At 44.8% G+C, this 109,118-nt stretch overlaps 2 protein-coding genes and 1 long non-coding RNA gene across 5 annotated transcripts; 2 read left to right on the top strand and 1 right to left on the bottom strand.

The window, feature by feature from the left end:
* The first annotated feature begins 9,835 nt into the window (after positions 1 to 9,835).
* On the top strand, positions 9,836 to 65,555 carry Morc3 (MORC family CW-type zinc finger 3). 2 transcript variants are annotated; one of them, XM_045150438.1, is made up of 17 exons: positions 9,836 to 9,968; positions 23,980 to 24,052; positions 30,960 to 31,092; positions 32,413 to 32,627; positions 35,760 to 35,907; positions 38,106 to 38,253; positions 40,039 to 40,167; positions 40,340 to 40,459; positions 45,987 to 46,084; positions 50,474 to 50,578; positions 52,779 to 52,901; positions 53,009 to 53,083; positions 54,030 to 54,075; positions 55,367 to 55,530; positions 58,761 to 59,643; positions 61,788 to 61,945; positions 64,117 to 65,555. In XM_045150438.1, the coding sequence occupies exons 1-17, from the start codon at positions 9,930 to 9,932 to the stop codon at positions 64,268 to 64,270; spliced, it is 2,811 nt and encodes a 936-aa protein (XP_045006373.1). In that variant the 5' UTR covers positions 9,836 to 9,929; the 3' UTR covers positions 64,271 to 65,555. The 2 variants fall into 2 exon arrangements, with proteins under 2 accessions (XP_045006373.1, XP_045006374.1); XM_045150439.1 differs by having other exon boundaries at positions 54,036 to 54,075.
* A 7,739-nt stretch (positions 65,556 to 73,294) lies between these two features.
* Chaf1b (chromatin assembly factor 1 subunit B) lies at positions 73,295 to 95,570 on the top strand. 2 transcript variants are annotated; one of them, XM_045150744.1, is made up of 14 exons: positions 73,295 to 73,360; positions 73,938 to 74,115; positions 74,915 to 75,047; positions 77,955 to 78,072; positions 80,416 to 80,519; positions 82,804 to 82,900; positions 83,553 to 83,637; positions 85,869 to 85,962; positions 86,817 to 86,886; positions 87,737 to 87,828; positions 88,946 to 89,108; positions 90,082 to 90,519; positions 94,684 to 94,778; positions 95,203 to 95,570. In XM_045150744.1, the coding sequence occupies exons 2-14, from the start codon at positions 73,990 to 73,992 to the stop codon at positions 95,292 to 95,294; spliced, it is 1,707 nt and encodes a 568-aa protein (XP_045006679.1). In that variant the 5' UTR covers positions 73,295 to 73,360; positions 73,938 to 73,989; the 3' UTR covers positions 95,295 to 95,570. The 2 variants fall into 2 exon arrangements, with proteins under 2 accessions (XP_045006679.1, XP_045006680.1); XM_045150745.1 differs by lacking the exon at positions 73,295 to 73,360 and adding an exon at positions 73,403 to 73,423.
* A 7,388-nt stretch (positions 95,571 to 102,958) lies between these two features.
* LOC123460842 lies at positions 102,959 to 109,007 on the bottom strand. Its single transcript, XR_006637241.1, has 3 exons — positions 108,849 to 109,007; positions 103,273 to 103,363; positions 102,959 to 103,011 (listed from the first exon to the last, which is right to left on the bottom strand). It is a non-coding gene; the product is annotated as an uncharacterized LOC123460842 (long non-coding RNA).
* Positions 109,008 to 109,118: the final 111 nt, after the last annotated feature.

The following is a 109,118-nucleotide window of genomic DNA, read 5'->3' on the forward strand; positions in this document are numbered from 1 at the left end:
CATGCCTGATACTGAAAACCTATAACTGGAGAAGTCATGAACCCTAGGAGTGTAACACCTGCTGGTGTCAGGCCTTGGTACACCCATTCTTTCTATAGATTTCTGTCTCTTTCTCACTCTAAAATATATAAGTAAAATATATTTTTAAAACAACAAAAAAGTATGAAGCTTGACATGGTGGTATATGCCTGTAATTTCAGAGGCAGATGCAGGAAGATCAGAAGTTCAGTGTCATACTTCAAAAATTTAGGTTACAATTTTCTAGCATCCTTCCTTCTGATATACTTTTATACCTGAAAGTTATATTGTTCCATTTCTTAGTCTCTTTTGTTGCCCTCAAGTTCTGAACATATTGTTTCTCTTCAAGATTCTTCCTTTCCTTTCTTCCCCCCCCCCCCCAAGGTAGAGTCTTACTCTAGAAGCTCTTGCTTACCTGGAACTCACTCTGCAGCCTGGGGTAGCAAAAAATTCACGGTGATCCTCCTCAGCCTCCCAAGTGATGACATTAAGGGTGTGACATCACACAAGGCTCAAGATTCTTCTTCTTCTTCTTTTACTTTATGCTCTCTGCTCATCAATATTTGTTAGTTTACATAATTTTCTTTTTTTAAAAAAAATATATTTTAGGCTGGAGAAATAGCTTAGCTCTTAAGGCATTTGCCTGCAAAGCCTAGGGACCCAGATTTGATTCTCCAGGTCCCACATTAGCCAGATGCACAAGATTGCACAGGTGTCTGGAGTTCATTTGCAATGGCTAAAGGTCCTGGAACTCCCATTCTTTCTCTCTCTCTCTCCTCTCTCTATCTCAAATAAAAATAAATTAAAAGATATTTTATTTGGGCTGAAGAAGATGGCTTAGTGGTTAAGGAGTTTGCCTGCAAAGCCAAAGAACTCCCATTCAATTCCTTAGGACACACATAAGCCAGATGCACAAGGAGGTACATGCATCTGGAGTTCATTTGCAGTGGCTGGAGACCCTGGTGTGCTCATTCTTTGTCTGTCTGCCTCTTTCTCTGTCTCAAATAAATAAATAAAATATATTTAGAAAAAATATTTTATTTATTTGAGACAGAGGGAGAGGCAGATAGACAGAAAGAATGGGTGCACCAGGATCTCCAGCCAGTGAAAATGAACTGGATGCATGCCACACCTTGTGCATCTTGCTTTACGTTGGTTACTGAGGAGTTGAACCTGAGTCCTTTGGCTTTGCCATCAAGTGCCTTCACCGCTAAGCCATCTGTCTAGCCCATGGCCAGATTCAGACTTGGAAGTCTGCTTCAGATGCTCTGTGAGGATAGCCATGGCAATCTGTTGGTAGTCTATTTGTTCCTGGCATGTTTCTTTGGCTTCCTTCATGCAGATGTTTACTGTTGCCTAAGGAATGCGATGGTCCCTCTGTACAGTGTACCATGACCTTCCTATATCTCTTTGTTTCTAAATATTTTTGTGATTACATAGCATAGAATGTTTTTTGCCTAAGTTCTACCTATGTGACCTATGTAACCTTGTGACTTCTTGTAATACCCCACCACCTTGTTTAATAGTATGCAATTTTGTGGTTTAACTCCTGATCCTGTTTTTACTATAAACATGATGTGGTTATTGCCAATAAAAACTAACTCTCCGAACAGATCAGGGCTGCATCTTGAGATCCCAAACTCTGGGATGCAGCTTTATTCTTTTTCTCTCTTTTTACCCAATAAAACTTTGCCTCTCATTCCGTGAGTCAATGGGCTTACTTGTGCGACACTGGACCCTATAACAATATATATATATATATATATATATATATATATATATATATATATATATATATTAGGATATATATATATGGTGGTCGTTGTTTTTTTTGAGGGAGGGTCTCACTCTAGCCCACGCTGACCTGGAATTCACTATGGAGTCTCAGGGTGGCCTGGAGCACACAGTGATCCTCCTACCACTGCCTCCAGAGTGCTGGGATTAAAGGTGTGTGCCACCACGCCCAGCTTAAAAATATTTTTATTTATTTGCAGAGAGACAGAAGGAGAGAGGGAGAGGGAGAGAATGGGTATGCCAAGGTCTCCTTCCACTGCAAATAAACTCCAGATGAATGTACCACTTTGTGTACCTGTATTTACATGGGTACTGAATAATTGAACCTGGGCCATCAGGCTTTACAAGCAAGTGTCTTGAACCTTTGAGCCATTTCTCCAGCCCTCCTCCACCTTTTTTTTTTTTTTTTAACAATTACCAGGTTGGGAGCACTCAATATGCATCCATAATGCATCCCTGAACACATCTGCACTTTCTCCAGGGATACCCCTTACTCAATAGCAAGTGCACTTGGCCATGGGTCTTCAACACACTTGCTTCATGTGAAAACACTGTCATTCCCACCACTGATTTGGGCCACATTACCCTCCCATTCTTCACCTACAACAACTTCTGTGATATATTTCTCATAAACAGTACCAAGTAAGCCAGGCGTGGTAGGGCACGCCTTAAATCCTAGCACTTTCAAGGCAGGTATAGGAGGATCACTGTGAGTTTGAGGCCACCCTGAGACTACATAGTAAATTAGAGATCAGCTTGGGCTAGAGTGGGACCCTGCCTCAAAAACCAAAAATAATAATAGATAATAATAATAAGAAGAAAAGTACCAAGTGGGATTGGGAAGATGGCTCGGTGGTTAAAGACACTTTGTTTGCAAAGCCTGCTGGACCAGGTTCAATTCCCAAGCTGTCCCTGTCAGCCAGGCAAAAAGTGATACACCAATGGCTATAAGTCCTAAGCTTTCCTTCCTTCTGAAAAAAGTGACAGAAGGAAGCAGAGTGTAATGGCATCTCTCCACAGCAGGAGAGAATGAACAGTTTGCAAACCTGGTCTGAATGGGATGGAACAGTTTGGTCCACTCAGAGTCTCGAAAACTGGGCGTGGTAGTCCATACCTGTATTCCCAGCACTTGAAACACTGGGCATCAGGATGGCCATAAATTTTTTTTTTTTTCGGGGTAGGGTCTCACTCTAGCCCAGGCTGACCTGGAATTCACTATGTAGTCTCAGGGTGGTCTTGAACTCATGATGATCCTCCTAGCTCTGCTTCCCAACTGCTGGGATTGAAGGCATGCCCTACCACGCCCAGCTATGGATGGCCGTGAGTTTGAAGCCAGCTTGAACTACAAAGACTGTTTTCAACCCCAGAATGGCAGAGAGAACATGGCACCACACCTGGTGCCCCATTACTTTCTTTTGCCCACCTCTCTCTCTCCTTCTCAACTGAACTCCATCTTCTTTTCAACTAGTCTCTATTTTGGTGTCATTCCCTGTCCATCAGTGACATGTTGATGGGACTAATCTTATGCAGGTGTTGTGTGGGTAATGACAGCTGCTGTGAGGTCATGAATGCGCCGGGTACTTTGCATCTGAAGACAGCAGCCAAGGCACTCCTCCCCACGAGGGACCATCGCAGAAGTGTGATGGAGTTGGCTCACTTAGTGTTGAAAACTCAGCTGTCAGTTCTCAGCACTTTGGTGAGTTCTGAGTCTCTCCAGCTGTCACTATCAGCTGAAAAAAAGATGCTTCTCTAACCCAAAGTGAGAAATATGCCCATAAACATAAATATTTAAGGTAATTTGGTGGGCATAATTTATCAATTTATCCAAATAACAGAAGTAGCTTCTCCCCTAGACTTATGACCTTCCAAGCCATAGGATTTTTAAAAAATATTTTATTTTTATTTATTTATTTGAGGGAAAGAGAGAGAGAGAGAGAATGGGTGCACCAGGGCTTTCAGCCACTGCAAACGAACTCCAGACACATGCGCCCCCTTGTGCATCTGACTTCCTCCTACCTCAGCCTCTAAAATACTGGGGTTGAAGGCGTGAGTCATTACATCTGGCTCTGAAGGTGCATTTTAATTGTGCAACCGGGTACACCATCAACTCACCATGCTCCCACTACGCCGCCTTCACTGCCAGGATCTTGGAGCGTTCTCAGTTCCCCAGACGTCAGTTGTCCCCAGATTTCTAGGCTCTCCAGTTGTTTCCCTGGCACTGCAGAGTTGCGTCTCTCATTGAAGTCTTTGGAAATTCCCCTCTTTCCTCCCTTAAAAATGACTTCCTGGGAACCAGGGAGATGAGTCAGTGGGTGTGGTGGTTTGAATCATATGTCCCACATAGGCTCAAGCATTCTGAATCCTTTGTCCCTGGCTAGTGGCAATTTAGGAAGAGAAGCCTCACTAGAGGAGGTGTGTTGCAGGGGTGGCTTAGGGCCATCGTAGCCAGCTCCCCCTTGCCAGAGCTAAGCTCACTCTCTTGCTTCTTTCTACCACCAGCTGCTGTGCCAAGCTTCTCTACCATGCTTCCCTGCTATGACGAACCTTTCCCTCAAGATTGTGAGCAGAAATAGTCCCTTTAATCCCATCAGCGATACAAGCATGATGACCTGAGTTTGGATCCCCAGAATCCACTTTAAGTCAGGCATGATAGCAAATTATATAATTCCCAGTGTGCCTATGGTGAGATGGGAAGTGGGGACACGATAGTCTCTAAACACTTGAGAACCAGCTACCCTGGCACATGCAATGGTGAACAACAGAAGACACTACCTGAAACAGGGAGGTGGGTGAAGGCTGACCCTAGCACTGTCCTCTGGCCTCACATTTGTGTCTACACTCACACATACTCACCTATGCAAAAAGTTAAAAGAAATATCACCTCCTTTACCCAGCTGGTCACCGAAACAAAAAAAACACAGACATCAAAGAGAAGGGGACAAATTAGGAAAAAGGGGTTCGGGGAGCATGGGAAGGGAATAAGAGAAGGGAATGGTGGGTAATTATGATAAAAATACATAAGCAAGGCTGGGGAGACGGCTTAGTGGTTAAGGCGTTTGTCTGCGAAGCCTAAGGCTCATGTTTGACTCTCCAGGTCCCACATAAGTGACAAAAGTGTGCAATGTCGCACATGGACACAAGAGGGGGGGGCACATCCGTCTGAAGTTCGATTGCAGTGATTGGAGGCCTTGATGTGCCAATTCTCACCCCCTTTCTCTGCCTCTCTCAAATAAATAAATCAAATTAAAAAGAAAAAAAAAATCTTTACTTCCTTACATGGGCCTTCTTGCCACTCCATCAAAAGTATGTCCTCAAGTCTTAATTATTCATTTACATATGTCACTATCTTCAAACTTTAAAAAAAATATTCATTTAAATATTTTATTTTATTTATTTATTTGACAGAGAAAGAGAGAATGGGCATGCCAGGGCCACCAGCCACTGCAACCAAACTCCAGACACATGTGCCCCCTTGTGTATCTGGCTAACATGGGTACTGGGGAATCAAACCTGGGTCCTTTGGCTTTTCAGGCAAACACTTTAAGTGTTAAGCCATCCCTCCAGCCAAAAAAAAATATATATATATATTTTATTTTATTTTTTTTCAAGGGCAAGGAGCTTTTAAATTGGGCTTAAGCTCGGTCTCTTGACTTCACCAACGCAGCAGATCCATACAAGAGCCCCGAGTAGGGGGAGGGTGGGGTTTTTATAGGGAATTGAACATAGAAGAAGGGGATGGTACATGATTGGTTGACTTAAACAGTGTACTTTCTGGTTGGCTTAGGATTTTGGCGGGAGAAGTTGGCGGGCTGGAGCTAGGGGAATTGAGCTCATCTATGATTATGGGAATGTCTCATGACTTCAGGGATGTATGGGAATGTATAACATAGGTTATAGTCATATATCCTCCTCTCCCCATTTCACAGAGGGCTCACCTCCATAGGGTTACTGCTGTTCACTGTGGGGTAATTAGGGCCTCTGACAGTGTCTGCGGTGGGGTGGGGGACATTTCTACCCACATCATGGCTCTTACAATCTTCCCACCCCCTCTACCCAAGCAGTCCCTGAGCCTTGGCAGGAGTGTCAGCAGTTTGTTTTATTATTAGTTCTCTGTAGTCTCTGGTTTTCTGTTAGGATGTGTTTCGGTTCACCAGAGTGCTCACTACAGTTTCCTGGAGCTGGTTGTCTTGTCAAGTTAGCACTGGGACCAATATTCAGGCTGCTGCTTCCTCTGCAGTTTCTTCTGGACCTGGGGAAATGTGGTTGTGGTGGCACATCTTCTGATGAGCAGTCAGCGATCTTTTCTTGTCATATTGGTGGATCTTGGATCTCTCCAGTATTCCCTCCCATCTGTAAAATAAAACAGATTCTCCAATCAAGGGTGAGAACAGCTTTGAATAAGGGGATATGCATATAATTTTGAGAGACTTCTTTGGTTTGTTTTTGTTTTCTGAGGTAGGATCTCACTCTGGCCCAGGCTGACCTAGAATTCACTCAGTCTCAGGCTGGCCTTGAACTCAGTGGTCCTCCTACCTCTGCCTCCCGAGGGCTGGGATTAAAGACATGGCCACATCCAGCTTGATGAGGCTACCCACTTGACTTGAACCAGGACCACTGGGGTGTCTCTCTGGGGGTTGTGACTTTCCACATCATGGGGTACTGACTTGGTTCCCAGTACCAGTTTCGAGTTTTCTTCCACTAAGTGGGCCTTCATGTCTAATGTCTCATCGGAAGGTGGTTGGTTAGCCACTATTTTTGTTGGTAGGTCTCACTCTAGCCAAGGTTGACCTGAAATTCACTATGTAGTCTCAAGGTGTCCTCGAACTCATGGCGATCCCTCCTACCTCTGCCTCCTGGGTGCTGGAATGAAAGGTGTATGCCACCATGACCAGCTGTGTGCCACTACTGCACAGATGTGTATTTCTTGTCTGGTTGGTTGGTTGTGTAGCTTGCAGGATGTCCTGCTCATTCATCTTGTTGGTGACTACTCTCACCCAGTAGCTCCTGTCGCACTTTCCAGCACCATGAGGCTTTGTCAGGAGGGGACTGGCTTTCCTCCCAATTCCCTCATGTCCTGAGATGGCAGCCTGTGGTGTCTTCAGCAATAGGCTCTTACATTTGAGATCTTTGGGGTAACCAAAGGCTTAACAATGGTCTGCATTGTTTTGGGGACCTTCTGGATTTCCCTAGCCAACTGCTTGCTTGCTGTTGGGGGTAACATAGGTCTGATCCTAGGAGATACAAGCCAGAGACAGTGGTTTTAGAATTAAGCCTTCTTTACCATCTGCTGGATACTTCAGTCTGTTTTCAGACATTTTACTTATTTGTTTGAGAGAGTAAAAGAGGCAGAGAGAGAATGGGCACACCAGGGATTCTAGCCACTGCAAAGGAACTCCAGATGCATGCACCACCTTGTGCATCTGGCTTACGTGGTTATTGGGGAATTGAAATGAGGTCCTTTGGCATTGCAGGCAAGCACCTTAACCAGTAAGCCATCTTTCCAGCCCCGTTTTCAGACTTTTTTGTTTGTTTGTTTTGTTTTCTGTTTTATCAAGGTAATGTCTTGCTCTAGCTCAAGCTGGCCTGGAATTCACTCTGTAGTCTCAGGGTGGCCTCAAACTCACAGTAATCTTCCTACCTCTGCCTCCCAAGTGCTGGGATTAAAGGAGTACACCACAATGCTGGGATGTTTTCAGACATTTTTTAATTTTTTTTTTTTTTTTTTAATGAGAGAGACAGTGTGTGAGAGGAAAAGAGAGAATTGGTGCATCAGAGCCTCCAGACAGTGCAGTCAAACTCCAGATGCATACACCACTTAGTGGGCATGTGTGACAAGGTGCTTGTGTCACCTTGTGCGTCTGGCTAATGTGGGATCTGGACAGTCAAACATGGGTCCTTAGGTTTCACAGGCAAGCACCTTAACCACAAAGTCATCTCTCCAGCCCTATTTCCATATTTTTTGACCAAAGCACATAGATAGGAATGATTGTTCGTACCAGTAATCCAGCACTTGGGAAGCTGAGGCAGTAGGATTGCTATGAGTCTAAGGTCAATACTGTGACCAACACCTGATCAGCATCTAAGGACAAAAGGGTTTATTTTGGCTGATAGTTTCAGAAGGAATACAGCCCATCTGGCATCAGGAACCTGGGGTGTTTCATCACACTGCATTTGCAGTCAAGAAGCAGAGATGAGACAGAAAGGGGGCCAGACTACAAAACCACAAGGCCCTTCCCTTAGTTATCTATTTCCATAGCCTTCCCAAACACTACCGCTGGCTGGGGACCAGTGCTCAAATTCATGACGGATATTTCACATTCAAATTACAATATCCTATTAATTTATGTTTTTTATTTTTGTTTTTTTGAGGTAGGGTCTCACTCTAGCTCAGGCTGACCTGAATTCACTCTGTATTCTCAGGGTGGCCTCGAACTCATGGTGATCCTCCTACCTCTGCCTCCCGAGTGCTGGAATTAAAGGTATGCACCACCACAACCAGCTCATTTCACAACTCGGTATTTGTAGTTTAATTCTCCAAGGCTGGATGCCTTCTCTGCTGGGCTCACCTTTACCCCTTATCACCTTCACCTTGCCAAGACACTAAGTAGGCTCTGGATCAACGGTTATGAAACAGTTTAGCATTTAGCAACAGTCCAAAAACCGGAGGAAACCTGGGAAATTGCCCAGACCAGAGCACCACAGATGACATTAATTAGCGCTCTTGGGTCATTCGTTTTAGGCCATTTACTCAGCTATCAATGACCAAGGTGAGAACATGAGGTTGTTTTCATATTTCCTTATCCACTCATTGACAAATATTTGAATAAGTATCAAGTGACAAATGCAAATTGGCTAGGTATGGTGGTGCACTCCTTTAATCCCAGCACTCGGGAGGCTGAGGTAAGAGGATTGTGAGTTCCAGACAAGCCTGACACTACATAGTGAATTCCAGGTCAGCCTGGGCTAGAGCAAGGCCCCACCTTGAAAAAACAATAAAAAGAAATGCAAATTGAAGATAGAGAATCCCATATTGCAAACATTTAGAAAGTCTGGAGTATGGTTCAGCAAATGTCTGGCTGTTATGGTGAAGAGGATTGGTAATAATTTTTGTTGTCATTTTGAGATAGGGTCTCACTCTAGTCCAAGTGGCCTGGAACTCACAATCCTCCTACCTCAGCCTCCAAAGTGCTGAGATTATGGGTTTGACCACCATGTCAGGACCCTGAAATACTTCTGTATTTCTTGAACTTTTAATAAATGGATTAATTTTATAAATTCTCAGTAGGTACTTTTGTAAACCTTTCAACTCTTCCTTTACCTGCAGTTTTTTTGTTTGTTTGGTTGGTTTGGATTTTGGAGGTAGGGTCTCACTGTATTGGTCAAACTGACTTGAAATTCACTATGTAGTCTAAGGGAGTCCACGAACTCACGGAGATCTTCCTACCTCTGCCTCCCAAGTGCTGGGATTAAAGGTGTGTGCCACCACGCCCAGCTCTACCTGCAGTATTTAAACAGGTCTTGCTTGATTCATTTCCAGAGTGCAAAGTCCAATACATGGTCGTTGAATCAATGAGTCCGGGCGAGATGATCACCCAGATAAAGCTCAGCAATTTTTCAGGAAAAATCTAGACTATCGATTAATTCCTGTTTCCATTTCGTCAATAAGGCTTCAAACACGCTGGCAGTGGAGGACACGTCGCTTTAATTTTTTCCTTTTTTTTTTGTCACGCAATTCCCATCCACTTGGCGCCACTCTTCAAAAACGACAGTCACGCCGTCTGGAAGTCCGTCTCACGGCTGGGGAGGGGGCGCGAGGAGTTCACGCCTGCCCGCACGCATGCGCATTCCCCTCAGCTCCCAGCGCGCCCGCGGGTCCAAACCGGCGGCACCCGTGGGAGCATGCGCACCCTTCCAATGGGCCTTTGCCTGGAGGCGGAAGTGAGTGGGCGTGGCCCCGACGGCGGAGCTCGGCCCCTCCGGAAGTGGGCGGGGCGCCGGGCCTCCCTCCTCCTCCTCCTCCCCCCCCCACCCCTCCCTTTCCCAACACACACATACACGCACAGTAGCCTCGCAGCCTCCGCAGCCGAGGCCGGTCCTGGCTTTGTAGCTCGCTCAAGATGGCGGCGCAGCCACCCAGCGGGATCCGCCTCAGCGCGGTGAGCCGCCGCGAGGGGAGGAGCGGGCCGTGTCCCTGGAGGGAGGGCGGGCAGGCGGGCCAGCGAGGGGGGGGGGGAGATGGGGGCCGGCAGTGGGCGGTGGCGGCGGCGGCTCCGTGGGCTCGGCGCGGCGGCCCGGGGTGTGTGGGGGGGGTCCGTGGATGAGAGTATGTGTCTGTGTGTCTGTGTGTGTGTGTGTTGGGGGGGGGCACCGCCATCTCGATCGGTTACTCGGGGTGCGGGCGTTTCCGTGTTGCTCGCGCCGTCCCTCCTCCTGCGCCTCGCGGGCCGCTGTTGTCCGAGGGCGCGGCCTGGGCGGTGGGGCCCCGGGGTCCTTCTTTCCTTCCTTCCTTTCCTTTTCCTTCCCTGCCGCCGGCGCCGGGAAGGGAGCCGCCGCCCGCCCGCCCGCAGGATGAGCGCGGCCTGGGCCCAGCCGGCACCCGTCCAGCCGTGCGTTTCCTCCCCCGCCCCGTCGCTTCTTGACCTTTGGTCGCGTCTGCTTGGGATCTGGACGACTTCTTGTAGAAATCCTTCAAGGATTTCTCGTCTCTTAGATCGGAAGGAGTTGTCACACAGAATGACTTGGAATTGCAGACTCTCTCCCGCTTCCCACACACACACATACACCCCAAATGTGGGCGTCGATCGCTCGCCCGCTCGCTCCCTCCACCTGATGAACCCTGGCAAAGTTTTCATTTGCTGTGGGTTCTTCCCTGCAAGGCCTTCCTCCCTGTGCAGGTATCCACCAGTGTCCCACGCCTGCAATCCCAGCGCTCTGCAGGCCGATGCGGGCCAGTGCTGAGTTCAAGGACAGCTGGGAAGTCACTGCGTAAACTGCCCTTTGTTAATAGAGGGGCCTACTCCAGTGTCTTTAGGATAGCATTCAAATGTTAATACTGCTTGAGATTAAAGGTGAAGACTGGCCCTTGCATAAGGCCTTGTTCTTTTCATTCAAAAGTTGTTGTCACTCAAGAGAAGGTGTGAGTAAATGATCCCCAGTGTGAACAAGCCCCCTGAGGTCTAAAGAGCTCCCTAGCTATGGACATTTGACTGATTGATTATTGATTGATTAATGTAGGGTTTCACTAACTCAGGCTGACCTGGAAGTCACTCTATTCCCAGGCTGGCCTTGAACTCACAGGGATCCTCCCACCTCTGTCTCCCCAATGCTGGGGTTAAAGGCTTGTGCCACCACGCCCACAGTAGCCATGGGCTTTCCAACAGGTTTATTTAGTATCAGGCTTGAATTTCCTTCCTTGGAGTGGGCCTTAAATCCAATCAGAAAGTGATTGGTTACCTCCATAACAGTCATGCCACTATTGGACCACTGGGCACATCTTGTAGGGCAGGTCTGTTATGAAGCAGGCAAGGTCCACATCTCAGCAAGACTGTTGATGACTTTTCTCCTTGAGCCCATGACAGCTAGCTAGCAGGGAGAAACTTCCCACCTCATTTCCAGCTTGATTTCTTTGTCCTGCAACCTAAATATGTGATGTCTTCAGCCCTAGGCACCGACCCCAAACTCACAGTTATCCTTCTACTTCAGCCTCCAGTGTGCTGGGTCTAAAGGTGTGCGCCGCAATCCAATTTTATTCTGGCAACCAAGAGCAATGCCAATAGTTTATTGTTTTAGAGGCCTTTGGCCTCCCTGACCAACTTATTGGAAGTGTGTCATCCTTGACACTAGTTTCTTTTTTTAAATTTTTTTGTTTATTTATTTGAGAGTCACAGAGAGAGAGAGAGAATGGGCACACCAGGGCCACCAGCCACTGCAAATGAACTCCAGAATTCCAGATGTGTGCGCCCCCTTCTGTTTCTGGCTAACGAGGGGCCTGGGGAATTGAGCCTCCAACCGGGGTCCTTAGGCTTCACAGGCAAGCTCTTAACCGCTAAGCCACCTCTCCAGCCCGACACTGGGGTTTTTGATTAATAATTTTTGGTTTCCAGGCTTTATCCATTTATGTAGCATACCTTTGTTCAAACTGTTTTTATTAATTTTTATTTATTTATTTTGGTTTTTTGAGGTAGGGTCTCACTCTAGTCCAGGCTGACCTGGAATTCATGATGTATTCTCAGGGTGGCCTCGGACCCATGGTGATCCTCCTACCTCTGCCACCCAAGTGCTGGGATTAAAAGTGTGCACTGCCACACCCAGCTTTTTTTTTTTTTTATTAATTTTTAAGAGTTCCATGCTCTACCAATTGAGCTAGCCAGGCACCCTCTTTTCGTTTTTATTTTTATTTATTTATTTATTTTTTTTGTTCATTTTATTTATTTATTTATTTGAGAGCGACAGACACAGAGAGAAAGACAGATAGAGGGAGAGAGAGAGAATGGGCGCGCCAGGGCTTCCAGCCTCTGCAAACGAACTCCAGATGCGTGCGCCCCCTTGTGCATCTGGCTAACGTGGGACCTGGGGAACCGAGCCTCGAACCGGGGTCCTTAGGCTTCACAGGCAAGCACTTAACCGCTAAGCCATCTCTCCAGCCCTCGTTTTTATTTTTTGAAGTAGGGTTTCACTGTAGCCCAGGCAGACCTGGAATTCAGTATGTAGTTTTAGGGTAGCCTCGAACTCACAGCGATTCTCCTACCTCTGCCTCCAGAGTGCTGGGATTAAAGGTGTGGGCCACTATGCCTGGCTTGGTATTTTTTTTTTTTGTTGTTGTTGTTTGTTTGGTTGGTTTTGAGGCAGGTTCTCACTCTAGCCCAAGACTGTCCTTAAATGCGATCACAGTGATCCTCCTATGCCTTCTGAGTGCTGGGACTAAAGGCTCCAGCTGCCACACCCAGCTGTTATTAAATTTTAGTTAGTTACAAAGTAGTAGTTTCAGTAGGGCTTTTTCATTTGTCCTTAGCTTTGGTCCTACCTCTCCATTCTTATGTCCTTTTCATTTGGAAGGGGACCTTTATTGATTTATGTGACTTTTGTGTATATCCCTGATCAAGGTCCTTTCCTTACATAACTAGTTTCTTTCTCTTTTTTTAATGTGGGAGAGAATTGGCACACAGGGGCCTCTAGCCACTGCATTTCCACTCCAGATGCATGTGCCACCTTGTGCACATGCACAGCTTACATGGCATTTGGAGAGTTGAACAAAGGTCCTTAGGCTTCACATCAAGCACCATGACCACAGCCATCTCTCCAGCACCATAACTAGTTTCTTTTTCTTTTTTTTAATATATATTTTTTTATTGAAGACAACAAACCATGGTATTTCCCTCCCCTCTCCCTGCTTTCCCCTTCATAACTCTGCTCCCTGTCATATCCCCTCCCTCTCCATTAGTCTCTCTTTTAATTTGATGTCACCATCTTTTTCTCCTGTTATTAGAGTCTTATGTAGGTATTGCTAGGCACTGCGAGGTTTTGGATATCAAGGCCAAGTTCTGTCTGGACAGTTGTATGTAAGGAGTGGTACCCTTCCATTGGCTCTTACATTTTTTCCATCACCTCTTCCTTGGAGAGTTTGAGATGTTTCAGTGCTGGACACTCCTCCGTCCCTTCTTCTCAGCACTTTGTTGCCTTTTGGGTCATCCTAGAGGTCATTGCCATCTGAAAAGAGAAGCTTCTCTAACCAGAAATGAGAGTATCATTAATATGTGAGTATGAACATTAAGTGTAGTGTTTTCAGGGCAATTTGGTGAGAGTAATATGTGCATTTATCCAGACAAGTACAGGCTTTATACTCCCTAAGGGAGAGAGAAACAGAAAGAGAGAGAAAGAATGAGAATGGGTGTGCCAGGGCCCCTAGCCACTGCAAAAGAACTCCAGACGCATGTGCCTCCACTTGCACTGAGATTCCGTGGGACCTGGAAAATTGAACCTGGGTCCTTAGGCTGTGCAGGCATGTGCCTTAACCGCTAAGCCATCTCTCCAGCCCCCACAACTAGTTTCTTGAATGAGATAGTATTTAGTAGTTGGAAGATAGAGATTAACTTTATTTTTTACCACTGCTTTTAACCATTGTTAATTCTTTCCTCATCTGTATAAGTTGAGTTTGAGTCAAACATTAATGACCAGGGCCTTGCCACTCAGATTCAAGTTACCCAGAATAGCATGTTCCATATAGAAGTTACTTTATTTATTTACTTAAAAAAGTGACTGGAGAGATGGCTTAGCAGTTATGGCGTTTGCCTGCAAAGCCAAAGGACCTCTGTTTAATTTCCCATGTCCCAAGTAAGCCAGATGCACAAGGTGGCACGTGTGTCTGGAGTTCATTTGCAGTGGCTGGAGGCCCTGGCGTGTCCATTCTCTAGCTCTCTCTCTATCAAATAAATAAAATAGGGGCTGGAGAGATGGTTTAGTGGTTAAGGTGCTTGCCTGTAAAGCCAAAGGACCTTGGTTCAGTTCCTCAGTACCCACATAAGCCAGAGGCACAAGGTGGCACATGCATCTGGAGTTCATTTACAGTGGCTAGAAGCCCTGGCATGCCCATTCTCTCTCTTTCTTTTACTCTGCCTCTTTTCCCCTCTCAAATAAATAAATAAAAATAAGATATTAAAAAATAAAATATTTAAAAAATAAATTTGCGAGCAGACAGACAAAGAGAAAGAGAATATGAAAATGGACATGCCCTCTTGCTACTCCAAATGCATGTGCTTGAGGGTATCCAGCAAGCACCTCCTGCATTCTAAACAAATGCTGTTCCACTGAGCTATGGCCCCCACCCTATATTAGCTTTTTTTTTTTTTTTTTTTTTTTGATTTTTCGAGGTAGGGTCTCACTCTAGCCCAGGCTGACCTGGAATTCACTATGGAGTCTCAGGGTGGCCTTGAACTCACGGCGATCCTCCTACCTCTGCCTCCCGAGTGCTGGGTATATTAGCTTTTTTAAAACTACTTTTTAATTTTATTTGAGAGAGGGAAAGAGGCAAATAGAGAATGGGCGCACCAGGGCTTTTAGCTGCTGCAAACGAACTTCAGATGCATATGCTAACTTGTGCATCTGGCTTATATGGGTCCTGGGGAATTGAGCCTAGGTCCTTTGGCTTTGCAGGCATATGCCTTAACCGCTAAGCCATCTCTCCAGCCCCCGATATGAACTTAAAAAACTGATGTATTTATTTGGGAGCGAGAGAGAGGCAGAGGCAGATAGAAAGAATTGACATGCCAGAGCCTCCTAGCCACTGCGAATGAACTTCAAATACATGCACCACCTTGTGCTTTTGGCCTTACATGGGTACTGGGGAATCAAACCTGGGTCCTTTGGTTTTGTTGGCAAATGTCTTAACCACTGAGGCATCTCCCCAGCACATACATGAACTTTTAAATCAATCTCCCCAGCACATACATGAACTTTTAAATCACACAACAAAGAAGTCAAATCAGAGCATTTACCGAGTAGTTGGTGGGAGTGTCTGTTAGGTAGATGGGCTGTAGTAATACAACACAACAGGCAATTCTCAGGTTTTAGATGGTATCTTGTAGGAAGGATTCTTAGCCTTAGGGTCCTTGGAAAATAGTGGTCTGTGGGCTTAATACATTCTGAGAATGTATTATTAATCAAAGAATGTTAGGTTAAATACATTGATGGTAGATGGCTCTAATAGGTCTTAAAAAGTGACTCCTGTGGTGCAGGAGGCTTAAGGCCTGGGCCAGGAGAGATGGGTTAGCAATTAAGCACTTGCCTATGTAACCTAAGGGCCCAGGTTCAATTCTCTAGTACCCACGTAAGCTAGATGCACAAGGTTGCACATCTGTCTGGAGTTTGTTTGCAGTGACTAGAGACCTTGGCGTGCCAATGCTCTCTGCCTCTTTCTCTCTCAAATAAATAAAATTAAGGGGGAAAAAAAACCCTCAAGGCCTGAACTATAAAATAAGTTCAAAGCCAGCCTAGCCTGGGCAAAAGAGAACTGGGGAAAAAAAAGAGAAGTGGGAGAATATTTGCCTTATCATGCGTGAGGCCCAGAATTCAATCCCTACTACTCTGAAAGGGAAGGAACACCAAAGATGTTTCAAGATAATGTTGGCTTTCTGTCTACAGCATTCCATCACTCCTCAACTACTATGTTCTAGTCAGCCCGTCTGTAGGACTTCAGTATAGATGTGGCTTTAAAGAACAGTTCACACAGGTTAGCCTTAGGTGTCTGGCCACAGCCATACTTAGTATGTGCTGGGCCCTTGGCGCAGTCTCCACTACCAAGACTACATTCCAATAACAGCTATATCCAAGTGGTTCACGCCTGCAAGTCCAGCATTAAGGAAGCTAAGACAGAATATCAAGAGTTCCAGGTCAGCATGGGCTGTATTTCTAGCATGCGCTCCCTCCCTCCCTCCATCTCCCTCTCTGTCTGTCTGTCTGTCTGTCTGTCTGTCTGTCTGTCTCTGTATGTGTGTATAAAATGAGTAAGGCAAGCCTTATCCTAAAAAACACTTCCACCTAAAGTCATGTTCTGGTTCAACAGTGAGTAATGAAGAGGATGGTTGCTTAACTGGTTCCACACCTTGGCTGGTCTTTTCCTGCCCCTCCCAGGTTGCAGTGTCTTCCTCTTCAATATTGAAGTGATGCTATACTTGGTGGTGTATGCCTGTTATCCCAGTTACTCTAGAGGCTGAGGCAGGAGAACGCATGTTTAAGGCCAGCCTAGACAACTTAATGAGACCCTCAGAGTAGGAAAATGGGCTTGGCATTGGTTGGCAGGGTGCTCAGTGGTAGAGCATTTGATTAACTAGCATGCACAAGGCTCTAGGCTCAACCCTAGTATCACACAAAAAGCTTCAAGTGAGAAAGTGAGCAGACAAGGGACAAAGTGTCTCAAGTCGGCTGTGCACCTCATGTAGAACACATCTCGCAGCCTTCTTGAGGCCCTGGGTTCACAAGCCATTGTTACAAAACAAAATCTGTCGTCATTACTGGCTTGCTGGGTCTAAGTTGTCTGTTGTGACAGTGTGGACTGTTTGGAGTGTCACTGGCAGAAATCTGCCCCAGTCTGTATGTTTGGTTTAGGACTGGAGTTGGCATACTACAGCTTATGCACCAAACCCAGCCTGGCACCTGTTTCTTTATGGCTTGTGAGCTCAGAATAATTAATACATTCATAACAGTGCTGGCAAGCTCCTCATGCTTGCACAGCAAGTGCTCTTGTCTCCTGAGCCATCTCCTTAGCATGCCCTTTGCCAATTTTTCACTCAACTTTTAGTTGTTGAATGTAGGAATTCTTTTTATGTTCTGGAGACTTGATTTCTTAATCAGATTTAATGATTTGGAACTATTTGCTTCAATCCTAAAAGTTGATTTTTCACTGTTCAGTTTTGTTTTTTTGTTTTGCTTGGTGCTAGAGCTCAGACCCAGAGGCCTGTGCCCCCAGGCAAGCCTATTAGCACTGATTTATATCTTCAACCTCTTCACTACATAGTGTTTAATGAGTAATTTTGAATTTTGATATATTTTTTGTATCCAAAAAGTATAATTTCCAAATGTAATACTGTGAAGCCTTTATCTCGTGCTTCTGTTTTATTTCCTTTTAGGTTTTGATCTATTTTGACTTAATTATTGTATGTGTTGCAAGGCAGTAATGTGAATTTTTAGTTTGTTTTTACAGTACCATTTTTTAAAAATATTTTTATTATTTATTTGAGAGAGAGATACAGACAGAAATAGGCAGACAGGAAGGGAGGAAGAGGGAAAGAGAAAATGAATGAATATGGGCACGCCAGACCTCCAGCCACTGCAAATGAACTCCAGATGCGTGTGCCTCCTTGTGCATGTGGCTTACGTGGGTCTTGGGGAATCCAACCTGAGTGCTTTGCAGGCAAGTGCCTTAACTGCTAAGCCATCTCTCCAGCCCCACATTTCTTTTAAGATTTTTATTTATTTGCAAGGAGAGAGAGAATATGAATATGGGTGTGCCAGGACCTCTAGCCACTGCAGTTGAACTCTGGATGCTTGTGCCACCTAGTGAGCATGTGCGACTTTGTGCTTGCTTCACCTTTGTGTGTCTGGCTAACGTGGGATCTGGAGAGTAGAACATGGGTCCTTAGGCCTCACTGGCAAGTGCCTTAACTGCTTAGCCATCTCTCTAGCCCCTGTTTTGTCTTTGAGACCTGGTCTCACTTATATCCTTGACTGACCTGAAACTTGCTTTTAGCTCAGGCTGGCCTCAAACTTGAAGTGATCCTTGTGCCTTTGACTCCTAAGTGCTGAAATAACAGGTGTGAATCAACCATATCCAACCTTTTTCTCCTCTCTCTCTCTCTCTCTCTCTCTCTCTCTTTGCTTGTGTGTGTGATTACATGGGTACATGCACATGTGTGCCTTACAACACCCCATGTAGTGGAGCAGAAAGTCAGGTGGCCTGCTGCATGGTTCTTCAGCTCATTTGTGTTTGAGTAAGAGTCTCTTACTGATCCCATGGTTTGCCTGTTTTTATTTTTATTTTTTTGACAGAGAGAGAGGTAGAGAGAGAGAGAGAGAGAGAGCAGGTGCGCCAGAGTCTCCAGCCCCTGCAGCTGCAAATGAACTCCAGATGCATGCACCATCTTGCACATCTGGCTTATGTGGGTCCTAGGGAATCAAACCTGGGTCCTTTGGCTTTGCAAGCAAGCTCCTTAACTGCTGATCTGCCCCTTTTCTTGAGTTTTTGAGACTAGGTCTCATGTAGCCCAGACTTGCCCCAAACTCATTATATAGCTGAAGGTGACTTTGAATTCCTGTTCCTCCTGCCTCCATCTCCTAAATGCTGAGATGACAGATGAAATTACAGACATGGGACAGTCTTGTGGCAGTTTTGAGAGTGCTCAGGAAGGAAGTAGTATTGGGGAAGATTTATTATTTTTCTAGACTGACTGACCAACAAACTTCAGTGATCTTCCTGCCTCTTCTCCCCTCAGTGCTGGGCTTACAAGGGGTGCGTGCCACGCTAGCTTTTTATGCTGGAGCTCAGGTACTCACACTTAGGCGCAAGTTCTCGACCTTCTGAGCCATCTCCCTGGCCCTTTAGGGAATTTTTGTTTTGTCGTGTTTTCTTTTGAGGGTCTCACTCTAGCCCAGGCTGGTCTCTAACTCATGGCGATCCTCTTCAGTCTCTTGGTGTGTCACCATGGCAGCTACATTTGTCTGGGTTCTTTCCCTTCCCCCCCTTTCTCTCTCTCCCCCCTCCCCCCCCCCCTGTGTATTTATTTATTTTTTCGAGGTAGGTTCTCACTTGAGTCCAGACTGACCTGGAATTCACTATGTAGTCTCAAGGTGGCCTTGAGCTCATGGTGATCCTCCTACCTCTGCCTCCCGAGTGCTGGGATTAAAGGCGTGCATCACCACGCCTGGCTTTCAGTACATATATTTTGAAGGGTGGTATTTCTTTTATCCAGTGTTCCAGTAAGTAGTAATAGTAATATTGGATCTTGTTGCCAACAAGTGGATTATTTTCTTAAATATTTTGTTTTGGAATTTTATTTACTTACATATTATTTTGAAGGGGAGGGAGAGAGAATGGCAATGCCAGGGCCTCTAGACACTGTAAACAAACTCCAGATGCCTGTATTAGCTTGTGCATCAGGCATTATGTGGGTACTGGGGACTTGAGCCTGGGTCCTTGGGATTTGCAGGCCATCCTCAGGTACACAGTGAGTTCTAGGCTACACGAGACCATATCAATAAAACAAAAACAAAAAAATGCCCAAACTTTGTCCAGTTGAATACTCTCATTCTCCTCCCCACTGCATCTGTTGCTGGTGGTCTTGTGTGGACATGTGCTTCCAGCCTCTCAGTATCTTATATAGGTTGTTTAAGGTACAGGGCAGGGGAGCAGCGGACTGACTACCTTACCTGGACTGCCCAAGAGCCACAGAGCTGCTCTGGGCTTCTTTTCAAGGGGGACAGGAGGAAGAGGTCTTGGTTACTAGGAATGATGTGAAGGTAGTTTCTTGGGTTTGATTGATAGGTTTGGATTATGTAAGTCTTCATTCACTCTAATTTCCTTTCCCATGGTACATCTGATTTTAATGAAATGCACACCGTAAATAGGATCCTCCCCACCAAAGGTCACTTAGGTTACAGTTTACCTTACTGCACCTGGCCCATCTCAGTTAGGTTCAGGATATGTTTCAGTGTATTTGGTCTCAAAAAGCGAGTTCCCAAGGGCTGCTATGCTAGCAAGGAGTAACCTTACTCTTTGCTTGGTTGGGTGGGTGTGCCGGCTGGCAGCTGGATGCTGGTGGGCTTAGGTTATTCCAGGCGCCTTGTTAGGAAACTGTAGCTCAAGCCAAGTGGCGTTCCAGGTTCTGAAGCTGTGCCTGTTTGCCTGCTTCTCCTCCACCTTGTTAAGTCTTACTATACTTTTGCATTCCTTCTTTACTTGAGGCTTTTCCTTATGTTTTATTTATTTTTTTTATGTGTGAGAGAGAATTGTCATGCCAGAGTCTGTAGGCACAGCACTCGAACTCTAGATGTGTGTGCCACTTTGTGCACATGCGTTACCTTGTGTGTCTGGCTTTCATGGGTTCTGGGGAGTCAAACCTGGGTCCTTAAACTTCGCAAGCAAGTGCCTTAACTGCTGAGCCATCTCTCCAGCCTCTTTTCCTCATTTTTATATAGTATTTGTTTATCTTTGAGTAGAAAAAATAAGCCAATTTAATAACACATCAGAATTTGGGATTTGGAGCTGGGTGTGGTGGCACACGCCTTTAATTCCAGCACTTGGGAGGCAGAGGTAGGAGGATCACTGTGAGATTGAGGCCACCTGAGACTACATAGTGAATTCCAGGTTGCCTGGGCTGGACTGAGACCCTACTCGAAAAAAACAAAAACAACAACAAAAAAAAATGGAGATTTGGGTCTGGAGATATGTCTCAGTGGTTAAAGTGTTTGCCTGCAAAGCTTAAGTACCCTAGTTCGAGTCTCCATTAACCACATAAAGGCAGATGCACAAGGTGGCACATGTATCTGCAGTTTGTTTGCAGTGGCTAGATGCCCTGGCACGCCCATTCTCTCTTTCATGAATAAATAAATGTTTTGGTTGTTTTGTTTTCAAGGGAGGGCCTCACTGTAGCCCAGGCTGACCTGGAATTCACTATGTAGTCTCAGGGTAGCCTTGAACTCCTATCTCTGCCCCCCAAGTGCTGGGATTAAAGGTGTGCACCACCACGCCCGACTTTAATACGTGTTTTCTAAAAACTATTTTATTTATTTGAGAGAGCAGGGGAGAGAGACAATGGGCGCTAACAGAGCTTTCAGACACTGCTAACGAACTCCACACACACACATGCATAATCTTGAATATCTGGCTTACGTGGGTCCTGGGGAATTGAACTGGGATTGTTTGGCTTTGCAGGAAAGCGCCTTAACTGCTAAGCCATCTCTCCAGCCCACATAAATGTATGTTTTAAAAATGGGATTTGGAGCTGAGCCTGGTGGCACATGACTTTAGTCCAGCACTCAGGAGGCTGAGGTAGGAGGATCACTGAGTTGAACATCAACCTGGGCTAGAGTAAGACTCTACCTTGTAAACAACAGCAGCAAAAAAGAAAAAAGAAAACCCAAGGTGGGGTTTGGGTATGTTTGTTTGTTTGTTTGTATATATGTGGGGGGGGAGGTGCACCAGGGTCTCTAGTTGCTGAAATTGAATGCCTGTCCAACTTTACATGGATCTAGGAAAGTGAACCCCAGTAGCAGGCTTTGCAAACAAAGGCCTTTAATTTCTGTGCCATCACCCCAGGACCTTTGTGGGAGACTGACAACCAAAGTTGCGTTCTGGCATCCATTCATGTGCACAGTCACATGTACGCACATAAAAAATTCAAAAAAATTATAATATAATATAAATTATAATTATGTAGTGGGTAAGAGCACTTGCTGCCCAAGTATTGGCACCTCAGTAAAAAGCTGGATGTGGCCGTGGCCCCCCATAGCACTAGCACTGGGGGAAGGAGAAGACAGGATAGTTGCTGCCAGGCCAGCGCTGAAGCAGTGAGCTCCAGGTTCAGTGAGAAGCCCTGTCTCAAAGGACGGACTAAGATGCAGAGTACAGAGCAGGACAGCCAGCGTCCTCTTCTGCGCTGTCCACCCACGTGCACACGAATATGTGCTTTAGGGGGTTGGAATGACACACACTGCATATTTCATGATTCTGTGTCACACCACCTAGAGTGACTGTGCCCTAGAAAAGTTCAAATTGCTGTACTCCGCTTTGAAGACCAGTCTTTATTTAGGTTTTGCTCATGTGGCACCCCGCGGGCTCAGTGTGGTGGGGGTGCTGAGGGGAGCAGAGTGTCAGTACCCTGCCCTGCTGCTCTTCCACCTCCTCTTACTTGAGCAGGAGTCTCACCAGTCCTGTAGCTTCCATGGCTTTGTGAGCTCTGGCAAGTGTCTACTCCCCACATGGTTACATGGATCCCGGGGATCAAGCTGAAGCCATCTCTCACGCCTCCTCAGGCCCTCATGCTTGCACAGGAAGTATTCCTAACCACTGACCTCTCTCTCCAGTCCAAGGCCACTCTTTTTTTATTTTTATTTTTATTTTTTTTTTAATTTTTATTTATTTATTTGAGAGCGACAGAGACAGAGAGAAAGACAGATAGAGGGAGAGAGAGAGAATGGGCGCGCCAGGGCTTCCAGCCTCTGCAAACGAACTCCAGATGCGTGCGCCCCCTTGTGCATCTGGCTAATGTGGGACCTGGGGAACCGAGCCTCGAACCGGGGTCCTTAGGCTTCACAGGCAAGCGCTTAACTGCTAAGCCATCTCTCCAGCCCTTATTTTTGGTTTTTTGAGGTAGGGTCTCACTTTAGCTCAGGCTGACCTGGAATTCACTATGTAGTCTCAGGGTGGCCTGGAACTCATGGTGATCCTCCTACCTCTGCCTCTGGGAATAAAGGTGTGTGCCTGGCTCAAGGCCAGTCTTTTATAATGCTATCTCTGATGTGTAGTGTTCTACTTGATGAGTAGTAAATAAATGTTTGGTAGATTGTCTGAAAGCCAGAGGAAAAATAGACTTCTAACCTCTCCTGGTGGCAACAGCACTTCTGGATTGATTAAAATTTTACCTTGTTTCTGGAGTTCTTCACATTAAACAATGCAGTGATCTCCTTTTATTCCTTCTTTTTTCTTTTCCTTTCTTTAAATATGATAGCATCTATTCAAAATGAACACCCAACAGATGGCATGACCAATCTCTGCATACGGAAAATTTCAAGTCCTTTTTTTTTTTCCCCTGAAGTAAGTTCTCATTCTAGTCCAGGCAGATCTGGAACTCGCTCTGTACTCTCAGGATGGCCTCAAACTCAGTGATCCTCCTACCTCTGCTTCCCTGGTGCTGGGATTAAAGGTGTGCACTACCACACCTGGCCTTCAAGCCTTTTTTTTTTTTTTTTTTGCACTTAATGCTTACATCATTCAGGAAATTAATATTTCCTTATAGCAAAAAGTCAGTTGGCATATTCTTCCAAACTCTTATTGCTTGAAGTAAAATCAGACTTAGAAGCTTTGGAAACCAGAATAGCGATTGCTGCAGTGAATCTGATACTGTCGTTTGCATAGCTTATAGATGGCACGCCGTGCTAACTGCCATAAGTTTAATTACAGTGAACTTGGAGTAAATAATAGAACCAAGGTAAAGCGTGAGACACCAACAGAAAAGCCTATTGATCAAGCCAAGCTAGTAAGTTTATGGGACTAACGTGCTGCCAATGCACAGAGGAGTAGACCAGGCTAGTAAGACGATTAAGACTTGGTGTATTTGTACAGATCTGCTTCATAGGCCGAAGTGTGTTTCAAAGTAGGGCAGTTAGGACTGTGGCGGGGTCGGTTTTAAAGCAGGTCTTACAGAGCATCAGCGCGTTCAGGATTGAACAGTCTAGGACCTTGTGGACATGAGGGAAGGGTTTGAAACAAGTGTTGATGGGTGTAAGCTATCGAGTTGGCTCTCAGCCTCTTCTTCCAGGAAGATTAATCCTGGAGCAAGCAGCTAAGCCATTTTCATTCCTTCTCAGTGTTGTTTAACACAAAGACAGACAATTGTAATGGGTGGTGGTGTCAAAAGTTAACAGCTGAATTAATTTACATGAATCATTGGTTTGTTTCAGCTTTGCCCGAAGTTTTTACATACAAATTCTACTAGTCATACTTGGCCATTCAGTGCAGTTGCTGAATTAATAGGTATGTAAATTGATATTTCATATACTGTCTGTTTCTAATTGTAGTTTTAAAGACTATTAAAATAATGCACCGTTGTACTTTAAAAATGGATCCTAAATGATGTTAGTGGTAATGCTTATTTATAAGCATAACAACTATTCATTTGACATCAAATGTTACCGCTCAACCTTCCATAATACTGCTTGTTAAGTACTTCCTAGCATTTAGTATTTATTTAGTTTGCTGAGCTCCCAAAGCATCTATATTAAAAATGTTTTTATTTTGATTATGAAAGAAAAAATTATACTTTTCAGTTGTGCAAGTGTGTAAAATATAGGTGAATTTATTTTTATTTTTACTTTTTCGAGATAGGGGGTCACTTTAGCCCAGGCTGACCTGGCAGTCACCCTGTAGTCCCAGGCTGTCCTCAAATGCATGACAATCCTCCTACCTCTGCCTCCCAGGTGCTGGGATTAAAGGCACGTATCACTACACCTGGTTGTAAATGTATTTTTAGTTTTTGGTTTTTCGAGGTAGGGTCTCACTGTAGTTCAGGCTTACCTGGAATTCACTATGTAGTCTCAGGGTGGCCTTGAACTCATGCTGATCCTCCTACTTTTGCCTCCCAAGTGCTGGGCTTAGAGGTGTGTGCCACCACACCCGGCCTCTAGGATTATATTTTAATATCATTCTCTTTCTTTCTTGTTTTAGCCCAGCCTGACCTGGAATTCACTATGTAGTCTTAGAGTGGCTTCGAACTCATGGCAGTCCCACCTTTGCCTCCAAGTGCTAGGATTAAAGGCATGCTCCGCCACACCCAGTTTATTTTAATAATGTTTTAATAAGCATGCAAAAAGATTGTGTTCAAATTTGTATTATGAGGTCATGATTATTTTTCTTAGAAAAGTTCATGCACAAGACTTTTTTTTGTTGTTCTGTTTTTGTTTTTTCAGGCAAGAGTCTCATTCTACCCCAAGTTGACCTGGAACTCACAGTGATCCTCCTACCTTAGCCTCCTGAGTGCTGGGATTAAAGGCATGCACCACCATACCTGGCCAATTTTTTTTTATTATTATTATTAAAAATGCTTTATAGCCTAGCATGCTGAGACACGCTCTTAATCTCAGGACTGGGGAGGCAGAGGTAGGAGAATCATTGTGAGTTCGATGCCACCCTAAGACCACATAGTGAAATCCAGGTAAACCTAGGCTAGAGTGAGACCCTACCTCGAAAAACATTTTTATTTGTAAGCAGAGAGAGAGAGAAGATAGAAGGGAGACATAGAGAATGGGTGTGTCAGGGCTTCTGGTCACCACATACAAATTCCAGGTACATGTGCCACTTCATGCATGTGACTTTTACGTGTTACGTAGGTACTGGGAAGTCAAACTCAGGCCGTTAGGCTCTGCAGGTAAATAAATGCCTTAGCCACTGAGCCATCTCTCTAGCCCCTTAAAAAAAAAATTTTTTTTTTTTGAGCATGTATCTCCTTTATCATAAACTCCTTAATAGTACGGTTTAGGACAGCCACGGAGCCTCAACTCAGTCTCACTCGAGGGGTTCCCCTTTATTTTCTGCCTACAGCAGGAGTAGTGAGAAGCATGTGAAGTCAAGGTACCACCTCCCAGTTAGCCTGAGATGAGTGCCAGGCCTTTTGAGGCTCCTGCCCTCCAGGGACCTCCCAGCTTGTCTGCATTTACCAGGTTTTTTCCAGATGGGCTGTGGTCACCTTCAGCCACAGAGCAGGGCTGCCGGACCTGGGGCTCTGTCCAGGCTCCGTCTCTAAAGTCTTTTGAGGAGGTATGCCTGTCTACTGCCTGCCCACCAGGCTGTGCAGCTTTATGGAGACCAGATGTGGTGGACCAGGGCCCTGTTTCAGAAGAGGGGGGCTCTTTACCTCTTCCTGCCCTGGATTAGGGCTGGATCTTCTACCAAACCCTCTTCCTTTACTTTTTTTTTTTTTAATTATTATTTTTGAAGTAGTGTCATGCTTTAGTTCAGGCTGACCTGGAATTCACTATGTAGTGTCAGAGTAGCCTCAAACTCATGACAGTTCTCCTACCTCTGCCTCCCAAGTGCTGAGATTAAAGGCATGTACCACCATACTCAGTTTTAAACTTTATATTGGTTTTTGAGGTAGGGTCTGGAACTTACTCTGTAGGCTCAGGCTGGCCTTGAACTAACAGCAGTCCTACCTTGGCCTCCTGAGTGCTGGGATTAAAGGTGTGCCACCACACCCTGCTGTTTTTATTTTTTATTTTATTTTATTTTTTTTTAAGGTAGGGTCTCACTCTAGCCCAGGATGATCTGAAATTGCAGGCTGGCCTTGAAATCACACTGATCCTCCTATCTCAGCCTCCTGAGTGCTGGGAATAAAGGTATGTACCAATATGCCCACTTTCTGGCCAATTTTTAAATATTTAGGTGTATATTTTTAAAATACAGTAAAGGTACAGCTGGGGAGATGGCTCACTGTTAAAGGTGCTTGCTTGCAAATCCTGAAGGTCTGGGTTCTACCCCCCAGTACCCACATAAAGCCAGATCCACGTGCATTTGGAGTTCATTTGCAGCAGCAGGAGGTCATGGTGTACCCATTCTCTTTCACATAAATAAATAATAAAATATATCTATAGTAAAGGAAAGGTTTTTTAAAATTTATTTTATTTATTTGAGAGAGAAAAAAAAAGAGGTAGAGAGAGAGAGAATGGGCATGCCAGGGCCTCCAGCCACTGCAGACAAACTCCAGATGCGGGCACCTCCCTTGTGCATCTGGCTTACGTGAGTCCTGGGAAATCGAACCAGGGTCCTTTAGCTTTGCAGGCAAACGCCTTAACCACTAAAGCCATCTTCTCCAGCCCTATTTCTTTTCTTTCTTTGAGGTAGGGTTTCACTGTAGCCCATGCTGACCTGGAATTTGCTATGTAGTCTCAGAATGATCCTTCTAACCTTTGCCTCTCAAGTGCTGGCATTAAGGACATGTGCCACCATGCCTGGCTGTAAAGGGCAATTTTAGAGTTTTTTACTTTACTTTTTAAAACTCGTATATATGTGCGTGAGTGTGCGCCTGCCAGGGTTTCTTGCCACTGCAAGTGGAACACCAGATGCTTGAGCTACTTTTGGAATCTTGATTTACTTGGGTGACTGGGATATTGAACCCAGGCCAACAAGCTTTGCACACTTGTACTTTTAAAGCTGTACCATCTCTCTAACCCTCCCTCCCCCACTGCAGGCAGGGTCTCACTCAAGCCCAGGCTGACCTGTAGCTTAAGGTTAGCCTGGAACTCCAGTTGTCCTCCTTCCTTAGCCTTGCTGGTCCTGGGATTATAGGAGTGATTCTTTATCAATGAAAAGTCCAGGGCTGGGGAGATGGCTTAACTGTTAAAGGCACTTGTTTGCAAAGCCTGCTGGCCAGGGTCCAGTTCCCCAGTCACCCACAAAGAGCTGGACAGGCATTCAGTTGCAACTGCAAGAGATCCTGGTGCACCAACACATTCAAATAAATAAATGAATAATTTCTATGAGTGAGAGAAAATGAAAACAAAAGTGTGCATGGGAACACCAGGGCCTCTTAACCTCTTGCAAACAAGCTCTTAAAGCATGACTCACTTTGTATATTTGGCTTTATGTGAGTACTGGGGTATTGTACCCACTGTGGCAGGCTTTGCAAGCAAATGCCTTTGACTGCTAAACCATATCCCTAGCCCTTAATAACTAATAATTTTTAACTTAATGTAATTTAATTTTTATTTATTTGAGAGAGAGAGAGAAGATAATGAGTGGCACCAGGGTCTCCTGCCACTGCAAACAAACTCCAGATTTATGCACCACTTTAATCTCTCCAGCCCTATTTTATTTTTTGAAATGTGGTCTCACTCTAGCTCAGGCTGGCCTTGAACTCATGGCCATCCTCCTACCTGGGACTCCTGGGCACTGGGATTAAGGTGTGCACCGTTACACCCTGAAGAAGCTTCCTACTGTAGATTTAATCATTTACTAGAGAGAGGAAGAGAAGAGTTTGGGTCCGCCAGGGCCTCAGTGAACTTCCAACACATGCACTGCTTTGTGAGTATACCTTTATGTGGGCACAGGGGATTCAAACTTGAGTCATCAGGCTTTACAGGCAAGTGCCTTTAATCACTGAGCCATCTTCCTAGCTCCCCCTTGGTTTTGTTGTTTACTGAGACAGAGTCTTACTGTGTTCCTAGGCTGGTCTTGAACCCTCAGCAATCCTGATGGTCAGCTTACAAGGACAACCTTTTCTTTGGTATAATTGCCCCTGCTAACATATACATACAGGTGATTTTCTTTTCTTTTTACCCCCCCAGATCTAGAATAGATCGGCTAAATCATTGCAGCTCCTTTTTTTTTTTTTTTGATTTTTGAGGTCTCACTCTAGCCCAGGCTGACCTGTAATTCACTATGGAGTCTCAGGGTGGCCTCGAACTCATGGCAATCCTCCCACCTCTGCCTCCCGAGTGCTGGAATTAAAGGCATGCGCCACCACGCCCGGCTTCCGTTTTTTTTTAAATCGCAACATAGAAGAGCTACCATGTGCTTTTTATAGCATTCAAAATTTCTTTTTAAAAACTTATTTATTGGGCTGGAGAGATGGCTTAGTGGTTAAGCGCTTGCCTGTGAAGCCTAAGGACCCCGGTTTGAGCCTCGGTTCCCCAGGTCCCATGTTAGCCAGATGCACAAGGGGGCGCATGCGTCTGGAGTTCGTTTGCAGAGGCTGGAAGCCCTGGCGCGCCCATTCTCTCTCCCTCTATCTGTCTTTCTCTCTGTGTCTGTTGCTCTCAAATAAATAAATAAAAATTTTAAAAAAAGTTTTAAAAAAACTTATTTATTTATTTATTTGACAGAGAGAGAGAGAGAGAATGGGTGCAAACAAATTCCATGCGCCCCCTCGTGCATCTGGCTAATGTGGGTCCTGGGGAATTGAACCTGGGCAGGCAAACGTCTTAACCACTAAGCCCTCCCTCCAGCCCCCAAATTTCTTAAGTTTTAATTAAATACTGCTCATCTTTTCCGAAGTCATTAAAAAAGATTACTTAGGGGACTAAGGAGGTGGATGACTCAGTAGTTAAAAGCACTTGATTGCAAAGCCTGCAGATCTAGGTTCAATTCCCCAGGACCCACATGAAGTCAGAAGTTGGCATCTGTGATCCCAATGTGCCTGCAGCAATGGGAGGTGAAGCCAAGAGAATCTGAAGCTCACAGGCTAGCTAGTCTGATCTTCCTCTGCAGTCAGGCAATTGATTTGCAGTGGCAAGAGACCCTGCCTCAAAAGGTGACAAGTCTGGCGTGGTGGAGCACGCCTTTAATCCCAGCACTCGAGAGGCAGAGAGAGGTAGGAGGATTGCCATTAGTTCGAGGCCACGCTGAGACTACATAGTGAATTCCAGGTCAGCCTGGGCTAGAGTAAGACCCTATCTTGAAAAACAAACAAACAAACAAAAGGTGGAGGTCCTCTGGCCCTATACTTGTTTGTACACACACACACACACTCTCTCTCTCTCTCTTTTTAGCTTTGTGCAGTGGCTTAGCCAATGAAGTTTTAACACAGGTGTGATTATTGGCAATTGAAAATAAGGAAATAAATAATTGAATTTTAGGCTGCTGTGTAGCAAGATACTTTGAAAACCAATGTTTATGATAAAGACTTCAAAATATATTTCTTTCCACTGTGAAGATGGCTTAGCATTTAAAGATCCTTGTCTGAAAACCCTGCACATCTGGGTTAATTCCTCAGCCACCCATACTAAGGCAGATGCAAAAAGTGGGGCAGGTATATGGTGTTCATTTGCAGCTACAAAAGGCCCTGGCACACCAGTTCTTTCTCTCACACTAAATTTAAAAAAAACTAAAAAATATATTTAAATATATTTCTACCAAGGAGTATTTAGTGTTTAATGTTGGATAATCTACAAGTTGATTTTATTATTGATATCAGTTAATTTTTGTTGTTGTTATTTTGAAGTAGGGTCTTGCTGTAGTCGAGGCTGACTTGGAATTCTCTATGTAATCTTAGGAACTCACAGCAATCCTACCTCTGCCTCCCAAGTGTTGAGATTAAAGGTGTGCACTACCGTGCCCAGCTTTTTTTTTTTTTTTTTTTTGAGGTAGAGTCTTACTCTAGCCCAGGCTGACTTGGAATTCATCATGTATTCTTAGACTGGCCTTGAACTCAAATTTTTTCATTTTTTACATATATTTCATTTATTTATTTAAGAGGGAGAGAAAAGGAGACAGAGAGAGAAAATGGGCTTCCAGGGCGTACAGCCACTGCAAAGAAACTCCAGACGCATGTGCCACCTTATGCATCTGGCTTATGTGGTTTCTGGGGGAATTGAACCTGGGTCATTAGGCTTCACAGGCAAGTGCCTTAACCACTAAGCCCCCCCCCTTTTCATTTTAATGTATTCTTTACACTTACCTATTCTGAGAGATATGAGTATGCTAATCAGGGATGTTAAATGGGGAAGCATGTAGTGATAGAATTGTGAAGCCACAAAAAACTTGGGTTAAACTATCAGGATCATGATTGTGGACACTTTAGAAGGTGACTGTTGCATTGGTGTAGCTTACTAGAAGGTGATACTCTCTTCTCATTAATTTAGCCACTTTATGTACCTTTTATGCCAATTCCCAGTACTGGCTGATACTCAGCTCTCAGTTTCCCTCATGATAGGCTGGTCCTTCTCTTAACCATCCCTGTGTAGTGACTCAGTGATGTTCTACCAGTCTGTTCCCTACTTCTGCAATAGAACATGAATATAGTTTAGTTTGTGTTTTTAATCCTTAGAAATTCCTAGGAGTTAGCTCTTCCAGTAATAAGGTGTTCTGCTGCTTGTTACAGGATTGTTATGAACTGATTGCTTGCTTTAAGAGACAGACTCAAAATTTCTCCAAACCTTTTGTCTCTCAGATAATGCTTATGATCCTGATGTGAATGCTAAACAGATATGGATTGACAAGACAGTGATAAGTGAGCGAATCTGCTTGACATTCACTGATAATGGGAATGGCATGACAACAGATAAGTTGCATAAAATGCTGAGGTATGTAACACCTTCAAAAAGAGGGCTTATGCCCAGTTGAGGAATTTTACGTGTCATAAAAATATAATTTCTTATCCTTAGTTTGTTTTTATTTTGAAAACATGAAATGTACCAGGCATGGTGGCTCATGTGTTTAATATCAGCCCTTAGACTGAGGTAACAGGGCTGCCATGAGTTCAAGGCCATCTTGGGATAGAGTGAATTTTAGGTTAGCCTGAGCTAGAATGAGACCCTATCTAGTATTTGAAGAAGAAAGAAACCATGAAATGCCGTAGATACAATGTAAGTAAAGTATTAGGCATTCCCACCATTCTCATCTCCTTCCCTCCTCTTCCCATGTTTGACTTAACCTAAAATTCCACCATTCCTTTACAGTTAAAGTACACTGATAGCTGTTGGTAAATTGATCTTAACAAGTATTTCCAATAAATTTTACTATTGGGGTGGAGCTTTAAAGAGATTGAGAGTATAAAGTAGTCCTAAGGCTTTAAGATATAAGCTGGGCGTGGTGGCGCACGCCTTTAATCCCAGCACTCGGGAGGCAGAGGTAGGAGGATTGCCATGAGTTCAAGGCCACCCTGAGACTCCATAGTGAATTCCAGGTCAGCCTGGGCTAGAGTGAGACCCTACCTCGAAAAAACAAAAAACAAACAACAACAACAACAACAAAAAAGATATAGAGGCAGAGAACAGGATGTGAGAATTCATTAAATGTGCTTGAAATGGAATTGGAGGCATAATACAAGTAGAGAAAGAATTTAGAAGCAGAGGTCTTCTGCTGTACCTGAAGTTTTTTTTTTTTTTTTTTTGTTTTGAGGTAAGGTCTCTTTCTAGCCCAGGCTGACCTGGAATTCACTTTGTTGTCTCAGGGTGGCCTCGAACTCATAGTGATCCTCCTACCTCTGCCCTCCCCGGCCCCCCCAGACTGGAATTAAAGGCATGCGCTACCAAGCCCAGCAAGCATTTCTTTCTTGCCCAAAAAGTTGTAACTATCATTATTCCTGCCACATAGGTTTGCTGAGAACAAAAGAATTGTTTATATCTAGAGGAAGAGAATTTGTGGGATGAAATTTCAAAAGTCCTTAAAGCCCAAATTATGATGCAACCTGTGGTTGACATTTTTCCTTCTTTTTAGAGATGGAGAAACACATTAAGGTAGATTAAAAGTAATTTTTCTAAGATTACACAGCTAGGAAGGGTGGAATTAGCATTTGAACTCAGGTTTCTTAAGTTTGTATTGCATTTATTAAACTTTAAAAAGTTAAAAGATTGTAAATATTCAATGTTTATATCATTTTGTTGTTGTTTTTGTCTTTCCAGCTTTGGCTTCAGTGATAAAGTCACCGTGAACGGTCATGTCCCAGTTGGATTATATGGGAATGGCTTCAAGTCAGGGTCTATGCGTTTGGGTAAAGATGCAATTGTTTTTACCAAGAATGGAGAAACCATGAGTGTGGGCTTCTTGTCACAGACCTATTTGGAAGTCATAAAGGCAGAGCATGTTCTTGTCCCGATAGTGGCATTTAACAGGCACCATATCCTTTTGATTTTAAAAGAGAAGCTGTGAAGAAACTGAGGAAACAGTCCATCTCTTTTGTTGGATTTTTTTTTTTTTTAGTGGCTAAGTGTTTTGTCAAACTTTTGTATTGATAACTTCCATAAATATGAGCAATATACCATGACCATGCCATCTTTTTTCCTTCCTTTAAATTCTTGTATTGTGGGAGATAGGGCCTCCCTTTGTCATCCAGGCTTGCCTTTGAATTCGTGATTTTCCTGCCCCAGCCATGCAAGTGCTGGGAGTAAGGGCAGGCACTGGTCACCTTTTTTTTTTTTTTAGGTAGGGCCTCATTCTAGCCCAGGCTGACCTCGAATTTACTGTATAGTCTCAGGTTGGCCTCAAACTCACAGTAATCCTCCTTCCTCTGCTTCCCAAAGGCTGGGATTAAAGTCATCTACCACCATGCCTGGATAGTTTTTTCAAACAATATCTTTATTGATTTATTTGCAAACAGAGTGCACAACAGAGAAAGAGAATGGGGGCATTGGGACCTCTTCAATTGCAAATGAACTCCAGGTGCGTGTACCACTTTGTGCACCTGGCTTTTTGAGAATACTGGGGAATTGAACCTGGGCCAGCAGCCTTTGCAAACAAGTTCATTTACCACTGACCCATTTCCTCAGCCCCAAGTTTTTGTTTTTTAATCGTATGTGTTTCAGTTCTTGTCTATGTATACTTCCTTTACCCTGTGCTTAGAGTTCAAGGGTCTGTCCTTCTGTTGGAATTTTGTTTTAAAATTCTTAGCATAAATGGTTGCATTTTATGTTAGCACTGTGGTTGAGCTCTTGCTTGCCTGCCTGCCCAAAAACCTGGGTTAGATTCCCAGTACCTCAAAACAGACAGACAATTCTTTTTTTTTTTTTTTTTTTTGGTTTTTCAAGGCAGGGTCTTATTCCATCCCAGGCTGACCTGGAATTCACTATGGAGTCTCAGGATGACCTCGAACTCATGGCAATCCTCTTACCTCTGCCTCCCAAGTGCTGGGATTAAAGGCGTGCACCGCCACGCCCGGCCAGACAGACAATTCAGACAATTCTTAGAAATAGGATCTCGGTCTACAGTCCAGGTTGACCTCAAGTTTGTAATCCTGCCTCCACATCCTCAGTAGCTGAGTTTATAAGCATCAGTCTGTGTTTACTTGATAGTTTTTTCTTTTAGTCTGAGTAAGACTTTTTGGTCTGGCTTGAAAGTTTCCCTAATAACAATAAGAGCAAGATAAATTTAGGAAAGTCCTTTCCGTATAAACACATTGACATTGAGCATTAAATTGATTAGATACTGGGCTGGAGAGATGGCTTAGCGGTTAAGTGCTTGCCTGTGAAGCCTAAGGACCCCAGTTCGAGGCTCGATTCCCCAGGTCCCATGTTAGCCAGATGCACAAGAGGGCGCAAGCCTCTGGAGTTCATTTGCAGTGGCTGGAGGCCCTGGCGCGCCCATTCTCTCTCTTCTCTCCCTATCTGCCTCTCTCTCTCTGTCACTATCAAATAAATAAAAATAAACAAAAAAAATGATTAGATACTATAAATTTGCTCCTCCTTTTCCTTTCTTCAGTTGAGTTAATTTGTCTTTTGTCTGTCTATCTTGCTCTTTGTCATATATTATTCATGCTCTCCTCTTTTTTTTTTTTTTTTTTTTTTTGTTCCCCTTAAGGTAAGGTCTTGCTCTAGGCCAGGATGACCTGCAATTCACTATGTAGTCTTGACTTGGCAATCCTCCTGCTTCTGCCTCCCAAGTGCCTAGCCTCAAATTTTTTATTGTGACTCAGCCTCTCTAACAGTGTGAAGTATAGGCAGATACCAGTGAGCTCAGCAGTGTGCTTGCAGGCACTCTCACGTGTGCAGTGAACGTTGTGGACGCCAGAGGAATCTTGGGTATTGGTTCTTGCTTGTTTTGAGGCAGAGTCTCTTTTTCACGTATTTGCCTAGCTGTCCCACGTACTTGCGGGATTCCCCTGTCTCCATCTCCCGTCAGATACTACTACACCCAGCTTTACTTGGGTGCTGGGGATCCAAATTCAGGGACTCATGCTGACACACCAAATACTTTATTGGCTTTTTTTGTTGTTGTTGTTTTTTGAGGTAGCGTGTCACTCTAGCTCAGGCTGACCTGGAATTGACTATGTAGTCTCAGGGTGGCCTCAAACTCATGGCCTTCCTCCTACCTCTGCCTCCCAAGTGCTGGGATTAAAGGTGTGCGCCACCACGCCCGTCAGCTTTTTTTTTTTTTTTTTTACCTTGATATTCACATGAAATAACAGTGCAATATTTCTTTTCTTTTGCTTATTTTGAGGCAGAGTCTCACTATGGCCCAAGTTGACCTAGAACTCACTCACAGTCCTCTTACCTTAGCCTCCCAAGTGCTGGGATTAAAGGCATGAGCCATCATACCCAGCTCTCTTTTTCTGAAAAATTTTGTATTGGTTTACAGAGAATTAGGTTTCATTATGGTGTCTTCATACTTTTTTTTTTTGTTTGTTTCTCTTTCCCCTCTTCCTCCTCTTTGGCTTCCCCCAACTTAGCCTTCTCCTTTCATAACTGCCTGTTTCTTTTTGTCTTTTCCTCCCTTACCATCACCTTGTTGACACTGCTATTTTAACATTTATTTATTGTTTACTTTTATTTATTTATTTGAAAGCGGCAGGCAGAGAGAGAAAGAGGCAGATAGAAAGAGAATGGGCACGCCAGGGCCTCCAGCCACTGCAAACGAACTCCAGATGCATGTGCCTCCTTGTGCATCTGGCCTACGTGTCTTTAGGCTTCACAGGCAAGCGCTTAACCACTAAGCCATCTCTCCAACCCTATTTTTTTTTTTTTAAGTATTTTTATTTGCAAGCAGAGGGAGAGAGAAGCAGGGGGAACAGAATGGGTGCATCAGGGCCTGCAACAAACTCCTGATGCGTGCACCCCTGTGCATCTGGCTTTATGTGGGTACTGGGGAATTGAACCTGGCTTGTTGAGCTTTGCAGGCAAGTGCCTAAACCACTGGGCCATCTCTCCAGCCCCCGTTTTAAAATTTTGGAAGTAGATCCTCTGTTTTTTAGAGTTGGTTTCTGTATTATAATTTTGGAAAATTTGTTGTTGGTCTTAGTCTTTAACTAAGGACATACGACAGATGATTAATTTAACAGAATCAAAAGCAAGCCTTGCTGCAATTCTGGAACATTCTCTGTTTTCCACGGAACAGAAATTGCTGGCAGAACTTGATGCTATCATGGGTAAGAAGGGGACAAGGATCATCATTTGGAATCTTAGAAGGTAAATTAGATTTGATAGTAGCTGCTGGCTATTTGGGAAGTAGAGTACATGTGCAGGAAATATTTCATTATGTTCATCCCTTGTTATACAAAAGAGAAATGGATGGGGAAAGAGCCGTTTATTGGCATACTTAATAATTTATCTTTTCTCTTTTTTTTCAATTTTGAGAGAGAGGGTGAATGGGTACACCAGGGCCTTCAGTCACTGTGAATGAACTCTAGTCTAGATGCGTGCGCCCCCTTGAATACGTTTGCAGCATTGCGCACTTGTGTCACTGTGCGGCTGGCCATGTGGGACCTAGAGACTTGAGTATGAGTCTTAGGCTTTGCAGGCGAGCGCCTTAACCACTAAGCCACCACTCCAGCCCTGACTTGTCTTTTCTAAGGGTATATTATTGAAGCCACTTTGCTTCTATGTGAGATACTTTCATATTACTATAAGAGATTCTTATTTATCTATTTCCTACAGCTGAGCGTGAGTTAGCATGTGGGAAGACAAGTAGTAGATATACATCCCTCCCCGCTAATATTTCTAGTTCTTCATCCTTGTGAGATAAAATATCTTGCAAATAAAAACCCTTAAAATTTATTATTAGCATGTAATCATGAGAGATCTTAATATGTGAACCATGGAAATAAAACATAAATAGTAAAGCCAGGCATGGCGACCCAGGCCTTTAACCCCAGCACTTGGGAGGCAGAGGAAGGAGGATCGTTGTGAGTTCAAGGACACCCTGAGACTACATAGTGAATTCTAGGTCAGCCTGGGCTAGAGCAAGACTCTACCTTGAGAAACAAAACAAAACAACAAAAACCACCAAGAGAGGTAAACCTGAAGTTTTGTTTTTTTTTTTAATATTTTATTTATTTATTTGAGAGGGAGAAAGGCAGAAAGAGAGAGAGGGATTGGGTGCACCAGGCCCTTCTTCAGCCATTGCAAACGAACTCCAGATACATGTACACCCTTGTGCATCTGGCTTATGTGGGTCCTGGATAGTTGAACAGGGATTCTTTTGCTAAGCCAACTCTCCAGCCCTGAAGTTTTTTTTTGTTTTTTTTTTTTTTGTTTTTTTTTATTTATTTGAGAGAGAGATATATAGAAATAGGCAGGTAGACAGAGAGAATGGGCATCAGGGCCTCCAGCCACTGCAGACGAACTCCAGATGTGTGTGCCCCCTTGTGTATCTGGCTTATGTGGGTCCTGGAAAATTGAACCTGGGTCCTTTGGCTTTGTAGACAAGTGCCTTAACCACTAAGCCATCTCTTCAGCCCTTATATATATTTTTTAATTTGTGTTTTTCTGACCTCCTAAATTCCCTTTTTGTTTTCTTGCTTTCATCTTCCTGCTGTTAACTCCTAGGAATTTTTGGCCCCTTTTTTCAATTAAGCTTTCTATTTTGAGATAATAATAGATGAATGTGCGGTTATAAGAACTAATACAGAGGTCTTCGGTCCCCTTTATCTTGTTTTCCCAGGTGGAAGCATCATAAAGTATAGTAGTTTGTTGATAGTGATGGGATGTTGTGGTTAATACAGTAAAGTGTCTGATAGTGGGCACCTGACTCACCATAGGCACCCCTCATGTTAGCCTCTTGTAGTCACTCCTCCTTAATCCCAGGCAACTCTTAACTGTCCCCTGTTGTATAGTTTTGTCATTTCAAGTACTGTTCTATAAATGGAACCATAGGAATAGATCCCTTTGGATTGCCCTCCCTCCCTTCTTCTGTTTCCAGTTCCTGCTGTCTACCAGTAATTTGCTGTTTTGAATGCTAGCAGTGTATTTTTATGGGGCAGACCCTTCGTTTGTTAAATGAGGTCTGGTTTGTTCATAGTTTGAGACTATTATAAGAACATGCTGTGAACATTCATGCATTTTTATGGGAATATAGTCTTCATATTTTAAAAGATAAATGCCTAGGGAGAATTTAATTTCTAGGTTATATGGTAGTTTTATTGTTATGCTGTAAGAAACTGCCAGGCTTTTTTATAGAACTGTACCAGTTTACATTCCTACCAGCACCACACCAGTGATCTGGATTTCCTGAACCTTCTTTGATACTTCTTCTGGTCTTGCTTGCTTTATACCTGTGCTCCCACTGGGAAGTTGACTGTAGGTTTTCTTGTTACTTCCTTAGGATTAATTTGTGCTGCTTTCCTTGATGCAAAGTTAATGTTTCTTTCTAAACATTATTCCAACAGCTACAAAAATGCAACAGAGTTTGACTTTGATAAGGATAAATATGACATCAGGATTCCTGAGGATTTAGATGAGATTGCGGGGAAGAAAGGGTACAAGAAACAAGAAAGGATGGACCAAATTGCCCCTGAGAGTGACTATTCCTTGAGGGTATGTAGTTAGCTCTGTTTGTGAAAATGAGTCTTCAAGCAATAGAACTATTAGTAAGATTATATTACCCAACTGTGTGCTGTGTGTGTGCATGCGTGTGTGCGTGTGGTGTGTGCAGATGCACCCTCCCCATGTGCGTGCGAGGGAGGCTGGAGGAACATGCTCTGGGAAGGCCTCTGTCACTCGTCACCCTCACTTTCCTGAGGGAGATTCTCTCCAGGATTTTTTTTCCCTCTTCTTTTTATTTGTAAGCAAAGAGATAGAGAGAATGGGCACGCCAGGGCCTCCAGCCACTGCAAACAAACTCCAGACGCTGCATCACTTTGTGCATCTGGCTTTATGTGGACACTGGGGACTTGAACTTGGATCATTAGGCTTTACAAGCAAGTCCCTTAACCACTGAGTAATCTCCCTAGCCCACGCCAAGTGTTATTGATTAGAATGGCTGCCCCATGAGCTCCAGTGATCCTCCTTTCTCTGCCCCTGAGGTTACAGGCATGTTTGGCTTTTTACATGCATGTTAGGGACCAGACTTGGGTTCTATCTCAGACCCTCCAGTGGTCTCTACTGGAAGTATCTCAGACACAAATCAACTTGTTGACCTTTTTTCACTGTTGCATTGCATGTTTTATTTACTAAGAAAACCTTGTTTTAGGGAGTGAGGTATAGCTGAGTTGGTAATGATTGTTAGCATGCATGAAACCCTGAGTTTAGCACTGCATAAATTGAGAATAAATATGTTGAACACTTGGAACCCCAGAAAATTTGGAAGCAGAAGGATCAGGAGTTCAAGGACAGCATAGAGTATATGAAAAACAAGAGAGAAAGAAAAATAAAAGGAAGGAAAAAAGGAGAAAACATGACGGGTTTGGTGGTGCATGCCTTTAATCCCAGCACTCAGGAGGCAGAGGCAACAGTTTGAGGCCACCCTGAGGCTACATACTGATTTTCAGGTCAGGCTGGGCAAGACCCTGCCTCAGAAAAAGAAAACAACAACCACAAAGTTATTTTAATTGCAAAGTTATAATGTCTGATAGTGCTTGTAGTTCTTAGATTATGTGTTTAGATTATCTGAATTGGTGGAGTTATTTTTTTATACGTATGTGGCTATAGTGATTAGTTCGAGTCACAAAGCCAAATTCAGTGTTTTTGTAATTTTTATAATGTAGACTACATATCTAATGTACCTTGTTTCCCAAAGCAATAAATAATAGATAATTATATTACCTATTACAACAAAGTTACAATTTATGTAACTGGTAAATATCTCTGGGATTTGACTTTAGTGGGTCAGATCTTAGTTGGGGCTTTTTGTTGTTGGTTTTAATTTTTTTTTTTAAATACTGTTTGAGAGAAAGAGAGTAGATGCACCAGGGCCTCGTGCCATTGCAAATGAACTCCAGAAGCATGGGTCACTTTGTGCATCTGGTTTTACATGGCTACTAGGGAGTCAAACCTGGGCTTTTAGGCTATCTCTGCATCCCCAGTTTTAATTTTTATTATCATCATTATTATTAGCAGAGGGTAACATGGTTTTAATTTTTTTGAGAAAGGGTTACATGTAATCTAGGCTGGCTCCCAATTCATTTTGTAGCCAAGAATGGATTGAACTCCTAATCATCCTGACCCAACCTTCAAAGTACTGGTTTTATATAGGTCATGCTACCACCCATAGCTTACTTTATTAAAGAATTAATGCTGGTAAGCTGGTTGCTTTCTTGTTGAACCCACATCTGAGTAGTGCTGAGCAAGTCTGTGAGGAGTCACGGTTGTCATTTCCGGCAGGCGTACTGCAGCATATTATACCTAAAGCCAAGAATGCAGATCATTCTACGTGGACAGAAAGTGAAGACCCAGCTTGTGTCGAAGAGTCTTGCCTACATCGAACGCGATGTTTACCGACCAAAATTTCTAGTATCCTTTATTTATGATGCTGTGTTAGTCAAGTCTGCCTCCTTTATTCTCTAAGAATTCTAATATTCTCCAAGTTTGCCTTTTTTATGTATACTTTTGGAATTAATAATGAAATAGAAAGGGTGATTAGAAAGGAATGAAATGTTTTCATCATTTTTCTTAACCTTTTAAGACTAAAACTGTACGAATTACTTTTGGATTCAACTGTAGAAATAAGGATCATTATGGAATAATGATGTATCACAGAAATAGACTCATCAAAGCATATGAAAAAGTTGGATGTCAGTTAAAGGTAAGATTTTATATTTAAGAAGAAAAAGTCTTATTTCTAACAAAAGGATAATGTTAATGGCTAAAAAGTAATTTTACAGTGCTTTTTGCCCATAGCTTTTGCTATTAAACTTTTTAAAAGGATATTTGTGTTGAATGTGAATCTTTGTATTAATTTTTCATTTGATCCTAATAAACAGTTATTTCTCTAAAGGAAGATAGAGAATTTATACTACCAACAAGGGAGTGAATCTTTTTTTTTAAAATTAATTAATTTTGTGGGTTTTTTCTTTTTTTAATCTATTTTTTAATCTATTTTTAATTTTTTTTTAATCTATTACTTTTATTGACAGCTTCCATAATTGTAGACAATAACCCATGGTAATTCCCTCCCTCCACTTTCCTTTTTGCAACTCCTCTCTCCATCATACCTCTTCCCCATTTCAATCAGTCCTTATTTTATTTATTTATTTATTTATTTGTGGTTTTTTGAGGTTTGGTCTCACTCTGGCCCAGGTTGACCTGGAATTAACTATGTAGTCTCAGGGTTGCCTTGAACTCTTGGCAATCCTTCTACCTCTTCCTCCTGAGTGCTGGGATTTAAGGTGTACACCACCATGCCTGGCAGTTTTTATTTTATTTTGATGTCATCATCTTTTCCTCCTATTAGGGTATATGTATATATGTATATGTATATGTAGGTATATACATTTAGCCAGACAGTGCAGGAGTTATACCCCTAGGGCTCATTGCTACCCCTGTTGTAGGTTTTTAGTATCAGGGTTATATTCCCTCCCATGGAGTGGGCCTCCAGTCCAATTAGAGAACGGTTGGTTTCACCCATAACAGACATGCCACTATTGCACCCACTGGCTCATTTGGCCTGGTTGGCCAAATTTAGGACTTGCAGTGTCCACTGTTGAGTATCTCAACTGGTGATTTCTCTCTCTCATTGAACTGCATGCAGTGTAGCTTTTTCCAGCTTTCTGTCAGCTGGTCTACATGGAGGGGGTTTTCAGCTCAGCTCCAGCAGGATTTCTCAGTGACCTTGCAGCTCCAGTATGTGGAATCTTTAGCAATAGGGTCTTACCATCTATTCCTGGTGGTAAACCAAGAGCTTCGACAATGGCCTGTAATGTTTTGGGAGTATCAGTGATCTCCCCCACCAACAACTCACTAGAAGGCATCCCATTTCTGGCACTGAAAATTTTCTAGTAATAATGTATGGCTTCTGAGTGTTCCATTGTCTAACAGAGTAGGTTTCCATATGACTTACTTATATCCTCTTAGATTTTGATGAGCCCTCCCTCCACCTTTCCTTTACTCAGTCTCTTCCCCTGACCTCACTGAAGCTTTTCCATCCCTAATATCTGTCCTTCAACATGCATATATACAATACCGTGCTATTAAGCCTCCTCCACCCCACCTTTCTGTTCCCTTTACATCCCCTTTCTTGCTTACTGGCCTGTGCTACTGAGTTTTATTCCTACTCACATGGAAGTCCAATCATTTGTAGCCAGTGTCCACATGTAAGAGAACATGTGACATTTGGCTTTCTGGGCCTGGGTAGAGAGAGAGAAAGGGAGAGAAGGAGGCAGGTAAAATGGGCACAGCAGGACCTCCAGCCACTGTAAAAGAATTCCAGATGCATGTGCCACCTTGTGCATCTAGCTTATGTAGGTCCTGGAGAATTGAACCTGAGTCCTTTAGCTTTGCAGGCAAGTGACTTAACCACTAAGTTATTTCTCCAGCGATCCTCCTGCCTCAACACTCATGGGCAGTTGTACTTTTCACTTTTTTTGGGGGGGGGGCAGGGTCTCACTGTAGTTTAGGCTGAGCTGGATCTCACTCTGTAGCCTAGGCTGGCCCTAAACTCTGCGATCCTCCTGCCTCAGTGTACTGAGTGCTGGGATTACATGTGTGAGCCAGCGTTCTCAGGTTGAACTTGGAACTTCTATCTATATGACAAACCTTGGCTAGGTGCTGCACATATTGACATGTGTTATTTCTGTTTACTATTCTTAAGAAATTACATGCTAGCCCTTTTTCCCTTGTATAAATGTGGAGGTAACACTTGACATTTGTTAATAGTGCTTTTGGGAAAACGAAGCTAATGTATTTAGGAATTAACTCTTACCAGAAAGGCTTTTTAGTCTAATTTCCATGAGACTCATGTAAAATAAAGTGCAGGAAAAAAGCCGGGTGTGGTGGCGCACGCCTTTAATCCCAGCACCCGGGAGGCTGAGGTAGGAGGATTGTCGTGACTTCAAGGCAATTGCCTGAGACTCCATAGTAAATTCCAGGTCAGCCTGAGCCAAAGTGAGACCCTACCTCGAAAACCCCCCCAAAAAAAAAGTAGGAAAAAATTTTATGACCTCATTTAGTCCAGATGTTTCTCTGTTTACTTTTTGCTGGGATGACCTGTCAATTAATGTGAGTGGGATATTGAAGTCACCTACTACAACTGTGTTTGATATTTTCTGTGACCTTAATTCTAATAGTGTTTGTTTGATGAAATTGGGAGCCCCCATGTTAGGTGTATATATGTTTAGAGTTGTAATGTCCTCTCCTCCTGTTGGAGTATTCCTTTAATAAATATAAATGACCTTCTTTATCTTAACTAACTAATGTTGGTTTGAAGTCTACCCTGTCAAATATTAGGATAGTGACACCTGCTTGTTTTCTATACCCATTTGATTAAAATACCGTTTTCCATCCTTTAACCCTAAGATAATGTCTGTCTTTTATGGAAAGCTGAGTTTCTTGGAAACAAGAAATAGAAGGATCCTGCTTTTAAACCCAGTCTGCAAACCTGTGTCTTTTGGTTGAGGCATTGAGGCCATTGAAATTAAGAGTTATTATTGAGCGGGGCGTGATTGCGGACACCTTTAATCCCAGTACTCGGGAGGCAGAGGTAGGAGGATTGCCATGAGTTCAAGGCCACCCTGAGACTACATAGTGAATTCCAGGTCTGCCTGGACCAGAGTGAGACCCTACCTTGAAAAAGCAAAAAAAAAAAAAAAAGGAGTTATTATTGAAAGATACGTATTTATTCTTGCCATTCTTATTTTGTAGTTCTTCCAGTTTTTCCTTTACTCTCTTGCATTAACTATTATTTGTGTATGGTTTTTTTTTTTTCTGTTTACTTATGTGTATGCTGTTCTTAATCTTCCATATGGAGGATCCTTTCAAGTATTTTCTGTAGAGCTGGGTTAGTGTTAGTGTTCATATATTGCTTTAGCCTGTTTTTGTTGTGAAATGTCCTTATTTCTTTGTGTATTTGAATGGATAGCTTTGCAGGATAAGGTAATCTTGGTTGACAGTTCATATCTTTCAGAACTTAGAATACATCATCCCAAGCCCTTAATGGCTTTTAAAGTTTGTATTGAGTAATCTGGTGTTAACCTGATAGGCTTGCCTTTGTATGTGACTTAAATTTTCTAACTACTTTCAATATATTTTCTTTGGTTTGTGTATTTTATAGTTTAATTATAATATAGTGGTTAGAGGTTCTTTCCTGATTTTGTCTGTTTGGCATTCTAAAGTCTTCCTGTACCTGTATTGGCATCACTTTTCCTATTTGGGATAAGTTTTCTTCTCTGATTTTGTTGGAAATACTTGTTACGCCTTTGGGGTGAAATTCTCCTTCTACTATGCCCTGAATTCTTATGTTTGTTCTCTTCATAGTGTCCTGAATGTCTTGAAATTCCCATTCCTGCCTTCCTACTAGTTTGTAATTCTCTTTGTTGGACTGTAGTAGATCTGCCACCTGGTCTTGTACTTCAGATACTCTGTCTCCTTCGTCCATTCTGTTGGTGAGACTTTCTATAGAGTTTCTGTTTGACTTAATCTGTGTTTCATTTCTAATATTTCTGATTTTTTATTTTAATTTCTATTTCTTTACTCAGGTCTTGTATTGACATCCTTATTTCATTAAATTTATTTCCTGTGTTCGCTTGGGATTCCTTCAGTTTTTTTTTTTTATTCTTTTGAACATAGATATAATAATTTTTTTTTGAAATCTTTATCAGGCATTTCATCTAAAATAGTCTCACTGGAAGTCATTTCTGATGGATTTATAATTTTTGGTGGAATTGTATTTTTTGTTTGTTATATTACAATGTAGAGATTTTTGCCCCTTGAGTTATTTGATGCTTGGGTTTTCTAACTATCTGCAGTGTTCTTAGCTATGTAAATCCAACTTTATATATCTTCAGGGTAGGAGTTTAAGGTGCCAGGTGTAGCTCTAGTACTCCAAGAGAAGCAGCAGAAGTCACTCTAGGGTTGAGTTTGCCTGCTCTTCAAGTGTTCTAGTAGGCTGCGTGGAGCAAATTACTGGCAGATTCTAAAATTCGACTGAGCAATATACACATTCAGTCAAAACCAGCGCAGAATGTGCAAGAGTGGGTATTAAAACAAGCAGATGGGCCAGAGCCAACGTCCTGTCAACTAGAGGCTGTGACTTCTGGCCTGAAACAGGTTCCAGGTTAGCTTGGGCCTAGTGAGACCCCAAAGGCTATAAATCAGGAAATGTCCAAGGCAACAATAGTTAACAACAAAATACAGCCTATTTGCGAATGGTAAAGCAAACCAAGAATATATCAATCAGATGTGACACATAATCTGCCCTGACATTGAGAGAGAGATTAGCACTTCCATTGCAGGCCTGTGTACCTGGCTTTGTGTACACAGGCCCTGTTACCTTTTGGGTTGTCTTCCAATCTCACCAATGCTAAGTGTTCACCTCGATCCCTCTCTGTTGTGCTCTGTCCTGCTAGGCTGCTTGGGTTGCTCGATCTGGGGTTCTGACTGGCTATGCTGGATGCCGTTCGGACAGGGCCTGAATGAGTCCTCCAGTGATTCGCAGCACTGGTGGCTGGGGGTGGGAGGCTGTGCAGGACCCCTGGAGCTGTACTGGAGCTGCTCAGCAGGTCCCTGCTGTCTTCCCCTTCAGGTTTCTTGACTTTTTATGGAGGCCGATGTGAGTGGAAAATGTCTTCACCTGGTTTCTGCTCCTGTAGCTCTGGGCTGCCTGGTTGGGCATGTGGATCGGGGCTGCTGGGGTTTCGGCAGGATTTGGGCTGGTTTCCTCCTTTCTAGAAGATCTGAGTCTCTCCTGCTTCTCTGCTGTGGTTGACAATAACTTACATACCTTTACTTTTTGGTAGAAGAGTGTATTTTGCTGTTTTTCTGCTTATTTCCCTCCCTAGACTATTTTGGCGTGGCTACTATGCAGCAATCTTACCCGGAAGTCCAGGAAAATATTTTAAACAAAATTTTGGGCTGGGGGGATGGCTCAGCAGTTAAAGGTGCTTGCTTGGAAAGCCTGTGGCTTGGGTTGCTCCAGGTTTGATTCCCCAGTATTCACATAAAGCCAGGTGCACAAAGAGATGCATGTGTGTGAAGTTCGTTTGCAGTGGCAAAAGACCCCAGCATGTCCATTCATATCATTCTCTCTCCCCTCACAAATCAAAAAAAAAAAAAAATTAATGTAATATTTGTTGAATATCATGTGTTATGCTTAAAATGCTAATTTTGTTTTATTTCAGGCAAACAACATGGGTGTTGGAGTTGTGGGAATTATAGAGTGTAATTTCCTTAAGCCAACTCATAACAAACAAGATTTTGACTACACTAATGAGTACAGGTATGTTGCCCATTTATAAATTATTGACTAATATTATAAGGAACTGGATGACAAAAAACCTTTTGAATTTTCTAGGTAGCTGGGGCTCTCCTGAAATTCTAATCTGTTGACATCACCTGTTGATGCCCACGGAACCTGTTGTAGGTCTTGAATGACCAGTGCTGAGGAATTGAGCTGAGACTGGGGCGAGCAAACAGAAGCAGGGAACTCTAGGTGATTTCTGCATAGGCGTGCTGGAGGCAGCATCTTGCAGTGTTTTTATTAGAACAGCTCTATGTACAGGGTTCACACAGAGTTTATCCAGATAATGGCTTATATAAAGCAAAGTAGCCTATAGCTTCCTTATCTCAGAAGCAGGAGACATCTTGGCTAACTTGAGGCTATAGATGAAGGAATACCAGACCGCTGTAACAACTGGAGAATAGACAACACAGACACTGTTCCCAGCATTTGGGGATGAGGCACAGTTGTCCTTCTTCTCAAAACAAAGTGTCAGCAGAAACAGAGTGTTCTGCAAACGACACATTTGCCTCAACAGGCTCAAAACCACCTACACTAATCCTTCCTGCCTGTATCTCCCAACTGGTAGTATCATAGGCATTATGCCACCACACGTGGCATGAATTTCCTCTATATTTAATGAATCTCAGAATTACATGTCATTGGTAAAGACAGAGTTGAACATACTGTTTGCTGAGAAACAACCAATTGGTAATTGATAAAACCAAAGGTTCTTTGATGAAATTAAGCTGATATGCAAGCTCAGCAAGTAAGGAGAGAAAGCATAAGTTATAAAAATGAAAAATAACAAACCTGGCAAGGTAATGTATGGCTGTAATAACCAGCACCAGAGAGGCTGAGGCAGTAAGATTACCATGAGTTAGAGGCCAGTGTAGGCTGCAGAATGAGGCCCTGTGGCAAACAAAACCACAGAAGGGAGAGACTGAAAGGCTCTTATTGATCCTACAGATGCAAAGCCATTGAGAGGGCAGTGTGAACAGTTCACCATTCTAGACAATATGAACACAACACATTCCTTTGAAAATGAATCAGCCTTAGAAAACAGCCCATATTAAATCAAACATTTAAGGAAGAAGTAGCATTAATCTCACATATACTTTTCTTTGAACTTTATTGACAGCTTTCACAAGTATAGGCAATAAACCATAATAATTCCCTCCCACTGCCCTCATTTTCCCCCTTTCAAATCCACCCTCCATTGAAGCCCTGCTTCTTTCCAATTAGTCTGGCTTCTATTTTGATGTCATAATTTCCCCCTTCTATTATGAAGGTCTTGTCACACAATTTCTTTTCTTTCTTTCTTTTTTTTTTTAGTTTTTCGAGGTAGGGTCTCACTCTAGCCCAGGCTGACCTGGAATTCACTACAGAGTCTCAGGGTGGCCTTGAACTCACAGCGATCCTCCTACCTCTGCCTCCCGAGTGCTAGGATTAAAGGCATGCGCCACCACGCCCGGCACTCAATTTCTTTTATATTTTATTTTTATTTATTTGACAGAGAGAAAGGGGGTGGGGGAATGAGAGAGAGAGAGAGAATGGGCACGCTAGGGCTGTATCCACTGCGAACGAACTTCAGATGCATGTGCCCCCTTGTGCATCTGGCTAGTGTGGGTCCTGGGGAATCAAACCTGGGTCCTTTGGCTTTGCAGACAAATGCCTTAACTGCTAAGTCATCCCTCCAGCTCAATTAATTAAATTAATTTATTTATTTGGTTTTTCAGGGTAGGGTCTTACTCTTGCCCAGGCTGACCTGAAAGTCACTGTGTAGTCTCAGGGTGGCCTTGAACTCTCAGCAGTCCTCCTACCTCTGCCTCCCAAGTGCTGGGATTAAAGGCATGTGCCACAATGTCTGTCTTATCACACAAAATTTAAAGGTATAAAAGCCATAGCCTTGATAATAAATTCCAGAATACACTAAGAAAGTAAGTTTACCTGGGTGTAGTGACACACACTTTTAATCCTAGTATTTGGGAGGCTGAGGTAGGAGGATCGATGTGAATTTGAGGTCAGTCTGAGACTACATAGTGAATTCCTGGGCTACAGTGAGACCCTATCTCAAAACAAAGGGGGGGGGGAAGGAAATTCAAGGGCTGGGAAGATGGCTCATGGTTAAAGGCATAAACCACACAAGTGTGCAAATTTAAAAATTTTAAAAAAAAGAACAAATATAAACCGTAATGGTATCTTACACCTTAAATCCAAGCACCTTACCTGTAAAAAAAATGGGGAAAGAAAGGACATATATATCATTCTCTTATTGTCATAGACTTAAAATAATAGATACGATCAAGTTATATGTAAAAAATAATAATACCATTAAAACCAAGTGAACTGTATTCCAAAATTGCCTGGGTGGTTTTTTTTTAATTTTTAAATTTTTATTAACATTTTTCATGATTAATTCCCTCACTCCCCCCTGACACTTTCCCCTTTGAAATGCCATTCTCCATCATATTAACTCCCCATCTCAATCATTGATGGGGTGGTTTTAATAATTAAAAAATCAGTATAATTCACCATATTGATCTTCAAAGAGAAAATTGCTTATTACTAGCCATCTTCTTAGACACAGGTAACATACTTGGTAAGTTTCAGCACTTCATTTGTGACTCTTTTGCATGTGTATACTCATGTTCTCTTATGTATGGGTGGGTATGTGTGTACATGTGTGAAAGGCCAGATCTCTTTATCAATCACTTAGCACTTGAGCCCATCCAGCATTTATTTATTTATTTTATTTTTTGATGTAGGGTCTCACACTAGCCCAGGCTGACCTGGAATTCATTCTGTAGGCCCAGGATGGTCTTGAACTTACAAAGATCCTCTTACAGTGAGCCTCCCAAGTACTGGGATTAAAGGTGTATGCCACCATGCCTGGCCCCATCCAGCATTTATATTTCTGGGAACCCAAACTGGTTCTCTCTCTTGTATAGCAACTGCTTTATTCACTTATGCCCTATTTGTGACCGTTCGTTCATGTATTTATTTAAGGCAAAGTGTCTTGCTTGCCTAAGTTGACCTAGAACTCATTTTGTATACCATGCTGGCCTCCAAGTCAAAATGATCCTCCTGTGTCAGCCGCCCGGGTGCTGGGATTATAGCCATGAGCCACTATACTGAGCTTGAGACGTTTGGGGTTGTATATGTAGAGTATGTACGGTGCATGCATGCGCATGTGTGTAGGTGCATATGAGGAGAACTTGGGGTCCCCTGTCCACTTGATCGTAGCCAAAAGGCTAAGAAGCAATCTGTGCCCTTCCTTGTTTCTCATCCTGGTACATCCATGAGATGGGGTTTCCCCTCCACCTGGAGCTGCCGTTTTTGATTGCCAATCCCAGCCTAGCTATTCTCTGTCCTGGCTTGTCTCCTCTTACTCCCTTCTGAAGTTTCAGATGTGTGTAGCCACACCCTGCTCCTTTTTAATGTGGGTTCTGGTAGTCAAACTTGGGTGGTTTCAGGCCATCTCCCCAGACCTTGCGACTTTTTTTTTTATTAAAAGGAACATTGAAACTATAAATTGAAGCCCATAGTAAGTAGAGAGAACATAAAAAAACTAGCATGCACCTGGCATGGTGGCGCACGCCTTTAATCCCAGCACTTGGGATGCAGAGGTAGGAGGATCGCCATGAGTTCAAGGCTACCCTGAGACTACATAGTGAATTCCAGGTCAGCCTGGGCTAGAGTGAGACCCTACCTCAAAAAGAGAGATAGAGAGAGAAAGAGAGAGAGAGAAAAGGCTAGCACGTGTTGTTTCTACTGGTGAATTATTGATAACTTTTTCTCTTGAGTATAGGAATGAGGTATGGCTATCTACTTACTATTCACCTGGCTCATTAATAGAAAATCACTGAGTTTTCACCTTAGTTTCAATTTCATGGGTGCACTTACTGATTGCTTATGGGAGAAGTGAAATTATTGAACTCTCCATGCTAATGATGGCTTTCATAAACTAAAATGTTCTGATTTCATTTGGAGCTGTGGGTTGGGATTTAAAAAGGTGCCTCTGGTTCTCCCAGTAATGGCTGTATGCAAAGCTTGTTAACGGAGAGCCTCTTGTGCTGTTCTTTCGGTGCTGGAGATTGTACCCGTGGCTGCTTCCTGCATGTTAGACCAGCAGTTTATCCGGAGCTTCACCCCAGGCCCTGCTGCTGTTCTGTGTCTTACTTCCTAAATAAGCCTGTCTTGTTCCAGGAACACAAAAAGGACCTTACAGAACATTGGCATTACTTTAATGTTTATTTGTCATACACTGTGGAGGGCTATTTTCTCTTCACAGCATTCCTGTAGTGGTCATTAGTAGATTATTTATGTTTAATGCTTGAAAATTGATCTTTGTAGTTTTTTTGAACTTAAAATTTACTTTTTTTTAAGGCTTACAATAACTGCACTAGGAGATAAACTGAATGATTATTGGAATGAAATGAAGGTGAAAAAAAATGCAGAATATCCTATGAATTTGCCAGTTGAAGACATACAGTAAGTACGTTTAAGAAAAAGTACAAAGTCGCTGTGATACCAAAATGGCTTAGTTTACAGTGATGATAGTTTTTCACAAACTTATGACTCTAACTCATATTTAAAATAAATTCTGAGCCAGGTGTACAGTATTCAGGAGGCAAAGGTGGGAGGATTTCTGTGAGTTCAAGGCCATTCCGAGACTACATACTGAATTCTAGGTCAGCCTGGGCTAGAACAAGGCCCTACTGTGGGGGAAACAAATTCTACAACATGAATGTCTGTAATGCAAAATAAATAAATTTATTCATATGTACATGCACACAAAAGTCTCAAGCAGTATTTACCCATATGTAGGATGGATGTTGATATCATTTACTTTTGTTTTGCTTGCTTTGTGACAGGGTTTCATTTTGTAGCCCAGGCTATCCTAGAACTCACGATGTAGTCCAGGCTGTACTCAAACTCATAATTCTCTTGCTTCTGCCTTCCAAGTACCAGGATTACCAGGTATACACCACCACACCAGGTCATTGTCTTTCGTTTAAAAAAAAATTATTTTTTCAAGGTAGGGTCTCACTCTAGCCCAGGCTGACCTGGAATTCCCTATGTAGTCTCAGAGTGGCCTCATGGCGATCCTCTTACCTCTGCCTCCCAAGTGCTTGGATTAAAGACGTGCACCACCATGCCCGGCTAAAAGATGCTAATCTTGAAAGATTAGTTTCATAGTTTGCTAGCAGGTTACACCACACACTCAGAAACATTAGGAGAGTGTAATTACTAGGACCATGCTTGGCTCCTGCCTCACTTTGCAGAAACTGGGTTGAAAAAGTTATTGGTGGATTGGAGAGATGGCTTTGCTGTTAAGGCTTCTGCCTGCAAAGCCAAAGGACCCAAGTTTGATTCACCAGGACCCACATAAACCAGCGCATGCAGCTGGAGTTTGTTTGTAGTGGCTAGAGGCTGTGGTGTGCCTATTCATTCTCTCTCTGTGTCTGAAGAAAGAAGGAGAGAGAAAAAAAGTGTTTATATTAAAAAAAAAGCTATTGGTGGCATTACATACCTGTCTAAGCACTTGGGAGGCAGAGGTAGGAGGATCATGATTGTGGAACCAGGAAAGAAAGAGAAAGAGGGGGAGGGGAAGAAAAGGGAAAAGAAAAGAGGAAGGAAGGAAGGAAAGAAGAGAGAGGAAAAGATAAAATCTTGACATATAAAAAAGTCTATGTAGTTTTTAATTTTTTTTTTTTTTTTTTTTGAGGTCGGGTCTCTAGCCCACACGTGTTTACCTGAACTCAGTCTTTAGCCCGGGCTAGCCGGGAACTCACAGTGATCCTCCTATCTCAACCTCCTTAGTGCTGGAATTAAAGGTATGCAGCACCAAGCTCAACTTCATACTTTGTTTTAAAATAACAAGTCCTATAAGGAAACTATGTAAAGTTGGGCGTGATGGCAGACACTTGTAACTCCAGTACTAGGTAGGCTGAGGTAGGAGGATTTTGAGGCCAGCCTGGGCTACAGATCTTCTGTGTGGGGGTGGTTTTTTGTGATAGTTACTATAGATTTGACATTACAGATTTCAGGGCAAGACATGGAATATTTTTTAATTTGTCTTTATTGTAGATAGTTTTTAGTTGTATTTTTAATGTTTTCAGTATTGTTTTTTGGTTTTTTTTTCAGGTAGGGTCTCACTCTGGTCTAGGCTGACCTGGAATTAACTATGTAGTCTCAGGGTGGCCTTGAACTCATGGCAATCCTCCTACCTCTGCCTCCCAAGTGCTGGGATTAAAGGTGTGCACCACCATGCCCGGCTTCAGTGTATTTTTATTAGCATATAAGGAATCAGGATTCATTATGTTATTTTCAAACAAATTTTTGTTTCTCTTCCCTCTCATCCCATAGGACAATTTTTTGTTTGTTTGTTTGTTTTTTATTTTTTAAAGGTAGGGTTTCACTCTAGTCCAGGCTGACCTGGAATTCACTGTGTAGTCACAGGGTAGCCTCACACTCATGGCGATTCTCCTACCTCTACCTCCCACGTGCTGGGATTAAAAGCATGCACCACCACACCTGGCTCCATAGGACAAATTTAATGGAGACTTTTATTAAATAAGACATTTAAGTAGTCAATATTTTAAATTTTAAGGAAATATACATTAATACAGGCATTTTCAGGAGGAAAACTAGTTATTTATATTAATATTTTGTCCTTGTTTTGTTAAAGGAAGCGTCCTGATCAGACATGGGTTCAGTGTGATTCTTGTCTAAAGTGGCGAAAATTACCTGATGGGATAGATCAACTTCCAGAAAAATGGTATTGCTCCAATAACCCTGACCCACAGTTCAGGTACCATATAGTTGGTAGTACCCTTTTTGGAAAGGTAGAAAGTACTGTTGGAGATGTTTGGCTTGGTGCTGGTGAGGAGTTACTCCCGTGATTTTTTTCCTGTGCAGAAATTGTGAAGTTCCAGAAGAGCCTGAAGATGAGGATCTAGTGCACCCCACTTACGAGAAGACCTACAAGAAGAAGTGAGTGCAGATGAGTACAGATGGCGAGGCCGTGACCTCGGTGCTCCCCGACCGCAGGCTCGCAGGGCTGTGGAGCACAGCGCGGCGGCCGCTTGTCCGAGAGCGCTGGCCTGCTGGCTGACTGCCACCCGGTCTCCGTGGCTGCCCCGCTGCGCATGCTTGGCATGAGGAGAGCCATCTTTTGAGCCATACTAGATGAATTGTATGTGACTACTCCCCTTGGAAGCTTACATTCTTAAGACAGAAGCTGAGATGAGCACATTGCCATTTAGAAGTTACTAAGTCTGTAGAAAGTTCAACCCCACATTACAAGGACGACAGTGCTTCTGACTAGGGGAGGCAAGGCTGGATATGAATCAAGAAATTACGTGGCAGGAGTTATTTCTGTAATAGTCTTTGCAGGATGGGTAAGATAGGAGCACGCAAGGGGCAAGGTGGCACATGCCTTCACTCCTAGGCTAAAGTAGGAGATCACTAAGTTTGAGGCCTGCCTAGACTAGAGTGGGACCCTGCCTCCAAAAATAAAAAATAAAAATGAAGTATTCTTCTTGCCAATTTTGTCATGTAGTATGCTATTATATAATTACATTTATCAGCACTTTTGGAAGTAAAGAAACAACCACTTAAAAGCCCATGTTATCTCTTATTCAAACAGTCTGATTCAGGCCTATGGACATTGAAAGCTTCAGGCACACATTACAGTGTTAGTGAGATTTAAAAAGAAAGGGAAAGAGAAAGGAGAATGGAAGAGAGAAAGGTGGGGGCAAGAAAGTATTACCTTGTCTAAGGGTTTGCCCGTGATTATCATGAAACTGAGGCAAAGTCCATTGTAGATATCTGAGTAACATGGTAGTGAAATGGTAAGTCATTACAAAACAGGATTGAGAAATAATAGGGTGAATATAAACATACTCACTTTTCTTCTTCTTCTTCTTCTTTTTTTAAGCAACAGGGAGAGATTAAGGATCCGACAACCAGAAGTGATCCCTCGGGTAACTTGAAGTTTTCCATTTTATATCTGTATCTCAGTTTTTTGGAAGCATTTGATTTAACTGATGTAGATTTTTAAAGTTTTGGACTTGCACAACTGAACTAAGAGTTTATTGAATTTTATGCTCTCTTTTATTTTATCATCACTTATTTGAGAGTGACGCATGCGCACACACACACACACAGAGAAAGAGACTGAGAAAGAGAGAGAGAAAATGGGCACACCAGGGCCTCCAGCCACTGCAAACAAACTCAAGGCACATACACCACCTTGCGCATCTGGCTTACATAGGTACTGGGGAATTGAGCCTCGAACCAGGGTCCTTAGGCTTCATAGGCAAGCGCTTAACCACTAAGCCATCTCTCTAGACCCTAGTTTTACATTCTCTTTTTGTACCCCTCCTTGCCCTATTTTATAACTCAGCAAGTTATTGATTCAGATTGTTAGTGTTTGGTTGTGTTTTATATAAAGTAAAGCAGTCTTTTAAGGATTTTATCATTAGAGAGCTTGAATATGGAGGTACACACCTGTAATATGCCAGTCCTCCAGAATTTGACACAAGAGAATCATGAGTTGGAGGCTAGCCTGGGCTGCATAGAAAGGCCCTGTCTTGAAAACCGAAGGGATGGGGGTTTAGTTCAGTGATAATCGCACTTGTGTAGTCTGTGCCAGGCCCTGAATTAGGTCTCCCACCCTGAGGGGGTGAGCTACTTGGCTGAGTATCAGTAAGTAACATTGCGTATATAAGAAGTTTTGGCCGGGTGTGGTGGCGCACGCCTTTAATCCCAGCACTCAGGAGCAGAGGTAGGAGGATCACCATGAGTTCAAGGCCACCCAAGAGACTACAGAGTTAATTCCAGGTCAGCCTGGACCAGACTGAGACCCTACCTCAAAAAACCAAAAAACAAAACAAAAAAGAAGATTTGCTCTGCTCTGGGATGTGCATGTTGTCTCGTGTGGCAGTGAGGGTGTGAGCAGGTCTGCAGGAGCACGACGAGTGGGTCGCTTTGCTTCTCAACGTGGTGCTTGGGTTTGGGAGCCACATACAGCCTTACTTACTTGATTTGCTCACATCTTTAATTGTAAAACTGTTCTTTGCTCATTGAAGGTTGGGTTGGCTCATTAGTCTATTTGTCAATCCCTGCTTAACATAAGGAATTGACTTGTTCAGGATAATTTTCCTTATCTTCTTGCATGAGGTAAAAAGACAAGATTGTGGGGGGGCATGTTCACCTCTTTTGTGCATGTCTGCTTAAATAATTCCTTCAAGATCCATGTTTTCCTTCCCACAGATTAATCATGAAGTGTTGTTTCGGACAAACCCTGTTTCAAGTCAGCGCTTTCCTCCAATGAAGGAAATTGTTCCAAGAACGCATCTTTCACCACCAACAAGTTCCTTTACACCAAGGCTTGTGAATAATCATCGAGGTTCACCCCAATCTGAACCTGAGAACAGGTTAGTGGTGAGAATACATGTTCCCATAGGTGGAATATATACTAGCAGAGCTCAGTGCTAATGTTATTCTAGAAAAGTGTACTTTACGTGAGTGTAAAAAAGTGTTAAGGTCAGGGGTGGTGGTGCATGCCTTTAATTCTAGCACTTGGGAGTCAGAGGTAGGAGGATCACTGTGAGTTCCAGGTCAGCCTCAGGTAGAGTGACACCCTACCTCAAAAAAACAAAAAAAGGGCTGGAGAGATGGCTTAGCAGTTAAGGCATTTGCCTTCAAAACCTAAGGACTCGCGTTCGACTTTCCAGGTCCCACATAAGCCAAACACACAGTGACACAAGCACACAGTGTCATATGTGTGCATAAGATGGTGCGCATGCCTGAAGTGCAGTTTCAGTGGCTGGAGTCCTTGGCGTGTCACTTCTCTCTGTCTCTCCCTCTCTCACACACACTTCTCTCTCTCTCTGATTAAAAATGCAACAAAGAGGGCTGGAGAGATGGCTTTGCAGCTAAGCGCTTGCCTGTGAAGCCTAAGGACCTGGCCCAGGTTCGATTCTCCAGGTGCCATGTAAGCCAAATGCACATGGTGGTGTATGCATCTGGAATTCGTTTGCAGTGGCTAGAGGCCCTGACATGCCCATTCTCTATTTCTCTTTAATAAAATAAACTTTAAAAAAAAACAGCCAGGCGTGGTGATGCATGCCTTTGATCTCAGCATATGTGTGTTCCAAGTAGGAGGATCAAGAATCCAAGGTTATCTTCTATAGTAAGTTTTAGACCAGCCTGGGCTGTATGATGAGACCCTGTCTCAAAATAACCCACAATTATATTCTTGTATATTGTATGGCTTGGTCAGATTGTCTTTTCTTGTTGTGCATGGTAACAGAAGAGTGAGAGACTTGGGGCTATAGCTCAGTGGCAGGAACACTTGCCTAGCATGCACGCAATGCTGGATAAGGAACAACAGCATTAAAAGTCACTTCTTTGAAATGAAAAAGACTGCTTTTAGAGATGATCAGTATATTAACCATAAAGCAATAAACACAGTACAATGATATAATATCAAGTGTAAACCAGAAAGTTGGTAGCATAATCCATGGCACATTGTAGGCGTGAATGATGCATGAATTTAATAGTCAGCAAACTTGACTTGACTGGGTCAAGAAACCTAAATGTTACTTAGGTTGGGTTTGAAGTTCTGAAAGCAAGTTACACGGCAAAGGTGGCCTGGTGACGGGTAATAAACTGCACACAGGTGAAAAATGAGCATAAAGTCTAGAAACTTGATCTGTGTTATTCCAACACTGAAACAAGGTTCTCAGAGGTAATGGTGCCAGGCCTTCTGAGAGAGAGGTTTTGTAGCCTTCACATTCTGAAAGTGGGTCCATGAGTAGAGTGCTTGCCTAGCAGGCCCAAAGTCCTCCATTCAGTCTCCAGCACCATCTAAGCAAAACTGGGTATGGGGATACACACTTGTAATTTCTTGCATTTAGGAGAGATGGAAGCAAGAGAATCAGCAATTCATGGGCATTCTCCTCACGTTCATAGTGAACTGTAAACTGACCCACTGACCTAAGATACATGTGTGTGAGGGGTTCTCCAAGGTTTTGTTTGTTTGTTTTGTTTTGTTTCAAGGTAGGGTCTCGCTGTAGCTCAGGCTGCCCTAGAACTCACTAGGTGCTCTCAGGCCGCCCTGACCTCACAGCGATCCTACCTCGGCCTGCTGCGATTAAAAGTGTGAGCCACCATGCCGGCCCCAAAGGGATTTTTACCTTAAGTTTTATTAAATAAATATTTGAGGGAGAAAGAATCAGGTAGAGAATAGGCATGCCAGGGCCTCTAGCCATTGCAAACAAACTCCAGACACATGTGCCACCTTGTGTATCTGACTTATGTGGGATCTGGGGATCCAGCTTGGGCCTTAAGCTTCACAGGCAAGCACCTTAACTGCTAAGCCATCTCTCCAGCCCGTGCTTTCTTTTTTATTAATTTTTATTTATTTAGAGGAGTCTCACTGTGTTGTCCAGGCTGGCCTCAGACTTGAAGTCTTCGTCACATGTGAGGGGGTTGTAGGTTCATTATACACAGCTTGCCCATTTGTTATATATCCCCTTTGGCCTTTCTCCTTCAACACAAATGAGGAAGCCCAAGAAAGAAAATCCTTCCTGGAACTTGCCCAAATACCACACGAATAGAAAAATACCTGCAAATGTGAGGGAAAAAAAGTAATCCTGTGGTAGTAAATTCACTAGACTCTGACATTTAAGGAAACGAGGAGCTGTGCATGCAGCTTGGTTGGTAGAGTAGTTGCCTAGCATTCGTGAAGCACTGGGCTCCTTCCCCAGCACATGTATCTCTAACCCTGGGGGAAATGGGACAAATGTTAACTTGCAGAAGATGGTTTTCTATGAGGTGATCAGATATGGAATTGGGAAGCTAGTTTGCTTCATGGCTTACCTTTCATAACCATTGGTAAAAATTATGATAAGCAAATGAAAATGTTGGTGCCATTCCCTCAAGATTAAAAACAAAGGGGCTGACATTCGGTTTGGGGCTTGTGTTCCTTACAGTGCTTGGAGGCCATCACATACAGGGATATTTGACCATGTTTGGTACTTCAGAGAGAGATCAATGGTTATTATTTACTGATTTCTAAAAGCCTTCAGGTTTAAAAACCTCCAATTTCCATGGTTTCCCCTGTGATGATGGACTGTACTCTCAAGCAAACCTTTTCTTTTCTTTCTTTTTCTTTTTTTTTTTTCAAGGTAGGGTCTCACTCTGTCCCAGGCTGACCTGGAATTCACTATGTAGTCTCAGGGTGGCCTCAAACTCATGGCAATACTCCTACCTCTGCCTCCCAAGTGCTGGGATTAAATGTGTGTGCCACCATGCCCAGCTCAAACTTTTCCTTTTGTTAAGTCATAATTTTTTTTTTCAGGTATTTTGTAAACAAGTATCTTTTAACTGCTGTGCTATCTCCAAGCCCCAATTATTAGGCAGTTTGACATAGTAAGTAACAGACATCTATTTTGTCCATGTTGAGGTTTTGTTTTGTTGAAGCAGGGTCTCACTGTAGCCCAGGATGATTTGGAACTCACTCTGTAGCACAGGCTGGCATCACATTCACAGCAGTCTTCCTATCTCAGGCCTCTTAGTACTGGGATTTAAGTGTGCACCAACACATATAACTCTGTCCATGTTTTGCAAACTTACATTTTATATATAAAATTTCTTCCAGCCTGAAACGGAGATTTCCTCCTTGTTCATCAATTTTGAATGCAAAGACTCCCAGAGTAAGTAATCCAGTATTTGAAAAATCATCCTTGAAGGATGATGATGATGAAGACGTCATCATCTTGGAAGAAAACAGTACTCCCAAACCTGTAGTGGATCATGACGTGAAATCAGAACAGAGTCTCGTGGAACAGAGCAGCATTCAGGTTGAACTTGTGGGTGACACTGAACCTTGTGGCCTCACTGGTTCCACAAGCACTCTGTCATCTAGTTGTGATCAGGGTACTACTATAGCCACACAGACAGACGCACCAAGTTTAATTGTTAAAAAGGAAGAAACTGTTGAAGATGAAATAGGTACAGGAAATGACATAGTGATGCTTCCTTCCTGTGTGGAAGCTGAAGCAAAGGTCCAGGAAACCCAGGAGTCCTTGGATAAGTCTGCAGGCAGTGCTGACGGTCAGTTGCAAGAACTGAGGAGTGAGCTGCTTCTGGTCACACAAGAGAAAGATAATTACAAGAGACAGTGTGACGTGTTCGCTGACCAAATCAAAGCACTGCAGCAAAGGATACTGGAACTGAATGACAAATACGTGAAGAAGGAGACTTGCCACCAGTCTACCGAAACTGATGCTGTGTTTTTACTTGAGAGCATTAATGGCAAGTCTGAAAGCCCAGACCATATGGTATCTCAGTACCAGCAAGCTTTGGAAGAGATAGAACGGCTGAAAAAACAATGCAGTGATCTGCAACACGTGAAGGCTGAATGCAGCCGGTGTTGTAACAGTGAGAACAAAAACGAAATGGATGACATGGCTGTGCAGCTTGATGATGTGTTCCGAAGACTGGACAAGTGCATTGTGGAAAGGGACCGATATAAAAATGAGGTGAGCTACCCACCATGAACCTGAGAGTTCAGAACTATTTAAGTCTTCAAGAACTATCATTTGCTAGATTGGTGTACTTTCAAATACTTGTGTTTATTAAGTTCCTGTCGCTTCTGTGTGATTTGGGCCTCCTGAAGGCACAGGGACATGTCTTCTTAAAATGTCTTGAGATTGCTGAAACATGAGGACAAGAGATAAGGTACAATGAATGTCCTGTAGTGAGCAAGATATTACTGTAGGGCTGGACAGATGGCTCAGAGGTTAAGGCACTTTCCTGCAAAGCCAAAGGACCCAGGTTTGATTGTATAGTACCCACGTAAAACCAGGTGGACTAGGTGGCTCATGCATCTGGAGTTCGATGCAATGGCTAGAGGCCCTGGTGCACCCATTCTCTCTCTTTCTCTCAAATAAAATATTTTAAAAACCAATTTAAGACAAGATGTTGCTGTACAGTGTCTGCTTGCTCTGGTCAGAGCACCGAATGTCATTCCCATTCAGACACTCAGTGCAATCAGAACTTTGCTGGAATACTAACACACTTTCCAGTAACCATATGAGGTAGCCACTGGTGTGCTCATTTTATAGACAAAAACAGAAACAAATTTCATAACCTAGAAGTAGGCCTATGTGCAACTGACATAATAAAAATGTATAAAATGGCAGTCTCGCAGTAACCAGAGGCGTCTGCTCCTGCACTGCGGCCTTCCTGCTCACCGTGCAGTCAGCTTCCGAGGGGGCTCGTCACACCCAGCCCTGTGCGCACACTCCAAGCTGCCAGACAGAGAGGGTGCTGTTTATATTCCATTTGGCTAAAGGGTTTCTCTTCAAGAGATCTTTCACTAAGGAAGAAAGATAAAAGTGTTAGCCATCTGGTAAAGAGTACTCTGTGCATATGCCCCACTTCTGGTCCTTTTTAAACCTATGTTGCTATGTATTATTTGTATGTGTGTGGGTTTTGTTTGTTTGTTTTTGTTTTGTTTTTCAAGGTAGGGTCTCACTCTAGCTCAGGCTGACCTGGAATTCACTATGTTGTCTCAGGGTGGCCTTGAACTCAGGGCAGGCCTCCTACTTCTGCCTCCCAAGGGCTGGGGTTAAAGGTGTGCGCCATCACACCTGGCCCTGTCCCCCCCCACCCACAAAGGGTTTCCCTTCCTTTAAAAAAAAAAATTGGAAAACACAGAATAGTTCTATCCTACCAATTCCTAAAGATATTGCTGGGTAAACTATTGAGACACTCGTCATGATTGGTAATCTCTTACTATATGAAGTGAGAGCCACTGTGACTTTATATAACTTAGATATTAGCATCTTGGTGTTTTAGTTTCCAGCACCACTTAAGTTTTCAAGTCATGATTAACATTTGTTTTCTGTCACTGTAAAAGATACTGAACCTAAATAAATGAAACTTTGTTGGGAAAGCTGTTGGGGGCAGGGATGTAGCTCATTGGTAGAGCACTTACCTAGCAAGGGCAAGGCCCTAAGTTCAATCCCCAGCACTGGAGGCAAAAGATAACAACATTAATAGTATATGGTGTATTTTTAATTTATTTTGATAGCTGGTAATTTTATAAAAGTGGTCCTCTTATTTTTCTCTTCTCTTCTATTTTATTTTTGTTTTTGACTTTTTGAGGTAGGGGATGGCCTGGAATTCAGTATGTAGTCTGAGGGTGGCCTCAAACTCACAGTGATCCGCCTACCTCTGCCTGCCAGGTACTGGAGTTCAAGGCATGTGCCGCCATGCCCAGTGTTTTCTTTTTTGTTTGATTGGTTTTTCAAGATAGTGTCTCACTCTAGCCCTGGCTGACCTGAATGGAATTCACTATAGTCTCAGGCTGGCCTCAAAGTCACACAATCTTCTTACTTCTGCTCCCAAGTGCTGGGATTAAAGGTGTGCACCACCACGCCTGGCTTTACTTTTTTTTTTTTTTTTGGTTTTTCGAGGTAGGGTTTCACTCTAGCCCAGGCTGACCTGGAATTCACTGTGGAGTCTCAGGGTGGCCTCGAACTCATGGCAATCCTCCTACCTCTGCCTCCCGAGTGCTGGGATTAAAGGCATACGCCACCACACCCGGCTGTGGCTTAATTTTTAATTTGTACTTTGGCAGTATTTCTAAATTTTACGCTTAAAGTTTGTTTCTTTTCAGGTTGAATTATTGGAAGTGGAAAAATCACAAATTCGATCTCAGTGTGAAGAATTTAAAACTGAAATTGAGCAACTGAAATCCACAAGTCAGCAGAGAGGAACTGATGTTTCAACTTCAAGTAACATTGAGGAGTCTGTAAATTTCATGGATGGGGAAAGGTAAATGAAGCTTTTTGTTGGGATTGTAGTTGTGGTTAAAAACTGATTATATCTGTTGGCAGAAATTAAATATGATTCTCCCTGGTGGTTCCAGCCCAGGATTGTGATACAAAAAGTCTGAAAACCACACATCATTTTTTGTTCTGTGTACATAAAATGAGGATTCAGAAGGAATAAAGAATGGCCTGGATTATTTTGGAGGGGAGTGAAAACTGAGTTAAATCTAACAATGGGGTTGGGCTGGACAGATGATTTAGCAGTTAAGGCGCTTGCCTGCGAAGCCTAAGGACCCAAGTTCGATTCCCCAGAACTCATGTTAGCCAGATGCACAAGGTGGTGCACTTGTCTGGAGTTCGTTTGCAGTGGCTGGAGGCCCTGGCACGTGCATTCTCTCGCTCTCCTCCTCTCTGATAAAGAAATAAATGAGAATAAAAAATACATAGCTAAGGCTTATTTGGGAACCCCTGATCCTCCTCCCACTTCTTCCTCCAAATGCTGGGATGAAGGCATGCACATAAATGAGCACTTCCAATTTAGGGTTTTTTTTTGTTTTTTTTTTTGTTTGTTTGTTTGTTTGTTTTTCGAGGTAGGGTCTCAGTCTAGCTCAGGCTGACCTGGAATTCACTATGTAGTCTCGCAGTGGCCTCGAACTCATGGTGACTCTCCTACCTCTGCCTCCTGAGTACTGGGGTTAAAGGCGTGCACCACCACGCCCGGCTTTGTTGTTTGCTTTTTAAGTTAGGGTCTCAGTCTAGCCAAGGCTGGCCTCAAACTCACAGCAATTCTACCTCTACTTCCAGAGTGTTGGCATTAAAGATGTGGAACACTATGCCTGAATTGTGAATTGATTTTTGGAGTGAATCTGGTTTTCTGGTGGGGCTGGAGAGATGGCTTAGTCATGAAGGTGCTTGCTGGCAAAGCCAAAGGACCCAGGTTCAATTCTCTAGGACCCACATAAGCCATAAGGTTGCACATGCATCTAGAGTTTTACAGTGGCTGAAGGTCTCTCTCTCAAATAAATAAAAGAAAGAGGGCTGTACTAATCAAAACTTTATTCTAAAAAATATTTTATTTTTATTTATTTATTAGAGAAAGCGAGAGAGAGAATGGGTGCGCCAGGGCCTCCAGCCACTGCAAACGAGCTCCAGATGTGTGTGCCCCCTTGTGCATCTGGCTAACATGGGTTCTGGGGAATTGAACCTGGGTCCTTTGGCTTTGCAGGCAAATGCCTTAACCGCTAAGCCATCCCTCCAGCACTAATCAAAACTTTTTGACAGTTTTAATAGAATAGAATAGATAGATAGATAGATAGATAGATAGATAGATAGATAGATAGGTAATTTATTAGAGTATTACAGAAAGAGGCAGATACATAGAGAGAATGGGCATGTCAGGGCCTCTGCCACTGCAAATGAACTCCAGATGCATGTGCCACCCTGTGCATCTAGCTTATGTGTCTCTCTCTAGACCTGGCTGACCTGGAATTCACTAAGTAGTCTTAGGCTGGCTTCAGACTCACAGTGTTCCTTCTACCTCAGCTTTCTGAGTGCTGGGATTAAAGGTGTGTGATACCTGGCTAAATACAGATGTACTGAGGGGAGGGAATGGGCCATTTTGGCATCCATATGCCTACCAGTCTTTGTAGCAAAGGCTGCCTGTGGTTTGAGTATGTATTGCTCACACATTTCCTGGTGGTTTAGGGGGTGGGTGATACCGGTGGCAATGTGATGAACATGTGGTCTAGGGTTTCCACACTTGCTAGGTAAGCACTTTACTGAGCTGTGCCCAGTTCTGGAAGAAACCTATTACTTGGATCTAGACTAGCACCAGTGGGTGGAGTGAGTTACTGAATTAAACGCAGCTCTTGATGGGCAGGTTTTTGTCCTTCTGTGTAGATTTTACTTTGTTTGTTTGTTTGTTTGTTTGAGGTAGGGTCTCACTCTCATTATGTAGTCTGAAGGTGGCCTCTAACTCACGGCAGTCCTCCTCCCACTGCCTTCTGAGTGCTGGGATTTAAGGCATGTGCTGCCATGCCCAGCCCGTAGAGATTTTACTATTTGTAGTTTGTAAGTTGCGGGAGAGATGGCTTGGGTTAACAGTGCTTGCTTGTAAGTTGCAAGTGTAGTCATCTGTATTGTAATCCTTTTCTAATCAAATATTCCTCTTTGCAGCCTCAAACTTCGATCTCTTCGAGTGAATGTAGGACAGCTGCTTGCCATGATCGTGCCTGATCTAGATCTTCAGCAAGTCAATTACGATGTTGACGTCGTGGATGAGATTTTAGGACAGGTTGTTGAACAAATGAGTGAAATCAGTAGTACCTAAAGTATGTTTCATGTGAAATAATAAAAGTATTTGCCCAGTTCTGGTTGTACAGCTTTCAAAATGCAAGCAGTTTCATATAGGTGTGGCAGGTAAGAGACTGCAGAACCTTATCTTTACTCTATGCATTCAAGTGTCACAATTACTGTGCACACAGAACTTTTGGAATACCTGTGAATTGTTGGTATCAGCAGCTGAATAGCTAACTTATCTGTTTCGAATGTAAATATTTGTAATTAAGCCCACACATATTTTTTTATTGCCCCAGAGACTTTGGTGTTTTTCACCAAGAGCTTTTCAGGTGGTTCTTATGGTTTGTGCAATTTTTCTGGTTCCCTAAAATGTATTTTTCTTGAAATTGAGGGCTGTGGCACAATACAAGTGGAGTTGTTCCTGCCTTTGACTTCTAAGTGAGCTGAGGAAGGTTTTAATAACAGCACCTCCAGTAGTCTGGTTCTAAGGGGCTCGAGCATTTGAACATTGGCTCTTCTCTCTACTGACTCCTAGCCTGAGAACTGTGTTCGTGAGAGTAAGGGAGGCCAAAGCTGGCTCCATTTTTGCTGGGTTTTTCACATACTGAGATTGCCAGTCGTTATTAAACACAAAGTGTTTTACAGGGCAAAGAAATGGTCTTTTAAAGTATTAAAAATGTTGAATGACAACCATGTTTACTTTGAAGCCCATTTTTTGGCTGTTTATTCAGCATGAAGTGGGTACAATAATTATTTAATATTTCTTTTTGTGAAATTTCCTGTACAGCCTTTTGTAGGATTACTGCAGGTTAATGTGAGTTGAGGAAGACTGTCTTCCTCAAACAAAACTGCATACCTTTTATTAAATTGCAAATATGTTTTATATCCTGGGGTTAAGGAACAAACTGGCCTAGGTAGTGTTACATGCCATAAGATATGCTTGTATTGGTCTTATGTTTTGTGCAATCTTAAAGAGATGGCTTTCTATTAAGTATAAAACTGTATATAATTAAGAATCGTATTTTCCACAACTAAAATGTATGTTATTTTTTTCCAAAGTTTTATCATTACTATTTATTTTTGCTTTTGTTTCTGAAAACTCAGTACATGTTCATTTTGTATGTTTAATTACACATCTGTCTTATACGATACTGAATTTTTACCGTCTGGAAAGAGCAAATAAATGAAATTTGTTTTTATTTGCTTGATAAAAGTAATTGAAAGTGTATTTTTGGTATGAAGCTGATTTTCTGTCACAATTGTAACACCCAAAATTTAAAATACCTTGTAATAAAAATATATGATGGCTAACTTCAGTTATCACTTAAAGGATTCAGTTTTTGTTTTGTTTTGAGGCAGAGTCTCACTTTAGCACTGGCTAACCTGGAACTTCACTCTATAGCCCCAGGCTGGCCTCGAACTCACAGTAGTCCTCCGACCTTATTCTTCCTGAGTGCTGGGATTAAAGATAGATTTCACCATGCCTGGCATAAGATTTAGTATTAACTTCAACTTGTTTAATAATATATCTATTAGACCCTCAAATTGATCTCATTTTAATATGTTATTCTTTAAAGAGTAAAACCACTTCCTTCAGACTTTAGGGCTGAGCTCATAGAGGGAGAGAGTTCTATACTCAAGAAGAAGCCTTTTTTTTGTTTTTGCTGGTGTTGGGGAATAAACCCAGGGCCCTGAGCCACTTTGCTTCCCAAGGCCAAAGGCTGTTTTTTGTTTGTTAAAGTAAGGTCTCACTTTGGCCTCAAATTCACAGCAATTCTCCTACCTCTGCCTCCTGAGTGCCGAAAGCTTTTCTTATGTCAATCATTTTATGTGGCGAAACCTTGTGTATATGATAGCATCTGTATATGTGTAAGTCACTCAAACTTGGTGAAAATTTTTTTAAAATATTTTATTTATTTGACAGAGAGGGGGGGGGGGCTATTCCAGGGCCTCCAGCCACTGGAAACAAACTCCAGATGTGTGCATCCCTTTGTGCATCTGGCTAACGTGGGTCCTGGGGAATCGAACCTGGGTCCTTTTGGCTTTGTAGGCAAACACCTTAACTACTAAGCCATCCTCCAGCCCCAATTTTTTAAGGTTGGTATAGGAATTCTTTTTGGACTTTGCCATCTTTCTCCTAGTTATCATCTATATTCTTTAAATGGCCCTTATCTGGCTTAATGGGAAATTGATCATAGAATTCTTCAGAGAACTTGCTTGCAAAATTAAGAATTTACATGTTGTTCACCTTTTAACAAAATACTGTCCAGAGACTGAAAAGGTGTTAAGAAATTTCCAGAACAACATATTACTAGAGTATATGGCCCCATTAATTTTTTTTCTTTTTTTTACTTATTTGCAAGGGAAGAGACAGAATGAGAATGGGCATGCCCTGTTTTCTTGCCACTGTAGATGCATGCATACTTTATGTATCAGGCTTTGCAAGCAAGCACCTTTAACTGCTGAGGCATCTCCCCAGTCCCAGGCCTCATTTTGTTGTTGTAATTTTATGAAGGCTAACAGTGGAGAGCAGTGTTACTTAAACATTTCCTTTAAAACAAAGTATGAGCAAGTTATCCAGAACAGTCCATAGTCTAGAAACAACCTGTTTAAGTCAGCCAGGGCTACAGTATAAATGAAAGCTGAGTAGCCACAAAGAATAGAGCTGGTATGTATGGCGTAACTTCATGTCCTTCCTCTGGACCTCAGGTTTCTCCTGTGGCCGGTTCTGCAGGTGACACTGCCTATGATCTCAAGATGCTTTGATTCTTGCGTCACATTAGTCCTTGAACCATTCAAGTGATCTGTACTGGTGGTTCTCTCACTACTGGCTGCATGTTACAGTTGTCTGGGGACTTTCCAGTTTGTATTGGGGGTTGTAGCTCAATAACAGATTTTTTTGGGGGGGGGGTTTCGAGGTAGGGTCTCACTCTGGTCCAGGCTGACCTGGAATTAACTCTGTAGTCTCAGGGTGGCCTCGAACTCATGGCGATCCTCCTACCTCTGCCTCTCGAGTGCTGGGATTAAAGACATGTGCCACCATCACCATACCCGGCCAGATTTTTTTTTCTTTTGTTAGGGACAGGGCCTCATTGTAGCTCCATCCTTTTGGCCTGGAGCTCACTAGGGAGAGCAAGTTGGCCTTGAGCTTGCAGCTATCCTGCTTCTGCCTCCTGTGCTGGGCCTACGTGTGCATGCCACCAAGCCAAGCAGTCACAAGTGGTTTTTGGTTTTTCATGCACACATGTAGTATGTGTGGTGTGGTGCGTGTGATGTGTACGTGTATATGTGCTCATGTGGCCCCCTTGGATTTGCCTCGGTGAGCAGAGGAGAACATCAGGTGTCCCCTTCCATCACTCACCCACCTGGTTTTCTTTGCAAGAGTCTTGGATTCTGGAGCTTGCTGTCCACCGACCCAGCACTTCTCCAGGCTCTGCTCCCCTCAGGGCTGGAGCCACAGGTGTGTGCAGCCACCCGCAGCCGTTTGGGTGTATTCTGGAAGGCGATCTCACAGGAGATGCACTGAACTGAGCATCCTCTCCAGACACCAGCAACCGCTTTAAAAGAGACATTCCCAGTTCATTCTCCCCTCAGTGATGAGACCATTGATCTGATATTGGATATTTCTAAACTCTCAGACTTTATGAAACATCCCGGATCACTACGGTCACTTTGTCACTGGGGCCGGCGAGAAGGTGAGGAGTGTGCCCCAGTTATAAATGTACTAGAAAGGGCTGGAGAGGTGGCTTAGCGGTTAAGCACTTGCCTGTGAAGCCTAAGGACCCCGGTTCAAGGCTTGGTTCCCCAGGACATACTTTAGCCAGATGCACAAGGGGGCACATGCATCTGGAGTTCGTTTGCAGTGGCCGGAGGCCGTGGCGCGTCCATTCTCTCTCGCTATCTGCCTCTTTCTCTCTGTCGCTCTCAAATAAATAAATAAAAATAAACAAAAAAAATTACTGGAAAGATGGTGTTAAATGAAAAGACTTGCCAGGCATGGTGACACACCTTTAATCCCTGCACTTGGAGGGCAGAGCTGTGAGGACTGCTGTGAGCTTGAGGCCACCTTGAGACTACATAGTGAATTACAGGCCTTGAACTCATGGTGATTTTTTTAACATGTCTTGTGAGTGTTGGGATTAAAGGTGACCACCACTATGCCTGGTCACAATGACTCTTTGTCCTTCCAGGAAAAATTTGGCTTCATAGACACATTCTTTTTTTTTTTTTTTTTTTTTGAGGAGGGGTGTCTTTTGAGGTAGGGTCTCACTCTGATCCAGGCTGACCTGGAATTCACTATGTAGTCTCAGGCTGGCCTTGAACTCATGGCGATGCTCCTACCTCTACCTCCCAAGTGCTGGGATTAAAGGCGTGCGCCACCACGCCCAGCCATGGACACGTTCTCATATGTATGTATTCAGTCTGAATGAGTTTCTACAAAGATAACAAGTATTGGTCCCAACAGTATCATCCTTGAAGAAAAGTTTCAGTAAGGGCTGGAACTGTCCTACCTACAAGAAGAACAGAAAGTCCCAGTAAGATTCTGTAGTACCAATGTGCTCAGTAATGTTTGTTTCATTGTTTGGGGTTTTTCCCCCTCCTTTTGTGGTGGTAGGGATTGGACCCAGAACCTACTCTTGCTCCTTGTCCTTCATGCTGGAGTGGTGACATAAACCCGAAACCTCAGTACTCAGGGCCAGCTTGGACCACATTGAGAGTTCCAAGTTAGCCAGGACTATATACAGCTAGGCCCTGGCCACGGGCCGGGGGGAGAGGGGTTGTGGTGGTACTAATAAATACATACCCCATTACTTTTTCAACTCTATCCAGAGTGGAAGTTCTTTGCAAGAAATACTGGTAAGGTCAAAGAGGGTGCTAAGTACATTTTACTGTTTCTAAAAAATGTTGTAAGTATTTATACTACTTTGAGCAATGACTGTATTTTTTCCTCACTAAATCTCTACCTCAGACTTATCTCCGCTAATCTGATACCTTTTTAAGAAATGACAGCTTGCATTTCTGTCTCAGGTTGAACGTGTTTTGTATTTTATTTGTTGCTGTAGTTACGTTTGCATTGCTGGAAATAAAACACCCGACCAAAAGCAAGTGGTGGGAAGGTTTTGTTTTGGCTCATAGTCTCAAGGGAACGCTTCATGATGGCAGGGGAAAGCATGGCATGAGCAGAGGCTGGCCATCACCTCTGCCACAGCAGGTGAGAAACAGCAGCAGGAGAATGTGCCAAACTCCAGCAGGGGGAAGCTAGCTATGACACCCCTAAGTCTGCCCCCAAAACCACACCTCCCAAATTGCCAACAGCTGGTGACTAAACACCCAAAACACAAAGTTGATTCAAACCACCACATTAGACATTTTATTTTATTCACTGCAGATTCTTTGCCTACCCATTACTGTTGAATTCATTAAGTGAAAGGAAGCTGAAAGCTTGTGTCGATACAGTCGCAGATAGACCCAGACAGCTGGTTCAGAAAACCCACAGTTAAGCCTAGACCTCACATCTGTCTTTTGGGCATTTAGTCACAGGTAACAAAGGAAATGCTGGTCATGTTGGCTTGTTGTAAAGGAAAACCCAAATGCAGTACTTCTCAGAATTAAGTTACATGGTTAAAAGTTCATTTCCAGGGCCTGGCGTGGTGGCGCACGCCTTTAATCCCAGCACTCGGGAGGCAGAGGTAGGAGGATCGCCGTGAGTTCAAGGCCACCCTGAGACTACATAGTTAATTCCAGGTCAGCCTGGGCTAGAGTGAGACCCTACCTCGAAAAACCAAAAAAAAAAAAATTCATTTCCATGCACTGTCCTGTAGGAAGAAAGTCAAAACCAAAGTAGATGATTGTTAATAAGGGCTGGAGAAATGGCCCAAAGGTTAAAGGTGTTTTCTTGCAAAACCTGATGGCCTGAGTTCAGTTCCCCAGTACCCATGTAAAGCCAGATACACAATGTGGTACGTGTGCCTAAAGTTTGTCTGCAGCGGCAGAAGGCCTTGGCATGCCTATCCACCTCTCACTCACTCTCTCAGATAAATAAAAGTATTATATAGTTCTTTTTAAAAGTCTTTTGGCAGAGGAATGCTCAACACTGAAACCTCTATCACACCTTCCAAGGCTAAGGATCCATTGCGGAAGAGGGGGTGGAAAGAATGTAAGAGCCAAAGGAAGGGTAGGACTCCTTATAATGCACTTTTCCAGACACAGAATGGCCTGGAGATCCATGACCTGACAGTGCCTGGCACTCTACACAAGACCCTCCTAATAGGAAAAGACGATGACATCAAAATAAAAGACTAACTGAGAAGGGAAGGGAATATGATGGAGAATGGAGTTGTGAAGGGGAAAGTGAGGAGGGAGAAAAATATGGTTTATTATATATAATTATGGAAGTTGTCACAAAAAAATTAAGAGACTTGGGCTGGAGAGATGCCTTAGTGATTAAGGCACTTGCCTGCAAAGCCAAGTGACCCAGGTTACACAGTACCCACAGAAAGCCAGAAGCACAGGGGGGGTACCTGCATCTGGAGTTTGTTTGCAGTGAGTAGCTAGATGCACTGGCATGATCATTCTCATTTTCTCTCTGCCTCTCTAATAAATAAAATGTGTTTTTCTAAAAAAATCTGCAAAGTCTCGCTATTAAAAGGTAGGTGAATTGTTGAGAAATATCAGTGAATGAGTTAATTGTAAAAATGAAATGTGAGTTACAGTTTGATTTTCTATACTTTCTTGGGAGTGGGGAACAGAGGGGAAACAAGGTCTCCTGTATTCCATTTGGCTGAGAATGCTCTTGAACTTCTGCCCCTCCCGCCAGGCATTTTCACATTGGTACCTGTAACTCAGGGAAGGGAAAAGAACCTGTCAGAGTCTACTTGAAGTCTCACCAGCTGAGTGAAGGATTCAAGTACTGTTAACGAAATTGGCTGGGGGGGGTGTGGGTAGCCTACATAGACAGTACTGCTTTCTAAGTAGAGGACCACAGAGTGAGTTCCAGGTCAGCCTGGGCTACAGTGAGACCCTGGCTCAAAATAATAATAATAATAATAATAATAATAATAATAATAATAATAATAAGCCATGTATAAGACCAGAGTGTGTGCCTGGCTTTAGAGAGAATGCCCTTACTCCTGACCCTCACCCCCGCCTTTAAAAATTTTTTTTATTTATTTGACAGAAAAGGGGGAGAGAGAGAAAGAATGGACGCGCCAGGGCCTTCAGCCACTGCAGACAAACTCCAGCTGCATGCACCCAGTTGTACATCTGGCTAACCTGGGTCCTTTGGCTTTGCAGGCAAATGCCTTAACTGCTAAGCCATCCCTCCAGCCCACTCCTGACCCTTTTGAAGCACCTCACCAATGAGACCATAAACTTGTTTCTAGTACATCTTAACTTCCTGTGCAACCCTTGTGACCAGCTGTTGTATTCCCTGCACTTCAGGCACCACCCTGTGAACCCTTTGAAATGACCTTCAGGATCCACCAACGTCATACACTGAAGGGCTAGGGATGTAGCTCAGTTGGTAGACTGCTTACCTGGAATGCTCAAAGGCCTGGGTTTGACACCCAGCACCAAACCACATACTTATAATCAGCACTCTGGAGACTCAAGCAAGTGGAACAGAAGTTCGTCACTGTTGACTATTTGAAACCCTGTCTCACCAAAGTAAGCAAACTCATAATGGGACATTTTAGGCATGACTTAAGATATGCTTTTACACTCACTTGGGTATATCTTATGAGTCACAAGTTATTTTTAAAATTTTTTTTTTTTTGAGGTAGGGTCTTGCCCTAGCCAAAACTGACCTGGAATTCACTATGTAGTCTTGGTGGCCTTAAACTCACAGTGATCCTCCTACCTCTGCCTTTTGAATGCGGCGTCTAAAGGCGTGTACCACCACGCCTGGTTTCCTTAAAGGTTTGAGACTTGTAAAAAATCAGTTTTATTTTACTTCATTTATTAGAGACAGACAGAGATTGGGATGTCAGAGCCTCTAGTCACTGAAAAGGAACTCCAGACACATGTGCTACTGTGTGCTTCTGGTTACCTGGGTACTGGGGAATCAAACCTGGGTCCTGGGGCTTGGCTAAGCCATCTCTTCAGCCGAGTTCATTTTTTTTTCCTCCCAAGATGGTCTCACTTCACCTCTGGCTGATCTGGGACTCGCTCTAGAGCCTTCCTACCTCTGCCTCCCAAGTGCTGGGATTAAAGGCATGTGCCACCATGCCCAGCTTTTTAAATCAGTTTAAAAAAAATTATTAGAGAGAGAGAGAAAGAGCACGTGACTGAGCCAGACAGTATGGGCCCACCAGGGCCTCCTGCTGCTTCAAATGAACTCTAGATCTGCCTCCTGAGATGAAAGGCGTGCATCACCACGTCTGGATCATTTTTTTCTTGGGATTGAATATGACCTTGTGCTTAATAGGCTTAGTGCTCTACCACTGCGCTACAAGATCCACCCTTTCGTTTGTTTGTTTTTGTTTTTTCGAGGTGGGGTCTCACTCTGGCCCAGGCTGACCTGGAATTCACTATGTAGTCTCAGGGTGGCCTCAAAATCACGGTGATCCTCCTACCACTGCCTCCAGAGAGGGCTGGGATTAAAGGCGTGCGCCACCATGACTGGCTCCAGCCTTTAAAAAAAAATTTTTTTTTGTTCTTTTATGAGAGAGTATGGAGCAGGGCCTCCTACAGCTTCAAACGAACTCCAGACGCATGCGTCACCGTGTGCATCTGGCTTACGTGGGTAATGGGGACTGGAACGCGGGTCCTTAGACTTCGCAGGCAAGCGCTTTAACCACTAAGCCATCTCTGTCAAGCCCCCGTCGGGCGGCCTGAGTCCGCTTCGCTCACCTCCGAGTATGCAGCGCGGGCTCCTGGCATATCTAGATGCTGACAATGAACCGGGAAGGGTCGGCAGGAATCCAGAGGGCCTCGGAAGGCCATACAGACAGAGACTGCGACCTCCGCGCGGGCGGGGCTGTCCGGGGCTCCGGGAGGGGGCGGGGCGTCACCCGACCACGCCCCCGGGAGGCGGGGCTTGCTGCGCGCGGGAAGCGGCGCGCGCGCGGCGGCGGCGGCGGGCGGGACGTGTCTGCGCTGTGGACTCACCGCGTCCCCACCGGTACGGCTCTCGGGGGTGCTGGCTCCGGATCCCGCGCGTTTCCGGGCGGGACCCAGGCAAGAGGTGCTCCCCGAGGGCGAGCGGGGTGCTGGGGCCCGGGTCGCTCCGGAGGGTACCGGCCCCCACCCGGGCCCCAGCCCCAGGCCCCGCTACAGGTTCCTCCTGAGAAGGGCTCTTTTTATCTTTTTTTTTTTTCCTTCCGGCCAGGCAACCGCACGCCTATCTCCTTTGGGTCTCCTTCTCGTGAGACCTCCCTTTTCCGGGGAAGGGGGTGCCCCTTCCCGGGGCGACCCTCTCCTCCGGTGCCCGCCTCTTGCTGGAGCCCCTCCCTCCATGGAGGCCGAGCAGGTCCTCTTCCCGGGCTCTCTGGGCGAACCTCCCCTCCAGCTGTTGGAATTCTCTTTTCTTTTCGGGAACCAGGGCTTGGGGAAGTCGCTGGTTTCGGTGGCTTGCGGGCACTGGCATCAGATGCTGAGGGGCAGGGTGGGCGCCGAGCATGGCCCCTGGCACCTGGTGAGCAGGCGCTCAGTCGGCGCCTGTTGTCGTGGGATTTCATTCGTGCTGGCGTTTCGCGCAGGCTTCCCTCGTCTCTGGGTGGACCCGTTCCTGCGCCTGCCGGCTTCGGGAGGATGAAAGTCATCACGTGTGAAATCGCCTGGCACAACAAGGAGCCGGTGTACAGCCTGGACTTCCAGCCCGCCACGTCCGGGAAGATCCACAGACTGGCCTCCGCGGGGGTGGACACGACTGTCAGGGTGAGTGGGCAAGAAATGGGAAGATACAGGGACTATGGCTTTCTTTCATTTTTTAAAAAAAATATTTTATTATTTATTTGCAAACAGAGAAAAACAGAATGGGTGCACCAGGGCCTCTTGCTGCTGTTAACAATCTCCAGACACTTTTTGCACATCTGGCTTTATGTGGGTTTGGGGGAATTGAACCCAGGCCTTCAGGCTTTGCAGGCAAGCACCCTTAACCACTGAGCAATCTCTCTAGCCCCCCTCCCCCCTTTTTTGTGGTAGGGTCTCACTCTAGCCCAGGCCGACCCAGAATTCATTATGTAGTCTCAGGGTGGCCTCAAACTCAGGCAAATCTTCCTACCAAGTTCTGGGTTTAAAGGTGTGCCCCATCACGCCCGGCTTATTAAAAGAATAAAAAAAAAGTATTGAGCTCAGTTCCTACTATGAAGTGAAAATTTGCTGTAAGAAAATGTGGGAGGCAGGGCAGCAGATGATAGGACTAGTGATTGACATTTTAGTTAAGAGATCTTTCCTTCACTTTTAACAAAATACTTATTTGAGAGAGAATGAAAATGAGCACACCAGGGCCTCTTGCTTCTACAAACAAACTCCAGATACATGTGCCAGTTTGTGCATCTGACTGATGTGGGTACTGGAGAAGTGAGCCCTGGGCCAGCGGGCTTTGCAAGCAAGCACTTTTAACTGCTGAGCCATCTCCCTATCTCCTTCCTAAATTTTCTCCTGAAAAGAGAGAACACTGAAGGTAGCAGATGTCTACTGTATGTGTTTCTAGTGAATGTTGTGCTATCGACAGATCTGGAAGGTAGAAAAAGGACCCGATGGAAAAGCCATTGTGGAGTTTTTGTCCAATCTTACCCGACACACCAAAGCTGTCAATGTTGTGCGTTTTTCTCCAGCTGGGGACATTTTAGCATCAGGAGGAGATGGTAAGTATGTTGTCTTCTGCGTCCTTCTGAAACATAATACCTACATATCTCATGTCTAACGGTGACATTTAAACTGGGGTGGGGCACGCCTGCTGCAATCCCAGCACTTGGGAAGCTGAAGCAGGAGGAATAAGAGTTCACGGTGGGGCTGGAGGAATGGCTTAGTGGTTAAGGTGTTTGCGTTTGCCTGTGAAGCCTAAGGACCCTGGTTCAATTTCCCAAGACCCACGTAAGCCAGATACACAAAGTGATGCATGCATCTGGAGTTTGTTTGCAGTAACTAGAGGCCCTGGTGTGCCCATTCTCTCTATCTGCCTCTTCCTCTTTCTCTGTCTCAATAATAAAAAATAAATAAAGAGTTCATGGTGGCTTATATCTTTAATCCCAGCACTCGGGAGACAGAGGTAGGAGGATTGCTGTGAGTTCCAGGCCACCCTGAGACTACATACTGAATTCCAGGTCAGCCTGAGCCAGTGTGAGACCTTACCTCAAGAATCCAAAAAACAGACTGAGTATGGTGGCACACACCTTTAATCCCAGGAGAAGCATTGTGAAGAGGCCACCCTCACACTACATAGTGAATTCCAGGTCAGCTTGGGCTAGAGCGAGACCCTACCTTAAAAGAAAAAGAATGGTGGCTGGGTGTGGTGGCCCATGCCTTTAATCCCAACACTCGGGAGGCAGAGGTAGAAGGATCACCGTGAGTTCGAGGCCATCCTGAGACTAAAGAGTAAATTCCAGGTTGGCCTGGGCTGGAGTGAGACCCTACCTCGAAAACCAAAAAAAAAAAAGAATGGGCTGGAGAAATGTCTTAGCAGTTAAGGCACTTGTCTGGACCCAGGCTTGGTTCCCCGATACCCACATAAGCCAGATGCACAAGGGACACGTGTGTCTGGAGTTCATTTGCAATGGTTGGAGGCTCTGGCAGGCCCATTGTCTCCCTCTCTTATTTGCCTCTTTTTCTCTTTTAAACAAAAAAAAAATTTTTTTGAAAGTGAGATTTGAACTGGTACATTTATAATTTCAGATGTCCTTGACTGTCTCTGTCACTCAGAATGTTTAATACAATAATGTTTTGGGTGTGCTTCTGAGTTAGAAGGTGGAGGACAGCATCTTAAACTTAGAAGATGTGTGAAACAGCTCCTTTTTCACTCGCTTCCCTGGGCTGGTCTGGAGTTGGCAGGAAAGGTGCTTAGCACTGTGTCACATCCCCAGGGCAATGGTGCTTGGGCCTGCCTGTGGCGATCGGAGTCCATTCTGTGTCTCTGTAATTAACCAGATGGCTTTGGGAATGTTTTTGATGAATGGACTTGTAGTTTGTTTTTTTTTTTTTTTTGGTTGGAATGGGCTGGTAAGTATTCTCTTTCTGAGCATCAGTGAGATAGAACAGTGCAGAAAAAGTCGTTATTCCATCCATTAAATTAGTATAGAGCTGGCCGTCATGGCACACTTCTTTAATCCTAGCACTCGGGAGGCAGCCTCCCAGATTCTGGGATTAAAGGCATGCCCCACCATACCCAGCCTGACTCCAGATAATTCTGAGTGGGATAGTAGGTCTCTATCCTGCTCATTCCTGGACATTCTATAAGGGAAGGTGAGTCAGGTAGTAGGTTATACAGTGATCATATACTCAGAATGTAAAAAGTTGTCAGACCTTGCCCGCGTGGGGGTTAGGTTTCTGATACAGCTGTAATGATATAATAGGTTACACTGATGTGGCGCTCCCTAGGTACCAGGCACCACTTAGCTTATTTTTTTAAAAATATTTTGTTTATTTGTGTGTTTATTTATTTGCAAGCTGAGAGAGAAGAGAGGCAGACAGAGAATGGGTGAACCAGGCCTTCACATGCTGCAAGCAAACTCCAGATGCCTGTGCCACAGTGTGCGTCTGGTTTTATGTGGTTGCAGAGGAATTTAGCCCAGGTCATTAGGCTTTGCAGACAAGTGTCTTAACCATCGAACCATCTTTCTAGCTCCTAAATTGTTTGTTTGTTTGTTTGTTTGTTTGTTTGGTCTTTTGAGGTAGGGTCTCAGTGTAGCTCAGGCTGATCTGGAATTCACTGTGGAGTCTCAGGGTGGCCTCAAACTCAAGGCGATCCTCCTACCTCTGCCTCTGAGTGCTGGGATTAAAGGTGTGTGCCATCACTCCCGGCTGTTTGTTTTTGATGGTGTGTGGAAGCCAGAGCACAATCTTAGGGGTCATGCTCAGGAACTCCTACCACTTCCTGTTTTAAAATTTTATTTATTTTCGTATGTGTGTGTGCGGTGCGTGTGCATGCACATTAAGACCTCTTGTTGCTGCGAACAAATGACATACATTTATGCTATTTTTTGCATCTAGCTTACATGGGTTGCTTGGGATTTGAACCCAGAATGGTAGGTTTGGCAAACAAGTACTTTAACAGCTGAATCATCTTTCCCTTCCCACCTCCTTTTTGAGACAGTGTCTTTCATTGGCCTGGAGTTCACTAGTTGTGTTAGACTTAACTAGCCAGTGAGTCCCAGGGCTTCTTCTGTCTCCACCTCAGTGCTAGGATTATGAGCGTGCACCATCATGTCTGTGTTCTTACATGAGTATTGAGAATCAAAAAAGGCAAACACTTTACAACTGAGCTCTCTCCAGATTCTTTTAAAAAAAAAATTATGTTTATTTATTTAGAGAGAGAGAATGGGTACACCAGGGGCTCTAGCCTCTGGAAACGAACTCCAGATGCAAGTGCCCCCTTGTGCATCTGGCTTTCGTAGGTCCTGGGGAATTGAATCTGGGTCCTTTGGCTTTGCAACTGCTAAGCCATCTGTCCAGTGCCTGGATTCTTGAACAGTATAAATATTCTTTAATACCCTAACACCACAGAAATGAAGGGACACACAGAACCTGGCTCACATGTAGTCTGCCTCCCTCCGCAGACGCCGTCATTCTGCTGTGGAAGGTGAATGACAGCAAGGAGCCGGAGCAGCTTACGTTCCAGGACGAAGACGAGGCTCAGCTGAATAAAGAGAACTGGACTGTGGTAAAAACCCTGAGGTAACCTGGGAGGAATTAAGCCTCATCATCTGAATGCTGTAATGGGACATTGTCTTTCCATCTTTGTACCTCACTTCAAAGTTTTTCCTGAGTTACATACTTGTAGGACAATGAGGATGAACAGCATGGGTAAAATGGATTTGTTTTATTTTTTTTTAATTTAACTAATTTATTTGTTTATTTACTTGCGTGCGTGTGTGTGTGTGTGTGTGTGTGTGCATGTGTGCATATGGGTGCACCGCGGTCTCTTGCTGCTGCAAACGTATGCCAAATGCTTGCACCTTTTTTTATTTTTATTTTGCATCTCGCTTTACATGGGTACTGGGAAATTGAGCCTAGATTAACAGGCTTTCCAAGCGAATGCCTTTAACCACTGAGCATCTCCTCAGTCCCTTTTTTGATAAGTGTATGTCCATAGGCCAGAGGTAGACATTCAATGTTTTCTTTAATTGCTCTTTACCTTATCTATTTATTTATTCAAAGTAGAGTCTCACTGTAGTTCAGACTGACCTGGAAATCACTCTGTAGTCCCAGGCTGGCCTTGAGCTCATAGAGATCGTCCTACCTCCGCCTCCTGAGTTCTGGGATTAAAGGTGTGTTCCACCACGCCCAGCTACTTGACTTTATTTCTAAAAGTGAGAGAAGGGAGAGAGGGAGAGAGAAGGCATGCCAAAGCCTTTTGTCATTGCAGATGGACTCCAGAGACACATGTGCCGCTTTTGTGCATCTGGCTTTATGTGTTGACTGAGGCATCAAACCCTGACCAGCAGGCTTTGCGAGCAGGTGCCTTTAATTGCTGAACCATCTCCCCAGCTTCCCTCCCCCCCCCACCCCCCTGAGGCAGGGTCTCACTCTGGCTCAGGCTGACCTGGACTTCACTATGTAGTCTCAGGGTGGCCTCAAACTCACAGTGATCCTCCTTCCTTTGCCTCCTGAGCGCTGGGATTAAAGGCATGCGCCACCACGCCTGGCTTCTTTCATCTTTCTTTTTTTTTAAAACACCTTATTTTTCCAGATGTGTCTCACTGAATTTAGAGCTCATGAATCAGCTAGACAACCTCCCCTCCAACCCTCAGCAGTGAGATTACAGGCTTATATTGTGCATCTGTCTTACATGGGTACTGGGGAATCGAATCCAGGTCCTTTGGCTTTGCACACAAACACCTTAATGACTAAGCCATCTCTCCAGCCTACACCGGCCATTTTTATGTCAGTACCTGGGACCCCAACTCAGCTCCTCATGCTCATAAAGCAATACTGTACACTAATCCATCTCCCCAGCCCACAGTTTTCTTATTTCTTTTTTTAAAATTTATTTTATTTATTTGAGAGAGAGGGAGAGAAATAGGAAGGCAGAGAGAAAGACAGAGAATGGGTGCGCCAGGGCCTCCAGCCACTGCAAATGAACTCCAGATGTGTGCGCCCCCTTGTGCATCTGCCTTATGTGGGTTCTGGGGAATCAAACCTGGCTCCTTTGGCTTTGCAGGCAAGCACCTTAACCACTAAGCCATCTCTCCAGCCTTGATTTTCTTTCTTATTTCTGTTATAAAATTTCCCTTAGAGAAAAATGAAAATTTTTTGTTTGTTTCTCAAAGTAGGGTCTCACTGTAGCCCAGGCTGACCTGAAATTCAGTCTGTAGTCTCAGGCTGACCTCTAACTCACAGAAATCCTCCTATCTCAGTCTCCCGAGTGCTAGAATTAAAGGTGTGTTCTACTACACCCAGCCTGAAAATGAATTAACAGTTGTTGATTATAGAAAAGGATATTATAGCAACAATCAAAACTTTTAGAATCCCATTCTAATGTACAATTCCAGAGTTTCCCTTTAACTCTGATACCTTTTCTCTGTTTTTAAATTTTATTTCTTTATTTATTTGCAAGTATAGAGAGAGTGAGAAAGTGGGTGTGCCAGGGCCTCTTGCAGCTGCAAACAAACTTCAGATGAATGTGCCACTTTGTGTATCTGTTTTTACTTGGGTACTGGGGAATTGAACCTGGATTCTTAGGCTTTGTAGGCAAGTGCCTTAACCACTAAGCCATCTCTCCACCACCCCCCTTTTTTTAAATAATGCATTTCTTTTTTAAAAAAATATTATTTATTTATTTATTTGAGAGAGAGAAAGAGGCATGGAGAGAGAAAGAAAGAGAAAGAGAGAATGGGTGTGTCATGGCATCCAGCCACTGCACACGAACTCCAGACTCATGTGCCACCTTGTACATTTGGCTTTTGTGGGTCTTGGGGAATCGAACCAAGATCTTTTAGCTTTGCAAGCAAGTGTCTTAACTTCTAAGCCATATCTCCAACCCACTAATGCATTTCTTTCTGTCCTTTTTGGTTCTAGGGGCCACTTAGAAGATGTCTATGACATTTGCTGGGCAGCTGATGGGAATTTAATGGCCTCTGCTTCTGTGGATAACACAGCTATCATATGGGATGTCAGTAAAGGTATGCTGTCTTTGTTATGAGGCACAAGGAGAATTGTAAATATCAAGAAAAGCCTAACTTACCGTATCTTTAAGAGGAACAGAAACAAATTCTTTACTGAGCTAAAAAAGGTGGCCGGACCACTAGGAGAGAGAATCTTAAATGCCATACATGGATCCAATTTAGCTTTTCAGCCCCAGTCAGAGTGTGGAAGGCTTGGCAGGGGTATTGTGAGCTACTGATGCCTACAACTGGCAAATTCTACATATTGTAGAAGTGACGGGGCTCAGGACTTGGGAAGATTAACAAGTCATTAGTCATTAGTGTGGTACTGGGGCCAGTTGATGGGAAAGGTAGGCTCAGGTTTTCCTGTTAGGAAATCAAGAAAAAAACAAAGAGCTGGGTGTGGTGACTCATACCTTAAATCCTAGCACTTGGGAGGCAGAAGTAGGAGGATTGCTGTGAATTTGAGGCCACCTTGAGACTACATAGTGAATTCCAGGTCAGCCTGTGCTAGAGTGAGACCCTACCTTGAAAAACCAAAAAAAGAAAAAAGGAAAAGAAGAGAAAAGACGAAGATAGTCTGTAGTTGGGGAGAGATGGGATGGGCGTCATGTCAGAGGCTGTAGTGGCCTAAGGCTAGCATGAATGCCGAAGCCATCAGTAGCTCATTCCTAATTGCTTCTATCACCCTCCACCCGTTACTCACACTTGTCTTTCTAAGGATTCACAAAGTGGAGTTCACAGTCATCGTTGCCTGTGCATTGCATCAATTTGGTTTCTGTCTCCAAACATCTCCATTCTTTTTAACTCTGCCACCAGCCAAGCTGCCTGCCATCCTCTGCCTGACAGACTGGCATAATGAAGGGCCAGCGCCGTTGTCTCCTTATCTATTCCAAAACTGCCTATTGTCCCACGTAACTTCACGCGTGTGGGGCCAGTCCATCCAGCGTCCCCTTAAAGCGGCTGCGTGACCTTGACCAATGCTAGTGTGCCCAGCACTAGTGCAGGTGCTGGAAACCACTGGCGTGGAAGGGATGCATTATAGTGGGGGTGTTAGACGTGCAAGGTGATTCAGAGCCAGGTTGGGATAGCTCCCAGGATGGGGCTGTGTCTGGGAGAGCTGTTTAGAATATGTACAGTTAGAATGGACCTGCAAGCCATGGGGAGCAAGCTGTGCCCTAAATTATTTTGGACAGCAGCATTGTAACTGGGACTGGCAAGAACTGAAGCCCTGTGTTGGCAGTTGCTTGTCATATCCATGTTATTCCGCCCAAGGGGATGGAATAAACAGGACCAGATCAGAAAGACGAGGGCGTGGCCACATCGTTGCGGACCCTAGAAAGGATTTTAGGTTTATCCTTGGTGTGTTGGGATGCTACTGGAACAGTGGAGTTGTGGCACGGTTTTGTTGATGGTTTAAACAATGCCCCTGGGTGGCACGTGGCATGTAGACCAGGAGAACCCAGAGGCAGCAGAGCCTGTGGGTGGTACAGAAGTGACTCGGAGGGGAGGGATGATGGCAGGGTATCGTGATAGAACAGTGAGGATGGTTTGCTTGGGAGACTGTTTGAAAAAACAGTCGACATGACTGGCTAGTAGAGTGACTGTAGTGCCAAGCTTTCTGGCACTGATGTCATTTCCTGCGATTAGGGATGCTGACGTTAGGAGCATTTTTCACAGAGGCTGAAATCAAGGCCACGTCCCTGATTTCTGCTGTGCAGCTCTTCAGTCAATTTCAGCCCCAACCAGGAGCCCACACTCAGCCACACTTCATCTCTGAACGACCGCACTCCTCCACAGAGCTCGTTTTCCAGAACACCCAAGTCCCCAGGAGCCTCTGTTCCTTGTCCATCAGCCCCATGTCACTGGTTACTTTCCCTGCTTCCTTCCCCCAGCAGTGTCCCGTTTCTTCCATGGAACGCTTAGCCAAAGCCTGGCCTGGGATCGGTGACAAAACACATCTTTCAAGGTCCCAGCCCCAGGGCCGCTGACGGCTGCCCAGGTTGTAGCCCCCCTTGATGACCAGATGCCAACCTCTCTTTCTTCCCCTACTAGCTACTTGAGATGCACACAGCCTTCTTAAACACTCTTAATCCCAACTGCCTTAATCCCGGTGCATTTCCTGGCCAGGTGTTTCCAGTGGGGAGGGAGGGATGCCCTCAGGTAGAACAGAGAGCGCAGTGCTGCTTCTGCGGAATGGGGGGATGAAATGAAGGACTAGTATTTTGGTGACAGGCATTTCTTCCCAGTAGGTTTTGGTAATGCTTTTGGGTATGTCTATTTCATTATGTTTTCTTTGTAGGACAAAAGATTTCAATTTTTAATGAACACAAAAGTTACGTACAAGGAGTAACCTGGGATCCTTTGGGTCAGTATATTGCTACTTTGAGTTGTGACAGGTATGTTAATATTTTTGACAAATTGTTTTGTATTACTTGAAATATTTTGTAGATATTTTTTATCAAATATTCTGCCTTGCTTCTTTTCATGCTCTTTTTGGGTGTTTGTTTGATTTATTCCTTTCGATAGGAGATGTGATATTATTTTTTTCTGGAGATACACACACACACACACACACACACATATGTAATATTTTTATGGGGGGTGTTGAGGTAGGGTCTTGCTCTGGCCCAGGCTGACCTGGATTCACTATGGAATCTCAGGGTGGCCTTGAACTCACAGTGATCCTCTTACCTCTGGCTCCCGAGTGCTGGGATCAAAAGCATGTGCCACCACACCCAACTAGATATATTTTTAAACACCATTTGTTATTCATTTTTGACATTTTCATATATGTATATAATGTATTTTGATTATATTCACCCCCCATCCTCTCTGGTCCATATCCTGTTCCTGTTAAACCCCTCCCTTTTTCCACCTAACTCCCCCTCCTGTTTTCATGATTTCAAAAAAAAATTATTTGAGGTAGTTTGGTGGCTTACATCTGTAATGCTAGAGGCAGAGGAAGAAAGATCTTGAGTAATGGATCGTTTCTGTGGGTAGCACTGCGTGTATCAGAATACGAAAAGCAAACTTCTCTTCTTTCTTCAGGGTGCTGCGGGTGTACAGCACACAGAAGAAACGTGTGGCTTTTAATGTTTCAAAGATGCTGTCTGGAGTGGGGGCCGAAGGAGAGGTATAGGATATTTTTTAAAATATACTTGTTTGTTAGCAATTAAAGAGAGAACGAATGGTCACACCAGAGCCTCTGGCCTCTGCAAACAAACTCCTGATGCATGCATCACTTCCTGCACTTGGCTTTATGTGGGAACTTGGGACTCAACCTGGGCCATTTGGGCTTCATAAGCAAACACCTTATGTGCTGAGCCATCTCTTCAGCCCAGGTATAAAATGTTTTGACATTCCCTTCCACAGCACTGTGAGATTTGGGAGGTCATGAGTTCCTGCTGTACCCTTGCAGCTGACCCACTAGCACTTATCCAACACATGAGTCACCACCATAAAGCTTCCGCTTGGACTGCCAAGACCCAGTTGCGATCTGTATGAAAATAGGACATCCAGGGCAGGGGAGAGTTGATCGTGGACAGTGGCTTCCTACCTTGACTTCCCTGTTCCATACCTTGAGAAGTACTGACAGTGTGCGTGCCTAAGCACCACCCCCATGTTGTGACTCACGGGGCTTGAGGTAGGCAGGGCCTCCATGACCCTCTCGTTGACCGTGCCAAGGGCTGATCAGCTGATCACTACGGATCAGGGAGATCCCACCCCACGCTGGGCAACAGAAAGCACGGACCCCGAGGCAGCCGGTAGTGCACTACGTAGGCAGGCCAGGGAAGAGCTCCAGTAGACAGCAGAGACCAGCTGCGGGCCTGCGACTTAGGAATCGGAAGGATCTGAAACAGCTGACAAACAAGGCTCCTGTCCCAGAGGATCAAAACTAGCCAGGCTCTTAGGTGAAGGGGATTGAGCCAGTGGCTGGGACAGCAAGGGGACTGGCTGCGAACCTAGCCAGCCCTCGGCACTGACACCCGCAGTGAGGTAGGCAGCAGGGGCTGTGACCCAGCTGGCGCCAGGCGCTCATACCTGTAAAGGAAGGACAGTCACGCTGCCTCTCATCCTCGAGAGTTGAGTGTTAAATGTCTGTAGTGTCAGGCTGTGGCGGCAAAGGCTGCCCCACGGAGGTGTTCAAGAAGTAATGCCGCAAGAAGCAGAGGGCTGCTGCCTGTCCTGCTTTCCCCTCAGTCTCACCTGGCGCCTTCTCATGGCTGGTGGGGCGCCGTATGCTGTGTGTGCAGCCGGGCAGGGGGCCGGGGCCTCGCTCGCAGGCAGGCAGGGCAACCCGGAGCTCCACGCTCAGCACTCTTTACCTTTTAAAACAGGATCTCACTCGTTGGCTCAGGCCTTGAACTCAGAATCTTTTACCTTAGCCTCCTGTGTTGCTGAAATTTACAGGACTAATATGTATTCTTTTTTTTAAAGGAAATTTAATTTTTTTATTTTTATTTATTTATTTATTTGAGAGTGACAGACACAGAAAGAAAGACAGGTAGAGGGAGAGAGAGAGAATGGGCGCGCCAGGGCTTCCAGCCTCTGCAAACGAACTCCAGACGCATGCGCCCCCTTGTGCATCTGGCTAACGTGGGACCTGGGGAACCGAGCCTCGAACCGGGGTCCTTAGGCTTCACAGGCAAGCGCTTAACCGCTAAGCCATCTTTCCAGCCCTAATATGTATTCTTAATGAGTCTTTTTAAAAATTTTATTTACTTATTTATAAGAGACAAAGACAGATAGTGAGTGAGAGTGGGCGCGCCAGGGTCTCGAGCCACTGCAGACGAACTCCGGACGCATGTGCCACCATGTGCATCTGGCTTACGTGGGACCTGGAGAATCGAACCTGGGTCCTTAGGCGTCACAGGCCTGCTCCTTAACCGCTAAGCCATCTCTCCAGCCTCTTTTTACTGAGTCTTAATATTAAATTTGTTTATCTGAGAGAGAAAGGAAGATAGAATGGGCACACCAGGGCCTCTACCCACTGCTAATGAACTCTAGTTGCATATGCCACCTTGTGCATCTGGCTTTACGTGGGTATGGGGGGATCCAACTTGGGTCACTAGGCTTTGCAGGCAAGCGTTCCTTAACCACTGAACCATCTCTTCAGCCCCTGAGTCTTTGTTTTAAAATAATAACGTCACCCCCACACACACATACATGCATGTATAGACAAATGTATACACATACAGCCTACGTAACAGAAATGGGTGATTGGTTTTCATGAGGGGTCAGTTTTGCAGGCTTGCGTGATTGTGTCGTCTGTGGTGTGTTTCGGTTTCACTTATTATTGTGCCAATAACAAGCCGTGGTGGTGAGTGTCATGTTTTGGAAAGACTTAAGCTTCCTATGCCACAGGCCAGAAGTTACCGGATGTTCCATGACGACAGCATGAAGTCATTCTTTCGTAGACTCAGCTTTACCCCCGATGGCTCCTTGCTCCTCACGCCAGGTGTGTCTGACGGTGCTCACTTTAAGAGTGGGCGCATCTTTGTTGACATTTGCGAGGTTTTGCAGCTCAGGGGGCTCTGATCAGAGCAGCGGTCCCAGCTTGTCTGCGCAGTGGAATCTCCAGCCACACTTCAGAAGCTGACTTACCTGTATCCCTGGAGGTGGTGGTGTAATGGGGGGTGGGGGGAGGGTCACATGGCTTTTTGTTACTTTAAAAGGATTCCCTAATGAATGGGAAGTCAAGAGCCTAGAGCGGTAGTGCTGGGATTAAAGGCAAGTGCCACCGTGCCCAGCGTGACCTTGAACTTTCTGTACTCCAACCTGAGCCTCTGGAGTGCTACCCAAGTGTTCCGTAGTTCCCAGAGTGCGCCAGAAAGCAGTGCTGGTCTAGCTGTTCCCCAGAGCACTGGCAGGTTCTACAGAAGGCTGCAGCTCAAGCCAGGTCTCCTGACAGCCTCAGGCCCGGCTTGGGCAGATGGGAAAGGCCAGAGCCTCAGCCTTGGCGTGATGACCAAGGTTGGAATGCCGTGAACAGGGAGTAGGAGATCCTAGACTGAGCCCAGAGCGCTGGATCTAGTCACAGGAAGCTGCACGGTGACGGCGGTCTTCTTACCCCTGACTGCCGAGGGCTCTCTGGCCCTGAGGTGGAGATGGCAGGAAGGTAGAACCCCAGCAAGAAGTGAGAGGAGCGAGGGAATGTTTCTGTTTGTCCTCTGTCACAGAAACACTGCCCAGGCCATACTGTTTGAGGAAACAACTACTTTGCAAATCAAAATTGAAGGCTTTTGAACTTCTGTTAGGAAATGCTTTAATGTAACGTTGACTCTTTTCGTCTCTCCCTGCCTCTGCGCCCAGCCGGATGTGTGGAATCTGGTGAAAACGTAACAAACACAACTTACGTTTTCTCCCGGAAAAACCTTAAAAGGTATGCATTTGAAGGAATATTTGAAGGTTTGTCCTGTTTTTGCTTTGCTGAACAAAAGTGCCTGGTTTGGAGTTTTGTTTTGACACATGCATACATATTTGATCCTATTTCCCCAAATTACCTTACGTCCTTCCCCATCCACTGAAACCCTTCTTTTCTCGAATTAATCTCCTTCCTACTTTCCTCTCTCTTTTTTTTTATTTTTATTCTTTTCAAGGTAGGGTCTCACTCTAGCCCAGGCTGACCTGGAATTCACTCTGCAGTCTCAGGGTGGCCTCGAACTCATGGCAGTCCTCCTACCTCTCCTCCTGAGTGCTGGGATGAAAAGGATGTGCTACTACGCCGGGCTCATGCTTTTTTGTTTTCCTTTTTTGACCCACTGAGTTGGATTAGGGCCACTTGCATGAGCGTGGGTGGGAGGTGGTTCACTGGAGTACAGGGAAAGCACCAGTGGCTACGCCATGAAGAACATGATTCCCCCTCTCCCAGCCACGATTAGCTGCCATCAGCTACTCTGGGAAGTGCAGGATCTTTGAGCCCTTGTGTCCATGATGGAATGTTGATAGGTTCAATGTTGGGCAAGAAACCACAGCTGCTGTGCTAGAGAGATGACTTAGCAGTTAAGGCATTTGCCTGCAAGCCAAAGGACCCAAGTTCAATTCCCCAGGACCCACGTAAGCCAGATGCACAAAGGTGGCACATGTATCTGGACTTTGTCTGCAGTGGGCCTGGTGTGCCTATTTTCTCTTTCTCTCTGCCTCTCAAATAGAAAGAAAGGAAAAGAAGCCGTGGCTGCTGTGAGTTCATGAATTGTATCCAGAGCAGTGCTTATTTCTACCACCTCTTACAGGCCTGTTGCCCACCTTCCGTGTCCTGGGAAAGCGACACTGGCTGTGCGCTGCTGCCCTGTCTACTTTGAGTTGAAGCCAGTGGTGGAATCAGGTACCATCAGAACCATGGGGCAGAGGGTGTTTGCTTTCTGAGGTGGGTCTCCAGACAGGGTCGGGATTTGGAGTCTGTCTCTTAGGAATGGCATGTAGGTTTGACTGAAATTATTTTCTTTTTTTTTTCCTCCTCATTGACACGTAGAAAAATTTTTTTTGTGTGTGTGGGTGCGCATATATATGGATGCTTGAGCACGTGTGTGTGTGTGGAGGCTCAATGGCATGCATCAAAATTTCATTAGGGGTCCTTCACGATGTAGCTTTCAAACGCCGTCTTCCAGGAGTGGAACAGTAGTGCAGCTGCTCCAGGGTCACCTGCCCTCCTCTAGAGCTCAGTGCCAGGAAACGGGGTCCTCCTGGAATGTTGCTAGCCTTCTGCTTTGATGACAGGGGGAAAGACCTGGAATGTAAAGCAAGATGCTTATCCATGACCTTCAAGCCCCAGCAATGATAGATACCATCAATAGAGTCCCACAGGAACAGCCACTGGCAACCCAAACTCCGCGCCACGTTAGCAAGGGTTAACGGGTTGACTGCGGCGTGTGGAGTGAGGCATTTGATCCATGGGCTGATCACTTAGCTCTGGGGGAAAGTCTAGGCCAGTGGCTCCTTTGACAATTTTTTTACAGCAGGAATATTTAGAAGCCTTGTCCCCAGTCACTAGGTTGTGCGTGGTGTGTGTGCGTGTCTGTGTGCTTGCTCCCCAGTGTGTGTGTGTGTGTGTGTGTGTGTGTGCGCGTGTATGTATGCGTGCTCCGCAGTGTGTGCGTGTGTGTGTCGGCTCCGTCTGTCACTTCACCTCACTATTAACATGATGCCTGTCACCAAGCCTGAAGCTCACCGACTCGGGTAGGGCAGCCATCCTACTTGCGCCGGGTTCTGTTTGTCTCTGAAGCGGTGCGATCACGGGCACATGCTGCTCTGCCCGGCGTGCTTGCGTGGGTTCTGGGGATGTGAACTCAACTGCTTTCGCTTGCGTGTCAGGCACTTTGCTGAGTAAGCCGTTTCCCCAGTTTTGGTAAAGATAGTCATTCGAGTCCCTCAGCCCCAGGAAGGGGATCAGTTGCTTCCTTAGAGAAGTCCGTCCCTTCACTCCATGCGTCGTCCTCCTGCAGACAAGGCGTCGCACGAACCCAGCGTGGAGCTCGTGAGCTTGCCCTACCGCCTGGTGTTCGCAGTGGCCTCCGAGGACTCGGTCCTGCTCTACGACACCCAGCAGTCTTTCCCGTTCGGCTACGTGTCTAACGTCCACTACCACACGCTGAGCGACCTCGCCTGGTGAGTTTCCGGCGGTGAGAGAAGACAGAAGACAGCAGAGGGGCAGTGTGTTTCGGTTGGCTGGGTAGAACTCTGGCTTAGGAAGCATGTCTTTGCCAATCTCGCCAATTTCTGTGAAGAAATTTTCATTGAAAGTTAAAGGGGGCTGGCTGTGATGGCACACACCTTTAATTCTTTTTATTTTTAACTATTTTATTTATTTATTTAAGAGAAGGAAAGAGGGAGAGAGAGAAAGAGAGAGAACAGGTGCACCAGGGCCTCCAGCCACTGCAAACACACTCCAGATGCATGCACCCCCTTGTGCATCTGGCTTACGTGGGTCCTGGGGAATCGAACCTGGGTCCTTTGGCTTTGCAGGCAAGCACCTTAACCACTAAGCCATCTCTCCAGCCCCCACACCTTTAATTCTTGTAGTCAGCTAGAGTGTGTGCTTTCTAGTGTAACAACGGTGACTTTTAGTGCCATTCAGGTTGTCCTGTGACATCAATCGCACTTCAATAAACTGAGGGGAAGCCCTGGTTGTTTGAGGCCATCGGGAGGAAGTTTTCATCTTCTGAGGCCCGTCCAGGCTCCACTGCTTGTTTGGACATGCCTGCGTTGTAGCCAAGGCTAGCCAGCCACCCACCACCCGCTGTCTCTTCACTTTACATAACTTTGTTCCTTTAAATGTCTGTCTTTATCTTGGGAAAAGATCACCTCAGCTTTATTCAAGAGAAGCTGACACGAGTAGGCCCAGGCTGGCGTGGTTAGGAGGCTGAGGCAGGCTTGGGAGGGAAATGCCTGTCTGAGGAGCTGGTGCAGCTCTTGTCTGGCTGTGCTGTCCCGTGAGGTTCCTTCAAACAGCTTGTGGTTTGCCGCCATCTTCCTTCCCGGACCCAGTCATGAGAGTAAAGCATGTGGACTCCGATAAAGCCGCTAACGTGTTTTGTTTTGTTTTGTTTTGTTTCCCTTTTTTTTTGCTTTGTGAACAAAGGTCCAGCGATGGGGCTTTCCTGGCCATTTCTTCCACGGATGGCTACTGCTCATTTGTGACGTTTGAGAAAGATGAACTTGGCACACCTTTGAGAGAGAAGCCAGTTTTGAGCATAAGAACTCCTGATACAGGAAAGAAAACCAAGAGTCAGACACACCAGGGTTCTTCACCAGGGTCCAGATCGGTGGAAGGGACCCCCACCAACAGAACCCAAGACGCCAGCAGTCCCTGTACATCCCCCTCCCCAACCACACCATCCCCTGCGCCCGCCCCAGCAGTTGTCAAGGACACTCCCGCGGGCACTCCGGCTGTCAAAGGCTCCCTGCCAGGCCCTTCAGAGGAGAAACCCCTGCTGCCCCGTAGTCAGAACACGAAAGTCCCCCAACCCCGGAGAGTCACTCTGAACACGTTGCAAGCCTGGAGCAAGGTAACCCCCCGGTAAGGACATCTGACAAAACAAGAAAGCGTCATAAAACGAACCCTGGCCTGTTACAGGTGAAGACACTGGCTACTCCTGAAGGTGTTGGCTTCCTTATGGCCTCTCCTGGCTGCTCCACTTCCTACCTGTGTCGCACAGCCAGGCTCCTCCCCGTGCCCACAGGCCATGACAGGTTGCAGCCTGGTGTCCAGGACTGTGGTCGCCTGGGTCTCATGCGCCTTACAGTCTCCAGCCTGGCCTGACTGGTGTGCCCAGAGCATCCTCTACCCTTTGTGGCCTCTGAGCCCAACCTGCCTCAGGGAAGGACACCACCTCCTGGTGACACTAGTCTTTTTTTCCTTTCTTTTTTAAAACTACTTTTTAAATATTTTATTTATATTCTTTATTAGAGAGAATGGGCACGCCAGGGGCTCTAGCCACTGCAAACAAATTCCAAATGCATGCACCATCATGTGCATCTGGCTTACGTGGGATCTGGCGAATCGAACCTGGGTCCTCCGGCTACGCCGGCAAGCACCTTAACTGCAAAGCCATCCCTCCAGCCCAACACTAGTTTTTCTGAATGACCTAGTTGAGTGGCCACAAATGTCTTTGTGGACCTTTGGCCCCATTGCCTGTCAGCACCCATCATATTCTGTACTAGAAATTGTGTGAGCCTCAGTTTCCTCTTAGGTTATGAACCCCGTGAGCTCAGCCGTTGCTCAAGATGACGTTTCCTGGTATGTAGGAACTCGGTCACTGCTGGTCAGCTCTCCATCACTGACCAAGTGCCTTAGACAATCAGCTTCACAGGAGGAAAGTTTTCCTTTGCCTCACCGTTTCAGGGGCTCCAGTCCATGGTCACTTGGTCCTGGTGCTCTGGGTGTGTGCTGACGCAGCACGTAGCCTCACCTCCTAGGGGCCAGGAAGGATAGGGAGGAGAGAGCTACTGTCCCACCCCTTCAGGGCATGTCCCTGGCAGCCTTGCCTCCCACCAGACCCCACCTCCTAGTGGGCTCTCAACAGCATTCTAGTCTGGGCACCAAGCCTCTAGCAGGTTGAACCTTCTGAGGATACTTCTCCAAACTATAGCAGGTTCCTTTTATTAAATTTAAGTTTTAATTTTATATATTTTTAAAAACTATCTTATTTATGAGTAGAGAGAGCAAGGGAGGGGAAAGTGGACATGCCAGGGCCTGTAGCCATGGCAAAGAAAAACTCCAGCTATATAAGCCACTTTGTGCATCTGGCTTTACATGAATACTGGGGAGTTGAACCCAGGTTAGCAGGCTTTGCAAGCAAGCACCTTGAGCTGCTGAGCCACCTCCCCAGCCCCTAATTTTGTATTGTTTTTCTTTTTAATATATTTTATTTATTTGAGAGAGAGAGAAAAAAAATAGGCATGCTAGGACCTCTAGCCACTGCAAACAAACTCCAGATGCATGTGCCCCCTTAATGCATCTGGTTTACGTGGGTCCTTTGGCTTTTCAGGCAAGTGCCTTAATCACTAAGCCATCTCTGCAGCCCTTATTGGTTTTGGTTGACACATAATTAATTATGCATCTGTACAGGGTACAATACATTGTGTATTGGTGAAATGGAGGCATTTAGTGTTTCATGACCTTAAGCTTCTTTTTGGTGGTTTTTTTTCTTTTTTTTTTAATTTTTATTAGCATTTTCCATGATTATTAAAAAAAATTCCATGTTTTTTCTTTTTCTGAGGTAGAGTTTCACTCTGGCCCAGGCTGACCTGGAACTCACTATGTAATCTCAGGGTAGCCTTGAACTCACGGTGATCCTCCTACCTCTGCCTCCCGAGTGCTGGCATTGAAGGCATGTGCCGCCACCACACCCGGCTCGCTTTTTTTTTTTTTTTTTTTTTTTTTTTTTTTTGAGGAAGGGTCTCACTTTAACAAACCAGGCTGTCTTAGAATTCACTCTGTAGCTCAGACTGGCTTTGAACTCATGGTGGTCCTCCTACCTCATTTTACCAAGACCTGGGATTATTTATCATTTCTTTGTAGATTGATTCTCTTTGTTCCTTCCCCTTTCCATACCTCTCTTACTATTTTTTGTTGTTTTTGTTGTTGTTGTTTTGTTTTTTGAGGTAGGGTCTCACTCTAGCTCAGGCTGACCTGGAATTCACTATGCATTAGTCTCAGGCTGGCCTCGAACACACAGCAATCCTCCTACCACTGTCTCCCAAGTGCTGGGATTAAAGGTGTGCACCACCACACCTGGCTTTATGCCTGTTTTTACTTCACTGGTCCTCCAGGCCCAGCCACATTGTCACAAGTTAGAGGAAGCCGTCTTTGGTAGCTGGGTGGCACTCTGGTGTTTAAGGAGTGTCTTCCTGAGCTGCCTGGTCATAACGTTAGAAATAGGACAGCCTCATGTGATCTCTCGGGGTGCTGCAGTTGTGAATCCCTGGCCACAACGGTCTGCTGACAGGCACGTGTTGGCTTTTCCCATTGCAAATGGAGCTGCTGCCCACAACCCTAATACCGGGCTGTTTTCCCTCCTGCATATCGACCCAGACTGCACTGCCTTCTCTGTTAACCCCTCTTCCTCCTCACTGTACAGATGGACTGGGTGGGTCAGGGAATGTGAGACAGGGGCCGAGCTGAGGAGTTACAGTGGGATACCCAGCACCCTGCTGTCGCTTGTGTTTACCTGACTTCATTGCTGAATTCATAATGTGATTCAGGTGTGTTGTTTGGCCCTTTTACAATCGCTAGTTCAAGCTGGGAGTGGTGGTGCATGCCTTTAATCCCAGCACTCAGGAGGTTGAGACAGGATTGCTGTGCGTTTGAGGCCAGCCAAGGCTAGAGTGAGACCCTACCTCAAAAAAAGGAAAAGAGGGTTGGAGATATCTCAGTGGTTAAATCACTTGCCTGCAAATTCTTAAGGACTGGAGTTCAGTTACCCAGTACTCACATAAAGCCAGCTACACAAGGTGGTGTAAGGATGCGCCTTTAACCACTAAGATACCTCCCCAGCCGGAATAGCAGCGCCTTTTTGATAATTTTTTTGCATGTATATATATGTGTGCGTGGTATGTGTCTATGCCTTGTTTGTATGTGTGTGGGTGCACATCTGTGCCCTGGATGTGGAGACCAAAAATCAGTGGAGGGCCTTCTAGTGCTTTTTACCTTATTTCGTGAGATTAAGTCTCTTGCTGAAGCCAGAGCTCACCAATTAGGCTAGACCAGCAAGCTCTGGGGATTTCTGTCTGCCTTCCAAGCTCTGTGATCACAAGCATACACCACCACCGTGCCCAGGTTTATCACACGAGTGCTGGGGATCTGGACTCAGGTCCCCATGCTTGTGTGGTCACCCTTTACCCATTGAGCCATCTCCTCAGCCTGTGACCGTGCATTTTTTATTTCTTTTAGGTGAGGGAAGGTGTTTAAAGTTAATCTTTGGTATTAAATGACTGTTCTTGATTTCTTCTAATTTACCAAGTTCTTTACAGTTACAATTAAAAAAAAAAATCAAGTTGAAAAGTAAGGCTCTGGATTTTGAAAAAATAAATATGTGTATTTGGGGAACTTTTCATAGGGCTGATGGCAAGGTATTCACTAGATGATTGTTATCAGAAAGGTGGTAGGTTTCAGTTAAGTATTAAAAATGTGATGTCTGAGCTGGATGTGGTGGCGCACGCCTTTAATTCCAGCACTCAGGAGGCAGAGGTAGGAGTATCACTGTTTGAGGCTACCCTGAGACTACATAGTGAATTCCAGATCAGCCTGGGCTAGAGTGAGACCCTACATGGGGGGGGGGGACCATAAATAAATAAAAAGGTGATGTCTGGGGCTAGAGAGATGGTTCAGTGGTTAAAGGTGCTTGCTTGCAAAGCCTTATGGCCCAGGTTCAATTACCTTGTACCCATGTAAAGCCAGATGCACAAAATGGTACATGTATTTGGCATTCATTTGCAAGTGAATGGGCAAAGGTCCTAGCATGCCCATATTCTCTCAAATAAATAAAAGATTTAAAAAACGTGATAGCTAACTTCAACACAGGAATGGATCCTCACCGACTGAGCATGTTAATGCCTGGCATGATCCGCTGGAAAGTTTAAGTATTTCTTTCCTTTGGTGGTTTTGAAACTTAGTATCTTCCATAAACTATTCCTTTGGTACTAATGAGTGCTCTACTCCTCCCCTCTTTTTTTAATCAAGGAGAATAAACTTGACACCTTTGAAGACAGATACTCCACCAGCCTCTGTCCCAAGCAATGTAACTTCTAACTCTTCCACAGAAGAAGTTCAGTCAGGTAGGTGAAACAGACATTTTTCAGGTAGAATATCTTCTCTTTTATCCTTTTGGCAAAGCAGTTCTGAGAAAGCATCTTGTTAGAGCAATCTTTAGACGCACCACAAAGAAATCCCTGTGCACTCAGTGGTGGATTCTGGAAGAATGGGCTTCTCCTGCTGAGGACTGTTGATGTTTTGGGGCAGACAGTTTGTAGTATAGGGTGTTTGATTGCACCCCCCTCCAATGCCTGCTTTAACCTGTGACATTCTCAAATGTCACCAAACATTGCCCTCTGCCCCTTGACAGAGCCACGCCGAGCTGAGACCCAGCGGTACGGAGCATTCCCTCAGAGTAGTGCAGAGTCATTGTGGGCAGCTCCGTCCCTCACCTTGGCTCTATATTCAAGTCACTTTCTTGCTAATGTTCCACTATTAATGTTTCAGAGATGTCTGGAGACACTCAGAGGAACTCCCCAGAGCGGAAACGGCCCAGGCTTGAGGAAAACAAAGGAGACACCCCAAGCCCAGACCCTTGATGGGAACTTGGAGTTTGCCTGAGGCCTGTTGGGGCTGGGCCCTATGCTTGCAGGGAGCGAGGGAGGCCCACAGTGCTGAGGCGGGTGACATCAAAGGACCAGACGCTCAGAGACGTGTACTGACATTCATCAGGAAATGTACATGCTCTTGTTCAGTGCCCATTGTAACACTGGTGAGGGTATTGTAACAGGCTGTCGTCTTTTTGATGACTTTCTGAAACTGGAGCAGCTCAACGTTACCCATGTGAAAATCAGTAAAGCCTTCTCTTGAAACACTCTGAAAGTACAGATACTTTGTAGATGCACTGCCTTTTAATACCTGAATTAGAGGGAGAAGAAAGTAATTTGAGGGCTGAGGAAATGGCTTAGTGGTTAAAGGTACCTGCTTGCAAAACCCACTGGCCCAGCGTTCGATTCCTCCAGAACCTGTGTGAAGCCGTGTGGAGAGTTGGTTTGCAGTGGCAAGAGGCCTTAGTGCGTCCATTCTCTCTCTCTCTTTTTCCCCCTCCCTCCCTCCCTCTCTGTCTCTCTCTCTTTCTAATGGCAAATAAACATTTTTTTAAAGTAATTTTGATAAGGTTTATCCTGTTGAATTTGAGTGCTTGAAGTGATTGTTAGATTTCGTTTCTAATTAGGTACTAAACTTTGCGGTGAACTGAAGTGAGAATGCAGGGGCTGGAGGTGAGAATCAAGGTCAGCGCTGATCACTGACGTGCAGCGTGCTTCTTTCTTAGGTTGTGCTGCGCAGCCCTGGCTGGCCTGGTTCTTGTCATCTTGAACTTGTGGCAGTCCTCCTGTGTCAGCGTTCCAAGTGCTAGGACAGAGAAAGAGGAGAGAGAGAGAGATTGGGCACACCAGTGCCTCCAACCACTGCAAACAAACTCCAGATGCATGTGCCACCTCGTGCATCTGGCTAATGTGGGTCCTGGGGAATCGAACCTGGGTCCTTTGGCTTTGCAGGCAAATGCCTTATCCGCTAAGCCATTCCTCCAGCCCCTGGCTTGGACTTTTTATTTGAAGAGGGTGCTGAGATTTTATTTCAGATATAAATTATATCTGAATAAACCAACTTTTTAAATTCTTTTTTGAGACAGTGTCTCACTATGTAGCTTGGTTAGGTCTAGAACTCACTGCATAGACTTGGTTGGACTTGAACTTGCTGTAATCTTCCTGCCTCTGCCTCCTGAGTGCTGCAGGAGTGTGGGGGACCCTAAAGCAGCTGTACCCCTTGGAAAGTCCTACCCCATTATGGGTGATGACTTCATGGAAGCTACACTGGAGAGTCCTGTTTTCAGTTAACCTACCTCCTATACTCCATACTGCTGCCTCACGATCTCATGTGCCTTTACTGTTGCAGTCAGGTTCGCATTAAAGGTAGAAATCACCCAACCAAGTGCAGCTTAGGGGGAAAAAAAGATTTATTTTGGCTTATAGGCTCGAGGGAGAAGCAGGGAAAACGAAGGCATGAGCATAGAGTAGACATCACCCCCTGGCCAACATAAGGTGGGCAATAGCAACTGGAGAGTGCCAAACACTGGCATGGGGAAACTGGCTATAACACCCGTAAACCCATCCCCAACAATACACTCCCTCCCCTCCAGGAGACGTTAACTCCCAAATCATCAGCTGGAAAGCTAGCATTCAGAACACATCTAAGTTATGGGGAACACCTGAATCAAACCACCACACTGGGGTCAGAGGGAAGTGGTGGTGGAATGCCAGGTGGGGGACCTGTGTTTCTACTAAGTCTACTAGAGAGTATTATCAGCCCCATTCCTGTTGACCTAGCTGTCACTGGATCCTGTATTTATTTATTGAGATAGGGGAGAGAGAGTGAGAATGGGCACACCAGGTCCTCTAGCCACTGCAAATGGACTCCAGATTCATATGCCAGCATGTGCATCTGGCTTATGTGAGTCCTGGGGACTCCAACCTGGGTCCTTAGGCTTTGCAGGCATGTGCCTTAACCACTAAGCTATCTCTCCAGCCCTGGATCCTCCTTTTTCTATTGCCATGAGTATAGGCATGACGAGCATTCTGCAGGTCATCATAGCAACCTCTGCTCCACATTGGCCAATTGTCATATCAGGCCTATGCCCAGAGGAGTCTAAAACTGCTTCTATCTGGGTTGTTTATTGCAGAAGCTTTTTTATTTTTGCAGAAAAGCCTAGCCTGAAACTTGGGCAGTGTTCGCCTCAAGCGTCTGCCATCTCAGTGGGTGGGATTTTCATTGGTTATGTTTTGAGCTGTTGCTGTTAGTTGACATTTTAGAGCAAAAGCCTAGGCTCTGGCAGTACTAACAGGTCAGGCTTGGTCACTTGTCCCAGTACATCCAGTTTTCCTAAGCTGTTTTATTCCCTGCAGTGACTTATATTGTCTTTGCTGAAAGCACTCATGTCTGTTCTTTATTTCATATGTGTGTGTGTGTGTGTGTGATGGCTCACCTATGGAGGTCAGGGGACAACCTCAGGGTTCTTCTACCTTGTTGGAGAAAGGTCTCTTGTTTGCCAGGCCTGCGTCCGTCACAATAGCTGGCCCACGGGCTTCTGAGATTCTGGCTGTGCCCTCATCTTGCCTGCAGGCTTGTTCAGGTTACAACTGTTCATGCTGCTGTGCCAGGCTTCCATGGGTTCTGGGGAATCTGAACTCCATTGCAGGCTTGTTTCTACAAGTGCTTTTAGCCCCTGAGCCATCTTCCCAGCCCACGTCTGTTCCATATCAGTGCCACTGACCCTTCTGACCAAAACAGCGTCCATGAAACATCAACCTCAAGGCTGGGAAGATGGCTCAGTGGTTCAAGGAGCTTGCTTACAAAGCCTACTGACCTGGGTTCGATGTCCCAGTACCCACATAAAGCCAGTTACACAAAGTGGTGCCTGCATCCAGAGTTCTTTTGTAGTGGCAGCATTCCCTTGGCAGGCACATCCATTCCCCCCCCCCCAATAAATAAATATTTATAAAAGAAAAGAAAAGAAACATCAGCCTCAAGTTCTTGGTCTTGGTAATGCCAAGCAAAGAGTAAAGGGTTTGAAGATGAATTGGTTCATTTCTTTTCCCAACTTGGAGTCACTTTTTAAAATTTCTATTCCGGTCTCTGTTACCTCTTGGTGGGTGTGGGTGTGCGCACACACGCACACCTCATTGCTACGGGCCTTAGTTTCTTCACTTGAGAAATCTTCTGCCCGTCTCAACACTTGGTTGCTGCTGCCTTGTTAGAGGGCGAGAGAAAAGGACCATCCGTGCTGTAAATGAGAAGAAATTCAGTTAAGGCCATCTTTGTGCGTGAACACGCATATGTTCTCAGTGGCCACTAGAGGTCACTGTCCCCACTGTGAATCTGCCTGGCCAGCACTTGTGTTTCCAGGACTTTGAAGGGTTTGGTCCTGTCGGACCCTCAGCCACACCCTCTCCTAGGAAGCCTGTTCTCTGAGCAGGTGTGATCAGAATGGCCACAGACGCCAGCTTTAGCCCCTGGTGGCCTGACCTGTGCGGAACATTGTTCAACAAATGAGAAAAGATCATGGAAGTGACGTGGGATGCTCGTCATTACAGTTGTTCATTCAGAAAACGTCAATTACATCCTGGGTGGGGGCAGGCATAGGAGACATGAGAGTATAAACCTTTTAGCCAGGTGTCATGGCGCACACCTTTAATCCCAGTACTCGGGAGGCTGAGGTAGGAGGATCGCCGAGTTCGAGGCTACCATGAGACTACAGAGTGAATCCCAGGTCAGCCTGGGCTAGAGTGAGACCCTAACTCAAAGAAAAAAAAAGTGTAACCTTTTAAAAAATAAATAAAGCTTTTTTAAAAAAACACTTGGGTCCTGGAGGGAACGCCAGACAAATCAGGTATACCTTTGCCCTAGTGGGACATACGTTGTACTTGGGAAGGCGTGGGGGCCTTAGAGCTGGCCTGCAGGCGGCTTCTGGCCTAAAGTAGGGGTGGTGTCACTGAGAACGCAGGACGGGGTGGAGAATGAAGTGGTCACTTTGGGAATTGGGTCCCTCGGGAGAAGGACGTCCTTGTCTTCAGGTTTCCAGGGTGTCTGTGTGCCCATTGGATGTTTTGGGGGTCCCCTGCCAGGCATACCCTAGTGATGGGCGAGAGCACAGCCCGCAGCTTTCTCTTGCTGGGAAGCCCCAGCACACCGGGGTTGGCTCCGCCGGCCAGTCGCCCCTCCCCCCCTCACACACGCTTCCGCAAGACAGCCTGCCACACCTGTCCTGGAGATGTGGTCTGGGTGTCCCATGAAAGCAAGCTTTGTAATTATAAGGGGGCAGGGACAGTACCAGCTGCATCACGGTGAGTGATTTTGTTGGGAATTAAACGTAAGACCGCACATACAAGCTCCGTGCCACTGAGCTACCTACATACACAACCTTTTCTTGTTTTATTTTTTTAAATATTCATTTTTTTAATTTTTATTTATTTATTGGAGAGAGAGAGAGGGAAAAAGGCAGATAGAGAAAATGGTCACACTAGGGCCTCCAGCCACTGCAAACGAATACCAGATTATGCGCCACCTTGTGCATCTGGCTTACATGGGTCCTGGGGAATTGAACCTGGCTCCTCTGGCCTTGTAGGCAAGTGCCTTAACAGCTAAGCCATCTCTCCAGCCCTATTTCTTTTAATGTTTTATTTATTTGAGAGAAAGAGGAAGGCAAAGAGAACAGGTGAGCCAGGGCCTCTGGCCACTGCAAACAAACTCCAGGTGCATGCTTATGTGGGTACTGGGGAAGTGAATCTGAGTCCTTAGGCTTCATAGGCAAGTGCCTTAACCGCTAAGACACTCTGTACCTCTTGTTTTATTTTTTTAAGACAGGGTGGTGGTAATATATATCTCACTGTGCAGCACAGGGGACCTGAAACTTGCTATCCTCCTGCCTCGGCCTCCTAAATTGTTGGGATTTCAGATGTAGGCTGCCATGCGTGTCTGTGGTGAATGATCTTTTTTGTTTGTTTTTGTGTTTCGAGGTAGGGTGTTTCACTCTAGCCCAGGCTGACCTGGAATTCACCATGGAGTCTCAGGGTGTGCTCGAACTCATGACGATCCTCCTACCTCTGCCTCCAGAGTTCTGGGATTAAAGGCGTGCGCCACCACGCTGGGCTATGAATGATCTCTTCAATGTGATGTTGGGGGTGTCATCTCTGTAAGCCATATGTTCCTGGGCCAGCCCTTCCATCCCCAATAGAAGGCAGAGCCACCCCTTGTCCGGGTCCACTTTGAAGCGAATTCCACGGTGGTTTTACCATCGTGAGAAGAGCGGCCGTGGAAGACGGCTCCTTCACCTTGGCTCCGGCACCTCCTGCCCCGACTTGGCACAAACACGGTCACAGGGAGAGGAAACGTTCTTCACCAACCTGAAGGTTCCTCCAGTTTGGGCTCTGAGAGATGACGTGAAGAGACAGGGGTCGCCCCTTTCCAGGAAACGCTCAGCAATGGTTATAATATTGGGGGTGCTTATTTCTGAATGCCCAGATAGTTGGGCAGCTCCTTCATTTGTGAGATGTTCTCTGAGAAAGGCATTTCAGGTGGGGTTACAGCTTTGAACTAATTCCAGGTCACTGGGGCCTTTGGCCGACTTGAGACGCAGAGCTTGGAGGACAAGAGGGCTGGTGACACCCCCTCCCCTCGTCTTCCCAGCACTTCCCTCCATCCCATCGCCTCTTCGTCACCAAGCATGGAGTAGATTCAGCACCCCTGGTTGCCCATTGTGCTCAAAGGCTTGGGCATCAGAGTCAGCCTCTGTGGGTGAGCCAGGCATGTGCATTTGAATACACACTCCCACGGCTCAACAGTAACCAGCATTGAGAGCTACCCCTTGGGGAGCCTGGACGCATGGAGGATACACAAACAAAAAGCAGTGGGGTGAGGGGCTGGAAAGATGAGATGGCCTAACTGTTAAGGTGTTTGCCTGCAGCGCCAGAGGATTCCAGTTTGACTCTTTAGGACCCATGTAAACTGGATGCACAAGAGGGGGCGCATGCATCTGGATAGTTTGTCTGTAATGGCTGGAGGCCCTGGCATGCCTATTCCCCCACTCTCTCTCTCTCTTTCTCAAATAAATAAATAAACAACATATATATATATATTTTAAAAGGCAGCAGGACCTTTGATCTCAGTGATTCAAGGGGCTGAGTCCCCATGCTGCAGAGAACCCAGCCAGTGGGAGGCATGGACAGAGGTTTGTCTTAATTCACCAGCCCCTGTGATGGCAGAGGCTGGCAGAGGCTGGCAGCTGGAGGCTCTGCCGCGTGGACCTGCAGCCTGGAGACCAGAGAGAGCTGGGGGAAGCATGGGGCCATTTCTGCAGGTTCTCCCCTTGCCTAGGGGTGCGTGTGTGTGTGTCGGGGGGGTGATTCAGACTTCAGCTGACTGGAGGAGGCCTACTAAATGATGGAGGGTAGCCTGCTTACCCGGAGGGCACTGGTTCATCTCATCCAAAAGACCTCCAAGGTGGCACACAAAATTGTCACTGACTCAGAGTTGGGATTGAATTAACCACTGACAGGATTAAGACTTTGTAAACAGTCTAGACTAGACAGCAGTGGGTCTGCGGCCTGTATCTACTTGAGTAGATTTCCTCACCTACAAAGTGAAAAGACACTGGGATCCTTCTAGAAGAGCAATTCAGAGATATTGGGACCACTTTTTTTTTTTTTTTTTTTTTTGGTTTTTCGAGGTAGGGTCTCACTCTAGCCCAGGCTGACCTGGAATTCACTGTGGAGTCTCAGGGTGACCTCAGTAAAAGCAGATGAGAACTCACCCACATCCTGGTACTGGGTAGATAAAATGAGAAGCCATGTGAGTGGTGTCTGGTGCCCGCGGTCCTGACGTCATCCGTCACTGCTTCTTTCCAAGTTGCTTTTGCCACTGACCACACCCTTTGTGGGTTTGTGTGCTATAGGGGTTCAGGTCCCAAAGCACATTGTTCCTAATAGGTGACCTTGTGCTGTCAGAAAATGTAACATTGAAATTCTCCAAAGCTTTCCCAATAACTGGGTGCTGCATTAGTTACCTCTAACTATTTTGCAAAGTTTACACTTTGAGAGGTTATAGTCCAACACGGCTGGGCAGGAAAGCATGGCTGGCTAGAGCATGAAGCTGCTAACATATCCAATCTGCTGTCAGGAAGCCGAGACCAATGCTAAGACTCAGTAAACTGGGCGCCCAGCCCATGACATGGCGCTGCCCACAGTTATACTGGGTGCCCCCATTGCAACTTAATCTAGAAAATCCCTCACCGACAGGTGCAGAGATGACTTCTGGTTGCTTCTAGATTCAATCGGGTTGACACTAAAGATCGATTGTCACTGGGACTTTGCTATTTAAGAGGCACACGTCAGCCAGGTGTGGTGGCACGTGCCTTTAATCCCAGCACTTTGGAAGCAGAGGTAGGAAGATTGCTGTGAGTTCAAGACTGGCCTGGGCTAGAGTGAGACCCTACCTCAAAAAGCCATAAATAAATAAATAAAAAGCACATGTCAACAGAACTCACGAAACCAGGAGAAGAGCCTAGCTTTGGGGACTTTGTTTTATTATTGATCGACTGAAGAGTGTGTGTGTTTTCAGGGTGGGGGAGAAAGAGTGGTGTTTTTTGTTTTTATTTTTGTTTTAAGACAGGATCGCATGTAGCCCAGGCTTACCTTTAACTCCTGATCCTCCTTCATCTGCTTCCTCCTAGGTGCTGGAATCACAGGCTCTCACTATTGCATCCTGTGAATAATATAATGCTTTCAGACTGACCTGGAACTCACTCTGTAGACCCAGACTAACCTCAAACTCCCAGTGACCTTCCTACCTCTGCCTCCCAAGTGCTGGGACTAACAGTGTGTGCCACACACCTGGTTAATGTACTTTTTTTTTCAGCGTTGGGGATGGAACCCAGGGCTTTGCGCATGCTAGGCAGTGCTGTACTCCTGAGCTGTATCCCCAGTTCCTCCACCCTATTAGAAAAGCAGGATTCCCACTGCTTACCAACAAGGGGGCTGATACTCAAACTGGGTTGGCTGTGTCCCGGAGCCCATTGAGGATTGGAGAGATGGACTGCAGTGAGTTTGAGGCCAGCCTAGGTTATAAAGAGAGTACCAGGTTAGCCTGGGTGAGAGTGAGACTCTTAAAAAAAAAATAGGTGTGGTGGTGCACCCCTTTAATCCCAGCACTTGGGAGGCTGAGGTTGGAGGATCACCATGAGTTCGAGGCCACCCTAAATACTACATAGTGAATTCCAGGACAGCCTGGGTAGAGTGAGACTCTGAAAAACCAAACAACAGAAACAAAAATTAAAATAAAAGTTCTTCAGTTCTTCCAGGCTAGCAAAGCTCCGTTGTGTGACACGGTCCTACAGGCGTGACAGAAGCCTGAGGGCGGCTGTGCCACACATATGTGGGGGGAAAAAAAAAAAGCATTCAAAATCACCAACACTGCGACTGGACAGATGGCTCAGTGGTTGAGGTACTTGCCTGCAAAACCTAGCAACCCAAGTTCAATTCCCCAGTACCCAGGTAAAGCCAGATATACAAAAGTGACACATGAATTTGGAGCCCATGTGCAACAGCTGGGGGCCCTGGAGTGCCCATTCTCTCTGTATGTTTCACTTCTATCTCTCTTTGTTTGTAAACAAATAACATTTAAGAAAATAGCCGATACTTAGAAACTAACATTAAAAAGTTAGTCTAGGGGCTGGGAATGTGGTTTAATTGGTAGAGCGCTTACCTACCACATAAACCAGAGTGCTCTCCTATACCACATAAACCAGAGTGCTCTCCTATACCACATAAACCAGAGTGCTCTCCTATACCACATAAACCAGAGTGCTCTCCTATACCACATAAACCAGAGTGCTCTCCTATGCCACATAAACCAGAGTGCTCTCCTATACCACATAAACCAGTAGTGGTGGCACAGGCCTGTAATCCCATAATTTGGGAGGTTAAGGCAGGAGGGTCAGAAACTCAAGGCCAATCTCACCTACAGAGTGAGTTCCAGGCCAACCGATGAGAGGAGAGAGAGAGAAGGAGGGAGAAAAGGAAGAAGGGAGGGAAGAAAAGGATAAAAGGAAGGAAAGTTTTCTGTAAGCTGGTGGGAACAAAATCCTGGAACCTATGTGTATTGGTTTTAAGGACTGTGATAATCTCAAGGGTAGCTTCAAACAGCAAAACTAGTCTCCGGGCTGGAGAGATGGCTTAGTGGTTAAGCGCTTGCCTCTGTGAAGCCTAAGGACCCCGGTTCGAGGCTTGATTCCCCAGGACCGATGTTAGCCAGATGCACAAGGGGGCGCACACATCTGGAGTTCGTTTGCAGTGGCTGGAGGCCCTGGCACGCCTATTCTTTTTCTCTCTCTCTCTCTCTGCATCTTTCTCTCTCTGTCCATCAATCTTAAATAAATAAATAAATAAACAAGCAAACAAAAAATCTAGTCTCCCGTTACTGTAGGCCCGCAGTCAGGGTATCAGCAGGGCCACTCTCCCTCCAGGGGCCTAGGGGAGACTCCTTCTGCGCCTCCAGGTCCTGGGGGCTTCAGTCTCCCTTGGCTTGCAGTTGGCTGCCTCACTTGAGTCTCTGCCTCTGTCATCACGGGGCCTTCTCTCTCTTTACCCAGAGCTTCTCTTAAATGGCACTTGCCATTACATTTAGGGTATGCCCTCAATCCAGGTTGATCTCATCTCAAGACCTTTAATAGCATCTTCAAAAGACCCTATTTCCAAATAAAGTCACATTCTTTCATGCCCATATTCAAATGGACATTGAATTTGGAAGAATGGGATTGACCCGTGAAGAAGGCTGGCTGGAATGGAGACCAGTTTAACACATAGGTGCTAAACTACTGAACTGCTGACATGCAAGAAGGCAGAGGCTGGCACGACCCTTCAAGGGTTCTTGTGCCTTGGCTTCTGTTGACTGGCAGAAAGGAGACTCTGGTGCACGGGTACTGAGGGGCTGCCAAGATTAGCCAGAGTGGAAAACCAAATTCTGATGAATCTGAAAATGCTAAATACAGAGAGAATTGTGTTAGCTTTGGAACTTTCCAAAGGGAAGGAAAGTTTTTGCATTAGTCATCTCTCCTTGTTATGCCTTATGACAATGGAAATGTTTCTTCTGTGCCATTCCGTGTTAGAAGAGTGTAACTTCTTTTGATTTCACAGGACTCACAGTTAAGAGACAGTTTTGAATCTCAGATGAGACTTGGGACTTTACAATAATCTTAAAGTTAGTAAAAGACTATGGGTACCTTCAAAGTTGGACTAGATACAGTTTGCAATGTGAGAGGGTAATGAGTCTATGGAGGCTAGGAGTAGAATGTGGTAGTTTGCAGTTACATCCCTCATAGACTCAGCTGTTTTACTAAAGCTGGTAACTTGGGTCTCCAGCTACCTGGCTGAAGGAGGTGTCACTGGAGGGGAGGATCCTGGAATTCAGCCTAAATGTATGTTTGGGAATTCCAGCCTGAAGGTACACAGAGAGGCTTGAGCTCTGGTGGGGTCCCTGTTTGCTGCTTTTAGTGTTTGCTGGCTGGTGGCCATTGCTCTCTCTGCTTGGAAATTTGAATGGGAGTCATCTTCTTCCGCCATTGATGGAACCTCCCCTGGATCTGTAAGCTTGAAATAAATCCCTTCCTCCAGTAAAACTGTGTTTTAAAGTACATTTATTTATTTGTCAGAGAAAGAGAGAGAGAGAGAAAGAGAGAGACAGAGAGGGAGAGGATGGGCGCACCAGGGCCTCTAGCCACTGCAGACAAACTCCAAATGCATGTGCCCCCTTGTGCATCTGGTTAATGTGGGTCCTGGAGAATCAAACCTGGATCCTTTGGCTTTTCAGGCAAACACCATAACCATTAAGCAATCCCTCCAATCTCAAACTGTGTTTAAAAAGATCATACATCATGGCCAAGTTGATTTCATCCCAGGGATGCAAGGTTGGTTCAATATATGCAAATCAATAAATGTACCACACCATGTTGATGGATTTTTTATATATTTTTTTAAATTTTTTATTTATTTATTTGAGAGAGACAGACACAGAGAGAAAGACAGGTAGAGGGAGAGAGAGAGAGAATGGGCGTGCCAGGGCTTCCAGCCTCTGCAAACGAACTCCAGACTCATGCGCCCCCTTGTGCATCTGGCTAACGTGGGACCTGGGGAACTGAGCCTCGAACTGGGGTCCTTAGGCTTCACAGGCAAGCGCTTAACTGCTAAGCCATCTCTCCAGCCCGGATTTTTTATATTTACTTAGCTCTGTGTGTGTGTGTGTGTGTGTGTGTGTGTGCACATGCGCACACGTGCGAGTGAAAGAGAGAGGAGAGAGGCATAGAGTGAGAGAGAATGGGTGCACCAGGAACTTTTAGCTGCTGCAAATAACCTCCAGATACATGTGCCACCTTGTAGATCTGGCTTACGTGGGTTCTGGGAAATAAAACCTGGGTTCCTTTGGCTTTGCAGGCAAGCTCCTTAACCACTAAGTAATCTCTCCAGTCCCATGTTAATAGATTTAAGGAAAGAAAAAAAAAAATCACATAATTGCCTTGATAGAGCCAGAAATAGCATTTGACAAAATTCAACACCATGCCTTCATGATAAAAGCCTTTAAGAGCCAAGGCGTGGTGGTGCACACCTTTAATCCCAGCACTCAGGAGGCAGAGGTAGGAGGATTGCTATGAGTTCCAGGCCATCCTGAGACTACATAGTGAATTCCTGGCCTAGAGTTCTAGGCATGATAGAGGACACTTGATATCCTCTGGTCCTGACACATGTGCACCCGCCACATGCACATGCACCACATATACTAGAACACACACATCAAAAAAAAAAAAAATCAAAAAGAAATACTACATGTTTTCATATGAAGACTCTAGCTTCTAATTTGTACATGGGTATTTATGTGAAAGTGAGCGTGGGTAGTGGTCATGACACCAGAGGCTGTGATGGTTTATATTGATGGTCAACTTGATAGGACCTAGAATCACCTGTGAAGGATTCTGTACAGTAGATTAGTCTCCGGGCATGGAGGACCATTACACTGATGAGGCTGGTTGATGAGGGAAGCCCCAGCTTAACTCTGGGCTGGGGTCCTGGGCTGTATGAAAGGACACAGCTGGCTACACACTGGTATTCACCGCTCTCTGCTTCCTCGCGGTGGGCTGGATGTGACCAGCCGCCTCCAGTTCCTGCCACCGTGCCCTCCCTGTCGTGACAGACTATGACCTGGTACTGTACGCTGACGTCAATCTTCCTTCCTTAAACTGATTTTGTCAGATTTTTTTTCCTAGCACTGAGAAGGTAACTAATACGAAGAGCGTGAGAGGAGAAAAGAGGCTTCCAAACCCCAATGCTGCTCTGTATGCTAACTGCAGATAAAATGTAAAAAAAAAAAAAAAAAAAAAAAAAAGGAACTGACACATATTGTAGTTCTACATTTAGCAGTTTGAGGAACTGCCAAATGGATTTCCTCTGGAGCTGCAGCATTTTATATCCCATTGATAATGTATGAAGTGTTTTGACTTCTCTGCACCCTTGTCAAAACTCATTTGCCTTTGAAACGACACCACATCCCAGTAGGTGTATAACGTTACCTCGCCGTGGTTGGAAGTGCATTTCCCCATCAATAATGATGCTGTGCATCTTCTCTTAATCCTTGCTGCTATCTGAATACCTTCCTTTCATCTTTCTGTCCCTAGTAGCTAATACATAGTATAACGTCTAGGGTGTTCAGTCAATGCATATGGATCTCTGAATGGATGGAAAGCCCTAGTTGTGAACTTGTTAACTGCCTTTAGAAAGTACAGATCGTGGGGACTGGGGAAATGGCTTAGCGGTTATGGCATTGGCTTTTGAAGCCTAAGGACCCAGGTTCAATCCCCCAGGACCCAAGAAAGCCAGCTGCACAAGGGGACACAGTTGTCTGGAGTTCGTATGTAGTGGCTAGAGGCCCTGATGTGCCCATTCTCTTTCTCTCTGTCTCTTTCTCATAAATAAATAAATAAATAAAATATCTTTAAAAAGAAAGAAAGAAAGTACAGATTGTAGCTGTGCGTGGAGGCACATGCAGCACTCGGAAAGCAGAGATAGGAGGACTGCTATGAGTTTGAGGCCAGCCTGGGACTACAGAGTGAGTTCTAGGTCAGCCTGGGAAGGGAACCCTACCTCAGAAAGACCCCCTCCAGGCCTGGAGAGATGGCTTAGCAGTTAAGGCACTTGCCCGCAAAAGCCAAAGGGCCTAGGTAAAAAGACCCATGTAAGCCAGATGCACAAGGGGGCATACACATCTGGGGTTCTGTGTGCCCATTCTCTGTGTCTCTCTCTCTCTCTCTCTCTCTCTCTCTCTCTTTCTCTGTCTCTCTCCTTGCCTTGCCTATTTCTGTATCTCTCTCTCAAATAAATACATAAAAACAAAATTTTTAAAAAAGACCCTCTCCAAAAAAACCCAAGAAAGTACAGATTGTACCTTGGGCATGAATCAGAAGGTCTATCCAGTGCTTCTCCATGAGCCTAGAATGTACTCCAGCATTCCTCACACGGCCTTCCCTCCCGCTCCTGCCTCCCCCTCCCACTTCTTACCATTTGCTTCTTGCTCATGATCTGAGTGGTCCTGAGGTAGGTTGTCCAAGGCAGGAAGTCGCTGAGAAATACTCTAGGACAACAACTGTGGATCTCCTAGACCCACCAGGATGTGAAGTCAGTCTGGTCAGTCCCTCAGCTACTCTAGAGTCCATACTCCCCACCCCCCACCGGCCCCAGGGTGCCCCAGCTCTTTCCCCACAGTTTGTTTCGGGTGCCTGGCTGTATTTTCAGCACCCGCCCTCTCACGTGTTTGAGCTCTGCCGCATT

Source organism: Jaculus jaculus, chromosome 5 (genome assembly GCF_020740685.1).
Source record: "Jaculus jaculus isolate mJacJac1 chromosome 5, mJacJac1.mat.Y.cur, whole genome shotgun sequence".
Lineage (NCBI taxonomy): Eukaryota > Metazoa > Chordata > Mammalia > Rodentia > Dipodidae > Jaculus > Jaculus jaculus.

What these genes read in the sequence shown, in the direction of transcription:
- Morc3 (XM_045150438.1), top strand. Translation starts at nt 9,930, where the DNA reads ATGGCGGCGCAGCCACCCAGCGGGATCCGCCTCAGCGCG. An exon ending in AAGTTGCATAAAATGCTGAG is followed by an intron (nt 31,093 to 32,412) that starts GTATGTAACACC and finishes TTGTCTTTCCAG; the next exon opens with CTTTGGCTTCAGTGATAAAG. An exon ending in AAGTTGGATGTCAGTTAAAG is followed by an intron (nt 40,460 to 45,986) that starts GTAAGATTTTAT and finishes GTTTTATTTCAG; the next exon opens with GCAAACAACATGGGTGTTGG.
- Chaf1b (XM_045150744.1), top strand. Translation starts at nt 73,990, where the DNA reads ATGAAAGTCATCACGTGTGAAATCGCCTGGCACAACAAGGAGCCGGTG. An exon ending in CTCCTTGCTCCTCACGCCAG is followed by an intron (nt 85,963 to 86,816) that starts GTGTGTCTGACG and finishes CTCTGCGCCCAG; the next exon opens with CCGGATGTGTGGAATCTGGT. An exon ending in TGGAGCAAGGTAACCCCCCG is followed by an intron (nt 90,520 to 94,683) that starts GTAAGGACATCT and finishes TTTTTAATCAAG; the next exon opens with GAGAATAAACTTGACACCTT.